Genomic DNA, 144,179 nt, shown 5'->3' on the forward strand with positions numbered 1-144,179 from the left:
GCTTATGTCTCTGCCTCTCTCTGTGTGCCTTTCATGAATAAATAAATAAAATCTTAAAAAAAAAAAAAAAAAAAGGACACCCAGGATGCCTGGGTGCCTCAACTGGTTAAGTGTTTGCCTTCAGGTCAGATCACGATGTCCATGTCCTGGGTTTGAGTCCCATATGGGGCTCCCTGTTCAGCAAGGAATCTGCTTCTCTCTCTCTCCCCCTACTCTGTGTCTCCTCCCTTATTCTCTCTCAGATAAATAAAATCTTAAAAAAAAAATAAAAATGGAAACCCTGTAACATCATGAAAATAGATGTCCCAGAAAAAATTTGATAAAATTCAGCATTTATAATGTAAATTTTTTTCAGCATACTGGAAATAGAATCTTCTTAGCCTAATACAGAATATTAGTCCAAAATCCTTCAGCCAACAAATCTTCATCTACAGAGGATCGTTTCCATTAAAATCAGAAATAAGACAAGAATGGGGGCACCTGGTAGCTCAGGTGGTTGAGCATCTACCTTTGGCTCAGGTCATGATTCTGGGATACTGGGATCTAGTCTCACATCAGGCTCCCTGCTCAGTGGTGAGCCTGCTTCTCCCTCTCCTGCTCCCCATTTGTGCTCTGTCAAATAAATAAATAAAAATATCTTTTAAAAAAAGAAAGAAGACAAGAATGGATATTACCACTTTGTTATTCAATGTTATATTGGAAGTTCTGACAAAGTAAGTAAAGGGAAAAAAAAACATTTAAATATTGTCAAAGAATAGGAAAAAATGACCTAGATACATATTCAGCAAGTGTAACTATCTTTTTAAAAAACAACAGGAGGGGATCCCTGGGTGGTGCAGTGGTTTGGCGCTTGCCTTTGGCCCAGGGCGCGATCCTGGAGACCCGGGATCGAATCCCACATCAGGCTCCCGGTGCACGGAGCCTGTTTCTCCCTCTGCCTATGTCTCTGCCTCTCTCTCGGTCTCTTTGTGACTATCATAAATAAATAAAAAAATAAAAAAATAAAAAAATAAAAAAAAATAAAAAACAACAGGAGAATCCCAACTATTAAAAATAACTAGAGAACACAACAAGGTGACCAGAAACAAGATAACAGAAAAAATTCATACTCTTCCAAAAAAAAAAAAAAAAAAAAAACATAACTTTCCAACATAGTAGCAATATCCACATAAAGGTCATTGCTATGGACTGAATGTTTGTGTTCCCTCAATAATTCACATATTGAAATCCTACCCCCAGTGAGAAAGCTTTGGGATGTGGGGCCTTTGGGAATTGATTAGGTCATGAAAGCAGAGGACTCATGAATGAGATTAGTTGCTCTTATAAAAGAATGCCCTGAGGGGATCCCTGGGTGGCTCAGAGGTTTGGCGCCTGCCTTTGGCCCAGGGCACGATCCTGGAGTCCCAGGATGGAGTCCCAGGATGGAGTCCCAGGATGGAGTCCCAGGATGGAGTCCCAGGATCGAGTCCCGGGATCGAGTCCTGGGATTGAGTCCCACATCGGGCTCCCGGCATGGAGCCTGCGTCTCCCTCTGCCTCTGTCTCTCTGTCTGTCTCTCTCTGTGTCTATCATGAATAAATAAATAAATCTTTAAAAAAAAAAAAAAAAAGAATGCACTGAAAGCTCCCTCACCTCTCCCTCCATATGAGAACACAATCACACACACAATGCAGACTACTGTGGCTAGGTGTGAACCTCTTTGGGTTTATCTTTCTTGGAGTTCATTGAGTTCTTGAATGTGTGTATTTAATGTTTTCCATCCATTTTGAATAGTTTTTAGCCATTATTTCTCCAAATGTTTTCCCCACCTTCTTCTGTTTCTCCTCTCTTTCTCAATATCATATATTTGTTTATATATATATGTTTATGTATAAAATACCATATTTATATTTATATATAAAATTTTATTTTTTTAATTTTAATTTTGTTTTCAGTTGTTTAACGTACAGTGTAATATTAGTTTCAGGTGTACAATATTGTGGTGCAACACTTCCATACATTACCCAGTGCTTATTACAAGTACGCTCCTTAATCCCCACCACATATTTCAGTCATTCCCCACCTCCTCCCACCTGATAACCATGAGTTTGTGCTCTCTAATTAAAGGTTTGTTTCTTGGATTTTCTCTCTCTTTTCCTCTTTTGCTCATTTGTTTCTTAAATTTCACATATGAGTGAAATCATATGGTATTTGTCTTTCTCTGACTGATTTACTTTGCTTAGCATTTACTCTCTTAGCTCCATCCATGTCCTAGGAAATAGCAACAATTTCACCACATCTTCTTTATCCATATGTCAATTAATGGACACTTGGGCTGCTTCCATTATTTTAATGGAAAATAAATGGAAATATAATAATGGAATAATATAATAATGGAAAATAAATAAATAAATATATATATATATATAAAACTTGTATGCTATATTAAAACAAGAGTATGGATATAGCATAAATTATTCAAGCATTCCTTTATTGGTAAAAATTAAATTTCTTCCAGTGCTTTACCATTATAAACAATGTTATAATGAACATATTTATACGTGCCTCATTGAAGGGTGCTTCTCTGAATAGATATTGAAAACTGGGTCATTAACATTGTAATCACTGCTGCCAAATTGCTCTCCAAAATAGCTGTTTCAGTACTCAAAACCAAAAGTTCTTAAAGGTACACATTTCCTTATACTCTGACAAAATTTTATATTTCCGATTCCTTTTAAAATTTGTTATTAATTTCTGTTTCCCTGATTACTTTTGTGGTTCTGCATCTTTTCATGTTTATTGGTCATTTGTTTTCCCTCATTTACAAATAATTTGTCCATATCCCACTTTTCTTTTGGGCCACTTGTTTTTTTCTTCTTGATGTATTGGAGGTTACTTATGTATTTTTTTTTTTTAAGGTCTTATTTATTTATTAGAGAGAGAGAGGGAGAGAGAGCAAATATGTGCATGAGTTGGGGGAGGGGCAGAGAGAGAAGCAGATTCCCCACTGAGCAGGGTGCCAGCCATAGGCTCCATCCCAGGACCCTGAGATTATGACCTGAACTGAAGTTAGATGTTTAATGGACTGAGCCACCCAGGCACTCATGCATTCTCTTTTGAGTTAAGTTTAGAATTAACTTGATCAGGAACACCTGAGTAGCTCAGTCAGTTGAGTATCAGACTCTTGTTCTTGGCTCAGGTCTTAATCTCAAGGTCATGAGTTTAGGCCCCCTGTTGGGCTCCATGCTGGGTGTGGAGCCTACTTTAAAAAAAATTAATTGACCAGTTCCTGGATAATTCTTGAGATTTTTATTGATTACCTTGGATTTTCAAATTAATTAAAAGATTGAAGGACTTCATGACTAATTATAAGGTACACTACAGTAAGTCTTCAGGGTGAAAGGAAATGCTTACAGACAACAAAAAATGATAAGCACCAGAAATTATAAACTTGTGAGTAAAGTAATTTTTTTCTCTTAATTTCTTTAAAGAACATACAGTCCTTTGTTAGATTGTGTAAAATAATAATTATGACACTGAACTGTTGGGTTATAATGTATATAGATGTGATATGTGATAGACAATGAAGGGAGAAGGATTGGAACTGTATTATAAAGTTGCTATGTTTTACCAACATTTAAGTCAGTATTATCCTAGTGTAGATTGTGATCAGTTAATTTTTTTAAAAGCTTTATTTACTTATTTGAGAGAGAGAAAGTGTGTGTTATAAGGAGGGGAGGAGTAGAAGGATATGGAAAGGTAGAGTTTCCAGCAGACTCCCCACTAAGCATGGAGCCAGTTGCAGGCTCCAATCCCAAGACACTGACATGACCTGAGCCAAAACCAAGAGTTAGATGCTTAACCAACTGAACCACCCAGTGCCCCATGATCAGTTAATATTTATATTAAATTCCCACAATAACTACTAAGAAATAAAAATGTTAAAAATCAGCAGAAGAATGGGACAGATATACTGAAAAGATACTTTTCAGTATCTAACTTTTCCTAACTGATTCATGGGACACTCTACCAAACTGCAGAGCACACATTGTTTTGAAGCACACATGGAATATTACCTCAAATAGATGATATTATAGGCAGGGGTCAATTAGCTAGCCCAAGGGCCAGCCACCTAAATTTTTAAAGCCATTTTTGGGGCACCTGGGTGCCTCAGTGGTTGAGCATCTGCCTTTGACTAGGTCATGATCTTGGGGTCCTAGGATCCAGCCCTATGGGGTTCTTCATACAGCCATGAGTCTCCTTGTTTCCCTCTCTCTCTCTCTGCCCCTGCCCCTGCTCGTGCTCTCTCTCTCTCTCTTTTGAATAAATACATGGATCTTTTTTTAAAAAACACTGAGATTATTTAATCTTAATTAATGGTTTTTCAAAACAGAATTAGATTAGAAATCAACAAAGAAATATGAGAAATTTAAAATATTTAAAAATTTGGAATTATTTGGAAATTAAGCAACATATTTCCAAATAACCCAGGGACCCTTGTGAAGAAATCCCATAGGTAATTTAGAAAATATTTCTAAGGCGTAAAAGAAAAAAAAAGAGAGAAGGAAGTAAGCCATAAGTGACCCTTAACAATAGAGAACAAACTGAGGGTTAGTGGAGGGAAGTGGATGGGGGATGAGCTAGATGGAGGGTGATGGAGGGTGGGGATTAAGGAGGGCACTTGTGATGAGCACTGAGTGCTGTATATAAGTGATGAATCACTGAATTCTAGTCCAGAAACCAATATTGTACTGTATGTTAACTAACAAAATTTAAATTAAAAAAAAGAAAACACTTCTAATAATGAAAACAAAAACACTATATCAAAATTTATGGAATATAGCTAAATCAACACTTATGGTTAAAGACTGAGTGCTTCTCTTATATGACTGGCAAGGATGTCCACTGTTGCCACGTTTATTTGATACTGTGCTGAAGGTGCTAACCAAAGTAATAAGGCAAGAAAAATAAAGACTGGAAAGGGAATAGTAAAACTTGTTTAATTACAGATAATATGATAAGGAATCTACAAATAAAACCTACTAGAATTAGTGAATTTTATCACAAAATACAAATTCATTATGCAATTATTAGTCATATTTCTATATACAAGCAATGAACAACCCAAAAATGAAATCAAGAAATCAGCTTCATTCATAATAACAAAATATGCAGCAGTACATGTAGCAAAAGAAGTGCAGTATATCCAACACCGAAAACTATAAAGCATAGCTAGGAGAAGTTAAAAAACAATCTCAATAAATGGAGAGATATTCCAGTATTTTTTTTTTAAGATTTTATTTATTTATTCATGAGAGACACACACAGAGAGAGAGGCAGAGACATAGGCAGAGACAGAAGCAGGCTCCATGCAGTGAGCCTGATGCAGGACTCGATCCCAGGACTCCAGGATCATGCCCTGAACCAAAGGTAGATGCTTAACTGCTGAGCCACCCAGGCGTCCCTATTCCAGTGGTTTAAAACTGGATCATGAGGTGATTGCACAACTCCATAATTTAATTAAAAAACTATCCACCTACAATTGGTGGATTTTATGGAATGTAAATCATACCTCAACAAAGCTAGTTATTTATTTATTTATTTTTAAATATTTTATGTTTATTCATGAGAGATACACAGAGAGAGGCAGAGACATAGGCACAGAGAGAAACAGGCTCTCTCCTGGGAGCCTGATGTGGGACCTGATCCAGGAACTCCAGCATCACACCCAGAGCCAAAGGCAGACACTCAACTGCTGAGCAAGCCAGGCGTGCCATCAACAAAGCTATTTAAAAAGAAAAAGAGGAATTGAATTCTTAAAATGACCTTTCTGGGTACAGGTGCTAGGATACATTCATGTCAGAAAGCCACATTTTATGCTTGTATTTTTGAAATAAAAGCCAAGTAAATATGAGGGTTTATTGGGGCACCTGGCTGGCTCAGTTGGGAAAGCATCCAACTCTTGATCTACAGGTTGTGGGTTGAAGCCCAAAGCTAGGTGTAGGGATTACTTAAGTAAATAAAAACTTTTTAAAAGGTATAAGGGTTTATTAAAACCAAGATCTTTTTAATTCTTTTAAAGATTTTATTTATTTATTCATGAGAGACAAAGAAAAAGGCAGAGACACAGGCAGAAGGAGGAGAAGCAGGCTCCATGCAAGGAGCCTGATGTGGGACTCGATCCCCGGACCCCAGGATCACACCCTGAGCCAAAGGCAGACGCTCAACCGCTGAGTCACCCAGGCGTCCCAAAACCAAGATCTTTTTAGATTTCTTATTCCATCCATTAACTCTTAAACTGCCAAATAGTCATCATCATAGATTTCAACCTTCTAAGCTTTCACAAATATTTGTGTCCACAGTTTTAAAAAACTTGAAATGTGTATTCTGTATTTGTTAAAACTATTATGTTTTATATTGTTTACCATCAGAAGGTTGAAGTAGGGCGTGGTGGATAAAAATGAAGTCAAGATGGTATATCTCTGTGAGTTATACTTATTTTACTAATTGGCATGGCAATGGAGGAGTTGTATCGAAGACTTTTCCATTAGTTGGAAGTTGGCAATTAGAGGGTTTCCTACAGCAAGGAACCCTTTCATATTGCTAGTCTTCTCAGTATGAAAAATTCACACATTAGATTGTCCTTCTGTTAAATATCTTTCTCTTAGATAGGGAAGTTCCCTGTGAAGCAGCATCTGTCATGTTAGTTTCATTATACTTGAAAAATGTGAATTAACCTTTTTCTTGCTTTTAGTTCCTTTGGAGAATGAAGTTTATTTATTTATTTTTAAAAAGATTGTTATTTATTCATGAGAGACACAGAGAGAGCGGCAGAGACATAGGCCAAGGGAGAAGCAGGCTCCCTCTGGGGAGCCTGATATGGGACTCCATCCCAGGACCCCAGGATCACAACCCAAGGCAAAGGCAGATGCTCAACCACTAAGCCACCCAGGTGCCCTGGGGAATGAAGTGTAATTGATATCTGTGTGTATGATATTAGTCTTTATTTGTTCTTAGAAAAGAAATGATAAAGCAACTTTTGTTTAGTACTTACTGACTGTCCCTGTGTCTTTGAAGTCCACGTGTAAAATTTCAGGAGAGATTCCAGTGTAGTCTTCATTTTTTATGCCTGCTGTCTTTGAAACGTCTTTAATATTCCATAGTGTCTCACAGGCTGACAGCAATAGAGTGGTGAATGCCAGCAGGCATATGAGTGACTGCCAGGACGCAACCAAGGTTGTAATTTCTGAACACCGATCTGGACTCTCAGGGCACTTCCACTCCCTGCCACTACAGCAAGTGGATTCTAAGACCCTTGCCCCCACCCCTGTCTTGGACTTGGGATTCCAGGCAACTGAGAGGGATATGTTCCCTGAAGTATCTCCTAGTAGCAAGTGATCAGGTGGACAGATCTTTTATAATATAATTTTTTTTTTATTTGACAGAGAGAGAATGAGAGAGAGCACAAGCAAGGGTAGCAGGAGAGGGAGAAGGAGAAGCAGACTCCCCGCAGAGCAGGGATCCCAATGTGGTGCTTGGTGCCAGGACCCCAGGGTCATGACCTAAGCTGAGCTCAATTGACTGAGCCACCCAGACACTCCTAAAAGGAACTTTTTACAAGGAAAAGAGTGGCGACTAGTGCTGCCAGCAGACAAAGGGATCCTTAGATCAGAGATCTTTGCGTTAAAAGCAGGAAGGGTTAGAGATGGTTAGTTCAAAACCAGTCATTTTGCAGAAGAGAAAATGGAAACTCAGAAAATTGAAAGCACTTACCCGAGGGAGAGCAAAAACTAAGTTTCCTACCCAATATCTGTTTCTTCTTATATAGTAACAAGTCCTTGATTTTGTTTAGAGTGGCAGTGTTCCCAGAGTGAAATAATCACCTTCCAAATTTTCCTTGAAGCTAGGGGTGGACATATGACCCAGTTCTCACAAGGGATATGCAAAAGTCATTGAATGGGGTGTGAGGGAAAGCTTTTTAAGAGGAAGCATTTGGCTTATATGCCCTGTGTCTTTACTTTCCTCCTTCTTGCTTGTAATGCAGATGTGAGATTAGTTCACTGCTAGCACAGGTTTTTATCATGTGCCAGAATCCACTGTGGGCAGGAAGCACTTTCACTTTTAGAGCAGAACCCCTTTCTGGTAGTGTGTCTGGTATTGCTACTATTAGGAAAGAATCCATTCATAAATGCTACTGGCCTTATTTCAGTTCTCCAAGTTTCTTAGAAGCAAAGAGCACACAGGAAGTTCTACAGAACCTGAAAAGGACAAGATGCTTCCAAGCAAGAAGTAACATGATTGTGTCTTACCTCTTACTGATCCCCAACCATGAATACCCAGCACCTAACCTTTTGCTGCTTTGCTCTGAGGCTGACACCATCAGCTCATAGAGGAGAAGTAGCAATGTCGTGGCAGATGAACAGTCAAGGAACAACATTATTGGAGCTTTAAGGACAGGTGCCTGGGTGGGGGGCAGGGGAAGCAAGATGCTGTTAAATAGCCTTCAGGGCCAGATGGAAGAAATGAGAAAATGACCTGAGGAGGAGGCAAAAGAGGAAAAGCCCCTGTGTCTTACTTACAAAGGCTTCCACATTGCTGTGTGCGGGCACAGTGGATGGATCATCTCGAGACACACCACCCTGCCCACTGATGCCGTGCCCAGCCCAGGATCCTGCCAACTCGCTGAAGGCAAGTGACTTCATTCTTGTAGTAAATCTCCTATTCGTGGCTAATCCAATTATCAGTGGCAGATTTTGTTTGTTTTGGGGGAAAAACTCAAGCCCTTATCACTTTCCTCCTTTTCAAGAAAGCTAAGAGACAGCCTACAGCGGAGCAATAGACTAGGGCAGACTTGTTAAGCCAAGTTTTGTTTTCAAGGGAAGCACAGATTGTCAGGTATGAATGAAGCAGGGAAGCAGGCCTCCCACAGGCCATTTCAGCTGCCGCCTCCTAGGGGAGCTGCTATTGTAGAAAGAAGCCTAAAATGTGAGTGACATGCCCTGAATGTTTAAATCAATTAATGAATGAAACGAGTAGTTGGAGAAGTGAATTAGTCGTAACTAAGGGTGACAGGATCTGTGCAGGAACCTTGCTGGCAGAAATGGTGCTATGTTTTGTTTTGTTTTGTTTTGTTTTTAATTAAGGGAAAGTCGAGTATCTGGAGGATGTAGAGATACAATCGCCCTTACACCCTTAGAGTGTTTAAAATACAATCCTTGTATTCTCATCTCAGAAGCGCTGGGCTTGGGCTTTGTTACCTATTGGATTTCAGGAAGGCTGACTTGAGATGCGGCGTTGCCATTTCCTGGGCCCTCGCATCTTTTTTTTTTTTTCCGGCGCTGGCAGCCAGATCCTTTGTTGTTGCCTGCTCTGCATTCAGTCTCCTGGCCTCGCACCTCCAGACAGTGTGGTTGGGTTTTGTTGTCTTTTTTCTTTCTGGTCCTCGCGCCGGGAGCTCCGGGCGGCCGCCCGCCTGCCCTAGGCAGAGGGACCGCCTTAGCCACCGGGGGCAGGGCTGGGCCGGGGTGTCCGGGCCGGGACCGCGCCCCGCCGCCTGCGGACCTGCTTTTGTGTCGCTGTTTGTCTCCGCAGCCGCGCGACCCCGGGGAGGGGACCGCGCGGGCCGCGACCCCCGAGGAGGCGGGGCCGGGGCGCCTGGCTCCGCCTGGGGCGCATTTCCCGGCCGCCGCCGGCTGGGTCCCGACACCCGCCCTGCCCCTCCCGCGGCACCCGGAGCCCAGGGCGCCCAATGGCCTCCGCCCCGTCCCCCCCAGCCGCGCTTTGGGCTCTCCCCCCGCGCTTGCTCACTTTTCCCAGTTAACCGCGGACGGGAGCGGCGCTGGGCAAAACTCGGAATAAAGGAGAGAAGGGGTGGGGAGAAAAATCGGATGCCCCGGCCTGGTCCTCCAGAGTTTGTGAAGGGCCGTAACCATGTCTGAGTCGGAGCAGATAAGCGAGTTTGGCTACATCATGGAATTGCTAGCCAGAGGCAAGGTAAGTGCTGGGGCGCGCGGTGCCGCGGCCTGGGTCCCCACCCGGGGCGACCCGACCTGTGGCTGCGGGCGCCCCCGGCCCTGTCCGGCGCCCGCGGAGGGCGAGGGCGTCCGGCAGCTGCAGAATGCAGAGCAGCCGCCTTTCCTTTACCGCGCGGCATCCCTGAGAGCCAAGGGGACTCGGCCAGCGGGGCGACTGCGGGGGCTCCTGGGAGGGCGAGGGGCGAGGGGCGAGGGGCGAGGGCTCAGCCCCCGGAGGTGGACGGGAGGGCGGGGGCGGGGGCGGGGGGCGGTCCTCGACGCCCCCGGGGCTGCCCCAGCGCGGTGCCTTGGAGCGGGTGACCTCGGCCGTGCAGGCGCGGAGCCCGCAGAGAGGCTCGGAGCAGCGAGTGGAGAGTCGCGTAGGCGGGGTCGGGTTCAGCGCGCGGGGTGACCGAATAGGGGTAAATGGCCTCGGCGTCTTCAGCCCTCCTTCCAGGTCCCTGGCCCCTGCCGACGCCGAGATCGTTGCCAGCAGCCTGCCTGTGGAGGGGAGGGGGATGCCAAGGAGCGGAATTTCAGCTCGGCACCTGTCGGGGGGCCAGGTCCAAACCCGGGCTGGCGCCGTCGGTGGCGCCTCGCGACCACGCCCTCGGCCGGCCCGGGTGGCGCCCACCCTGGCAGAAAGGCTGGCGGGAGGCTGGCCCCGCGCCTTGTCCGAGAAAATGCCCAGGGAGGCCCCTGAGTGGTTTGCCGACGGGAGGCGTCGGGAGATGCAAAGGCTGCACCGGGCGCGCCCAGCCGGGATTCGCAGCGGGCGGAAAAAAAGCGAAAAACGGCGAATGCCTTTGCTCTGTGCACCTGGATTTGCGAGATAGTGCTGGCAAGGGGGGAAAGGACTTCGTGCGCGCGGTCGTCAGAAAGAAGGATGATTCTGCAGCCCTGCTGTGATCACCTGGAACTTCACTAACTCCGACTCCGCTAGGTCGGGGAGCTTGGGCGGGGGGGGGGGGGGGGGGGGGGTCCGGCGGCTCCCGGAGCTGGGGAGCCCGCTAGCGCCCTCCCAGACTGCAGTGTCCCGCGCGCCGGGCGCCTCCTGGAACGCTGTCACAGGATACACGCAGCAGGAATAGAATGCTTAGGACCGCTTGGAAGACGCGGGCTGTGCCCGCACCACAGCGACCGTCTACGCCCCGGGACCAGAAGTACTCGTGGAGGACCCGCTTTCAACACTTTTCTTCCTACCCCGGGCTTCAGCCTGCATCTGGAGGGGCCTGTCGCACAGGCGTGGGGGACACCTGGGCCACCACATCCAAGCTCCTTGTCTTTGGAAGCCGTTTCCCATTGGCCACCCCTTGGGCCTAGGGCGAGGGCCACAGCCGGCTCCACCCTCTGCAGAACCGACCCTCGGGGAAAGAGGAAGGCCAGAGAAAGCGCTGGCTCAGAGGAAGAAAGAGACTTGGAGCCAGAGAGTCAGAACCTGGCCTCCTAAGCGAGCAGCAGGACCCTGGCTGTCCTGGAACTTGGGGGGGAGGTGGGGGAGGGGAGGATGGGGGCGGGGAGAGGATGCCTTTTGTTGATTACAAAATAAATGGACCTTTCTCGATAGGACCAGGAATGGGGTGACTGAGAGGTGTTAGTCTTCAAAATCAGTCATAATTGCATTAGTTGGCTAATAGTTTCCTTCGGTACAGGCAAAATTTGAAATTCTGAGAGAAGGGTTCTGGGGTGGGACCCAGGGATCTGCCTGTTGACAGCGCAGGTGATTATGAAGCAGACAGATGTTCAGTGTTCAGTGTTCCCATAAACACTAAGTGGGCAACTCGGGGGCAGAGCCATTAGTTGAACTCTTAAGACATGATAAAATCAGGTAAACAAAAACACAAACCTTTCAGAATTACCAATGTGTTCACAATATGCTTACTGTAGTGAAAAACCAAAACCAAAATAACCTGGCTTCCTCCACGGAATTTCTCTGCCTCACTCAATAGGCCCTCACTGGCTCAGACACTGGGTAGACCCTCTACCAGGCTTCAGCGATGTACCTGCAGCTGACACCTGAGCCTTCTCAGCTGACTTCCAAAGTTAGGGAGGGAGCCAGGCCTTCCTGTGAAATCCCTGAGGTTGGAGAGCAGGCTCTCACTGTAAGAACTTAGTTCCTCCCTATGCCTTTTTTTAAAAAAATATTTTATTTATTCATGAGACACACAGAAAGAGAGGCAGAGACGTAGGCAGAAGGAGAAGTCCCTGCCGGAAGCCGGATTCGGATTCGATCTCGGGACCCCGGGATCACACCTCGGGTGGAAGGCAGATGCTCAACCAATGAGGCACCCAGGGGTCCCTCCCTATGCCTTTTTTGATGGGTCCCCTCCAGGGATGAGGAGTAGCCTCTGAACTATTTCCGCTGGAGCTTATTCCCCGCCCACCCTCCTCATACCTCGCCCCCCCAGTCCTTTTAAAACCCTCCTTCTGTGTGTGATTGATTGTACAGGATTTGAACACCGAATACCTCTCGGAGTATTAGCCATGGAGTAGCAGAAATTTAAGACTGACTGGCTTTATTCTGCGTTGGGAAGTTAGGTTCCACGGTGTAGTTCAGGTTTTAATGTGAAGGATAATATGAAATAGTTGCATATAGCCACGGCCCCTGAGTTAAATCAGCACGGAATCCCATAATCTTCCTGCCTCCTCCTCTCCTGTCCACTCTTCTATCCTCCTCTGCCCTCTCCTTCCCTCCCATCCCTTCTCTTCCTTTCCTTAGAAGTGGAGACCTGATGGGCTGACCATCATCCTAATTTCTTTCACTTTTCTCTGATAGCTTTAAAACTGGACGAAATTAACACGTGCTTTCGGAGTAAAAGCCAGGTACAGAAAAGTTGTACGGAGGAAAAAATGGAATTTCACTCCCACCTCTAAAACACCGCCTTCCCCAGTGGCAGCAGTGTCTTATGTGTCTATTTCAAATTAAATTACCTTATTGTGTGTTCTCTGAATAAGGGGGATGCTGAGCCTTTCATCTTTAGGGTAACCTAAAACCCACATGACAAACTTGATCAACCTTCTCGATCAGCTTATTTTACTCCATTTTAATGATGACTTTAATATTTAAAGTTCCCGGAGATCTCTACCATTATGGTCTTTCTGCTCATCAAACAGTACTCTGTGAGTGTAGTTAACGCCTATGATAATTCTCAAGAGGTTTAAAAATCAACGTAAATGGACTTCCTCCGTATTTCACTATCAGAGAAATTTGTACCATTTCTCAAAGTTACTTTTTTCTTTTGTAGCTCCTCTTTTTATGCTAAAAGAGACCTTTCCAAATCTGTGGTCAATATCTCGGATCATCCAAAACAATGTTTTTAAACTTTTGGGCTCTAGAAGGACTTGGCTGATAATTTTATTTATTTATTTTTTATCATCTTCATTCACCTTTTCCCTTCACACCACCACACACTCTGGAACCATAGAATGAAGGTTTGATAACAGGGAATATAAAAGAATTTAAATTTAGCAGACCTCTTAATATTTAGACAATTTAACATATTTATATTTATGAATTAAGTGCCAGAAAGTACTTCCTGTGAAAAATTTCCATAGTTCAGTAGTTACTGTTCAGACACCTCCAAGGAGTGCAATAGTTTGAGCAAAATACTAGAAGCTTTGGAAAGCTAACATTTAACTTTGGTAGAGAAACAGGTAGTGATTCCATTATCTGGTGAATTACTTTTAACTTTGAAAGTCTCTGAGGCATAAAAAGTTGAAGAACTTTCACAAACACAAAATTTACTGTAAAACAAGAAGATACTTGTACTCTGAAAGAATTAGGTTTAGAAGATCCTCCAATCTAGACTAATGGAAAGTCTTAAACATCTCCTGGGACAGAAACAAAAATACTACCAAATGATCTGTTTCAGAGGGCTCAATAGGTAGTTGCTCACATAACCGAAATCTAAACTGAGTGATAATACTAAGGTTGGGTCCACTGCAAAGTATTCTTTAACATTTTTTTTATATCTCAGGACTGGGTGAAATGTGTGCGTGGTGGGGGGGTAGGAAGGGCAAACAGAGGATTTAGACTTTAGCAATATCATTTGAAACTAGCTAATTTCATAAATATAATTTTCCTCTGATTTCTTTTACCATATTCAAAAGATAATTTGAAAAAAAAGAGTATCTTAAACTACTTAGCTGAGTAATGCTTAAATCATACTTTTTATGCAACTGTAAATTACCTGTTGTATATTCACCTGTGGGCAGTGCAAATAGGGATGCTGGAGGGAGACCCACGTTTGAATCTCAAGGCTCTTTGATATCTAGTCATGTGACCTTGAGGGTATTACTTAATCTCAGTGTCACATGGTCCCTCTGAAGGGAATCATACCTATTCACAGGGTTATTGCCAGGATTAAATGAATATTTTATGCAAAGTTCCTCACACTGTTATTGGCACATAATAGTAGGCCCTCAATAAATGAAAGCTATTACATCTAGCTTCTATGACATCAGTGTTGGGTTTTGAGACACCTTTATCCAAACTGCGATTATCAACAAGTGGACATAGGGAGTTGCCAGATAAAATAGAGAACATAGAATTACATTTGAATTTCAGATAACAAATTGTTTTTCTTTTAAGATTTTATTTATTTATGTGACAGAGAGTTGCACAAGCAGGGGGAGCGAGCGACAGGCAGAGGGAAAGGGAGAAGCCGAGTCCTCGCTGAGCCGGGAGCCTTATATGGGGCTCCATCCCGGGACCCTGAAATCATGAGCTGAGCCAAAGGCAGATGCCCAATCAACTGAGCCATCGAGGCACCCCTAAATAATCATTTTAATATAAGTAGGTCCCTTGCAATATATGGGGCATACTTACTTTTTTTTTTTTTTTTTTTTAAAGATTTTTTATTTTATTTATTTTTTTTAGTCACAGAGAGAGAGAGAGGCAGAGACACAGGCAGAGGGAGAAGCAGGCTCCATGCACCGGGAGCCCGACGTGGGATTCGATCCCGGATCTCCAGGATCGCGCCCTGGGCGAAAGGCAGGCGCCAAACCGCTGCGCCACCCAGGGATCCCACATACTTACTTTTTTATATCTAATTTTATTTTATTTAAATTCAATTAGTTAACATATGGTGTATTATTAGTTTCAGAGATAGAGTCTAGTGATTCATCAGTCTTATGTAAAACCCAGTGCTCATTCCATCACATACCCTCCTTAATGCCCATTACCCAGTTGCCCCATCCCCTCACCCACCTCCCCTCCAATGACCTTCAGTTTGTTTCCTATAGTTCAGAGTCTCTTATGGTTTGTCTCCCTCTTTGTTTTTATCTTATTTTTCCTTCCTTTCCCTTATGTTCATCTGTTTTGTTTCTTAAATTCCACATAGGAATGAAATCATATAATTGTCTTTCTCTGATCGAGTTATTTCTCTTACCCTAATACCCTCCGTCCATGTTGTTGCAAATGGTAAGATTTCATTTTTTGATGGCTGAGTAATATTCCATTGCGTACTTATGCCACATCTTCTTTATCCATTCATCTGTCAATGGATATCTGGGCTCTTTCCATAGTTTGGCTGTTGCAGACATTGCTGCTATAAACATTGGGGTGCAGGTGTGGGGCATACATATACTAAAAAATTCATTATCTGAAATTCAAACTTATCTGGGTGCCTTGTGCTTTTGCTAAATCTAGCAACCCCAAGTGTAGGAATGACATGTAGTCGAAGGGGACCTGCTGACAGCCTCTAAATATTGCCAATGTGGTTCACCACATGTTGGTCAAGGGACCCCATTTCCCACCAGTGATGCACCCAGTACACTCCTACCATTAATGAAAAAATGTCTGCCAGAGCAGTGCTGTGTTCTTATCATCAAATTTCAAATTATTGGTGGTGCTATTGTTTAGTAAGTAAATGTCTCTTGGATTTTCTCTTAAACAAACAGAAGCTTAAATGGCTGGGAAGATAAGGCTTACAAGACATCAAACATTCATGTATGAAATGAGAGTATGTAATCGTGATAAACTGAGCGGACAGACTCTAGGTGCCAAAGGAGTTCAGAGGCAGGGTTGCTGATCAATGAAAATGAGACCAATGAGGGAGGAGGCTGTAGATCTGCAGCTTGAAAGATAAGTAGGACTTGGCTAGGCACTGGACATCTGAACTTCCGGCCTTGCTGGACTCCTCTTCCCTGAGGTTGTTCTCATTGAGCACTTTATGACAAGTAATCTTGGCCCGCCAGAGACTTGGGTCAGTAATTGATAATTATCATTCACCTCTAATTTCCCAATGCCCAGCAGTGTAGACAGCACATGTGTTAATCTATGGGAACCCCTGTGATTTACTTCCTCGCCTGCTATCTTGTTCCCCCAAAGTCCAGGGGCTCTCTTAATTTTTTACCCAAGTTGTCTGATGACTAGGATTCCCCAACTGGGCGTGGGGAAGCAAAGTATAGGTACATGTGGCCATATTGCCTTGTTGAGACTCCTTGTCGAAGACTTGCTAACAGATTGGTACCCTGGCTGTTGAACCTCAGACCAAACAGTTGAAGGGCCGGTGACGTGGCACAGCACTGACCAAATACCCACGAGGGTTGTTCGCAGTGGACTCTGTCAGGAACTTAATATCTTGTGGGGTATTGGGAATCAGTATGGAAAGAGACCAGGTCAATTTAGTGAGTAGTGGATAGCCCGAAAGGTAACAGGTTTAGATTTTAAATGTCAGATAATGAACCTACGGAGCGTCTCCTTTACCAAACCTGAATGGTGGTGGTGGTGATGGTGGTGTGCACTGTTGGGGGAGTGGTGGTTGTTGGCAGTTGAAGTAGGGGGGAAATTGACAGCATCCTTCCCTGACCTTTTGGGCCTGATGAAATAGATGCGAGACAGCTCATGCATCTGTGACCGCAGAGCAATTAAGCAACACAGCATGAGATAGTGTAGGCAAGTGTGCTGAAGGTCTCTGGACCTGCTGGGGGTGGCGATAGGTATGGAGCAGGCTTCCTGGTGTTGAACTTTGACCATATTTCAAAAGAAAGTCTTGGTATAGGAGGTGCTAAGATACCGTAAATTGGGAAGGGATAGCTACCAAGGGATAGCATGGGCAATGCAAGTTGGGAGAATAAGGATTCAAAAAACAAAACAATACAGATGGCTCATGTCATTCCCACTTAAAAGCCTTCAGAAGCTTCCTGAAGTCTACAGAAAAGAAGCATGGCATTCCAGGCCCTCTGTACTACATAGGCTCATTTTGTATTATTGAAAGTTCACCACTCCTCCTGTCACGTTGGCACCCCAACACACAAACGTTCAAATACATTCATTCGTGTGCACATGTATCCCTCCCTGGTATAGTCCCACACCAAGCTCCTTGTAGTCTAGGACTGCAGCTTACTCTGCCACTGTCACAAACAGAGCTGTAAGGACAGTGATACCCATATGGAAAGTCATCTGTAAATATCTACTTGATAGGCTGTTGTAATCTAGGCACGGGGAGTGGAGGCTCAGGGTGGGCAGGGGAATTACCTGTAAGGATGAGAAAGGATCGGATCTGAGAAGAAACAAGAGGATTTGAAGGCTGACCAGAGGTAGAGAGGAAGGAGAGAGGAGGGTTAAATCAACAACAGCAGGCTCAAACCCACAGGATTTTAACTTGAGGAACTGGGAAGGGTCTTGGTATCTTTGATAACTGGGAAGCTGGTATGTGTGCATGTTGAGAGAAATTGGTGAGATGACCCAAAACCTGGTAACCAAAGGGGGGACGGGGTAGAAAGGATTAGAAATTGGCAGAACAGGGACGCCCGGATGGCTCAGCGGTTAGGCATCTGCCTTCAGCCCGGGTGTGATCCTGGAGCCCTGTATGGAGCCTGCTTCTCCCTCTGCTTGTGTCTCTGCCTCTGTCTCTCATGAATAAATAAAATCTTAAAAAAAAATGGACAGAACGGTTTAGAATTGGTATATGGTATATGTATTTTGTTATCTTCCTATCAATATACCCTTCACCACCTTCTGCTTTTAAAATTTTATGGGTTAATAGTTTAAGTGAATACAGATGAAAACTTTTATGAATTATGTAAATTGCATCAGAAAGTTTCTAGAAGTAAAATGTGCACATAGCATAAAGTGCAAACAGTGCAAAACACGCGTGACTGAAGTGTTTCCCACACCTGATTGCATCCCCTTCTCCACAATTCTTTTGCTATTTCTTATGCTTTATTTCAGACTTATTATTTGCCTATATAAGCTTGTATGCCTCTCTCTCTCTCTCTCTCTCTCTCTCTCTTAGCCAAAGTGGCAACATACAGAATCCATATGGCTTTTTATTTTTTCAACACAATGTTTTGGAAATCCTTACTCATCAGTACATTCATTTGAACTGCTGCACGGTATTCTATGGTATGGTTGTACATCATGGATGATGGTTTCTATAAATAAGGTCCCAACAAGATCTTTGTACAGGTTTTTGGGCACACATATAAGTCTTTCAGTAGGGAAATTCTTAGAAGTGGAATTGCTTAGTCAAAGGTATGCGCATTTAAGATTTTTGGTAGGATTTGCAAAATTTCCCTTCCAATAAGCTGTACCCATCTACAGTGTCACGAAAAAGCTTGAATGTGCTTAGTCCCCTACATTCTTGCCAAGTGTGTTAAGATAATTTTTGAACCTTGAGAATCGGGTGGAAAATGCTATCTCATCAAAGTCTAATTTGCATAATGGAAGGAGGGCCTTCAAATTTATTTTCAGCCAGATATTGTCTGTACAAGTTTAATCTTTAGCTCATGGATAATGAAGCCTTCTAATCTCTTTTACTCGGTTAACTAGTTAGTTTTTCACCAAAGCGCTATTCAGGTGGGCTGATGTGAGATTACAACCTTGGGGGAATAATTTAACCCACAGACCAGTATTAAAAACAAACACTGATCTGTCATGCTTTTTAAGGGCTGCATCTTTTAAAAACTGTGTGGGGAACGTGGTGTGGCCCATGATACAGGTAACCGAATTACGGAGGCACTGGCTATTCTCATTCCCCTCCAGATGAGGATGTTTCAGAATCTGGGGGAAGGAAGCAGCCTCAACTCCAGCGGTGGGGCCCCGGAGAGCGTCCAGTCATTGCCGGGCAGGGGCTCGTCCTCCCCCACCTCAACTGTAAACAGACTGTGCCCTTCAGCACCACTGCGGTGGTCCACACCGCTGCACCATTATTTAAATCGTCGGGCTGGCGAAGAGGCTGTAGGGCTGCTGACGTGCTGGCGCGAAGACCCTAGAGCCTTGCAAGCGACGGACGGCTCCCGAATGGAGACTACCAGCAGGAAGCATTTCGGAGCCTCAACGGGGATTCCTCTGCTGCAGCCGAGGTCCCTCCGCCCGGCTGTTCAGGCGCCCGTTTCCCCGTCCTCCACGTACGGGTGGACTCAGCAGCCGGGAGGGCAGTGGCGTGCCCCAGCAGCACGGCCTTGCAAGCGCTGCAGGTCACCGACTCCGGCTGGCGGGGAAAGGAGACGCAGGAAAGGCGCTTGGGCGCCGCGGCGGGGGGAGGTCGCGCTGCTGGTCCCGGCCGGCGGCGCTCCGCGGGGGCGCCCGGGGCCCGAGCAGCCCGCGCCCTGTCCCCCAGGGGGCACCGCAGGCCGGCGGCCCCCGCCCCGCGCCACCTGGCGGGAGCGCGTCGTGCGTGGCAGCGCCGCGCCCCGGGGTGTCGGAGCAGAAGCGGGAAGCGAGCGGCTGGTGACCAGCGAGAGACGTGAGGTTCGCCCGACGAGCGGGGCCGGAAGAGGAGCAGGAAGACCCGGGCGGGGGTGCACTGGGGGCCGCTCGGGGAAGCCCCGGCCCGGGTCTCCCTGCGGTCCCTCCCCCGCGCGCCCGCCCCCGCCCCCGCCGGCCGTCCAGCGTCCGAAGACGCGGCCTCGCGGTGATGCCTCCCCGAGGCGCCGGGAAACAAGCTGAAGGGCCGAGGGGCCGCGCCGGGCCAGCAGCCGGGGCCGCAGTCGCCGCACCCCGCCGAGCGCCCCGCCCCGCCCCGGCCCCGCCCCGGCGCCGCCCTCCGCCTCCCGAGCCCCTCGCTTTCGCCCCCTCCGAGGCTTCCCGCCGCGGCGGGGAGGCGGCGGCGGCGGCCCGGGAGGGGGCGAGCGGCGGGGGGCGGGGCCCGGGAGGGGGCGAGCGGCGGGGGGGCGGGGCCCCGGCGACCGACCCAGCGCGCGCGCCGCGCCCCCGCCCGCGCCGCGCCCGCGCCCGCACCCCGCCCCGCCCCCTTTGTGCGGTGGGCGCTGTTGCCCGGGCGACGGCGCCGCCCCGCCCCGCCCCGCCCCGCCCCGCCCTCCGCGGCGTCGGCGCCGGGTCTCCGCGCGGCCGCCCGCCCCGCCGCAGTCCGCAGGAGCCGCCGCCGCAGCCGGCCGCGGGGCGGGATTCCGGGGCCGTCGCAGGGCGCGCCGCTCGGCTCTCGGTGCCTGTGCTTCCCCCGCCCCGCTCCCAGCCGCGTCGGTCCGCTGGCCGGTCCGGCCCACCGGCCAGCCCTCGGCTCCGAGCCCAGGCTCCGCGACCCCCGGGGACCCGCCCACCAGACCCTGCCCGGGCCGCCCGCCCGCCGCTTTGGACCGTGCGGTTGATGACACCTGGCAGAGGCCACCATGGAAGGGGATGGTTCCGACTCGCTGGTGAGTGGGCGACCGCGGCCGCCGCCCCCGCCCCCCGCTCCGGGGCGGCTCCCCGGGGCCCCGGCTCTCTGCCCCCCTCCGGCCGAGCCGCGGGAGCCTCTCCCGCCGGGAGCCAGGGCGGGCGCGGCGGTCGCCCACCTGAGCACCTCGGGGAGTCCGCGCGGGGCGCCCGAACCGGGGCCGGGCTGGAGTCGACTGGCCCGGGGCGCGTGCCCCGCCGCCCCTTTGTCCCGGGGCGTCCCCGCCCGGACCCCGCCCGGACCCCGCGGGCGCTCCGCAGCCGCCCCGCCAGCCCCGCGAGCGCAGCCTCCTCCCCGGCGCTGCCGGCCCGGCGCGCGGGAGGCGGGAGGCCCCGGCAGCTGTCGCGGCGCAAGTGCGTTTGTTCCAAAGGCTCGGGTCTGCCCCTCGCTCCAACCTGTTAGTTTCTCGTCGAACCCTGCTGATCCTCAGCTTAATTGCGGGAGCCGCCGCATCCCATTTCTCTTAATCGAGTTGTTGCTGCCCTCAGTGGGTCTAAAATGAGAAGTCCTTTCTCTTTTGGGGAAGGATCACTTGATGTCTGCCGTGATTAAGAAGCTTCTGTACCGCTTTATGTACAAGGAAGATGGAAGTGACCTGAGACCTTCCGCCGGGAGGCAGACCTTTTACCAGATGGGAATGTGTTGTGGACCTTCAGAGCAGTGTTTTCTTTTGGACCTATCTTGGACCTTCAGAACAGTATTTTCCTTCGAATTGAGGTGTCAGATTCTTTGTGAAATGAGCGAGGATGCGAATATTCTATTTTCTTTGCTGTGAATTGTGAAGCGTGGCACTCTTCCAAATTTAATAAAATCGTGACATGATGTGGGCTTCTATGAAATATTTATTGAATGATGCAGCAAGAAACGCTTCAAAGACGTTTGAAGTGATAAAGCCGGTTGGATGTAGTGCTTCTGTCAGGGATTATTAAAGCACTTAAAGGTCGCTTTAGGGGGAATAGAAGAACATACATTTTTATTTAGTGGAAATGAGTAGATTGATTCAATTCTCATTTTCTTTGGATATCCAGTAATTGAAATGATTGTACATGGTTAGGAGCACTTTAAAATTGAACTGTAAAACCGCAGGGGTGCTGAATATAGATTCATAGCACCTGCAGTTTGGGGGGCTGCATATGGAAAGGATGGGAAAATGAGCTTGAGGTCATCAAACCTTTTTGGTTGTGATAAGAGACTGAGGGTTTCTCATGGAAAATAATGCAAGCCTGTAGTATTGAGAGCACTTATAATGGTGCTTTCTAGTCCTCTCCACCCTTTCAATATTCATAAAGTGCTTTTAAGATAACCACTTTGATAGGCAGCAGAACCTCAAGCTTTTCAGCAACATTACAGTTGCAGCATGTGGAAATTGGTCACATTTAATGTAGACAATTGCTGATGATTCAGCTTGTAAAGAGATTTCAAGGAGGCTTCCATGAACATACTGGCTAACCCAGTTTTTGCCAGCTCTCTTTTGCCACAGAGTTAGCGTGCTCAGTAGGAGCAGTCTCATTCTAGTGGGCTGTATTCTTAACTTTTACTGAAGTCATCTACTTTAAGGGTTTTTCAGATGTCCTAAATCAGTGAATTCATGATGATTTGAGTAACTTCATGATTGGTGAAATATGGCCTCCTCATATTTGGTGCTGATATTGCTCAGGCTTCAGTTTTTTCCATTTCTGTGTCCCTTCAGTTCTAGGCTGTGGGTGGTAAGGGGGGCTGATGGTACAGAATTTCATTGCCAGAAAGCAACCTCAGATTATAAACCGTTTCTTGATTCCCTTTGGCAAGGCAAACACATGTAACTGACACAAGAGGCATAAACATGGTAATATGTTCACTCACCGAGGGCTTTTGATTCTGATCTTTCTCCAGGTTACCATTAAGAATATCGAAAGAGAGCTCATTTGCCCAGCATGCAAGGAGCTGTTTACCCACCCACTGATTCTCCCTTGTCAACACAGTATCTGTCATAAGTGTGTAAAAGAACTCTTACTGACACTTGATGATTCATTCATTGACGTGGGATCAGACAACTCCAATCAGAGCAGTCCTCGGCTTCGGCTCCCGTCCCCGAGCATGGACAAAATTGACAGACTTAGCAGACCAGGTATGTGGCCGAAGCCTGGGGCCTGAGAGTCTTCAGCGATATTTGTGGAAGGGACATTATTTTTGCCATTTTGCGGGTTGATCTTTCCAGGTGAATAAATTGAAACTAGTTGTAAAGGAGCCCTTCCCTTCAGAAGTTCAGAAGTGAACTTCTCCTGTCTCCTGGGATACACTTAAAGTTGAATACTGAACCCCAGCTTTGTGTTAGAGCTCTTAATAATGGTCTGTATTTTGGGGTGTGTTCTGACCCAAGGGGTCCTCTATATTAGATGAGGGATGAAACAATGGATCACGGAAGTACTCACTAGGGAATCCTCTGTCTATAGTAATATGGAAATAAATGTGCCAAATTAAGGGATGAGATTCCATAATGACTGTTCCCAAAAGGCTTTTTAGATTAATTATTTGGTGTCATTTTGTTCTACCTGAGGACTTTATCTTCTTCAGCCATTTTAAATCCATTTTTTGAAATCAGGATTTTTGAATATCAGCTAACTAGTGGTGGAATTCTGTAGTAATGATAGAAGTCCATCATAATTGTTACCCGTTGGGATAGTGTTAACTTTCTTTCTTCTGGACCTCCATTGCAGAATTAAAGTAGATCAAAACTAATTTGAAATCCCAGGAACAGGGCCACTGGGCATTTCAGGGCCAAAATCAGCAGTGAGGTCCAAGAGGAGGCCGAGATTTGAGTACCAGTATCTCAGCGTCAGGTTAGGTACTCGCATCATTTGGAGGAGGAGAGTATGTGAGTAGCTCTAAACACCAAACTTCACTGCCTCAGTTCTACCCGGTTTTGGTTTGGAGCTTTTAAGTTTGATCTTTTAGGACCCTCTGTTTACTTCTTCCCCCTATAGTATAGGAATAATTTTTTAATCTTTAATATAAAGAAAAAACTTAGTAGAAGAGAATTTCCTTCTCCTCATTTGCATTTAGTGAATGCTGTCTTTTTTGGTCCGCAATGTGATCTGGTATCTTGTAGGGCAATGTATGTGTCTCTCTGCTTCATCAGACACTGGATAAGAGTGGATTTTTTCTTTTTTAAGATTTTACTTATTCATGAGAGACACAGAGAGACGCAGAGACATAGGCAGAGGGAGAAGCAGTCTTCCTGCAGGGAGCCCAATGTGGGATTTGAGCCCGGGACTCTGGCAGCATACCCGGGGCCGAAGGCAGACAAACGCTCAACTACTGAGCCACCCAGGCGTCTCCATAAGAGTGGATTTGATCTAAAAGTAGTTATTATGCTGCTTTAAAAACGTCTTTTTCTTTAAAAGGTAATCATGAATTACTTGCAAGATATTTTGCATATATAAAAATTATAAGCATATATTGAAAAGAGTGTTGGGATCCCTGGGTGGCGCAGCGGTTTGGCGCCTGCCTTTGGCCCAGGGCGCGATCCTGGAGACCCGGGATCGAATCCCACGTCGGGCTCCCGGTGCATGGAGCCTGCTTCTCCCTCTGCCTGTGTCTCTGCCTCTCTCTCTCTCTCTCTCTCTGTGTGACTATCATAAATAAAAAAAAAAAAATTATAAGCATATATTGAAAAGAGTGTTAAATGACTGTGGCTGCAGGGAGTATGAGATCAGAGAGAGTTATGCTTATTATGAAGTCATCACTTGTATGTTTCCCTCCCTGTTAGGAACCAGCTGGCAGCCCCGGGGGCAGGGACAGATTTCCATAGCTGGAAATTACCTACTAGGGAAAACAGATATTCTGTTGGTAGATCCTCATTGGCTAATTAGGGACAGACCCCTTGATTGATTGACCAAGGGAAATTTACTTTTTTCTATTAATATTTAACACAAATCATTAAAAGGAATTTTAGTTATCTACTAACATTTCTATAATTAGATAGAGCTTACACACATATATAAAATCCTGTATCTCATGTGGGCTTCTAATCTTAACATTTGGTTGGTATTTATATGTGATTCATATGGAGTATGGATGAAATACAGATAAATATATATATCTAACTAGATGAAATATGGTTAACTGCTTTTAGAAGCACACCTAGATATTACTTGGTGGATATCTTTTTTTAAGATTTTATTCATGAGAGACAGAGAGAGAAGAGAGAGAGAGAGAGAGAGGCAGAGACACAGGCAGAGGGAGAAGCAGGCTCCATGCAGGCGGCCCGACCTGGGACTCGATCCCGGGACTCCAGGATCACACCCTGGGTCAAAGGCAGGCACTAAACCGCTAAGCCACCAGGGGATCCCAGATATTTAATACATATTTGTGGAGTGGTTGTTGAATGACCCCTGCTACAAGATTTCCACAAAACATGCCATGATGGCTTTTAATCAATAATAGTGTTATTTTTCCTCCTAAAACAAGAGATCTATTCCACCATATTTTATACCATCTAGATCAGAAATAGAATTACCAAGATGTTCCTCCCCCTCCTTGAGGAAGAACCCTGTCAAGTTGGATCATGTCCTGAGATGGGGGGAGGTAGAAAACCTTTCTGTGAAAAGGAATGCAGATTTCAAGCTCAGTGCCAAAGAAAACAAACACCCATCATGGGTTTCCAAAGATGAGATTGTCAGCTCACTGTCAGTAGAAGTATTCAAATGAGGGGTCAGATTTAGAATGCTTCAGGGGCCATATGCATTAGGGAAGCAGGTCCCAGGCATAATAAACACCTTGATTTTACTTCTTTGATAGAGAGTAAATATTTCATTTTCCCATTAACTCATCTACTTTAAGAAAACTAGCAGCCAGTTGACTCTAGGCCTCCCCTGTAGAACATGGTGGCACATGGTTTGAGACTGTAGACCAGAATGGATGCCTTGTCTAATTGGGCACTTAGGCACTTGGCACTGGTGCATTAGTTTAGGGGTGCTAGATTTTCAGATTTACTGCCCCCCCCCCCCCCGCAAAAGAACCTGATAGTGTTTTTGATGTGTAATCTGTCTTTTAAATGTTGGTAGGTAATTCAAATTATTGAATGACTCCATACCAGCTCAGCATAGGATAGGGCAGCCAATGCACATCTTTAGCTATGACCGTCCCATTCAGCATTTGGGCCATCAGTATTTGAAATATTTGTTTTAAAGAGTGGGTGAGTGACCACCATTTGAATACATTGTAGAGGGGATTCCTGCCTTGGGTGGTAGGATAAGTAGGTTGTATGTCAACCGCCATTTCTTCTCCAACATTGAAATTCTCAAGCTTGCATTCATTTGCATTCATTCATTCAACAAATACTGAATTTACCTGCTGGTTGCCAGGCTTGGCTAAATGGTCAAGAGGAATGAACAAGATAGATCTGTCCCTCCTTTTCAAGAGGCATATAGCCTAGCGTTACGTAGAGCGTCATAGTTAGAACACAATCATTCATCAAGAAGAGCCTACAGAGCAAATTAACAAATACAGATCGAGTACTCAGAGGGTTGGGGGGCTCCAAGTATAATAATCATTCCTGGAGGATTTTATCAAATGAATGTGGATTTAGGATTGCCGTTCTTCTCATGGTATCAGTTTTGAATTAATGGAAGTAATGATATTACAAATATAATGCTACCCTCCATTTATGGGTCATTTGCCTCTACTTTTTCTTTGGAGCGATTCAAAGAGAAATTCATAGGGAAGTAATGCCCCCCCCCCCCCTTCCTTTTTTCCTGGCAGGCTTCTTTTTTTTAAATTTTTCATCACTTAGAGATACTTGGGAAAGAAATCCTATTCTGAGTATTGGTGTGGGAGGAGTAGAATTCTAAAAATTAGTTTTGCCCCTGGTTTAATAAAGGAATTAGTTAGATCAGGATTGTCCAGTGCAGTAGCAACTAGCCCCATGGGGCTGTTGACCACTTGAAATAAGCTAGTCTGAACTGCAATGTGCTGGAGGTATAAAAAATACCCTGTGAATGCCAAACCCTTAGAATGAAAAGAATATCAAATGTTTCTAATAGTTTTTATTACATTTTGAGGTGTTAGTATTTTGGATATATTGGGTTCAGTAAATCACATATTAAAATTGATTTCACTTTCTTTTTAATTAATCTGGCTACTGGAAAATTTAATGGCATATGTGGCTGATGCTTTTGGCTCAGATAGCCCTTTTGGCTATCATTGCATTGGATATTTGGCAGATTTTTTAAAATAAAAGGGTGCTGCCTTGAAAGGAGAGTAGGGTTTGTATATGCAACACTGTAACACATTCAATTATATAAAAATAGCCATATTACTATACATTTTGGGTCACATGTGTACAAGCTTTCCCCACATTTTATATTTCTTTTTGGAAGATGATACAGTCAGTTTTAGCAATACTTACTTACAGGGTTGGTTTGGTATACATCAGTTAAAAAATCAAACAAAAGATGCTTGCTATTGCTGTGTATTTTCAAGTTACCAGAAATACAATTGTGCAAACATACAAATCTATAAGATAGAGTTTAGACCTCTTCAGGGCTGCGCCAACAATGATTGATTCTGAACTCTAAGGTCAGCTTGATGAATGTTTGACAGTGATGGTTTCATAAATACCACGTGTGCCAGGAAAAAAACACATTTTCTTACCGTTAATGCAAGAATTGTGTTGTGTACAGGACACAGTTACTGCTTTATCTTTTGTTAACGAGTTGTGAATCTTCTCTTTGAAATTAAATTCTAAATCCAGCTTTCTGTTCATTGTTCGCAGCGTCACAACGGAGATCTTTGGGGTGGAGAGGTAGAAAACGCTTTATTGCTTGTGTGGCCGCAGGCAGTATAGTGTTAGAATTAAATTTAATAACCTTGTATACATAAAGTGTGTAAATATCAGTGGTCAAGTGTTCAAAATTTTGTAGAAAGTGGACAAATTGGGCTGAATGACTTAAAGGTCAACAGGACTAAATTTCCAAGTGAGGGCTGGTGTTTCTAAAGGGAGCTCCAGTCACCAGTGCCTCCCTTTTGTCCATTGGCATGACAAGATATTTTTGAAGAAAATGACATACTCGTGTCTATGAGTTCTTTTAATATGCCTAATGATTCTTTTCACTTACTTAGTGGAACAAAGATTATATTAATGGCCATATTGCTACCTTGGGCATGGTCAAATGAGCCAGTACTCTCTTCTGCATTTAAAACTTTGCTTAAAGGGCAGTGGCAGTTTTTTGGGTACTTAATAATACAATCTTTGCTTGTTTTGTGCATACGGTGTCTTTCCTCTGGTAATGTTTGAAAGTGTTTGAGTTTTGACCTTGAGGTATTACCCATTTGTGGGTAAATAACGTACACTGCCTCTTTTAGGCTTTCCAAAGTATTTGACTTCTGGGCACACAATGGGGCAACCCTTTTTATTAAAAGGATTTTTTTTTTTAACTCCAGTTGACCTTTAAAGTAAAATTGGCTACTTTTTATTTTTTTGCAGAATGCTGGTGATACCTTCTATTTTACTAGAGAAAATAAACGCCTGAAATGTTATCCCTTTTCTGTCTTCCTTACCTACCTCTCTACGTGCCTCAGTTTACAGATCTGACACTTCCAAAAGCCATGTGGCATCCTTTCTCTTATAAGCTTCAGTGAGTCCCTGAGAATCTTAAGTGTTGAGACTTAGTAAATAGGAGGAAAGGCAGGAGCAGTTGGCTTAAGCATTGCTTGCTCCCTATTTCTTTCAGACAGTAGTTGAGATAAAGGTGTTGCAGTTTGAACATGCCCCTAATACTTGGGAGGTGATTGTAGCTCGTAGGCATCAGATGGTGAGCGCGTACTGAAAGAAGCATGAATGTGGCAGCACAATCCATGAGCCCTTTGCCAAGCACCTAGAAGCCCGACCTGAACTGGCTGGCAGCTGATGGTGGGGAAGTAGTTTGTAGTCAGAATTTGGGAGAGGATACAGCTAGCAGAGTTTTGAACTCCTTACGAACTGACTTGGTTTTGAAATCCTTTATTTTCTCTGATATTTCAATAACAAAACATAATGATTGAAAGGTAATTTTGAGGGGAGATTTGCTAGAAACCAATCTGAGGATTTTTTTTTTTTTGGAGTCTTCATTTTCAAATTGTGTCATGATTTTATGACACATGTGTCATAAATCTGTTACATTCATGTGTCATGAATCTGTCTCTGAAGTCAAGGTGTTATTGGGGAAAAGAATTAATCCTGCAAGGGGACAGATTCAAATAATCTGCACATGTAATTGGCCCCATAAATGCAGTTTGACATATACAGTTACATTGCTTGGCCCGCATTGCTTCCTTACCTTTCAAAGTCATCATTACTTTTCTTTCTCATTATGTCATGCTGTTGGGGAATATTACTTGATGGAACATTCTATGATCATGGGAATGTTTTGTTTGACCATGCACTGGACAGTATGGGAGCCACCAGTCACATATGGCTCTTGAGAATTTGAAATGTGTCTAGTGCAACCAAGGAACTGAATCTTTCATTTAAATTTAGATAGTGATATTTGGCTAATAGTTACTATAGTAGAGAACACAGCTGTAGAGTAAAAAGTTGACTCTATTACATTTTATTCTTAGTTCTACTGTCTCGATTTTTTAAAAGATTTTATTTATTCATGAGAGACACAGAGAGAGAGAGGCAGAGACATAGGCAGAGGGAGAAGCAGGATCCCTGCTGAGAGCCTGATGTGGGTCTTGATCCCAGGACCCTGGGATCACGACCTGAGCTGAAGGCAGATGCTCAATCACTGAGCCACCCAGGTGCCCCTCTGTCTTGATTTTTTTTTCCCCCACTAGATTTACTTCCTAGGATATCCTTAGATCTGTTCTGTTTCCTTATTGCCCTGAACATATATACTATCATTTGTTTTTGAAGACAATGGTGGAAGCCCAAGACATGAAATAAAACTTAAATACTTTGGCATTCACAGAAAAAGATGAGAATTTTTTTTTTAAGATCTGTTTAGGAAAACAGCTGAGATGTATCGACTTAATATTTTGTCTTATTAGGCTGTGTGATGCTTTACACCTTATTTTTGTTATAAAAATAAAAGAGGTTTACAGAAAAGGGACGAAACATCTTATTTGAAATTTCTGAACATGAAGGCCACAATCTGGGTGTCACCAGTATATATGTGAAAGCATGACTTTGTTGTCGTGATTTAATTTTGTTTGATCCTGTTACTTAAACTGATCTCCACCTTCAATTCATAAAAGCAGTAATAACTCATTTTTTTAAACATTGACTGTTTGGGTTTATCCATTTTGATTTCTATCACCTGGTTCACATATGGAAGCATGCAGTTAAAAGGGACTTTCCATTTTTTTCAACTTGACCACTGCACTATATCACTTCCAGAATTATTTGGCTTGTTTTTTTCATGAATGAAATTTTCATTGGCATGTGTCTTAAAAAGTGGCTTTGCTGCTTATTTTGTTATATGCCTGCTGTGTTGTGAAATATCTTGGACTGTGTTGCATGTTTTGAGGATTATCATAAAAATATATTTTATGTAGAATTTTCTAATTTTTATGGGGCAGCTTTTTTTGTTATGCTTTTTTTTATAGGTTTAGAAATGCAAAGGTAAATGAAGATATCAAAAATACTCTGCATGTTTGTTGCATAAGTACTTTTGGGAACACAGTGCCACTTAGCATGCTGTCAAGTCACTTCAAATGAATAATATTGTGAGCTGATGGCTAAAATTTACCTTTAGTGTTATCATGCAAGACCTATTTTAAGACAGTCTTTTCAGTGATGATAGTAATGTGCCAAAGCAATATTAACATAGCTGTTGGAAAGATTTATTACAAATGTGTAGACTAAGTTTGGCCATTCGTTTTTAGTACTGGATATATGGTAGAATGAAAGAGGCTTGAGGTTAAGAAGTTTGTGTTTATAATTAGGTAGTTATTTTGTGAACAACGAAGACTACGTGCTCTCAGGGTAGATTTATAAATGAGAGCAGGGAATAAAGTATGCATGTGCTTAGGTTAAAGGAACAACCCCAGGTTCTCTTGAACCTGTGGGTAAGGACGGTCATGTCTTGGTTTCTTGATTTGTTGAAAATCAAGATAATATTGAACAAAAGTGTGCTCTTCATGGTCATTCACTGAATTATGTATATATTAGAAAATTATTAATTACACTTGTTGGGTTAACTTTTGGCTTACTGAATTAAGTAATTTTAATGGTTCTTTTTTTCAGGTCATAAGAAGATACTAAATGGTTGGTCCCTCTTAAAGTCACTAGTCTCTAGGTCTATGGATAAGGTTTTCACTCTTATAGATTACACTCAGTTAACTAATGATTTTGCCTACCTGGATAAAACAATACTACTGTGGGGAATGCTCTTTTGTAGTGGTTCTTAACTATTTTATGGTCACATATTCTTTTCAGAATCTGATCAAAGCTATGGACTGTTGAAATTGTATACACAATTTCAAATAGCGTACAGAACTATTTGGATCTTTCTGGAGCCTCTCCATGGGGCACTGTTTAGGGTCTTCTGTCATTTATGTATAAGTTTGTCTCCTATCCATCAGCCAAGGCTGTGTTCATTTAAATGAAAACCAAATTACTTTGGATGTGATACATAGAAATAACTGTAAATGTTAATTATATGCTTTCCAAAAAAAAAAAAAAAATCCTGACCCTGTGTAGTATTGTATTCTGTGTTTTGTCTATATATCTGTTTGGTTTGATATGGTTTTGTGTGGGATTTACTCTAGATTTTCCTCTCCTCTTTAAGACCTATCTAATAACTTGGGCTTGTCTTTTGTATACCACGGAAAAATAAGCATTATGCATTTTCAGAATACAGACTGATTCAAGTGGTGGAGCCACCACTCTGAGCGTTATTTCCGGGATAGGGGTGCTGGTGGTGGTGGTGGGAATGTAGGTGTATCTCTGTCTCTTTCCAAAACATCACTCCTTTCTCCTTCATTCTGTTTGTTTTCCTACTGACATAACTAAACAAGGACTTCCAATTACACAGGCTGGAAGCGCGGTTCACTGACCCCCAGGACAACCACTTTTCCTTGCCCCGGCTGTGAGCATGATGTGGATCTTGGAGAACGAGGAATCAATGGTCTGTTTCGAAATTTCACTTTGGAAACTATTGTCGAGAGGTACCGGCAGGCAGCCAGGGCAGCCACAGCTATCATGTGTGACCTTTGTAAGCCACCACCCCAGGAGTCCACAAAAAGTTGCATGGACTGTAGCGCGAGCTACTGCAATGAATGCTTCAAAATTTACCACCCGTGGGGTACTGTGAAAGCTCAGCATGAGTATGTGGGTCCAACGACTAATTTTAGGCCCAAGGTAAGAGAAGTTCTGATTTGGTTAGAATATCGGTATCCTAACAGGAATTATTTATGCATCTAGACCTCGACAGCAAGAATGGGAGTAAGTTGAAAAGCCTGTAAAGAGAGGGGCGCCCGGCTGGCCCAGTTGGTAAAGGTGTGTGAGTGACCTGATCTCGGGGTTGTGAGATCAAGCCCCACTTTGATTGTAGAGCTTACTTAAAATAAATAAACAAAATATATACATACATTAATTAATTTTAAAAAATGGATGGTGCTCACAAACACAGAGACGTGTATGTCCAAAAAAATATAAAATGAGAACATAAAAGGAAAAAAGACCTGTACGAGAAACTAAGGCCTGGCATTTAGAGTTATTTTGTGTGTGGCTGGACACTCCCCGCACAGCCCAAAAGCAATATCCTGGGTCGCTATGTTACAACACAGCGTCATGCAGCACGATACGCAAATGTTCGCAATGCTACCTCTGCAAATGGGAAGGGCTGAATTGTCTCAGAGGTGCTCCCTGAGATCCAAGTGGTTATAAAGTTCAAATGCTTCTGTGCTTTAATGTGATTAAACCCATAGTTGCCTAAAGGATCTGATTGGGAAACATTTTTCTGACGTTTTCAGTTGGCTGCTTATGCTGTGCATATATAAGAGTAAGTAAGTACTGCGTAATGTTTTGAAGACTGTGGTATAATGTTTATATAATATCTGAAGTGGAACTCACATTTCTTAAGTATTCTGGGTAATTTCTCTAATAACACTCACAAGACCCTTATGCATTGTGGTTTGCCCTGCTTCGTGGCAGAAAAGCAGAATGATGTTTGGCTATCTTCACTTATGCTGCTTTCTGATTTAGATAGATTACCAGAAACTTGAGAGATTCTTTTGATTAAAGTTTTTATTTCTTCTTAGTAACGTGCGTGAGTATGGAAATCTGTTTACATTCTTGAGGATAAATCTTTGCTGTTTAATTTGTCATAGAAGAATGGGGGCTGCCGTGACTCAGTAGGTTGAGCGTCTGACCCTTGATCTCAGCTCAGGTCTTGATCTCAGGGTTCTAAGTTTGAGCCCTAAGTTGGGCTCTGCATTGGGTGTAGAGTCTGCTTAAAAGATACAATGGAAATAAATCCCAAAAGTTATCTTGAGACTATGAGCTGAGTATTTTTTGCATCATATATCTATATTTTAAGTAAGCTCTATGCCCATTGTGGGGCTCAAACTCATGAACCCTGAGATCAAGAGTCGCATGCTTTGCTGACTGAGCCAGCCAGGTGCCCCTCTGACATTATAGTAAGTGGCCCCGGACTGGTAGATCAAAAGAGAAACAATCTGGGCTTTCACACTGTGTCTTTTTTTTTTAAAAAACTTATGTCAGTGTGGCAATATATTTATCAAAAAGTTTATAATCCCCTATTATGTTCCTTATTTCATTTTAAATGCACCAGGTCATAGACTTTTAAAAATTTATGACTTCAACTTGGGGCTTCAATGCCTCTCTCAGAAGATTAATTAAACTGATTAATACTAGTTATTTCCATTATGAAAGAACTTGTCATTATAGAATTTATTACACTTGGGCTTTTATGATTTAAAACACATGAAATCTTGAGTAAAAATTTTTTGAATATAATTTGCAGACTTAGTCTACTTACAAATACAATAAAAGATTGGCAAGGGAGAACTGAAGAGGTGGGTTATATTGAGGAAAATATTACTTTCCTTAAATAGTGTAATGCTAAATATAGTAAAATTCTACAAAGTTGTCTCTTATATTTGCCTATAATTTTGAGTTCTTATCCTTCCTTGCAGAATGCCAAATTTTCTATTTTATTTAAAATGCAGTGGCTTTGAAAACTAATGTAACACTGTGTATTAACTATACTGGAATTAAAATAATAAGAACAAATAAATAAATTTAATGGTTTTGAGAATGTAGGAACTTGGACATGCTGGGAAATTTGAATTTTTTTCCAGTTTTTATCCTGGTCCTGCATATTGGTATTAGGCTTTTTCATATTGGACATTTTCTTTGTGTCTTGATATTATCAAAACAGTTGTGGTTGCTGAAAATGTGAACTGTTGGAGTCACAGACAACTTTTTGATTTCATTGACACACTAGTCTAAAGAAATCTCTTTCTTGCAAATGAAACTCGTTATTTCATACATAGTGATAGTTTACAGAGTAAGTTAGAAACTTGAATCAGAAAAACAGTACTAAAAAAAAGAAAACGAAAGAAAAACAGTTCTAAATTTGATCATGTACATGATTAATATGTAAAGGCAAACATCTGGAACCTTATATCATAAAGTGTTCCAAGACTTCTTAGTAGCAGGGTTTTTTTTTTAAGATTTTATTTTTAATAATCTCAAGCCCACAACCTCCCAGATCAGGAGTCACATGCTCTATTGACTGAGCCAGCCAGGCACCACTTTAGAAGCAGATTTCTTATGAAGATGGTGAGGCCTTGGGTTCCTATCAGTTATTTGTCATGGTACCTTACAAAAGCACTGGTCACGTCATTCAAATTTGCCTAGTCAGTCAAATTTGCCTTTTTGTCTTGAATAAGCACACAGACCTGATAGCAATGGAATTGTCACCATCTTACCACCAAGTTGGGGGAAATAATATCTGCATATTTAATTGGCCATTGAATCCTCAAATTGAAAAATAGTGACTCTAATACACCAAAAGCTTTTACACTTTTTAAAATTCATTCATTTAAATGGCTTTATTTAGTGATTTGGTAAAGCACGTCTTTATATGTTGAGATATTGAGTATCCTGCAGGCTCTGAGGACCTTAATTACACCTATATTCTGTGCTCAACAGATTTTAATGTGCCCAGAACATGAAACGGAGAGAATAAACATGTACTGTGAATTATGTCGGAGGCCAGTTTGTCATCTCTGTAAGTTGGGCGGTAATCATTCCAATCACCGGGTAACTACTATGAGCAGTGCCTACAAAACCTTAAAGGTAGGATTGTATGTTTGGAGAACTACATTTTGAATCCCTTATAACTTTTGTTTTACTTTTGCCTTTAACTTTTTCTTTATAAAGTAACAACTTGCTGTGTAGTCTTGTTTTACTGAAACGAGTCAGCAATGTAAAGGGTCCCTCGGTGATCTAATATGAGGTTGTTAGTGTGTGTGACTCAGCAAATTAGCTGGTTCTGAAGAAAGAGGGGTGAAGGCCACTCCGTTATGATTCCCATGTGAGCCCAGTGCCTGCATTTGAGTGTGTGTGGAAATGACATGCCTGTTGAGTGTGGAAAGGACACACCTGTTGAATGTGTGTGAGGAAATAACAGCCTACTGAGTGTGTGTGGAAATGACAGCTATTGAGTGTGTGTGGAAATAACCTGTTGAGTGTCTGTGTGTGGAAATGACAGCCTGTTGAGTGTGTGTGTGTGTGTGTGTGTGTGTGTGTGTGTAAATGACAGCCTGTTGAGTGTGTGTGGAGGAATTACAGCCTCTTGAGTGTACGTGGAAATGACAGCCTCTTGAATGTGTGTGGAGCTGACACGCCTGTTGAGTGTGTGAGGAAATGACATACCAGTTGAGTGTGTGTGTGTGTGTGTGTGTGTGTGTGTGGAAATGACACCCCTGTTGAGTGTAAATATGTGTGTGAATGACACACCTGGAAGGATGGTGGTCATGTTAAGACACTTGATTCTTATTACTTGCCTATAGAAGTAGTGGGAAAATTTATTTATACTAAGGGTCTGGTGGACCTTTACCAGCTAAAACTGAGTTACTTCCTATCTCTGAACCTTATGCATGGACCTTTGAAAACTTTCAGACTTGACCGATAATCTACAAGTAAGGTAGGCAGTGATATAATGCTATTTTTTGTTTGTCTTATTCTTTTTTCTTTTAAATGGTATCTTCATTCATAAATCTCACCAATTTTAATTAATTTCCTGTCTATTTTTCATAATATGTACATGCCTTTTGGGGCCTTTATCTAATTCTTACTTACAGTTTTATCTTTTGCATTTTTATATGTCTATCATGCTCAGTCTTTGTTCTACTTTCAATATATGGATTACGGTATAATTGTTTTATTGTCCTGGTCTTCTAACTGTCACCTATGTCATTACTAGGTCAGTTTTGTAAATTTTACTGTGTTGGGCCATAGATACTTCTATATCCTACAGATATTCTTGAGTTTTCTTCTGATGTGTGGTCAAGTTACCTCAGAACAATTGGTTCCTTGTTGGGTCTTTTAACCTCTGTTAGGCAGGACAGAGCAGCAGTCTAAGGCCAATTTTACCAGATTACTCTTCTCATTTTTACTCTTTTCAGTGACGTTTGGATTTTGAGTTTTGTTGGCATTTTTTGAGGGTTTTTAATTTGTTTTTTGTTTGTTTGGTTGGTTTGGCTGGTGAGTCACAGGCAGTATTCCCAGCCTTGTGTGAGCCCCTGAAATTGTTCCTTGTATTCCTTCTTGATGATTCTTTCCCTGGCTTCTGAGAGTTTCCTCACACGTGGGAATTGATCAGTACTCTGCTAAAGAAGCCAGGAAGCCCCTTTGGACATCTTCAGAGTTCTTTCTGTCACTTACTGTTCTTAGGGATTTTGCTTTATAAGCTCTGGCCTCCCAGGACTCTGAGCCTTGTCTCCTCAACTCATGGGAGACCCAGGATCTATCTCAGTTCTCCTCCATCCTGGCCTTGGAGGAAACCGTGTCTGGGCTGTAAGGTGGGCATGGCCATTGAGCCATCTTGTTGCCCTCTCTTCAGGGCTTTTTTTTTTTTTTTTAAAGATTTTATTTATTTATTCATGAGAGACACAGAGGGAGAGAGGGAGAGAGAGAGAGACAGAGAGAAAGAGAGAGAGAGAGAGAAAGAGACAGATAGGCAGAAGCAAGCTCTATGCAGGAAACCCAGTGTGGGACTTGATCCCGGGACTCTGGGATCACACCCTGAGCCAAAGGCAGACGTTCAGCCGCTGAGCCACCCAGGCGTTCCTTGATGTCCAGCGTCTTGAGAGCCATTTCATGTATTCTGTTAGGTTTTAAAATTTCTCCTGGTAGGAGAGTAAATCCAGGCTTTGTTACTCACTTGTGCACTGCCCCCGCCTCCATGGTGTTACCATTGTTTGCTAGTTAAATTTAACTTTTGACATATTTTTGTTCTATTTTTTAGTCCCCTGATCTTAGCCAAGCTGTCCAAAATTTCTTTTTCTGCTACCTGGGATAAAGCTTTGATAGTACTCTTTACACTCTGCTATTAACTTTTCTTATTCATGTTTCAGACTTTTTTTTTCCCCAATAGGCTCCCTAATGAGGTTTTCAATTTACTCACTTTTTAGTAAGGATAAACTTATTTTGATTGACACATTTGCCAAAAATGATCTCCTTAGATCTTTCTTTTCACTTGGTTTTAGGTTTTAAGCAGGTGGCTACATGATACATGTTTATATTATTTTCATTTTTAAAAAATGATTTATTTACTTATTTTAGAGAGAGAGCATAGTAGGGGGAGGGCCAGAGGGAGAGGGAGAGAAACTCAAGCAGACTCCCTGCTGAGCGTGGAGACTGATACAGGGCTCGATCCCATGGTCTTGAGCTCACAACCTCAGCTAAAACCAAGAGTTGGATGCTCAATCAACTGTGCCACCCAGGCGCCCCATACAGTTTTCATTTTTACACACTTGTGTTTTGCAAGAACAGAAGGAAAATGATCGTCATGGTGGGGTAACTTTGTCCATCTTGTTGCTGCTGTTTGTTGAAACCACTGAAGCCAGGGCCAGGCTTCCCATCTACATCTGTTTGATTTGGCTTTTAATACAGGTAGACTGTGTTGTCGTGTCTGGTGTCTCTTTGGAATTTTTACCAAGTTATTTCATTGAGGGTGCCCTTCCCGTTTTGGAAAGCACTAGCACTTTCAAGTGAACTGGCCTAAATAGTGAATAGCAGAGAGGACTAATTGTGCTCCTGGCAGTCTTCTGTTACAATGAGACCTGTTTTCTTGGCTTTTTGTTTTTGTGTTTGCTTCCATAGAACCTCACCCTTGTTAATCTCAGAATAGAAAGACACCTGCACGCATGTGCACACGCTTCAGATGGAATGGTTCCATCTCTTCTGTAGCTTGTCTTTGTTTATTGGCCTCGCTCTTCCAGAATAGGGACTGATGTGGAGTCCTTCCCACCTTCCAACATAGGAAACCATGTTTACTATCTCCTCTGGCCAGTTTGAACAGCTAAGGTTCATAATTCTGTTTTACCCTGAAAAAGGCATCACAGTTGGATATTTACTGTCTCTCTCTCCTTCTGGTCCCACCTCAACACCTTGCTTCTCCCAACTTTGGGTGTTAGTGGGTTTTCTAGGATTTTTTCAACTTCTCACACTACTATACAGGCTCTCATTAAGGAGGTTGGTTGTTAGCTCATCCTCCTTCAGTTGTCCACTTTCTAGTAGTTAATGGACATTTTACTGAAGACTGTTACTTGAGGAGTTTCTCCTACTTTTATTTTTTCTTTATTTCCATTAATTTCTGGAAGAGAGTTAATAATTGTTCATGTACGGTTATCTCTTCTGGAAGGTGGTCACTTTGTGATTTTAATCATGATGAGATGATTGGAAACTAAGACTTAGAAATGTAGAAAATGTAAACACCCCTAGAACCAGTCCCCATTGAATGAGAAAGTAATAAAGCTTCTGTATTTGGGGGGGGGGGTTTGTGAGATTTGTGGTGAATATAGCATTACAGTATTTGGTGAAGTCATTTGGCACTTGACCAAGATGTATCATTCTATACCTTTTCGTCTTATCATTTTCTTCTTAACATTTTTAGACACGTAGCAAGGCTGATATCACCTTTGAAATGATCTGTCCTGGGGAGCCTGGGGAGCTCAGTGGTTGAGTGTCTGCCTTTGGCTCAGGTCATGATTCCGAGGTCCTGGGATCAAGTCCCACATCAGTTTCCCTGCAGGGAGCCTGCTTCCCCCTCTGCCTATGTCTTTGCCTCTCTCTGTGTCTATCATGAATAAATAAATTTTTTTTGAATAAATAAATTTTAAAAATAAAATGATATGTCCTAAGGGGGCAGGGAACATACTTATTATTCTCCTAGCTTGCTCATATGAGAGATATTCAGTGTGATTGATGAATGAATTTCTCTCCCTTTCTCTCTCCCTTCTCCCTTGTTTTGTTGACTATTTCTTTGGGTACCTTGGGTCAGTGATCTTACTAAAAGCAGGAGGCAGTGGTTCTCAGACTTTGAGGGTGCTGGAATCATGGAACACTTGGTAAAACTAGAGGCCCTGTTCTCCTTGAGAAGGCTCCTTGAGGGGCTTGGGCTTCTGTGGTCTTTATTAGTTCTCGGGAGACTCTGCTGCACGCCAGCTTTTGAGAATCACTGCCCTAGGGGAAGGCTTTGGAGCAAATTTGGAGTCCTTGAGCAGTTAGCTTTTGGTCAGTTCCTAGGGAACTGGGGCCCTAATATAGCTGAAGGATTTAAAACTGATTCCCCTATTAGATGGATTTCCTGAGGGAACCATTTCTGCTAATGTTTCACTTTTCAGCATCTAGTATCAGTGTCTGGTGTTTATACTTTTGGAGGCCTATGAATAAATGGACACACTGATTATTGGTTAAAATATGTCATCTTGGGGTGCCTGGGTGGCTGAGTCTGCGAAGCATCTGCCTTTGACTCAGGTCATGATCTCAGGGTCCCGGGATCGAACCCTGTATCGGGCTCCCTGCTCAGCTGGGAGTCTGCTTCTCCCTCTCTGTCTCTCCCCTGTTCATGCTCATGCTCTGTCTCTCTCAAATAAATAAAACAAATCTTTTTTTTTTTTAAAGATTTATTTATTTATTTATTCATGATAGACATAGAAAGAGAGAGAGAGAGGCAGAGACTCAGGCAGAGGGAGAAGCAGGCTCCATGCAGGGAGCCCGATGTGGGATTCGATCCCGGGTCTCCAGGATCGCGCCCAGGGCCAAAGGCAGGCGCCAAACCGCTGAGCCACCCAGGGATCCCAATAAAACAAATCTTAAAAAAAAAAACCCAAACCAACATGTCATCTTGACACAGACTGTGTCGTTGTGAGGGGACAGAGAAGACTGGTGCTAAAGTCCATGGTTGGCTGGAGACCTTGCCTAAGCTTTACTGCTCACTGACAGTGAACACTCATGCTCTCTGACTTTCCATGTTCCTGAATTCCATCATCCTTCCTGTTCCAGCCCATCCTGCACTCCCAGTGTAAGCTGTCTAACCACCAAGCCCTATGTCACTTGAAATGGCCCAGTTCTCCTCTGTTGCTGTAGTGACAGGGGGTACAGCCCCTAGCCCCTTGCACCTTTGGTCCCAGCAGGAGCCTGATGGGATGGCATTGCAGGGGTTCTCCTGTCCCTTGTAGCTTGGTGCCAAGGAAGCATCTCTCAGCCTGCAGAATCATGGTCGGTAGATTGCATGGCGAGGAACCTTCTAGTTCGGTATCAACTGTGTACTCTCTGCACTTAGCTCTGGTTTCCTCATCTGTAAAATGTGAGCCAAGACATGAGATTTCATGTCTCTTGCTGTCCTTGACCACCCACAGGTTCTTTCTGGTCCTATCCTGCCCTCAGGAATCTTATTCCTCTACCCACGGGTCCTTCTTCTGGCCCTGCAGTGAGCCATCAAGGCAACTCAGTGTATCTGATTACTGGGTGCTCCAGAGAATTGAAGACTGGTCCTGCCATGGGCCTGTCATATCCATTTCAACATATGTTCTCTTACTCTATCACGTGGTCTAAATGAGAAAAGAGGGGGAAACCATATAGGTAGGAGACTTACTTCTTGAATTCCAAAAAGTTAGATCTCTGGCCTTCTTTTCTTACCCACCCTTTAATTGAGAGCAGCAGCAACGATTGAGAAATGCCCAGGTCCTCTTATCAGGGCTCCAGCTTGGGTGGCATTTTCTGGATGATGTTCTGATTAGACTGCATACATGTGTCTCTTAAAACTTTGTACCCCATGGTGCTTCAAGGGTTGGTTGTTTGGATTTTTAATATCCTTCAGTCACACACATTCTTTTTTCTGGGTTAAAGTAGGGATTGCACCAAAGCCCACAATGTTATCTCTATGGTGAGCAGGCTAACTTCAAAATAACTACTTTATAAATAAGTTCTTCAGTGAGCTCTGGAGGCTTAGCTCTATTTTTATAAATCTATATTTTCATTATTTTGTGTGATTATTTAATGAATATCTAGTCTGGGCTGAGATGTGCAATTCATTTTGGAAGGGTCTGTGTTCTTTGTGTGTGTGTGTGTGTGTGTGTGTGTGTGGTCAGAGAAAGCATGAATTATAAAATATGATGGAAGACAATCCTATTTGAATTGCTCTTCTAGCATTTACTTAAACCTAGGACCACTGGGAATGATGAAAAGACAACAAAAATGTATTATTTATGTATTCTGGTTTTTTGACTCATCTGAGCATCACTGCCTTGTTCTTTTACTCAGCCTGCTTCTCATCTCTCATAGATCCGCGGGTCCCCATGCTCAGGGCCAGGAACAGTTAACCCTGGGTTAGTAACGAGACTCGTCAGGGTTGATTTTACTGCCTGTTCATCACAGGCGAAAGAGTGGTGTGTAAGAAAATAAAAGCGCAAAGAAGGAAAGAAGGAAGAAAGGTAGATCTGCAGGGCCTTTGTTAAATTTCTGCTTATTTGTGTTACTGATCTGTTCTAACAGGAAAAACTTTCAAAGGATATTGATTACCTTATTGGCAAGGAGAGCCAGGTGAAGAGTCAAATTTCTGAACTAAACTTGCTAATGAAAGAAACAGAGGTAAGTGACAAACTGGTTTGCGTATTTTTGTTTATCCACCTAGAGAATTTATTCATTCGTAAAATCTGGAGGCTAGTAAATGAGCTGGGAGTACAAAGTTGCATTAGATTTCACCCCTGCTTTTCTGGGACTAGGAAAACAAGTATAAAATACAAGTTATAATGTGTGATCAGTGGCTGATAGAGGTGGTGATTAAATGATACTGAAGCACAGGGGAGAGAAAGACTAACCCTTTACGTGGCGGTTACGATCTCACAAGTAGTGACATAATGTGAATGATAGCTTTGGCAATTTATCTGTATTGTACAAAATTAACAGATTGCATTTAAAGTATACTATATATGTTGACTTAAAATGCTGCTGTTCCCAAGTGTATAACTGACACATTTGTCAAAAGACACACATTAGAATGAACATTTGAATGTTCATAGCTGCAGTCTAATAGCTGAGAAGTGGAAACTATCCAAATATTCATCAGCAGTGGAATATAATCAGCAGTAAGAATGAAGATCTGCAACTCTATGCAACAGTGTAGCTAAATGTTGCAATAATATTGAAAGAAAGATGCCAGAGACAAAGGAATACCAACTATGTGATTCCCCTTTATAAAAAGTACCAAAAAAAGGTAAAACTGGACTTTCTGGTTAGAATTCAGGATAGGCATTGTTGAAAGGTGAGGAGGGGAAGGGTGGGAGTCTGGAAAGGTTCTAAGGGATGGCGTCTGGGATCCAGATAATACTCCTTTACTTTACTGGGATGTGGGCTACATGTGTGTGTTTGCAAAGATTGGTCGATCTCCATACTTAAATATACATTTTTTTCTGTTTGTATATTATATATTTCAATTAAAAATGGAGAACATTGACAGCATTTTAAAAATCAAGTAAAAGAGGATAAGGACTGGGTTGTTTTAAAATTCCAAATACTCTGCATTGATTTTGCTGCCTGTTTCTTTTCTCTTTTTGAAATAACTGAAGAGCCATTACTCCTGGTCACTTTAGAAGTTACAATGAAATATAAAAATATCTTGGCTAGTAAGAGACTGTTAATTGCTTGAAATTTTATTTTCCAAAATGGGTGGAAAAAAAATTGGGAAATTATGCAAATTAGTGCCATATCGCCAGCATTGCTCTTGTTCTTAATACTCTTTTTCTGCTACTGGCTGATTGCATTCCCCAGGCTGAGTAAGTTGTTTTTCCATGTACTTGCAAAGTGAGACTTTGTTGTACTTCTTTTTGTCTGATGGACCAGCTCTCTCACTGTGGTACAACCCCCCAGCCCTTGGCAGATAATCACCTCCATAGGAGGTTGCTTCAAGGATTGAATCTTTGGTCATTTTAGGTTTCTTTTACTACTGGTCCTCAGTCATGCTGTATTCCTGAAACAAGGGATCCTCAGTACCCATTGCTGAGTTTGTGATTCGGTAGGCTGAAAACTGAGGAACTCTTCCATCAGTATTCATGCAGACACCGAGTCCTTGGGATCCTGGAGAAATTTTTAGCTTTCTTATGTACCTTTGACCTAAGCTACCTCTGTGAGCCTGTTAGCATGAATCTTTCACACACTGGAGAATTGGTCTGCATTCTTGACTTTTACTCAGTGAGGACTGTGACACTTTCTTTTTTTCTATATAGTTACACTTAGCTGGAAAAAAAATCACCCTTTTTACCTGTGTGCAATGATCTTTTGAGTTTAATATTGTGATGTATCACTGAAATTCAGCTACCACCCTCTGTCCCCCAACCTTCTTTCCCTCCTGCCTGCCCTTTAAAAAAAATTTTTTTTGCCTGTTGGGTTTAGGAAGCAGAGAAGGGAATCTGGAAAAAATTTCCTTTCATTAGAAATGTTGGCCAGAAGCCATTGGAAAGTGCACAATGCACTTCTTCCATATGTTGTCAGCTTTTAAGAATGTGTTTGAAGACATTTTTTTTTTTTTTCTGTTGGCTGCTGCTTATGGGTCTGTGATGATGGTGGCATATGTGTGCTCTGCTGGTCTTATTTTCAAAATCAAGTTGGTCTCTGATTTTATGGACATTCAAAATGTTTCATAAGCACTACAGACAGGGTCATTTTATGACAAAGTAGAGGAAGAGCTGCGTGCACAGTGAGTATAATAATACTGTGTGTACAGCGTATGTGCCATTGTGGTGGGCATTTTATGTAAATAATATTTTTCAGTCTTAAAAAAAAAAAAAGCCCAAGGATGCCTGGGTAGCTCAGTGGCTGAGTGTCTGCCTTTGGCTTGGGTCGTGATCCTGGGATGCTAGGATTGAGTCCCGCATTGGGCGCCCCACAGGGCACCTGCTTCTCTCTCTGCCTATGTCTCTGTGTCTCTTGTGAATGAATAAATGAAATCTTTAAAAAAAAAAACACAAAACCCCCCACAACCCCGCCCCTTAAAACCCGAATGGCTTTTCTCATCCCGTTTTCAGAAGAGGAACACTTAAGCATACAGAAGTTCCATAGTTTGCATAAAGTCACACAGGATTTAATTCTAATTCAATTCTATCAATTCAAAGAGAAGAGTCACTCTTCTTAGTTAAAGGACATCATTTTCCTGAGTGTCATAGCTGTGATTTAACATTTTTCTTAAAAAATTGAAAAAGCATAGAAAAGGTCAAAAGTAACCTGAATTAGAGATCAAAAACTCTAAAAAAATTGTTTTAAATAAAATAAAAAATATTTAAAAAATCAATTAAAAACTCCAGAATTGTGATATACTGTGTCTTTGTTTAAATCAGTTAATTTCTGCCTCCAGTTCCCTTGTAGACAATGTTGCAGGTTGTTTATTTGTTTATTGCTGAACTTTGGAGAGTAAAACTTGCGGAGAGTACAGTATCACAAAATTAGAAAGGATGTCTAAATAAAAGCTGGTGATCATGCCCCCTGCTCAGTGTAGTTGATGTCAAATTATTGTTCTGAAGATATCAGACTCAGACAAAATTAAATGTTGGTTATTTTAAGAAAAGACATTTGGATTTAGCAGATGAGGTAACTCTTTGCTTGTTTAATAATAGTGTAACGGAGAAAGAGCGAAAGAAGAAGCCATCACACATTTTGAAAAGCTCTTTGAAATTCTAGAAGAGAGGAAATCATCTGTTTTGAAAGCAATTGATGCTTCTAAGAAACTAAGATTAGACAAATTTCAGACTCAAGTGGAAGAGTATCAGGGGCTTCTAGAGAACAATGGGCTTGTGGGCTATGCCCAAGAAGTGCTGAAGGAGACAGATCAGTCCTGTTTCGTGCAGACAGCGAAACAGCTCCACCTCAGGTATGTTGTTTTGGATTTAGAATCTCCATGGCAATGTCATTAAATGCTCTGTTTCATCCCAAACTCTCAGGGGTTCCTAAGGCTGCGCTCTATGCGCACACCTGCTGCACACTTAACCTGCATGTGAAGAGCAAAGTGTTTTGTTTTGTTTTAATCTCATTGCAGATGTTTAGTCTGATTGGCCTTTTAACGAGTTATTTTTATATAAACTGTATCTGTCTGCAGAATACAGAAAGCTACGGAATCTTTGAAGAGCTTTAGACCTGCGGCTCAGACTTCTTTTGAAGACTATGTTGTTAATACATCTAAACAAACAGAACTTCTTGGAGAATTGTCTTTCTTCTCTAGCGGTAAGTTTGAGATGACTGCAGAAGCTTGCTCTTGTAATCTGGGTTCTCGTGATGTGGGATAAACACATGCTTCAGTTTGACAGTACGAAAGACCGTGTTTTTATGCACAGAAAGTATATTGTGTTGGCTTGTGTGGTTTTTAAACACTGTCTAAATGGCATCACGTTGCATGTGCATCCCTTTTGTGAATTGTTAAAAAAATGAAGTTGAAGATATTTGTTACTACACGGAGTTCTGGTCTATATTTTAGCTGTTCGTTGTATTTCGGTATAGAAATCGTTTCCCTACCGAGAGACCATTTATTTCTCTTCTTTCTCCTTTGTAAACAACTGCTGTGTTGAGCATCTTCATCAGTGTTACTTTCTGCACATGTTCGTGAGTTTCTCTAGGGTGGAAACCTAGAAATGATGTCTCCAGGCTAAAACTGACTCTGAGATGTGTGTTTACCTGACTGTGTTAGTTTGTTAGGGCTGCCGAAACAAAATTCCACAGACGGCATGCCTTAAACAACAGAAGTGTTGGCAGGCTGGTGACTTCTGAGGCCTCTCTCCTTGACTTGCCGATGGCCACCTTCCAGAGCCTTCACATGGTCTTCTGAAATTTCTATTCCTGAGGATATCAGTCATATTAGTCATGGTGGGATCAGGGCCCATCTTTGTGACTTAATTTTAACTTAATTACCTCTAAATACTTCTTTCTCCAAATAAAGTCACATTCTGAGGTCCTGGGGATTAGAACCCCAGCATATGAATTTTGGGGCCATAGCACTCACTTATGCTTGTGTTTTGCTGTTCCCCAGCAGGGAGGTCTTCCTTTACTTTTTCCCTTCTCACCCTGTTCATATCTCCCTCCAATTTCTGGTGGATAATTAATAGTCCTTAGAATAGTATAGAGTTTGATGACTGTAGAGGTATCAATGTGTAGATTTGTACAGTCACCTGGAGGAAATTTGTCCCGTTAAAAGTTAAAAATTCTTGGGGCACTTGGGGTTTAGTTAGAGTGTTTTGATCTTAGCTCTTGATCTCAGAATTGTGACTTCAAGCCCCACACTGGGCTCCATGCTGGGAGTGGAGCCTACTTTAAAAAAAGGGGGAAAGAAAGTTTTAAAGCTAAAAACTCTAAAGGATTATTACTATGACTTACTTTCTTTCGAATCTATACCTGAATCTTCTTGGAGATATGTGCTTATCTTTTTTTTTTTTTTTTAAGATTTATTTTAGAGAGATAGCATACAAAGGGGGAGAGGCAGAGGGGGAAGGAGAGAGAGAGTGAGAATCCTCAAGCAGACTCCTCACTGAGTGAGGAGCCTGACATGTGGATGGATCCCAGGACCCTGAGATCATGACCTGAGCTGAAATCAAGAGCCAGTTGCTTAACTGACTGAGCCCACTAGGCACCCCTGGATATGTGCTTGTCTTGTTTATTATGACAATTTTGTTTTCCCATATCTGTACTTGTTACTCTTTCAAATGCTGATTCTACTTCATGTAATGTAAACTTGAATTGTTTTCCATATACAAGCCAGTTTATTTAGGAGTACAAGGTCCTATCTCTCCTGGGTGGGGGTGGGGGATCCCAAAACAGTCCTTGGAAGGATGATGGTGAAGGTTGATCTTGGGTTAGACCAGTGTCTAACCAAAAGAACCAGCAGAGCAGATGGATGAGGATGAAAAGTGGTTACCCAGCTTCTGACTGATGGATGGTCTTGATGTTTTCCTGCATGCACATTTTTTAGTAAGCTATGTTTCAAAAAAAAAAAAAAGAAAGGGGTGTGGGGTGGAGTATACAAGTCATGTTATTTTTTAACTAGCTTTTTTCCCTCCCCCACCAAATATATTTTGAATGACTTTCCAGATCTCATTATAGCTGTAAAACATTCAGTTGCATGAATGTACCATATCCAGACATGCTTCTCTTTTGCTTATATATGTCTGGGGGAGGCCAGAGGGAGACTTTTATTTTCATTTCATAGAATCTCTCATTTGATATAAATATGTGTTATGTGTGTGTGACTTTTATAGCTTGTCCCAAGCAGTTAAGCTTATTGGAATTTCTTCTATGGAAGGGATTATGCATATGCACAAAGCTTCAGCTGCGATACTTTTTGTATTGTATTTTTCATGAAAAAAAAAACTAGAAACATATTTCTGAAAATTGTTAAAATGTTGATATAGCCATGGAGCATAATGCCATTGGGAGAAAAGAACTGGCAGGATCTGTATAAAATTATTGTAGTGATTATCTTCAGGTTACTTAAAGTGTGTCTTATGAAGTTTCTGATTTTCTTACAAAAAATATTATGTATCATGTTTATGCCAAGAAAAATTCATTTAAATTGCTTTACAACTCTTTGAAGAAAATATGTTGTGTATAATGTTTCACTGAACTTTGTTATACTCACCAAACTTAGATTTAAAAATATTTATTATAGGACACAGATGAAAAATGTCAAGTCTGGTGCTGTTAGTAAGTGGAAGTTAAAGGCAAATGGTTAAAAACTTTAATTTATGGTGTTTCAGAATTAATATAACATGTAAATCTGAAACTGAATCTTTTTTGTCTTTTCATCCTTCGCCCTTTCAGTTATCAACCTAAATATATCTTTAAAAATCCTTATTGCTTATTGTTTGTCATTGTAAATTTTGTGGGAGGAGTACTTGCCTTGAGATCTGTTCTTTTAACAAATTCTAAGTGTGGAATATAGTGTTGTTGACTGAGTACTGAAATCTCTAGAGTTTATTCATCTTGCTTGACTGATACTTTATGCCTCCTGATTAATTACTGCCCATTTCTCCCTCACCCCAGCTCCTGGCAGCCAGCATTCCAGTCTTTGATTTTTGTGAATCCAGCTCTTTTAGATTCCTCATGGAGTGGCATCATGCAGTTAGTATTATATCTCTCAATGTCTGGCTTATTTCAGTTTGCAGGTCCACAAGATCCATCCATGCTGTTGTACATTGCCAGAATTATTCTTTCTCTGATACATAGTATTGCAAATTTGGAAAACACTTGGACAGTACAGAAATGACTGAAGTATTGTCAGTACCTCGTTTTTATTGAGGAATGTCCAGATTCCAATATGTATCAATATTTTAACATTTTTTGTTTCTTAACACTTTTAGGCATAGACGTGCCAGAGATCAACGAGGAACAGAGCAAAGTTTATAACAATGCTCTGATAAATTGGTACCATCCAGAAAAGGATAAAGCTGATAGCTATGTCCTCGAATATCGGAAGATTAACAGAGATGAAGAAATGCTGTCTTGGAACGAGATAGAAGTGTGTGGCACCAGTAAAGTCATTTCAGATCTGGAAAGCAATTGTAACTATGCTTTCAGAGTAAGAGCCTACAAGGGTTCAATCTGCAGTCCTTGCAGCAGGGAGCTGATTCTTCATACTCCACCAGCTCCAGGTATTGCGAATACTGGGAATCAAAATGCCAGAGAGTTGGATGGACCTTGATAAAAAGAATAACCTAGCCAGTGCCTCTGGATAGACCTGCGTTGAAACCAGCTCTTGTGTGTTAAAAAAAAAAAAAAAAATCTAGAAAATAGATTGCATCCTCAGCAAGGATTTAGAAATAGACCGAATACATGAATTTCACCAGATAGGCTGGGAACAGGATTTGAGTTTGGCTTGACCTCAGATAATAGAAAAACATGAAGTCATTTGACTGAGCGGGACTATTAATTTGAGATTAAAATAGCATCAGTGCCACCTTACAAGTTTAAATAGTATAATTCCATATTTCTGATAAGTTGATAGAAAGCTCTATAACCGAGACCCTGGTAGATTTGTAGAAAAATTACTGTTCTAATATAAAACACTATTTCACTTAACCTCCTTCTGACCTGTCTGGATTTTCTATCTCTGCGATTCCCGGCCCGTGGGGGTGAAGGGCATCTATGAGAACCACGTGGTAGCTGTGCCTCCCACACTTAGAGGCCCCACACCCACCCACTTCCCCTGCCTTCCGAGTCAGAAACCACTGCTGTTCCTTACAGAGTGCCTGTGGGTTTTTGTAGAATGAGAATCGCCAGGTGGGTGGCTCTCCGCAGGGTCTCCATAGACAAGGGACACGCAAAACCAAGGCTGTGCTTGTTCTGCTTTAGCAGGAAGACACTGTGGCCTGTTGTCACTGCCTGCCAGGTGCCTCGAGTTGGATCTCAGACTCCATTGCCCCTGCCTGGGTTTAGTGGCTTTATGTGCCGTCTTTTGTACACTCTTGTCTTTCCTTCCCCTTTTGTCCATAGCAGACTGACCACTACTTGTTTTTCATGCACGTTGTGGCCAATTAAAAAAAAAAAAAAAAAAAAAAAAGAATACAGATACAAATTAGGGTTGGCTAAAATTGTCTTCCTTCAATTTGAATAAAATCCAGTATAGTCTGAGGATGGATTTGCAAATATTAAATGAATTTGCCTTTTTATCATCTATTCAGTTTCCCCTTTCTTTTCTCATCTCTGACTGAAAGTGGAATTAAAAGAAACCTGGAAGTAGCTGCTGTTTTAAATAGTGATGTGGAAGGGGAAGCAAGAAAGGACATGTTCAAAGTTGTCTTTTTTTTTTAATTTAAGATTTTATTTTTAAGGAATCTCCACACCCACTGTGGGGCTCAAACTCACAACCTTGAGATCAAGAGTTGCATGCTCCACTGACTGAGCCAGTCGGGTGCCCCCAAAGTTGATTAGCTTTTCTCTGAGAGGAGCTGTGTGAATTGGGAGACCATTAAATATATATTTTGCCAGGCGCCTGGGTGGCTCAGTTGGTTAAGCATCTGCCTTCAGCTCAGGTCATGATCCCGGGGCCCTGGGGTCGAGTCCTGCGTCTGACTTTGCTCAGTGAGGACCCTGCTTCTCCCTCTCCCTCTGTCTCTCCCCTCTGTTTGTGCTTGTGCATACATTCTCTATCAAATAAAAAAATAAAATCTTAAAAAAAAATACAATTTGCAAATGGGGAGGCTTGAGATTGGAAGCAGGAATTATTATGGCAGGACAACAGACATTACCAGGAAGAATGGTCAGCCTATGTATAGAGAATGACTTTAGCTTGCTTCGCAGACTTTTTTTTTTTTTTAAATTATGATACAGTTAAAAATTACCATTTTGACCATTTTTAAGAGTACAGGTCTGTGACATTAAGTACATCCACACTGTTGTAGAGCCACCACCACTCACATCTCTAGAATGTCTTCATTTTTTCCAGATGAAACTCTGTGCCCAGTAAACACAAACTTCCCATTCCTCCTCTCCATAGAGCCTGGGAGCCTCTTTTCTACTTTCTGTCTTTATGAGTTGCCTGTACCTCATAGAAGTGGATTGATAATAATTCTTCATTGTCTGTACCTCATAGAAGTGGATTCTAATAATCCTTCTGTGCCTGGCATATTTGGAGCTTCAACCATGTTGAAGCATGAACCAGAATTTCCTTGCCTTTTTAGGCTGAATACTATTCCACTGTTTGGATTTATCCATTCTTGTGTTGATGGACTTTTGAGTTGTTTCCACTTTGGGGCTAACAGCCAATGTCCTTGCTTAATGGATATGAGTTGATAGAGACTCAGGAGAGTGGCATTATGTCCAATCTGTGGTTGAAGAAATTGAAAGTTCTGTTAAACTCCATTTAAGGGGTGTCTGTGTGGCTTAGTGGGTTAAGTGTCTGCCTTTGGCTCAGGTCGTGATTCCCAGGGTCCTGGGGTCGAGCCCTGCATTGGGCTCCCTCCTCACTGGGGCATCTTTTTCTTCCTCTCCCTCTGCTTGCCTCTTCCTCTGCTCATGCTCACTTTTTCTCTGTCAAGTAAATAAATAAAATCTTAAAAAAAAACTCCATTTAAATCCTTGAGCAGGAATTAAAACTGTCATCTCTCTAACCCCAAAACTTTTGCCTTTTTAAAATACCATGCACCATGTCTCATGTCTGCCATGTTGATGGATAAGGAAAAGCCTCTATCACAATTGCTCATGTTTTCCAAATTTATAAAATGTGGAATACATGTTTAGGAAAATGTATTGATAATTATGAAAATGTACAACCCCTCATTTTAAGGAGAAAAGGGACAGATCCGCTTGTAAAATATTTAGAAGAGATCTGTATCTGTTGCAAGGAACCACACTCACTGGTTTTCTCATATGCTTAAAATACTTCCTTCTGCCTTTTGATATTTCTGAGGACGTTCAGGTAGAGAGAATCTATTGGAAGTGATTTCCCAGTCAGGGATTTGGTTTGTCACAGTTTGTCGAGGGTACTGTGAAACATGCCTCTTCACAGCTTTTTCAGACATTTCTGGTTCAGAGCCCGATCGTGTTAACCACCAATTACAGAAATGCAATTACGTAGTGATCAGGCTAATTTTAAGGTCTCTTTACAGTTTTCAGTTTCCTCTTTGATGAGAAATGTGGCTATAATAATGAACACCTCTTGCTGAACCTGAAGAGAGACCGCGTGGAGAGCAGAGCCGGGTTTAATCTCCTGCTCGCTGCGGAGCGAATCCAAGTGGGTTATTACACAAGCTTGGACTATATCATTGGAGACGTTGGGATTACCAAGGGGAAGCACTTCTGGGCCTTCCGTGTGGAGCCGTATTCGTACCTGGTAAAAGCAGGAGTTGCTTCCAGTGATAAGCTACAGGAGTGGCTCCGGTCTCCCCGGGATGCAGTTAGTCCAAGGTAGGTTCTTGTACTGATCTCTAGGACTCGATGATTCTTTTAAAAGTAAATATCTGGGATCGCCTTGGTGGCTCAGCAGTTGAGCGTCTGCTTTTGGCTCAGGGCGTGATCCCAGAGTCCCGAGATCTAGTCCCGTATGGGGCTCCTTGCATGGAGCCTGTTTCTCCTTGTCTCTCACAAATAAATAAATAAAATTTAAAAAATACAATAAAAGTAAATATCTGTGTTTAGCAAGATCGGAAATCCACTTGGGTTTACTTATTGCAGTTGGAGTGCATTCCTTAGAGTCAGGTGCTCTGGGCGTGCCGAGGTGGCTGGCTAAGGAAAGGAGCCAGGTTGGCTTTCATTCCCACGGTGACTAATGAGATTTAGTGGTTAATTTCTGGTGCCATGAGGAACTGAGCCTGTTTTGGATACCTCTTGACTGTGCCTTGCTGTTTTAAATTTTCAAAGTTTCTTGTATCGGTTACCTTAATTCTGTAATAAAAATTACTCACATGGATGGTGAAGTGCTTCTAGTTGCCATAGTTCAGAATTTTTTAAAGATTTTATCTATTTAATCATGAGAGGCACAGAGAGAGAGGCAGAGACACAGGCAGAGGGAAAAGCAGTCTCCCTGTGGGGAACCCAATGTGGGACTCGATCCTGGGACTCTAGGGTCATGTCCTAAGCTGAAGGCAGAAGCTCAACCACTGAGCCATCCAGATGCCCCTGCATAGTTCAGAATTGATAAGAATTTGTTCTTGTGTTATGGGACACAATTTCTTTAAACGCTCCTGTAAGTACTTGATAAAATTGGGTCATGGTAAACAGGTTTCCACATCAAAGAATTCCAGTTTCTTAAGAGATTGGTTATTTGACTGAGTTCATATGGTTTCGTTGTTTTAGATGGTATAAGGTCTACTGGCCCACATAGATAATGTTTGACCCCTGGTGTGAACAGAATCCCCAGTTAATCATCTGAGTTGATAGAAAGCTTTTTTGCACAAGTGTGAGAAATTATAACCAGGACATGGTTAATTAAACATAGTACCACAGGCCTAGAATATTGATAGAATATTACTATTAATAATGTTTTAAAGAGCTTGCAACATCGGAAATATCAGAAGTGAGAAAAAATATTAGAAGTGAGAAAACCCAATTAAAAGCATTGATTTAGTATAATTACAAATATATAAAAAGTAAACTACGCATAAGAAGAAAATGGAAGAACCTTTGTATCAAAAATTTATATAAGCTGCTACTGTTGTATGATATTGGGAAAGTGACCTTCCTGCTTGCTTACCATGGGATTTCCATGTAGAAATCCCAATCCAGAAATAGGGTCCTTAGAACCATGAAATGTGACTTTTTCTCCTGCATTATTTTGTATTTCACTCTAAGTTGGTAATTCCTTGCATTAGGGCACACATTTAATCTGTGACAGTTCCCTTCAGTTTCCTCCCCCCATTTTATTATTATCTATTTTATTTTAAAGAATCTCTACTCCCAATGTGGGGCTTGAACTCATTACCCCAAGACCAACAGTCCAGTGCTCCACGGCCTGAGCCAGCCAGGTGTCCCTCCCCTAGTTTATTTTTGATAGGCCAGAGTCTTGAATTATTTTATAGGTTTTTATTATTTTTCTTATCTGCATGTATCTAGAGATGTTTTATGATATTTCATGACAGGGAATTTGGGGCTGAGTCTCTGGTATAATTTCTAAATGGCAGTGCGTAGTCCAGATGTTTTAATTGATTTGTGTTTTAATAGAGAGTTTTTGACACACAGTCTAATTTCAAAGCGATGTGTATTATCTCATGAAAATGCTTTGTGGATGACGACACAGCTAAGACTGCTTTGTGTATTGTGTTCTAGATATGAGCAAGACAGCGGCCATGACAGCGGAAGTGAAGATGCCTGCTTTGATTCTTCCCAGCCGTTCACTCTGGTCACCATAGGCATGAAGAAGTTTTTCATACCCAAGTCAGCCACTTCTGCCAATGAACCTGAGAATAGGGTTCTTCCCATGCCAACAAGTATAGGGATTTTCCTTGACTATGATAAAGGCAGAGTGGCTTTCTATGACATGGATCACATGAAATGCCTTTATGAGCGTCAGGTGGACTGTTCACACACAATGTACCCAGCATTTGCATTAATGGGCAGTGGAGGAATTCAACTTGAGGAACCCATCACGGCAAAGTATCTAGAATACCAAGAGCACATGTAGATTAAGCATCTGATGTGACTTAGGGTGGAAGAGGGGAGCAGAATAATGCCTTGGTGTAACCTTCGTAACTAATTACATATCATCTAAGTAGTCTGTGACCACACTTGTTTTTGTGTGTGTTTCTTCTTAAATCAGAAACCGTAAACAGTTTTGCCTCTTTCGTTTCATTGTCCTGCCTTTCACAAGCCATGGGAGTCAAGACACTCTCCTGGTTGACTCTATAACTGGATTGTCTTTCTTTTTTTTATGAACAGGAAATCTAATTTATTTATGTCAGCCATGTTGCTGATAGGCACATTTCTTTTTGAGGGCGGGGAAGGGATTCAAAAGTATTTATTATTATGTTTTTGTGTTGTGTTTGGTTTTTCATTTTGTATCATGTTTGTCTTAAAAGATATTTTTTAGATGCCTTATGGATAGAAATTAGTACTTAGCCTTGTGTCTTGCATATGTTTTTCATAGGAAAACAAATTAGAGATAGCTAAAAAGACCAGAGAAACGGTAGTATATTTAAATGGAGAATTATGTATTTTGAGGTGTATAACTGAGATTCAGAGTATATTCCCTGGGAAATGAATATTGTTTTTTTTTTCTTTTAAGACTACAAATTGTAAGGATAGTTTTAAGAGTTTCCTTAGCTGTGATGCCCATTCCTGCATGTGTAGTTGAACATGGTTTTGTTTTTGTTTTTGTTTTTGGCAGGAAACACAAAAGTTCTTGGCTAATACACAAAACTCTCCATTAAAATTTCTCTTCAGTTTTTCTTAGTGAAAATTTCTGAGCTACTTACTCAATGAAAATACCAAATAATTTATTTTTCACAAATAGTAGTGAAGATACACTGATATTTGGCATAGTTGTTCTTTTGCTCTCTTATCGTGTCCTATGATTTTCATTTTTTGGCACCATTATTATATATCAGATTGTCCTGTTTTATGTTTACATGTTTGGAAAGTTCATTATATATTTTTAATGTCATTAAATTATTCTAAAATGTAGAGTAACTGGTCATTGGATGTTATTTTCTGTGGTCCATTGGGAATAAGCTTTTGTAAAAGTAAGTAAAATACAAATCTAGTTGTTGAGGAATAATAACAAAAATCATAGTGACTGTACCCTTTTAAAAGTTCTGATTTGCAGAATTAATATTTTAATTGAAATTTTACATTCATTTTTGAAAGGTGTCTTTAATTTAGATGGTTTTTATTTAGACTGCTCATTTTTTGGACATTAAAACGTTCAGAAACTAGACTTTTATATATCATAGCACTAATGATTTTGAAATGCTTTTGATCTATTTTGATAGACCAACCAAAACCTCAGGCCTTATTTGGTTTCCTTATTTGTTTGTTTTTCATATGTATTTTTAAATGGAAATCTATTACTTAGCCTGGTAGCATCAAATTAGCTTTTCTTCCCCCAACTTAAGTAGGAAATACTGTGGTGAAGTTCAGTATTGAGTAGGCTTTGTTACTTTCCCACCAATGAATAGCACTTTATGACATAGGCTGAACTAAACATATACACTGTGTTATGTGGGTGATTGTGCATTAAGGCTGCTAATGTCATGTGTGTGATAAAGTTTGAATCTCAAGCCTGTGTAAGCACATATCATGTAGACATTTGAAACATAAAGCTTTAATAGGAATAGGGAAGGAACGTAAAACATTGTATAGTTGTATAGAAATAATTCTCCTGGATTTCTTTCATTTTTAATAAAAATTGAAATATATGTAATTATTGAGCTGCATTCTGGGAATTCTCAGTATATTTATGTGGAAAATGGAAATAAAATCATTGATAAGACATGTTCAGCTGAATATATTAAACTTAGAGCTAAGATTTTACATAAAATTATTTGGGGCATGTACTTAACTAGCTCTAATTCTTGTCGAAGTGATCATTAGAAAAGCTTAACATGAAAATTCATTTACTTCAGCTAATTGATCAGATTGTCTCCTATTCCTTTTCTGCTCCATAATCAGATTTTGGATCAGATGAGTTTTCCTTTAGGTCACATTCATACTCTTGGGCCTTTGGGCTCTGGTGGTTGTGTGTTGCAATTAAATGTTATTTGTGCTTGATGGGCCTTAATTTTTAGAAAAAATCAGTTCCAGGCTATTCCTGTGTTACTGTATAATAACTTAATTCTCATATTTGCAGTTGCTTTCTGGAAAGTAGTAGGAATCAGAGCTATCTCCGAGGCATTGAAAACACTCCAGATCGTCATCTGATTAGACCCCAGGAGTGTGTCCCGTGTGGGAATATCCCTGATCGTGGCATTGCTACAAAAAGTGGAGAACTGTTAAAGGCAAGAATATGCTGAAGAAATTGTTCTACAAGGCAGGTGTGCATTCCTTTTAAAGGATCTTCACGTGCTTATTGCAACTAACATCCTGAGAACGGACATCTTTCTGGGGACTCTCTTGCCTTTCACAAATAAACTTGAAGGAATTTAGTTAAGTTTGATTTGGAACCCAGTTCCTTTATTTACAAAAACTCCTGCTGTTTCTGAGACATTGTGCGGTATACTGGATACAAGGTGAACAAGACCACCCACCCAAGTTCCTGCTCTTAGGAGCTTCCTTTGGAGGAAATGGAAAGTGCTAGAGAGTGTTGGAAGAATGGGCTCTGGTAGACTCAGTGGTTAGGGAAGCCCTTCTGAGGAGGCACTAGAAGTTTGACACCACTGGAAGGAGCTGGCTGTACAAAGAGCTGAGTGAAGCGTGTGCTGGGTAGAGAGAACAAGTTGCCTAAAAAGGCTTGGAGATGGCGAACTGGTCAGAGTTGGGGCAGGAAATAGCATTCGGCCTGGAGGGTTCAGTTGAAATATTAATGAGAGGGTTACTTAGAGATGTGAGCCACCTTGAAGAACAAGTAATGATGAGGCCTTGGTAAGACTACCCACAGCCAGATGCCATGACTGCCTTCAGAGCAAGGATGGCCAGGGGAGAGCATGTTCCTAGATGTTGGGGGAGAAAGAGTCACTAAGGAAGGCTCCCTTGCTGGGAGCTGGGCTCGCTGTGGGAGGCAGCTAATCCCTGAGATGCAGCGCCAGGATACGGAGTCAGAAATACCGTTTGTTGGATCTGTTGGTGCTGCCTATTGACCAAATGCTACTGGAAGCCACTCAGCCAGGGCTCTCTAGAGATGCAGATGTGTAGGGGCGGGGGGGGGGGGGGTGGTGACGGGACAGCTCATCCTCCTGGGATGGAGAAGGGGGAAGCAGGCATCTGGTGGGGGTTCTAGGGGTAGCTTCAATAGAGAACAGCTGGTGCAATTGGGAAGTAGCTTGGTGTATCTGAAGGGGGCAAAAGGCTATTGGCCACTGTGCTGACTGCTTAAAGGTACTTAAAATGTTCTACAAACGCACATGGGTGGCTCGTGGTGGAACATCTGCCTTCAGCTCAGGGTGTGATCCTGGGGTTCTGGGATTGAGTCCCACATGGGGCTCCCCGCAGGGAGCCTGCTTCTCCCTCTGCCTATGTCTCTGCCTCTCTCTTTGTGTCTCTCGGGAATAAATGAAAAAATTTTTAAAAAACACAGAAATGAAGACTTAGAAAACCATTACCTGGGAGATCTCTACATCATCCCTGAGTCACTTCTCCAGTTTTCTTCAGAAGCTCCACCTCCTGTCTTCTCTGGTAGGGATTGGTGGTGATGGCAGGCCAGGTGGGCAGGAGAGGTTGGAGGAAGGGTAACTGGTAATGCAGCTGCAAGGAGCTGGGAAGTGGGAGCCGAGGTTTGGGAAAGGGGTTAACTACTCCGTATAGTAACCTTCAAACAGCCCATTGCCTCAACTTTGAGACTATCCAGAGTCCACTTTGTCCCCCCTCTTCTGTACCACCACCATTCTCACCTGATCCCTGTAATAGTACCTTCTCACCTGGTCTCCCTCAGGCCGTGGTATTTTTTTTTTTTTTTTTTAAGATTTATTCATGAGAAACATAGAAAGGCAGAGACATAGAGGGAGAAGCAGGCTCCTTACAGGGAGCCTGATGTGGGACTCAATCCCAGGACCCCGGGATTACAACTTGGGCCAAAGGCAGATACTCAACAGCTGACACCCGGGCGTCCTTCTTAGGTCCTGTGTTAGCTGGATAAATAAATCCTCCTAAGAAACCCTGAGACCTCTAGTCTTAACCAAAATGGTTTTTTTGCTCTCACAAAATTAACTGTGTATCAGCAACCCTTTCCTCCCCTGGCAATGCAGGGGCAGGCTACCTTCACGCTGTGATGCCATCTAACATTGCTGGTTTACAGAGTTCTTAGAAACTGAAGACACTGGAAAGCCCCCAACAGCTACTAATGCCCCAGCACATCATTTGCATTCATGTTCCATTAGCTAGAACTAATTGCATGGTGCTAAAACTGGCAGGCATGGGAGTGAGAAGCTTGTTTCCTTCAGATGCACAGACAGGAGACCACCAGTTATGGGCGAGCACCAATCATGCGTCTCTCAAGCCATTGCACCATTTTACTTTTTCTCAATCACAAAATCAGCATGAACCTTTTGCAAATTCCCACTGTTTCAGATATCCACACAATCCTTCACCTTGATCTGTTTTTGAATGTCACCTTAGTGAGAACCTTAAGTACTCTAAATTTTGTCCTCCCCTGCCCCCCGCAACACAGCATACTCCCCATTCCCTGCACCTAGACGTTTCACTTTTGTTTAGATCCTCAAAAATCTTAGTTCCACCAGAACAGGAGTTGTATCCAGTATTTATCATTGCTGCATCCCAGCACTTTGAACCTCTCCTGGTTTCCAGCTCTAGGACTGTCTTCTGCCTTCTGTATGTGGTGCCTGCAGGTTTTTTTTTTTTTTTTAAGATTTTATTTGAAAGAGAGAGTGAGCACTAGGAAAGCAGACTCCCTGCTGAGCACAGAGCCCTATGCGGGGCTGGATCTCAGAGCCCTGAGATCATGTCCTGAGCCCAAGGCAGATAGATGCTTAACCCACTGAGCCACCCAGGCGCCCTGTCCCTGCCATTCTTGAGCCTTTTTGGGGATCTACGTGGGTAACGGGTTTCTCCCAATGCAAGCTTTCAGATTTGACCTTCCTTCACCAGGTCATTTGCAATCTCTCCATCTGCTCTCTGCCCTGTCATCATAGCTAACTGGTGTACCTACCTCCTGGTGGCCCTGAAGTTAGAGTTGGCTTTTGAGTTTCCTGTGTATTTTTGTTGATTTTCTTTTTTGGGGTAGGGGAGGGATGGTTTTCAAGAGGAAGAAGCAGATAGGGTATTGCCATCTTGAAACTAGGAAAAGTATCTTTGGAATGATGGATCCATAAAATTAGTATTTTTTCCAGGTTTTCATTTTATAACACCTTGACTCTAAGGGAAAATAAGTTTTGTTTTTTTTTTTTAAACAATGGAGTTATAATGTGTATATGTACCTTGTGCTTGGCAGAAGATACTTTCTTCGAAAATCACTTATAACTTGGACTTTTATTGTATATGGTGAGTGGATTCAATTTGTGATAACATTTGAGAGTTTTAAGGTTCTTTATCACACCTGCATTTGTTTCCCCCATTTTGATCTTTTTTTAAAGATTTTATTTATTTAAGATTTTATTTATTCATGAGAGACAGAGAGAGAGAGGCAGAGACACAGACACAGAAGCAGGCTCCATGCAGGGAGCCTGACGTGGGACTCGATCCCAGGACCCCGGGATCATGCCCTGAGCTGAAGGCAGATGCTCAACCGCTGAGCCAGCCAGGTGCCCCTAACACGTGACATTTGAATTCCTTCATAAGCATACCTAAAATGCCTTAAAATTATTGGGTGGTAAGGAAGCCTAAAGACATTTATAAAATACCGTAGAGGTCAGTACATTCTAGTATGTGTCTAAACAATGATCTCGTAGTACTTTATAGATTTGGAGGCAGGGAGAAGAAATAAGTGGGCGTGCTACCCTGTTAGGCAAAGTTAGAGATTTGTTTTATATTTGACAGCAGGAATTCTCACAGCATTTACTGCCTGTTTGAAGCTGTGAACACGGGCATGGTTGGTAGTGGTTGGTGTGGAGTTTTGCTTTGGATTCCTCTGTGAGGTTTATCATTTAATACCTGTGTGATTTTACTTGATTGATTTATTTTTTAAAAAGACTATTTGAGAGAGAGAGAGAGAGAGTGAACAAGAAAGAGAGAGCCTGCACAAGTCAGGGGAGGGCAGAGGGAGAAGCAGACTCCCCGCTGAGGAGGAGCCCAGCTCGGGGCTCTATCCCAGTGATGAAGCTTTGGAGTGCAGGTGAGGCTTGGTGGGGTGAGGTCCGGAGCCGATGACCAAGAAAGAATTCTTGAGATGTCTTGGTGCAAAATGGTGGTTTTATTAAAGCCCGGGGACAGGACCTGGGGGCAGGAAGAGCTGCTGCACCGGGGTTGTGCGGGGTGGCTGATTATTTACTTGGCAGCAGGGGTAAGAAAAAAGAGAGGTTTTTATTTTATTTTATTTTTAATTTTTTTAATTGAAATTCAATTTGCCAACATATAGCATAACACCCAGTGCTCATCCTGCAAAGTGCCCCCCTCAGTGCCCATCACCCAGTCACCCCAACCCCCCCAACCACCTCCCCTTCCACTACCCCTTGTTCATTGCCCAGAGTTAGGTGTCTCTCATGTTTTGTCACCCTCACTGATATTTTTTCCCTTTCACTATTTTTTATATTCCCCAAATGAATGAGACCATATAATGATTGTCCTTCTCCAATTGACTTACTTCACTCAGCATAATACCCTCCAGTTCCATCCACGTTGAAGCAAATGGTGGGTATTTGTCGTTTCTAATGGCTGAGGAATATTCCATTGTATACATAGACCACATCTTCTTTATCCATTCATCTTTCGATGGACACTGAGGCTCCTTCCACAGTTTGGCTATTGTGGACATTGTTGCTATAAACATCAAGGTGAGAGGTTTTTAAAAGAACTTTTATGTGCCAAAGAGGACCTACAAGATACTTGGGGGCCTTGCCATTGTCAAGTTACGGTTGTTTTTCCCTCTAGCAAGGCATTAACATTAAGACACTTGGAAACTTCCTGAGGAGTATCACACATATCCCACGGCAGGGGGGAGAGGGGTGTCATTTGTGGGGTGTCACCTTGTGTTTTGTCCTCAGGTAGCTCTCCGTTCCCTATCACCAGGACCCGGGGATCAGGAGCTGAGCCAAAGGCAGATGCTCAACCACTGAGCCACCCAGGGTCCCCACATTTTGCTTTTCTGTAGCATTTCTGAAAATGGTATTTAACTCCATAGATATGTTTTAGGAATGATCAGAATATCTTCAAATACACAATTGATTTGGGGGAATCCTAAGTACCGTGTTCAACTGCTGTCATTTGCTCCTAATGCCCGAAGCCAAACTAAAGAGCTACATGAATCACTTGAGGTATAATTCAGACAGATACAAGTTAAATCTAGATTCCGAGAGACTGAGATCCTGTGGTCCAAGCTTGTTTCTTTGCTATTACATAACAAGGAGTTAGTGCTCAAAAAACGTAGAGGAAGAGGTCTTAGGTAGCTTATGTCAAGCATCAGCTTCTCAGGGAAACTTGGTTTGGGATAGATTTCTCCAGAGCTCCAGGAGCTGTGGATGGACTTTGTAATTAAAAAGCAGCAGCAAGGGTTCAAATGCATGTGGCTCACCTGGAGATCTGGTTAAAATGCAGATTTTAACTGAGTAGGGCTAAGTTGGGACTGAAGCATCTACATCGCTAACCAGCTCCAGGTGACTCAGTGCTGCTGTCCCGGGCTCAGAGGACACCTTAGCTGGGCTTCAGAAAGCCTGTTGGATCTGGGAAGGGAGGCCCCGGAGCAGAATTAGTTTGCAGTGAAAATGAAGCCAGCTCAACTGGAATGGGAACCATCGTCTGAGGTAGGCCTCCTGAGGTTTACAAGTAAGGCCCGAATTATCTTTTAATGAAGTTTTGAAAGCTTGGGCATTTAGGCAAACATTTAAACAAAACTCCCCAGAGACTGTCATAGGCTATAAGAGTTTAGGCAGAGGTCATAGGGCCCTTTGGCCTGAAACTAGCCAATCTCAGCATATGTCTTGCAGAATATGAGTAGAATTCACTTGATCCTGACCGGTGGTCCTTGATGAGATGAGAATGTGTTAGTTGCAAAATACACCCACAAGTGGCTAAAAGACTTGCCTAGACAGGGATCGATTATTTCAGAAGTTTGCGGTGTTTTGACTGTTGTGTTCCAGAAACTATGCTAATTGTGTAGTGGAGACTTTAATTCTCTTAACATTGCTAAGGAGAGTGTATTATTTGTTAGAAAACAAAATCCAACTGAGTAAGTTTGGGGATTCTTGGCTTTATCAAACAATTCATAGGTTGGGCAATGTCCCCTGCGGTAAGCAGAGGGAGGAGTACAAAATAGAAGGATTTTTTAGAAGGTTTTAGCAGAAGAAAAGGATTCCTCCTGGCCAGACTGCTTTCCCAGGGGGAGAAAAGCAAGGGTTCTAATCACGCAAATGATCTCATCTTTTGGGGGGTGGAGGGGACCCTGAGTGGCAGATTCCCAGGCACTTGATTGAAGCATTCCCAACTGACAGGGTAAGATGTTTCTGGGGGTGGCTGTATTAAGCCCCTTAAAATGGCATTAATTGAAAACATTGTTTCCATCATTACATCTTATAAAACAAGTTTTTATTTTTTTATTTTTTTAAATATTTTATTTATTCATGAGAGAGAGGTAGAGACACAGGCAGAGGGAGAAGCGGGATCCCTGCAGGGAGGCCGATATGGGACTCGATCCGGGGACCCTGGGATCACGCCTTGAGCCAAAGACAGACGCTCAACTGCCAAGCCATCCAGATGTTCCCCAAAAAACAAGTTTTTAATGACCACATAGAATTTCACTCTTGGATAGATTTTCTGGTCTTTGCTCTTGTAATTTTTAAAAATTTATTTATTCATGTGAGAGAAAGAGCTGGAGCAGAGTGGGGCAGGGGATGGGGGGCAGAGCGAGTGAGAAGCAGACCCTTCACTGAGTAGGGGGCCTGATGTGGGGCTTGATTCCAGGACCCCAGGATCATGACCTGAGCCGAAGGCAGATGCTGAAGTGACTGAGCCATTCAGGCATCCCTGTTCTTAAAATGTTTCAGAGTGGCCACTCTACAAGGAATGTGTCTATACATTTTGCTACCTCATCAAAGAAGCTATGTTCCAATTCAAGGGGGAATCAAGAAAGTTAATGGTGGTCTGAGTTTTGTCCAAGGCCCCAAGCACCTGGTCATATCTCACTAGAGCCAGATCCCAAACATGTTCCAGGACATTAGCTTCAAACAAACCTTGGCTGATGCTACCATCAGGACTCCTTACCTCAGGTAATTCATGGAGTAACACCTACTATTCACTATTCATCTGTAAATGGGAAAAATATCAATCTTGTAAAACAACAACAACAAGAACTTGAATGCTTTTCTGCTCTTGGGCAGGGCATGCCTCTTCTGTCTCAGGTTACTTGCCCTTCCTCTGAAAGTCTTTGAGTTTTGCAAGGCTCATAGGTTCTTTCTTTTCTTAATTTCTGTACCCCATGTAGGGCTCGAACTCATGACCCTGAGATCAGGGGTCCCATTCCCCACCATTTGAGCCATCAGGTGTCCCAAGGCTCAGGTTTTTAAAAGGGATGTATAGTGAATTGGGATCATGAGAAATTCTCAATCTTTTCAATATCTTTCATAGACTCAGCTTATAAATATTGTCAAAGGAAACTATGACCATGAAGTTGGTAATGCAAATGATTTGTTGAGGATTTGGATGGTAAGAAATATTCAGAGGCTATTTTCAGATACAGATGATGGATTCTAAAATGGGTGGAATTAGTAGACTTAACCTGGGGGGAAATTCCATAGTTATCTGCAGAATAGAATTACCATAAGTAGCAGCTTGTCTAGGCATTAGCAGAGATGTGTATACTTTGGTGACAGTGCCTCCAAATCTGTCTTGATCCATATTCTGTAGTACCTGCACATTTTTCCTTTACTCTGAAATATAAATTGCTTCAGAAAGTGCAGCCAGAGGGCGCCTGGCTGGCTCAGTAGGTAGAGCACATGACTCTTGATCTTGGGTTGTGATTTTGAGTCGCACATTGGGCGTAGAACTTAAAAAAGAAAAAAAGCGCCACTCACTGCAGACAGAATCCAAATGCAGAGGGGAGTGTTGGGGAAACAAGAAAAGAACTGATTGCAGTGAGGCCAATGCCAGGAAGACAGCGGAGTGGCTTCTCAAAGACCATGTCCAAAGCACTGAAAATACTTCCAGGTTTATATAAGGAAAATGTGGAACAAAGATTAGGTGCATGTGGGTGGGCAGTAAAGCTCAGGACGATCCTTGTCTTAGATTCTTGACTTAGGGTCAGTCATGCCGGGTCTTGCTGGCTCAGGGCAGTCCTGAGTGCTTGAGAGGCTAGTTTCATTCCCATCAGAGGATGCCTCACCTGCAGGGTCTTTGGCCGCAGATAAGAGGTTAAGCCGGGAAGAACTTGATTGATTATTTTGTGTGTGTGTGTGTGTGTGTTTTTTAAGATTTATTTATTTATTTATGAGAGAGAGAGAGAGAGAGAGAGAGAGAGAGAGGCAGAGACACAGGCAGAGGGAGAAGCAGGCTCCATGCAGGGAGCCCAATGCAGGACTCAATCCCGGGACTCCAGGATCGTGCCCTGGGCCAAAGGCAGGCTCCAAACCACTAAGCCACCCAGGGATCCCCCGAACTTGATTGATTAGAAAGTTTGAGGTCTAAATGGAGGTGGTTGAAGCTTGCTCGCTTGCTTTCTTTTCTTTCTTTCTCTTAAGATTTTATTTATTCATGAGAGACACAGAGAGGCAGAGACGTAGGCAGAGGGAGAAGCTGGCTCCTCGCAGAGCCCGATGCGGGACTTCATCCCAGGACCCCGGGATCACGCCCTGAGCTGAAGGCATTCGCTCAACCACTGAGCCCCCCAGGTGCTCCTGAAGCTTTCAAGATTTTTCTGTGTGAATCTGATGCAGGCAGGCTGGGGACCAAGGGGAGGGTCCCACAGGACCAGCCAAGAGTGTCCTTGACTTCACCCAGGATAGAACACAAACGGGACTCAGAGAAAGTGAAAACAGTTTATTGAGTAGCGTGATGAGAAAGAATAGGGAGAGTGTCTGGGAGACTTTTAATCTTGAACTAAACCAAGAGAAGAATAAGTTATCATTGCTTGGGGCGAGGGGCTTCCTTAGAAAAGGGCCTAGAGAATGTATTCCTTTAGGAATTGAGGGTAAGGCCTGATCACAGGTGAGCTCAGGTGAATAGTAGGTGTTACTCCATGAATTACCTGAGGTAAGGAGTCCTGATGGTAGCATCAGCCAAGGTTTGTTTGAAGCTAATGTCCTGGAACATGTTTGGGATCTGGCTCTAGTGAGATATGACCAGGTGCTTGGGGCCTTGGACAAAACTCAGACCACCATTAACTTTCTTGATTCCCCCTTGAATTGGAACATAGCTTCTTTGGCTGATTCAGAGGCAAAATATGGATCATGAGTAAATTGGTCTTGCAGAAAAACAGCGGAGATGGAGCCTTTCTTTTTTTTTTTTTTAAATAAAAACAATCCCACAGCATTTATTATCCTCTGGTAAGAACATAAAGGTAATCAAAACAATACGAACAAGGGTTTTAGAACTATATTCCCAACAAAGGACATCTAAAAAAACAAACTACGTGGCCTTCTCAAGAATTTCTCACTTCACTGATCATTCATTCTAGTTGGAGACACTTTGGAGCAGGGTAATATTATCTCCTTTTAGCATGATCCGACCCAGTTGTTTTCTTGACTTTGTTTTAGAATGAATCTCTTCGGCATCATCTAATACAAGGTTCATGTACTCATCAAAACCAATGATACAGCCCTCTATCCGCATGTTTACTTGCTCATAAAGCCACACCTGAATCCGAGATCTATTTTGCAAGTATCTGAAGATGAGGTTGATGGGCTGAACCATCACCTTCTGCACTTTTTGGCCCTGGCCACGGTACGCCATGGTGGAAGCCAGATGGAGCCTTTCTTAAGTGGAGCCCCTTCAGCTTGCCTGTCTCAAATAGTCTCATCGAAGCTCTATTTGAGAAAACTCCTCCCCCTGCAAAATTCTTTGCTTCATCCATTTTAATTCAACCCAAAGATGCAATAACCCCTCTTCAGGTTTCCAACTGATCCACAGTTCATTTGTATGTAGTTTGACAATTAAACATTACTTGATACTCAAAAGGTTATTTATGGAAACACGTTGAACATGGTCCAAAAAAAATTAAGATTTTGTTTTTAAGTTATCTCTACAGCCAACATGGGGCTCAAACACAGAACCCCAAGATCAAGAGTCATATGCTCTTTGAGCTGAGCCAGGGAGGAGCCCTAGTCCAAAATGTTTTGAGGATGAAGATAAATGAAGTTCAATTATTTGTGTCAATTATGTCAGTTCCCAATTAATCTAGGAATATAACTCACTGACCTAGGCTTAATTTGTGGGCTTTAATATTCTTAGGTTATGGTGATCCATGATATTGACCTTTTCTACCCAATTGGCCTTTTTAAAAATTATTTAAATTGTAGTTGGTTAATATATCATGTAATACTGGTTTCAGAAACAAAATTTAGTGATTCATCACTTACATGGAACACCCAGTGCTCATCACAAGTACCCTCCTTAATACCCATCACCTGTTTCATCCATCCCCCTACTCACCTTCCCAGTTTGTTCTCCAACTGGCTATTTTTCTAAGTCTTTCCAATCTAGGTTCCCTGTGATATAAGGACGTTGGGCTACCTTTGGCATTCAGGTGGCTACTATTCATTTGGACCTGGACATCTGGGGAATCTGCTTGTGCATTAATAGAAGAAGTGGGTGCAAGATGAAAAAGAAGCCCAGACTAAAACACTAGGTATCTACATGTGCTGTAAAAATAGCAACTGAAATTAGGCTGGCCATCCTGGTCTTTACTAGGGAGCTTGGATTGCCAGTGTGAGGACATATGTTACAGATTGGATCTCTTATACACAGATGAGCTAAATCTTTAGAGAAAGGTTAGAGAATTTAGATCATTGCATTCCCCCCCCCTCATACTGACATTCTGGGAGAGAATTTTGAATAATTTTAGACCATCTGTATTTGCTGTTAGGGTTTCAGGATTTTGCAATTCCAGTCTGTTAATTGACATTACCGACATAATGGAACTTTAATGCACATTATTCTATTCCTTAGATCTTCTCGTCTTTGCACACAACCTCAGTAACCACCTATTTGCCAATGGTTCCATGGTTTGTCTCCTCCAGCCTAGACCCCTGATACCCAACCCCATTTATACAACTGCCAACATGCCATAGTGTGTCATTGTGTTTCCTAATAAATACACATTTGGTCTTTGTCCTTGTTCTTGGCATGGAGCTCCTAACAACCCTTGGAACTTCCTAAGGGAAGAGCTCGACAAAGATGCCCTCTGTTAGGTTAATGGGGTGACTTTGGACTAGCACCTGAGGATGGAGGGTGGTTGCTGGTGGACCCAGCCCTGTAATTAGAGGGTTGGAACTTTCAGCCCCTCCCCACCTCACCTCTAGAGAAGGCAGAGGGGCTGGACATTGAATTAAGTCACCAGTGGCCAGTGATTTAATCAAACATGCCTACATAATGAAGATTTCATAAGAACCCAAAAGGAAGGGTTTGGAGAGCTTCTGAGTTGGTGAACACGTGGAAATTTGGGGAGAGTGGCATGCTCATAGGGCATATAAGCTCTGTGTCCCTTCCCCTATATCTTGCTCTATGCATCACCTCCACCTAGCTGTTCCTGAGTTATATCTTTTTGTATCTTTTGGTGATCCAGTAGGTAAAATGCTTCTCTAAGTTCCATGAGCTGCTCTAGGAAACTCATCTATCCCAAGGGGTGGAGGAGGGGGTCATGGGACCCTCTGATGTATAGCCAGTGGATCAGAAACATGGATAACTACCTGGACTGGTGATTAGCTTCTTAAATGCAACCAAGTAAATTTGGAGATCTAGTTGGCTTTATGGAATGATTCATGAGTCAGGCCACATCCCATTCAGCACATAGAGGAGAGCTCTAAGGAGTTGTATAAAATGGAAGGTTTTAATTGAAGGAGCACGAGGCAAGGGAATTATTGGCTAAAGAAAAGGCATGTTCTAGGTGAGGCTGCTTTCTAGGGGGAACAGCAGGGGTTCTGGCCCTGCAGATGAGCCTTTGTGGGGGATGGAGAGAGCCAAGTGGCAGACTTGTTGGTGCTAATGAAAAGATTCCTGACTGATCTGTTAAGGCTACGTTTCTGGGAGAGAGTCAGAAATGCAATTAGATTATATATTAAGCACTAGTTTGAGAACTTGGGTCTAAGTGATACCATTTTGGGCTTGTGGTCTTCTCTTTTTTTTTTTTTTTTTTTTAATACATTGAACTGTAGAATCTGATGCTGTCTCCAGGTAGGTAGTGTCAGAATTGAGTTGAATTGAAGGACAACCAGCTGTTATCCAGAGAATTGCTTGGATGTGTGAGGAACCTCTCTCCTCACGTTGGAATTGGGTATAGATACTTATATGGACATTTGGATGGCTCCGTGGTACCTCAAAAATAAAGTGCAATTTCCCAGGACTCTTAACCCTTGCTCTGCCAACTAGGCAATTCTTATCAAAAGACAAGCTATTAAAAGTCTTTTATTTATTTACTTTTTTTTAAAAGTAGGCTCCATGCCCAATGTGAAGCCCAACTCAGGGCTGAATGTGAGGCTTGACTTCACAACCCTGAGATCAAGACCTGAGCTGAGATCAAGAGTTGGATGCTTAACTGACTAGATCCACCCAGATGCCCTTATTTACAGATATTTTAAAAGATACAATAGTGCATCAGAGGGATAATCTAGAAGATCCATTTGGTCAATCACTCGTCAAAGTGCACCAGAAAATTTTGTCAGCAAGTTGCTATACCACTTCTGAAATTGTAATAGCGCAGATAAAGGGCTGATGGCTTCTGGGAAATTCTTCCCACCTTCCTAACTCCTGATCAGTGTCACTTAAATTCTGGCTCAGTAGCTCTCCTGGATTTTTGCCAGCAACGCTTTCATTTGGCATGCTTTTTGGAGCTACCATCTGGGGATCCTGGTACCCTGTAAGGTGCTCTGTCTGGAGCCAGGAGGTTTGAGTTCAAACAGCAGCTCTTGCTGCCTCCTAGCGGGGTGACCTTGGCAGTTCATGACCTCCTCCCCCCTCCCCAGGCAAATTCCTCATCTTAAAATGGGTAGGATTTTGAAGTAATGTATGCCTACATAAGTAGTCAGTATAATCCCTCTCGGTGTCCATCAACAGATGACTGGATAAAGAAGCTGTGGTCTATGTATACAATGGAATATTACTCAGCCATTAGAAAGGACAAATACCCACCATTTGCTTCGATGTGGATGGAACTGGAGGGTATTATGCTGAGTGAAGTAAGTCAATCGGAGAAGGACAAACATTATATGGTCTCATTCATTTGGGGAATATAAAAAATAGTGAAAGAAAATAAAGGGAAAAGAGAGAAAATGAGTGGGAAATATCAGAGAGGGTGACAAAACATGAGAGACACCTAACTCTGGGCAATGAACAAGGGGTAGTGGAAGGGGAGGTGGGCGGGGGGATGGGGTGACTGGGTGATGGGCACTGAGGGGGGCACTTGATGGGATGAGCACTGGGTATTATATGTTGGCAAATTGAACTCCAATAAAAAAATACACACACAAAAAAAGAATCCCTCTCTCCTTCACAAAGCCCCAGTTTCTTTAGAAGATTCTCTGCAGTCCTGCCACCCAGTGGAATTTGTCTCAGTTCTAAGGCTCTATTCAGTGACATGAGCATTCCTTTGATCTTGGTAGATTGAGGAAATAAGATTATTTCCTCCTGTTTTGTTTGTTCTCTAATGGTAAGTGTTGTGGTTTTTTGTTTGGTTTGTTGGTTGTTTAGTATCATGTTAATACAGAATATGCTTGAAGGAAAGAAAAATTTTTTCCAGGTAATTGAACCTGGAAAAAATCTCAAGTGAGACTAGTATATGGGATTGGGTGGTGAAAATTTGCTCTTAGATTGCTGTGTGGCTCCAATGAACAATTCACCTTGGAAGAGCCTCTTGAGATGAGTTTCCCTCATAGCTTGCTCAGCATGATGTCTGGCATAGAGTGGATGTTCTGCAAATTCCAAGACCCAGTCAGGCTGTGCTATAGCTATCACCACATCCACATTAACATCTGCATTACAGGGGCACCTGGCTGACTCAAGTTGGTCAAGAGTCTGCCTTTGGCTCAGGTCATGCCTGGGATGGAGCCCTGTGTTGGGCTCCTCGCTCAGCGGGGGGTCTGCTTGAGATTCTCCCTCTGCCCCTCTCCACGAGCACACATGCTCACTCTGTCTCCAAAATAATGTTTTTTTTTTTAAAGCTCATTGCCGTGGAAACAACCCAGATGTTCACCAGTAATACAGTCAATAAATAATGAAACACTTGTACAGTAGAGTATTACAGAGACCAATGAAAATTAACTACAACTACAGACAACAAAGTAAATGAACCTCACAACGTTGTGCAAAAGAAATACAATGCTATATGTCCCTATGACATTTGTATCAAGTTCAAAACAGGTGCAACCTAAATTTACTAGAACATAACCCCATGAGGGGAAGGATCTCTATTACTATTATTCCAAGTGCTTAGAACTGAGCCCAGTGAATATTAGATGCTCATTGAATATTGACTAGCCTTAACCATGTTGTTTGGGGATATATATGTGGGTGTCGACATATAAAGAGATTACCATAAAAGTCAGGATAGGATTACCTGTAGGGTTGAGGGAAGATATTAGGAGTGGGAAGGAATGGATGGGGAGTCTTTTGAAGTGCTGGTCATTTCTTGACCTGGGTGGTAATTTTAGGAGCATTCACTTTACTTCTGAAGCTATACATTTGTTTCATGCGCATTCTTATATGTAATATTTCACAGTGGAATAACTAATACAACAGTCTTCTGGTTTATTTGGTTTCATTTTTATATCCTTATTTTGAAGCATAGGTGAGAGAAAGGTACAAGTGGGGACTTTGGGAAGATCATAAGGCAACTATTCTTACTGGGACTCCATGTGAATGTAGTGGGGTCAGACACTGGGGACCACAGAGCTCCTCATTTGTTTGCACCAGGACATCTTGGAGTGGCTTAGGTACCACAGACATAGATGGGTTCCATTCCTTCTTCGTCACTTATTGGCTGTGTAATAACAGGTAATCTAGAAGTAGACAGTTGCCTCAGCTGTGAAATGGGCATGACAGGAGCCACCCTGTAGGCTTGGAGAAATTAAGTGAGGATTAAATGAGCTAAGCCATGTTATAACGTTATGTTCACCACCAGGACCTCAGCTAACCCATGTGATGCTTTTGTGTGAATTAGAAAAGACATCCTCTTGTCTCAGACAAGCCTCAGAGTGCTACAGAGCTTGGTGAGCAAACAACAATATTGTGTTGATTAGGAAGAGACACCCAAGGGGAGTGGAGGTGAATGAAATAGGCAAAGGGAATTAAAGGTACAAACTTTGAGTTTTTTTTTTTTTTAAGATTTTATTTATTCATGAGAGACATACAGAGAGAGAGAGAAGCAGAGACACAGCAGAGGGAGAAGCAGGCTCCATGTGGGGAGCCCGATGTGGGACTTGATCCCAGGACCCCGAGATCACACCCTGAGCCAAAGGCAGATGCTCAGTCACTGAGCCACCCAGGTGCCCCCAAACTTTGTTATAAATAAGACATGGGGAGGCACTGGGCAGCATAGGGAATATAGTTAGCAATACTGTAACAACCTTATGTGGTGACAGTTGGTAACAAATTACTTTGGTGATCACTCCATAATGTATATAATGTTGAATCCCTATGCTGTACACCTGGAACTAGTATAATATTGTGTGTCAAGTACACTTTGGTGGCTGAGTTCCAGCCCCACCTCATCCCCTTGATTGTAGAACTCTGCAGCAGCCTTGGTGCTTGGGATAGAGCTAATGTTTAATGTAACTGCCATAATACAGACCCAAATTCTTATCCACTGAAAAGACAAGATAGGCATCCACTAAGAATCCTTGGTAGAAATAGAGCTCATATCTTTGTGTTTGAGTTTGAGAAGTTTTTCATACCACCCAGAGGAATCATCTCTAGTGGACACCCCCCCCCCCACTTTTTTAAGATTTTATTTATTTATCCCATGAGAGAGACAGAGAGAGGCAGAGACACAGGCAGAGGGAGAAGCAGGCTCCTTGCAGGGACCCTGATGTGGGAGTTGATCCTGGGACCTGGGGATCATGCCCTGAGCTGAAGACAGATGCTCAACCACTGAGTCACTCAGGTCTCCCTCTCTAGTGGATCCTATTGTGTTTTTTTTTTAATTATTTATGTTTTTTTAAGTTAAAAACTTTAAAAAAAATAATCTCTACACCCAATGTGGGGCTCAAACTTATAGCCCCAAGATCCAGAGTCGCATGCTGTACTGACTGAGTCAGCCAGGCACCCTCCTATTGTGTTTTAAAAAGCAATTTTAGAGCAGCCCAGGTGGTGGAGCAGTTTAGCGCCGCCTTTGGCCCAGGACCTGATCCTGGAGACCGGGGATTGAGTCCCACTTCGGGCTCCCCGCATGGAGCCTGCTTCTCCCTCTGCCTGTGTCTCTGCCTCTCCCTCTCTCTCTCTCTTTCATGAATAAATAAATAAAATCTTAAAAAATGCAATTTTACTGGCAAGAGTGATGATTTGGGAGCCTTCAGATCCATGGCTATGGTCTCTGGCTGAACTTGGAAGATGTGAATAGGAATTCTCTATTTTTCAGTTTCCTCTTCTTCTTCTTCTTTTTTTTTTAAGATTTATTTATTCATTTGAGGTGGGGAAAGAAAGAGAAAGCAAGCTAGCAGGAGCAGGTGTGGGGAAGGTAGGGGCAAAAGGCAAGGGAGAAAGAATCTCAAGAAGACTGAGTATAGAACCCCATGGGGCTCTATCTCATGACTCTGAGATCCTGACCTGAGCCCCACCCAAGAGTCTGAGACTACATCGATGAAACCACCCAGTTGTCCCCGTTTCCTCAACTTTAGAAAGGGAGTTGAACTGGACCTATGTCCAGGGAGCTTGCTGGGTGGAATAAGGGGTGCTTTAGTTAGGATGTGATGTGATGAGAGTGGGGCACTGCTGAATGGGTAAAGCCAGGAGTCCCCTCCCTCACTTCACCCAACTAAAACATTACTTTCTAGCTTTTTTCTAAAATACAAAATTCTGTATGAGAATTCCTTCGAAGACAGGGTTTTTCACTGGACTGGGTGATGCTCTAAAGTCCTTTTTCAAACTTGTCTGACTTAAAACCCTTGAAGGGGCCCTAACATAGAGATGAACATATGAGTTTGGGTATCAGACTTGGCTCTACTCTCTTCACTCGAGTTGACCTTGAGCAACTTATTACCTCCAGGAATTGAGGGTTGCTTTGAAGGTAAGATGAGTGATGGGTTTTGCAGAAGCATAAATGCTGAGAAAAACGTTAATTTTTTAAAAAAGATTTGTATTTATTTATTCATGAGAGAGGCCTAGACACACATAGGCAGAGGGAGAGGCAGGCTCCCTGCAGGGAGCCTGATGTGGGACTGGATCCCGGGACTCCAGGATCACACCCTGAGCTGAAGGCAGGCACTCAACCTTTGAGCCACCCAGGTGTCCCGATAATCTTAACTGGGAATTGGATAGGTCCTGGTATCCTAAATTTTGCCTTTTCCATGGACCTCATAATCACTCTTCTAAGCTAGAGGTTTCCTCAAGAGCAACGATGTCTTGGTCAGTGTGCTGAGTGACCTGTATTATTTTATGCAGTTTTAGACTTGGAGGAGGGCCTGCTGCCCTGGAGAAAGGGAACTGTGTTCCCCAAGCATTGAGGGAGGTGGGTAGACTGTTTTCCTGCAGTTCTTGTAATGAAGCTTAATTAACTAATTCCCTGACTTCCCTCCTTTTCTACTGCAAAGTGATTCTGTTTAAGCAAGTCTGGGAGAAATTTCACTTCACGCTACCTTCCCGCTTTTGAATTCACAGTGCCTGGGTGCAGTTTGCTCTTGGGGAACAAAACAGTTTTGTTTTGATGGCTGGGTGATTGGCCAGTGACAGCAGAGGCCGGTAGGGACTTTGGGTTTTTGCTTACAGAGTCATTCACACGGGAAATGGCAAGTTTTAACAGCACAAGTCAAAATCCCAATTAACCGGCTATTCTTGGGTTATTCAATATAGTTGGAGAGCGGGTCTTTCACAGTGTAACTCTTTGGATTCTTTTCTTTAATCAGGCAAGTGTAATTGGGAGGATTAAAGCCGCCACAATTGGTCAGGAGTAAGTGGGGAGTAGATTCTCAATGAGGACATTGCCCCCTAGTGCTGGAATGTAGCTGGGCCAGGAGTGCTCCCCAGCTCAGACCTCGGTTGAACACTTTTAACCAAAAGAGCCAGATCATTGCCCTGATTTGTGATTTATTTGTGGGTTCTCAAAAGAATTCATGGTACTTGCACAGTATAATAGAAACCTACAATTAACTCTAACTGTCGCCCTTTCAGATGTTGGTTGGAAAATGAACACGGACATTTCCAGGGACTGTAATTTTCTGTAAGAATAAGGTGAAGATGGGAGCACCTTTATGAGTAGCAGCTCATTTCAGTGACAAGTTTTGGCTCACAGGATTTTTTTCCTTCTGCATTGAGGGTAAATGGTTGGTTACCATGTGAATCTTGCCTATAGAACATGGAGCCTTTTGTCCTTCATGGAAGGATAATCTTATACTCTTTATATATCTTGTATTAAATATCGTTGGTGTTGTATTCTGTATACAATATCAGGATATTGAATTCTGCTTTTTTTTTTTTTAACTCGGCAAACAAGGCAGAGAAAAGTTTGGCCTGGGTTTTGTTACCAGGGAGAGTGAGTATGTTAAAGTGGCTCCTCTGTTTGACCACCTGTCTTACCAGTCAGGGTCCAACCAGGAGACAAAACCCATATAGTAATTTGAAAACGGGAAGTTAAGCATAAATATTAACTCTTACCAGGGACTGAGGTAACAAGGAATTTGGCTAGTAAGGACTAAAGAAAATATTAAAGAATACAGGAATAGGAGCTAGCTGAGAGAGAGGACTCAAGAGGAGAGCAAATCTGAAACCCATGCCCACCCCCAACCCCAACCCCCACCCTCCTTGTCACATTTCTGGGCTGAGTTCCAGACCTCATCAGAGAGTGTGCAGCTGTGACCCACTCCATGGTGGAGAAATCACTGAGGTGCCACACTGGTGGAATGTGCTAGAAACCGGTCTTCTGGGGAGCTAAGGAAAGCTGTTCAAAGGGAGGTACCATGCTTGAGGACTGAAGCAGGTGTCAGAGGAAGCTGACAGGGAGCTGCTGCTGGCTGCCAGCTGCCTGCCACCTAGGCTGCCTGAGCAGAGAGTCCTGGCAGCTGTGTGTAATTCAGGAGATTGCTGAGGAGCACCAAGGAGCCAGGAAGAAAACTCTTCCCCAGCCAGTGCTCCTCCCACGCCTTCTACTGACAAAGCTTAACAGGCTTAACACGGTGCCAGCTGGCAAAGGCAAAACACAGCTTCCTTCATGGTGCAGGCAATGGAGGGTGGATTGGGACCTGTGAGTCAATAAATTGGCTACAGACACACTACATTTTCTACATCTTTCAATATTACAGAGCATTCCAGAGGGATCTGCTATCCTCACACTGTCCTCATTGTCCCTGCTAAGCTGTGGGTGCTGGGCGCGGAGGATACACTGTGAATAAAGTACTCTGTGATGTCTACCTCATAGTTCATGGGGAGAAGAGCCACCTCAGTGAACAAGTAGCCTTGGCCAAAGGAGTCCGCTGGCAGAGATGGGGTGTGGGGAAACTCTTTGGGAAGTGGGAAGACTTATGAGGTTTAGGAAATTTAAAATTATTAGGGGAATGATGACTTCACTGAGGCCAGAGGGCATGATGAAGGAAAGGGATTGCTGTAGACTGAATGTCTGGGGCTCTTTCTCCTCACCCCTGCCCAAAATCATGGTTGAAATCTCTACCCCCACAGTGATGGTATTAGCAGGTGTGCAGGTAGGGACTCTGAGAAGTGAATAGGTCATGAGGGCAGAAGCTTCATGAATGACTGTTGCACCTTTATTGAAGAGACCCCACAGAGCTCCTTCTCTCCTTCATGTGAAGACACAGCTGGGCTGTTGAGGAAGCAGGAAGCCCTGTGTAGACAGCAAATCTGGCAGCTCCTGATTGCTTTGCTTTCATCCGTGATATGTTTTGGGTATGCTGGTTGGGTTTTGATTGACTAGGCTCTTCTACTTGAAAGACAACTAGCATTTAACAGTGGCTGAAAAGTCGTTAAAAAATATGTAGGTAAATAGGTAATTAAAACACAAACCTCCCGGGACACCTGGGTGGCTCAGTAATTGAGGGTCTGCCTTTGGCTCAGGGCATGATCCCAGGTCGGGGGATCGAGTCCCACATCAGGCTCCATATGGGGAGCCTGCTTCTCCCTCTGCCCGTGTCTCTGCCTCTCTCTGTGTCTCTCATGAATAAAGAAATAAAATATTATTTTACATATTATAATATGTAATTAGATTGATGTGGGACTCCATCCCCAAACCTGGGATCATGTCCTGAGCCAAAGGCAGATGCTCAACCGCTGAACCACCCAGGCATCCCAATTTTATAATCTTCTAAAGAAGGAACAGAGGGGCACCTGGGTGGCTCAGTCAATTAAGTGACAGACTCGACTTCGGCTCAGATCATGATCTCAGGGTCGTGAGATTGAGCCTCGAGTCGGACTCCTTGCAGGGTGTGGAGCCTGCTTGAGATTCTCTCTGTCTCTCCCTCTCTCTCTGCCCTTCTCTGCCTCCCTTTCTAAAATATATATTAAAAAAAGGTAATAGAAGGATAATTCCTCTAGCATAGTTGATCATTATCTTTTATTGTTGATAGTGGGGATACATAAAACCTACAACTTGACCCAAAGATACCCTCTATTGTATCACTGCTACAGGTTTGTACCTGACAAACATAGGACCTCTCAGAAACTCTGTTTTGCGTGATCCACATCCAAAAAAAGGAAATAAAAAGCATATATTAATAATTGTACTCACAGCATTATTGAGTCTCTTCTTTTTTTTTTTTTTTTAAGATTTTATTTATTCATGAGAGACAAAGAGAGAGGCAGAGACATAGATGGAGGGGAAAGCAGGCTCCCTGCAGGAAGCCTGATGTGGGATTCGATCCCTGGATGTCGGGATCATGCCCCGAACCAAAGGTAGATGCTCAATCACTGAGCCACCCAGGGGTCCCTATTAAGTCTATTCTTGACAGAATTTTATTTTTGACAATGTGTTGATAAGAATGAATGGCCTCCTGATGATTATGAATCTTGCATAGACGAGCCTCTCGCTCCATATATTCCCAACCTCTTCTCTCTTCAGCTGCCTTTTGTTGTGTGCCAGATCTAGGAGCCATTTATCAGTCTTATTTTTGCTCCTCAGCATTGGGTCACTTCCTTTCTCAGGGAAACAAATTTTCTCTTGGTTTCCACAGCTTCATATTTTCCTGGGCTTTTCTGTTGTCACAGATTCTTCCCTTTTTGGTCTTTGGGTCAGAGGGCTCCATACTTGGGCCACTTACTTATTTACTTACTTACTTACTTACTTACTTTATTTATTTATATTTTCTTATTTAAAATTTATTTTTTTTTGTATTTTAAATTTTTTATGGTGATAAAACTTACAGATTTATAGCCAGATGGGATCAGTTTAGATGATCCCAATTTTGTTGGCAACATCCAAAGCATCATAGTCAGGAGCCAGTCAAACATATGCTTTCTTCTCTCTGTGAGGCCTGATCAAGATGTTGACCTTGGCCTCATCAAGGTCATAGAGCTTCTTCACAGCCTGTTTGATCCAGTGTTTATTGACCTTGACATCCACGATGAACACGAGTGAATTGTTGTCTTATATTTTTTTCATGGCTGACTCCGTAGTCAGAGGGAACTTGATGATGAGATAGTGATCAAGCTATCAAGCTTGTTTCTCTTGGGGGTGCTCCTTTGAGGATATTTGGGCTGCCTTTAGAGACACAGGGTCTTAGGTCATTGGAATGCAGGTGATGTGTGGATCTTCTTTTTTTGTGTGTGTGTGATTGTGGACACCTTTCAGCACTGCTTTTTTGGCTTTCAAAGCCTTTGCTTTGGCCTAGGCTTTGGGAGGGGCAGAGGCTTCCTTTCTATCTTTGGTGCCGTCTTCGTGAAAGGGTGACTTTTTTTTAAAATAAAGATTTTATTTATTTATTCATTGAGAGAGAGAGATAGACAGACAGACAGACATAGGCAGAGGGAAGGGCAGGCCTCCTGTGGGAGCCTGATGCAGGACTGGATCCCAGGACCCAGGGTCTCAACCTGAGCCAAAGGCGGACTCTCAACCACTGAGCCACCCAGGTGCCTGGGTTACTTTCTTATTTAAACTCACTCTAGTGATCACGTCCTGCCTTACCCTTGTATGTACTGGTTATAAAATGATGCCTCCCAAATCTACACCTTTGGCTTGGACCTCTCCCTGAGCCTTAAACAGATAAGTTACTGACCTACTCACTTCCCTGCTTGCAAATTTAATAAACATCTAAAAAAATGAATTTGTTCGGAGATAGAGCATTTTATAACTCATTCCAGTTGGAATGAGTAAGTTACAGGAATATAGTCAATATAGGTGTTGGAATAGTGTTGTATGGTAACAGAGGGCGGCTACACTCATGGTGAGCACAGTGTGATGTATAGACTTGTCAAGTTATGATGCTATACGCCTGAAACTAATGTCACCTCGTGCGTCAACTATACTCAAATGTAGATGAAAAGAAAAAAAAACGAGCATGTGTAAAATGAAACCCAGTCCCACCATTTACTCAGTAGGTCTGCCTCAGAGCAGTCATTGTTGGATTTTGCTCTTTGCCCGCCCCCCTCCCCGCCAAGATCGCGAATCCGAGAAACCACCAAGGAGCTGACACCGATGCAAACACACGAGGGTTTATTTACAAGCTCGAGCTTGGGTCCAAGTGTACCTGACACAGCGGAGCAGGGACTTGGACCCCGAGGTGGGTTCCAGCTTAGTTTTATGGGCTGGTCTCGGGGACCTCCAGAAGGGCTGGAGCAATTCCTCAAGTTCTGTTTACATTCTGATATGGGGCTTTCAAGGGCACTGAGCTCTGTTCCCATTCTAATATGGGGCTTTCTAGGACGTAGCTGCAAGCTGTTTTCTTCCTGTAACTGAAGGAAGGTAAAGTTCAGCTCTTCTTCGCAGGGGCCTGGGAAGGCTGGACGTGTGCTAGCGCTGAACTTAAGGTGGAGTGGCCTTAATTTTCTCGGCCTCCACAGTAAGTCCAGAATCTGAGCATTTTCAGCTGCCCTAGGTCCAGACCATGGCTACTGTGGCCTGAGAATCTGTCACTGCGTACCCCTTGGCTCCTCACATTCCTGTCTCACTGTCCTGGCTTCTCCTGGAACAGGATGGATGAGACCTCGGAGCTCTGGCCCTGGTGGGTCCTAGTTAATACCCTCTTCCCCCAGCCATGTGGTTGGCTCCCTTCTGGCTTCAGGCAGGGCTCTGTGCAGAGGGCTTTCCCCGCCACCCTTTCCAGACTTACCCTCAGCCCTGCTCTGCTCAGCCCCTGACTTCATGCAGGGATTTGAGCGCTGGAAGCACCTGCTCCCTCTTTGGTTACACAGGGCCAATTATACCCACATTCCAAGTAGAGGTAAATTGAAGATTAAATGCACATCTGTCACCTTTCACAGTGCCTGGCATGGTGGGTGCTGAAGAGGGTTCATTTTCTTCTGAACTGAGTGTTCTCAGTTTCCGAACAACAGGGATATTCCCAGAAGGCCACAGGGGGGCAGATGGCTTGACTATCCCTGGGGTTGGTGGGAGGTGGGTTTAGATGGAGGACGATTCTCCTCTGCTAAGACAGCTCAATCCAAAGCAGTTCCTAGTCAGAGGTGGTCTGCATCTGGAGGTCTTGCAAGCTTTCTCTTTTCCTTGCCCCAGACCTGCTTTCTTGCCTTTCTAACTCCTAAGTGACCAACTGCTCTCAGGGTAAACACACCAGGGTATGCAAATACAGAGAAGAGCATGTGGTGGCCCAGGGGCTCTTGAAAACCCATCCCTGAGGCTCTCTCTCCATCTTGAGAGAAGCCTTTTTAAAAGGGTAGGTTCTTGGGACAACTGAGTGGCTCAGTGGTTGAGCATCTGCCTTTGGCTCAGGTCGTGATTCCGGGGTCCTGGCTTGAGCCTCACATCCGGCTCCCAACAGGGAGCCTGCTTCTCCCTCTCCCCATGTCTCTGCCTCTCTCTCTGTGTCTCTCATGAATAAATAAAATCTTAAAAAAAAAACATCCTCCCTGAAAGACGACAGTTGGCAATGCCTATACTGATGGGCTTGTTGCTATTTGCATAAGAAACCGAGGGCCTTTGAGATCTCAATGAATTAAATTTCGAAGGTTGAGATTCAGTGGAGGAAAGGAGGGAAATTACCCCTGCTGGAACCTTCCTAGGGTCCCTCAACTGACAGCCTGTACTGGGAACCTGCTTCTGTGTGGTTATCAATCCCTGAAGAATAGAAGTCATTGCTTTCCTTTGCTCTATGCGAAATCTTGGGTTTTGTTGTTGTTTGTATTTGTACTTTCGGATTTTGATCTCATTAATTTTTTTTTTTTATTGAAGAAAAATTGGCATGCAGTGCTGTGTTAGGTTTAGGTGTCTAATGGAGGGGCTTGATATTCACACACATTACAAAGTGGTCGCCCCCATGGGTCTGGTTATCATCTGTGACCAATGTGTTTATCAAACAAATGATTTCCTATTTTATTTTGTGTTTCCTTCCAAGCTTGCCAAAACCAACCACTAAACAAACCTATAGAGTCACCAAAACATTAGCTTATTAAAAATAGAGTTCTTTTTGAATGATTTCCCCATTACTTACTTTCCCTATAGCTTGCTAGAATTTCAATAGTTTTGGGAAGTCCCAGTTTTACATCATTCTCTAGTTGAAATATGCTACTTTTCAGCCTCAACATGACACTGCCTTTTCCTTATTTTGCTGAGTGTAAAACCATGGAAATGAGCCCACGCTTTTTTTCTGGATTTTTCCACAATGTCTAGCTGTTCCAGCACCATTGATAAGTGCTGACTTCTTTTTAGTCAGTAAAACATCTAATTTTTTCTCTTCAAGCAACATAGGGCTCAAAGTATCTGCAGAGAGCTGACAATCTCTTTCAGGGAAGATATGTTGGTGGAGCTTTTGAATAAAGATTAATAACCACCTGTCCCCTATTTTTAAAAATTTATCAAGGGTATTAACCCTTTTGTCAAACATATTACCAGCTGTTTTTTCCAGTTTATTGTTTGTCTTTTGACTTTTTAGGGTATGTTTTGTCCTGCAAACATTTTATATTTTTGTATGATAAGTCTTTTCCTCTTTTTCATTGATGGCCTGGCCTGTGACACATGCTCCTGTTTGCTCTCAGGAAAAAAAGAGAACATTTCCAATGACAGAGGTCAGGTGAGGTCATTCATGTGGCTTGAGCACCTGTAGGAGCTTTGGGGGAAAAAGACCGGCAGGTAGTTCCCAGGGTGGTAGTGATCTGTCACTGACTTGTGATTTGTGACTGCTGAGGACTCTGAGAGCAGCGTTGTGCACAGAAGTTGTATCATACTATGGGTGAACGTCAGCCCTCGGCACTTGGACAGTATTCATTTCCTTCATTTTATTTTATTTTACTTTATTTTATCTTAATTCATTTAATTAACATATAGTGTATTATTATTTTCAGAGGTAGAGTTCAGCAATCCATCAGTTGCCTACAACCACTAGTGCTCATCCCATCACGTGACCTCCTTAGTGCCCCATCACCCTGTTAACCATCACCCAGTTACCTCAACCTTCCCCCCACCCTTCCCACAGCCCTCAGTTTGTTTCCCAGAGTCAGGAGTCTCTCATGGTTTGTCTTCCTCTCTAATTTTTCATCACTTAGTTTCCTCCACCCTTTCCTTTATGGTCCCTTTCACTATTTCTTTTTCACTATTTCACATATTTTTCACTATTTCACATATTTCACTATTTCACATATTTTTCACTATTTCACATATTTCACTATTTCACATATGAGTGAAACCGTATGATAATTGTCTTTCACAATTGACTTATTTCTCTCAATATAATTCCCTTCAGTTCCTTCCATGTCAATGTAAATGTCTCTACCATCTTTATTCTTACTCCTTCCTACAGTGATTCTACAATTCTTGGTTCTGTCAGTAATAATTACGACATAATTTTGGTTCAGTCAATATAACTAGTGTTTATACTATTTGAGCTCATAGTCACATAAAAACCTGGTCGCTGGCATTCATGGTACAGATGAAGGAGGTATCCTGAAGTTTCTTATTTAACGTTTTTGTTTGTTTGTTTTTTGTTCTAAAGCCCCATGGGGCCCTCTGCTGTGATATGCATGGTGTCCTAGGATTTTGAGCCTCCAAGGCTTGATTTCTCCAGGGACTAAACCTTAGTTTCCAGGGTGGGTGGGGTCGGGAATTTTGGGTGGGTGAAGACCTTTGTCCCCTCCTGGTTCTGTGGGCTTGGTATTAAGGCTGGGACCTGGCTCCCAACTGTTCTGTCTCTAGATTTTCAACCCATTCCTTTGTCTCTAGCTCCTTGCTCTACCCCTGCCTTTGATTCTGGATGCCTCTCAGTACACAGGCTCTGCAGAGGTAATATCTGTACTCCCCCCCTGCATTGCTCTCTATGGGCAGTTAGGTGGAAATGGCAGTGCTTTGTAAAATCTATGGTCCTCATTCTTCCACACATGTACTAATATCCCTCGTCTGTCATTGTCTCCCTCCTCTCTCTTTGTCCCACTGATGATAGCTTTTTAATTTTGTCATTGTCCTTCTGGTTGAGTGGGGAGGGGGGAAGGAAGCAAGTACGTGTGGTCCGTCTGTCATGACTTGCCTTGAAATTCACACGTATCTTACCTTGAGCAAAGACCCCAACATGTACAATTTACTTATGACCCATCAGGCATTTTTGCCAGTTTATGACAAGTGGGAGCAGAGGGGAATGGGAAGGATGGGTCACTCTTTCCTCCTTATTCTTCTCTTTTCTCAGGATGTGGAGAAAATTAGGGTACAGAATTAAAGCTTGAAAAAGAAATTCATTTTTGGAAGGACTCACTGTTAGTAAAATGTTCATGATGTCTCGAGGGTGTAGGAGTGCCAGTGAGAACACACTGAAGCCCAATTTGCATGCTATGTTTTTGATGATTTTGATAGATTTAGAAACTTATCATTTTTTATGACTTGGGTGAGGATATTGTCATTTTTTAGAACACTTTTCCATTGGAAGGTCAGTAAAAGTGTTACCATGAGGGTATGGTTGTGGCCTCCAGCATTCTGGCGCACTTTCAAGCTGGGGCTGCCAAGTTCACGTTCGTGGGGTGAGCTGTGAGGATTGTGGAGATGGTCCTCTGGCCTTACCACTGTGGGCTTAGACATTCTTGATGCTGTCTGCTGCAGACTGTGAACCCTCAAACTCTTCTTGGCCTGACTTTAGAAGCCTTGGCTTAGGGACGTCTGGGTGGCTCAGTGGTTGAGTGTCTGCCTTTGGCTCAGGTCATGATCCCCGGGTCCTGGGACTGAGTCTTGCATTGGACTCCCTGTGGGGAGCCTGCTTCTCCCTCTGCCTATGTCTCTGCTTCTCTGATGAATAGTACTACTACTACTACTACTACTACTACTACTAATAATAATAATAAATCTTTAGAAGCCTTGGCTTGAAGTCCAAACCTGCCCCTTCTCTTTGCTGCTTGTCCTTCATGTGCAATGTCTCAATCGAAGGGAGTGCTCTGCTAATGCACATGACCATGCCTTTGCTCGTACTATTTCTTTAGAGAGACCTAGACCTGACACCAGCTTGGGGGTGAGCCCTGCTTCTGATGGCTCCAGACTCGCCCTGGGTGTCCGGCAGATCTGGGCTTTGGCAGATCTGAGGGGGTGCTGACATTCAGCAGGGGCAGGGGTCTTGTTCAGCTCCTGGTGGCCTTTTCTCTGTGTCTTCGCTCCTGGATCTTGCTCCTGCTTCTTGCCAGTAGGTGGCAAGCTAGGCCTGGCAAAAATCACCAAGAGCCGTGGACTGTGCGGAGTTGACTTGATCTCACAGGTCTGGGGAACCCAGACGGGCAGGGCTGTGAAGAATTCTCTGTAGAGGTGCGAGGATCCTTAGCAGGTGTCTCCTAGGCTAGACGGAGGGTCATCGTACTAGTCACCATGCTTCACAATGTGTTTGTGTCTCTCATTCCCGCTCCTCCTCCCCTTCCCTCCCAGAGGCACTCCTGAATCTTTCCTGTGGAAACCCGATTAGCTCCCACGTTGTGATCCTTGTGATCGTGGCTGGCATCCGGTTCCAGGGCTGCGGCCTGACTGATAGAAGTCCTCTGAAGAGCTGATTAAGCTCAGGTGAGAGGCAAGGATTTGGGATAAAGCAGGTCGGGAACTGCAGCCAGAAGCAAAGAGATTGGGGTCGCCTCACCCAAGTCAAAGCTGGGCCTTGGTCAAGGGGGGGCCTGGCGGTGCAGGCTCACGCACTGGCTCTGATGGCTCAGGAAGGGCTGTGTCTGGGGCGGCCCTGGCACTAGGGCCCTGATCCGGTTCGTCCTGGCCCGGCCCCTCTGCCTCTTGACAGGCGTGTGTAATGAGATAGTAGGAAGCCAGGTATTGGGGTCAGGGAGACACAAATTCGAATTTCAGCTCTGGCAGCATCTTGGACCCTGGGTTGGGACATGGTATGCACCTTCTCTGAGCCTCTGACTTCTCTTCCAGACGTGGTGACAATATTCAAGGGTGTTGTCCGGGGCAGATGTGATGGGCTTATTCCTGTCCCTGAAGGCAGCTAGGTGCTTTATAAATGGTGTCTTGTAGTATCATCAGTCATTCACTAAAGCATCACAAAAAAGGAAAAATAAAAGAGAGTCCTGGCCGTAAATAGAGTCTTTGGTCATAATGTGAAATAAATCTGGGAAAATAGCACTGAGCACACCTGTCCTGCCCTGGGAGGGTGAGCTCCACCTTCCCATCGTCCCAAAGGCAGTGCAGTATAGCTTTGTGATGGGTGGGAACGTCCTGAGCACGGCTCAGCTGTGTGCCTTGACGGGGGCGGTAAAAATACTGTTGAGTCATGAGGAGGTGCATCCTTTGGTATTCACTATTCACTTGTCTTATTTCTATTCAGATAGTAACAATACAGTATTTTCTAGTCCTCAGATAGGTAGCCTCATTTAGGAAGAAAAGAGAGGAGGATGTCCAGAGCACCCACAAATATACTTTTAAATATAATGATGAGGGACACCCGGGTGGCTCAAGTGGTTGAGTGTCTGCCTTTGGCTCAGGGTGTGATTCCAGGGTCCTGGGATCGAGTCTCACATCCGGCTCCCTGCGTGGAGCCTGCTTCTCCCTCTCCCTCTGCCTCTGTCTCTGCCCCTCTCATGAATAAATAAATATCTTAAATAATAATAATATCTTAAATAATAATAATAATAATAATATCTTAAATTAAAAATAAATAAATATAATGATGAAGCCACACAGTGGAAAGCAGAAACCAGGAACAGGGATATTTCTCCCTTCCTGTCTCTTGGCTTCCCTTCCAGTTCTTCTCTTTCGGGGGAAACAGCATCACACCTCAGACCCACAGGCAGCCTAAGCTGTGGAAAGATGCAAATATCTCTGTGGATGGAATTTCTTTTGTGTGCACGTGTGTTGAGTGTCACAGCCAGCTCTTAACTCATGGACATGCGATACAGACATTCTGGTTTTGAAACCTCACATGCTTTTTTTACTGTGTTCCGATTTGTGTTCTTCACTTAAGAGCTGGTAATAATGGTCAGCCTGTAAGTTTCTTTCTTTCTTTTTTTTCTGAATTTATTTATTCATGATAGACAGAGAGAGAGAGAGAGAGAGAGAGAGAGAGAGAGGCAGAGACACAGGCAGAGGGAGAAGCAGGCTCCATACCGGGAGCCTGATGTGGGACTCGATCCCGGGATGCCAGGATCGCACCCTGGGCCAAAGGCAGGCGTTAAATCGCTGAGCCACCCAGGGATCCCCAGTCTGTAAGTGTCTGTAGTTGGGGGAAACCTGTGGTCTTCTGCTTCCAAGTCTTGTGCTAGATATGACAGGTAGGCATGAAAAAGCTAGAGATGGAGACCCCTACCAGCCCCTGCTCCCCCCATGCCCACCAGTTATGCCCCACCGAGGTAGACTCTACCCCACAGCTGTAGGATCCGCATGAATCCGGATGACAGGGGTATGTGGTTTGATCACAAGGAGCCATAAGGGTGAAAGCACAGGAGGTGAACCCAGGTCTCACTGAAAAGTAACTGTTCGAACTGCTGTCCCATTCCAGACGTGTCAGTCATGTTATGTACACAAAGGTTAGCACCCTCAGTTAAAATACATTTTTACATTTCCTGTTTACTTTTAAAATGAGATTTTTTTATTGAGCCAGTTCTGTGAAAGTGTCACTTTCTATTTCTGGTTTGAAAAGAATGCAGTTGCTGATTTGTTGTAAGAGCTGCTTGGAGAGGATTTATGAGAATAGCATTTCTTTTGTTCTTTGCATTGAAAATGCAGATGGCAAGTTTCAGGTAGGCCAGAACATCCCTAGGTAGCACCTGTCTCACTTTGCTGTCTAGTCTTCTGAAGCCATAGAAGAATTTGATCTGAAAGGAGGATGGTTGCTAAGTTTTCTATCACTAAACTTATTTAGAAAAAACTTTTTTTTTTTTTTTTTTTTTTTTTTGAGTAAGGTCTACACCCAATGTGGGGCTTGAATTCATGACCCAGAGATAAAAAATCACCACATGCTCTATGGACTGAGACAGCCAGATACTCCACAAAATTTCTTTCTTTCTTTTTGAGAGGGTGAGAGAGCATGTGCGAGTACATTGGGGAGGGGCAGAGGGAGAGGGAGAATTTTAAACAGGTTCCACACCAGTGTGGAGCCTGACTCGAGGCTTAATCTCATGACCCTGAGATCATGACCTGAGCTGAAATCAAAAGTCAGATGCTCAGCTGACTGAGGGAACTAGAGGCTCCACTTTTTGTGGCTGTCTTTGCTACCCGGACATCTGTTAGGACCTTTGGTATACAAAAAGATTGTTCCCCAATCTCTAAGGGGTTCGGGAATGCCAGTTGGTGGACCACCTTGTTCCGTACATTCCGCATTCTTACAGTCTCTCTCCTCTCACCCTCCCAGCCTCCCTCCCTCCCTTCATTTCTTCCTTCCAAAAAACCTGTGATATCTATCCATGAGTACTATAGTTACTAAAGCCAACCCTTGGGATGTATGACCATGGGATAAGATAGCAAAAATTGAGATCATCCTGGAAATTCTTAGACACATGATCTTGTTAACCAGCCTTGTAATTTTCATGACAACATCAGGATTTACAGCATCTTTAACCATAAGTCTTATCAACTTACTGATAAAATAACAAGAATTATTGCTAGTGTTATTGAGAATGTGCTGTGTCCCAAACATCGGGCTAGGTACTTCACACGCATTAAAACTTGCACGTGATGACAATGCTGTGAAGGAGATAACAGCTTAATTTGCTTAAAGATGAAACTGAGGCTTTAGTTCCCACTGTTAGGCAGAAGAAGTAGCAGAAGCCAGTTCTCTCTGCTGTGGAGATCATGCTGTTAATCACTCCATGGTCTGGGTCCTCCGGAAATGGAATCTGAGAAATTGCAGGTCGTGATGGGGAAGTTGGTTTACTTTTGAGCTTATTTCTTTCTAGGCAGATGAAGGAGGAAAGGTACGTTTGTAGTAGGTATTCTTTTCAATTTCTGGGCCTGCTTTCTCCCCAAAACCACATTATGATCCACAAAAACAGTGTAGTGAGGATAACAAAAGCCTGTTGATGGGAAATTGGGTTGCTGTAACTACTGTGATCTTCCTTGTGTGTCTCTTGGATTTTCCATCTGAAAATATTTGAGGAGAAAAAATATTTCTCTGTGAAAACCTCTGGGAAGCATCTCAGCGTTATTTGGTTTGACTTCAAGTGTTCTCCACCTGATACCATTTGAGAAGAAAAATATTTTCCCTGAAAACTTTGACCAGGAAGCTTCTGAGTGTTGTCTTAGATCTGGCTTCAGCTCTTTTTTCTTATTTGTGTACAAAACTAGCAGTAACTCTCTTCTACTGATCAGTTCTCTACTGATACCCTAGGAATGATGATCTAAACCTATCAGTCTATCATTCTTTCATTTTCTCTGTCTACCTACCTGCCAACCTTTGACATAAGTACTCCCTCACTGGAGGGATGTAACTATCCCTCTTCTCCTAGAGAGGACTGATGTAATCTTGCTCCCTTGATAGAATTGATTTGCTTCTCAGAAAGGGGGGGTCAGAAAAGCAATACAGAACCCTGGATGACTGAACAGTTACAAAATTACTCTTATTTGGATTAAAATGGCTTCCTACTTTGGGTTCTATTCATCTTTTGCCACCCATCTGTGTTTGTAAAGTAAAGAATGAAGTGAGGTCATCTCGCTGCCTGAAGAATTGAGTTGTGGCTGCCTTCTTTTAATGGCCCAATTTATTCTGCTTCTTTGTGAACTTTCACTCTATTCTAAGGGACTCTGGGTCCTTTCTGCATGAGTATAGGAAACAGAAGTGTCTAGGAGGGAATGGTGGGAGGAGAGTAAAAGATGTGATTGAAGAACAGTAGAGAAATGAATTCATTTCATTCATAATGAGAATATATGTAAATATACACACATATATAAATGCAGACTGACTGAACCACCCAGGTGCCCTGAGAAATGAATTCTTATTTCTTAAAACAGATCACTTCTTCACTCTCTGAGCCTACTAGGCTTATTGATTTTAAAAAAGGAAGTGGAAGGAGCACCTGAGTGGCTCAGTTGGTTAAGCATCTAATTTTTTATTTCGGCTCAGGGCATAATCTCAGGGTCCTGGAATTGAGCCCTGTGTTGGGCTCCGTGCTCAGTGTGGAGTTTGCTTGGGATTCTCTCTCTCCCTCTGCCCCTCTCCCTGCTTGCTCTCTCTTTCTCTAAATAAGCAAATAAAATTTAAAAATATAAAAAAGAAAATGGAAGAGTTTTAGATGCCTTTGACTTTAGGAGAGCTGCAGGTGTTCTTTTTCTTTTTTTTTTAAGATTTTGTTTATTGATTCATGAGAGACACAGAGAGAGAGAGACAGAGACACAGGCAGAGGGAGAAGCAGGCTCCATGCCGGAGCCGAGGTCTCCAGGATCACACCCTGGGCTGAAGGTGGCGCTAAACCGCTGAGCCTCCCGGGCTGCCCTGCATGTGTTCTTTAACCAAATGGATGAACTAATTTTTGGTACAGGGGACCAGAAGAATCAATTTGCCTCATGGTACCTAAAAAGTCAGCCTGACCAGACAGAGCTGATGAAAAGACCAGACTCTAACTGTAAGGCAGTTTGTTGTTGTTGTTGTTTTATTGATTTTCATTATTGTTTCCCTTACTGTTTTTGTTTGTGGAGCCCAGTTATTAAATTTAGGGATGGACGATAGATGGCTTTAAAATCACATGACAGATTTTGCTACCAGGCAAGACAAGAGCCCGTTAATTGGGATAGAGTGGTAAGAATTTGATACTCTACTTCCAGCATCAATTGCTCATTGAGGTAATGGAAAAATGACCAAGAGTCCTTTTTAGAGCCTCTGCATGGTTATATCTATCATGGGTGCAGCAGGTCTTCTGATCTGCTCCAGCCCTGCAGTAAGACTTTAAACCAAGCAAAGCAGAAAGAGGCTCGGAAGCAACCAAGTGGCTCCTAGTTGGTTTCTTTTGGGAGTCAGATGTGTCGTTGGTTGTGGGAACATCTCAACAGTATCTTAGGAAGGTGAGGGATGCTGTCCTTGGAGTTCAACCACCTTGAGTACAACCTGTGGTTTGCTTCTCTAGGCAGGTCAGTGGCTTTGTGGAGATCCAGCCACACCCTTGTCTGCTCTCCCTTGGGACAGGTAGGTCTCAAGGATAGTTCTGTGAGCATGGGAGTAGAGCCAGCATGCCTTCCCAGACCAGCCTGAACACAGCACCCTTGTCTGCAGGTATGCTTTGTGCTTTGCAATTCATGCAACTTTTATAACACATTCACCAAATTAAAACATCATTGGAAATTATCTGCGAGTAAAGAAGGAAATAACATGAAACTCTGAATTTTAAGGGTCTAGGAAAATTGATGGAAGTATTCAACTATCAGAATTTGTGAATTACACAGAATTTGTGATATGCCAAATCTAGGTTCACAAACAACATCTTAATGAAATTCCCATCACTCAGGGCTTATGAATTACTTCATAAAATTTTTTATTTTTTATCAATTGATTTTGAAGGAATAAAATATAAACAAGGCAAGAGGTGGCACTGCTATGGTGTCACATCATCTGGATGGAAGTGAATACAATTCAGACAGAATTTTCAGGTTGTTTCAGGACAGACACCGGACTTTCTACCTTTGTGATTTTCTTTGGCCAACTCCTCAGTTCACTGTTCTTCAGGGAATGTGGAAAGTGATCTTGACTGAAGTCAACTCAATCTTAATATGTTTTTATTTGTCTTTTGCTGGGGAGAAGGTACAAGTTAGTATAGAGAAGGAATAATAATAACAACAACAACAACAATAAATAATCACAAGTGCCAGAGAGAAGCTATAGACAGACAAAATACTGGTGCCTAGCAGACAATAGGTATTTGGTAAGTTCTTGTTGAATGAATTTGGGTGACCAGTGAGGTGCCACCGCATCGTGGGTTAGGTCTGCTGGGAAGAAAGGCCTCATATAGGAGGCTTTAACAGAAGAGCTGGCTACATGGAGAATGAAGGAAACCCATCCGAGGAATATCAATACATCTGTAAAATCTGACCTTTCAGCAGAGTTAAAATACAGGAAAATCCAGGCCAGTTCCCTGATGGGGCACTTGTCACAAGGTATCTTAGAACCACTTATTGCCCAGAAATAGAGTTTTAGCTGTGATGCCAAAGTGGATGCTGCTGCTTGCTCTGGGTGGAAATTCTGATGTCAGGTTTACAGCGAGGCAATTGGGAAACTGGGAATAGGGAACAGTTTGAGCAATGAGTGCCCATGCAAGGCCAGTGCTGATTAAAATGCTGAGTAAAGACGCCATAGTAAAAATAGTCACGAAACTGGCTAATCCTTACAGAGCATCTACAGTGTGCAGATGCTGTGCTACCTTTTTTTCTTCTATTTTGTACTCAAAACTAGCCTAAGAATGAGCTTTCATTCTTACTCTGGGGATAAGAAGTTGAGATCTGGAGAGTTTAAATTACTTACCCAAGGACATGTAGTCATGGTGATGGGACTTGAACCCATCCCAGGCTGGCCTGTTTCCAAAGCCTGTGTGCCTAGCCAGCCTCCTATCCAGCCTCCTATCCAGCCTCCTGCAGGTCAGCAGAAACAAAGGGTAGACCCTAATATGTACTGCCTTGTCAGGGCCTGGAGAACATCCCCTTCCCCCAGGTGGGCTGGGAGCAAGACCTTTTTCAATGATTGACTCATTCCTTTTCCTAATTTCAGGACTGAAGTTCCTAGGAGAGCAGAGCCTCTAAAGATGTAAGGCAACTGAGGGGGCCCCTAGGTGACACAGTCGGTTAAGTGTCTGCCTTCAGCTCAGGTCATGATCTCAGGATCCTGGGATTGAGCCCCACATTGGCCTCCCTGCTCAGTGGGGAGCCTGCTTCTCTCTCTGCCTCTGCCCTTCCCTCCTCTTGCGTGTGCTCTCTCTCTCAAATAAATAAATAAAATCTTTATATATATAAAAAAAAGTATCCAGGTCTCAAGCGAGCTTATTCTTCTCCCTTGATTTGAATTCCAAAGAAGCCTTCTCTATGAGCACATTTAGTAGCACGTTTGAGGCAAGGGAGCAGGACCCGAGCTTCTGCCAGGCCGGTGGTTTTATTCAAAATCATCTGGCTTTTGAAAATCATTGCTAAGTGGTCCATTTTTAATGGGATCACTCGTCTCTCAAATTTCCCATTGTATTTTCTTCTTCTTTTTTTTTTTTAAGACCTGAACCCGCCAAACATGCCTTTGAGCTCACAAATTGCTTGCAAAATTGTTTGGCCAGTGTGCCTCCTGTATCAGAGGCCATGGTGAGAAAGGCCTGGGCTACTGCTAAGTGTCCCAGACCTGTCTGGTTTTTTTTTTTTTTTTAATTTATTTATTTATTCATGAGAGAGAGAGAGAGAGAGAGAGAGAGAGAGAGAGAGAGAGAGAGGCAGAGACACAGGCAGAGGGAGAAGCAGGCTCCATGCAGGGAATCCAATGCGGGACTCAATTCCAGGACCCGGGATCATGCCCTGAGCCAAAGGCAGATGCTCAACCACAGAGCCACCCAGGTGCCCCTACCTGTGTGTTCTTAAAAAGGACCCACAAGCCTTATGAAAAGTGCCCAGGCCCTTGGAGATTCTGATTCGGTCAGTTGAGTGAGGCCCAGAAATCTGTATTTTTTTAAAAGGACATGGCCCAGGCTTAGGCAAGTGTGGACACCCTGAAGGGTGGGAAGGCCATGGAGGAGACACATGGCAGGTGGCCTTCTTACCATGTTTCTCTCACTGCCCTGTATGAACGGCCTTCGTAGGCTTAGTTGACACCCACCCTGTCATGAGAGTATTAAGTCTCCTTGTAGAGGAATTCTTATTTCTTCCTTCAGAGTGTCACAGCTTCTGTCCTGGCCTCCAGGGCTGCCACCCTCTGCAGCTGTGACCTCTGGAAGCTGGCCCCACGAAAGAGTCTGGAGGTTACTTGGCATAGGCCTACTCACTCTTGAGCAGAGGGGGTCCTGTGTCCTTCCCCGCCCTGTTTATTGTCTGTCACGAGCCGCAGCAGGTGGGAATTGTATCAAGGCACCTGGGTCTCTGGCGATGAGAACCAGAGCCCGTGTGGGTTGAACCGTTCGAGCTCAGTGTGGTTTCCTGATGTTTTGCTCTGGTGCCTGGGTTTCCCTGAGGAACGCGACCCAGCCTATGTTTGGGGACAGGCGGTTGTGGGTTTCAGTGTCTGCTCTTTCTAGACCTCCACGAGGTCAGGCTGGAGCTCAGAAGCCTGGCTTCAGGTGAAGCAGGGCCACTTTTCCTTTTCTCCAGATTTTACTTTGAACCGTCGATCCCCTGAGTCTGCTCTGACCTCTTTCAGCTGCTCTTTTTGCCTTTCTCCTACTAGTTTCCCTATTATCAGGTGAAGAAATCATAAGATTCCCCCTCACTTTATTTTGCCCAGGAGCCGAGAGCCCCAGTCCCGATCAAAGTGTATGAGGACCCGCCGCCCCTGACCTCTCCTAAGCCCCCGACCTGCGGGTACCGTGTGTTTTCCCTGGCTCCCCCAGGACCCCACCGTCCGTTCTGAATCTGGGTTGCGGGCCGAGCGAGTGAGTGAGCCAGCAGAGCCCTTGCCCGTGTAGCTGCGTGCACGTCCCAGACTACCTCTGCTCTGTGGTGGTTCGCTTGTTGCCTGAGCGCACACCACGGGCCGCCAAGAGGCCTGGAAGGTTCTCTCTGTCAAAGATCCCAGGGTGAGCTGCAGAGTCCCTGCCTCATTGTGGGCATACCTCATGAAACTCACGTGAGTTAGGAATATGTGTTATCTCCCTTTATGATTTTTTATTATTTTTTTCAATGATAGAAAATAGAAAACAGCGACTTCGGTTCAAAATAAAAGCGAAGCCCTTCAAACCTGGATGGAATCTCTCCTGCCTTTCATTTGAGCAGTGAACAAGCCTCTGCCTTTCTCCTATTTTAGCTCATGTTTTCACTTCTGATGGATTTGATGAAGGGGTAGCTACATACAGTTTTTGCTTTGTCCCCGTTTCTTCCTACCTCTTGAGCAGGCATAGTATTGTACAAAGTAGGACCCATTGGTGACCTTGACGTTCACCTCCGATGGTCTGGGTGCAGGTGGGTGGGCTGGTGGGTTTCTAGCAGGAGAACACCTGCCCGCCTGAGGTCAGCCAGTTGTAGCCCAGCCGGGGGACAGGGACCCTGGGACTGGATGAAGGGGCTGCCCGGCTTCCATTCTGTGTTTTTTTAACTTGCCTCACTGGATTCATCAGTGTCCCTGTCCCTGAAACACAGCGTGAGGATTTTAAACTTACTAAAGTGAACAGATAATGCTGCCATTCAAGCACTGACTCCCTTTCCAGATCCCTCTTCATCTCTGAAGAATGCCATCTGAGGCTCTTTGCCCTTGAACTTTTTTCATCCTTGCAGATGTCATTCACTGTAAAGAGAGAATCCTTCACACTTATTTTGTTTATTGTTGGCAGAGTTGCTGGTTTTTTTTTTTTTTGTTTTTTTTTTTTTTGTTTTTTTTTTTTTTACCATTAAATCTGGATGTTACTCATGAGCTGTAAAAAAAAAAAAAAAAAATCAGGGCTCAGACTCTTGATAAGTCCTTTTCGGATCTGGGTTTACCAGGAAAACAGAAGAGTCTTTGGGGAGCATGTTGCATTATTTACTCTAGGAAAGGGAGGGATGTGATTCCCGTCTCTGCACATAGACCCCCTAATGGCTGTCCCTGGAAAAGGGTTCTTTGTGGTCTATTACTTGCTGTGCTAGAATCCTCATCCTCCCTGGTTACAACTTGCCCTTGTACTGCTGACACTCCATACACTTTGCTCTGTTATCAATCCATAAGAAAATAGAGTCTTAGGTAATACTGGAAAGTGGATGTGGTTGTTACCAAGAGGGGCCCAGGTGGGTGGATGAGGTTTTGGGGACCAGGCAGGCCTGCTATGGAGGCAGGATGCATGGAGGCAGGTGGTTCCGTTCCTGATATGCAGGAGGTAGTGACGGGGAAGGTGCTTGGTGATCTTTGGCTCTGTGAGACCTGGCTTCATTTGACCTCTGCAGCACCAAGTCCCACCGCCTTCCCTTGACACTGCTCTTTCTTTTAGTTCCACTAAAGGGCACTTGTGTCTCTGCCTCAGGACCTTTGCATGTACTCTTTTACTCCTTCTTTCCTGCTTTTCCTGTCATCCCTTTCTCTGGACTGCTTTCCTTAAGTGTACTTCTGTAGGTCAGGTCTTCCATGATATGCCTTCCTGGCCCTTTGTGCTTTTTCCTCTCTTGAGGTTTACAGTGGCCAGCAGTTATGTGCTTATTTGTTTGGTTTTAAATGTTTGTCTTTCATTCCATCAGGGCAAAGACTGTCAGTTTTACTGACTGCTGCAAACAGCGGAGCGCTTAATGCACAGAGACTGTTTGCTAAGCATTTGCTGAATTGAATGGATCAATAGGAGGAAAGAATGGTCCCCTTCCTGGTCATGGTATCTGTGACAGTATTGACCTTGGTGGTCATGGTCCTTGTAATGGCAGAGACTCAGCATGTAGAGACACCTGGGCCATTTCCATGGCGTGAGTGCTTCCCTGCTTGAGCCAGCCATGAACAGGCCAGGGTTTGTTGTAGTATTTGGGAGGACAGTGGCCTGAATGTAGGAAGGTGATATTGTAGTAGAGGGGAAATATGCTGACTTAAACATGTTTTAAGCTGTGATAACGGGTATCTCCATAGAGTTCTTTTGAAATTTGTGAGTTGGGGCAGCCTGGGTAGCTCAGCGGTTTAGCGCTGCCTTTGGTCCAGGGCCTGATCCTGGAGACCTGAGATCGAGTCCCACTTCAGGCTCCCTGCTTGGAGCCTGCTTCTCCCTCTGCCTGTGTCTCTGCCTCTCTCTCTCTCTCTCTCTCTCTCTCTCTCTCTGTGTCTCTTATGAATAAATAAAATAAAATCTTTTTTAAAAAAAGGGTGAGAGCACCTATTTCTCAAATTTCAAATGAGAAGATTTCCAAAGAATGCTCTGACCCCATGTCTTTTTTACTCACTAACTGTGATGGTAAAGGACCAGCAGCCTGAAGAAGGAGGGGCTGAACCCTAGCACCCCATCTCATCCAGCCCCACATATCCCACCTCTTCTGCAGAGCTTAGCACTGGACCTTTGAAAATCTTCCTCCTAAGTGCCCTGGAGGACAGATCTTTCCTGGGCTGCATTCCCCAGCAGCAGACTATGACACAGGGGTCCACGTGCAAGAGATTTATTGGGAAGATGATCCCAGGAGAAACCAGTGAGGAAGTGGAGGAGGAGGAGGACGACAGGGAAGGGCAAAGAGTCAAGCAAGGAGGACATTTGAGGCAAAGTGTCATCCTTGACTTGATCCCACCAGGCATAACTCAGTTTTCCCCACCCAGTGCCAGTGAGCTGGGCTTTCAGACTCCTGCACCTGTCACTCATCAGCTAAGGAATGTCCTTGACACTTCTAGCTCTAAAGGCACAGGTGCAGACTGCTTCTCTAAAGAACAGAGGAGCAAGATGAAGGGTGCTCAAAAAAGTAAAAGAAACCCGAGGGGATGTGGGAGAAGGGTTATCAGTGTCCATTACAAGCTTGAAACTAAAATAGATAAAAAACTGTTAAAATAGTGCAGATAGACCCACCTGAAAACATGTTTTCTCATCAAAATCTTTATCATAATAGCTACCATTTATTGAACCCTATTTGATGCCAGGTATTAGGTAAGTGCTTTACATATTCTCTCATTTAACTCTCATGATAGCCCTATAATAATGTTATAATTACTCTCCTTACTTTTTGGATGAGGAAACTGTAGTTTGAAGGAATTTAAATGGCTCACCCAAATTCTCAGGATAGAGGTAGCAGGAGCAGTATTCAGATGCAAGCTCCTATGATGCTAAACTTTGCGCTTGAAAGCAACACCTTACAGCAGTTGTTACTTTCCCAGGGAAATTGAGAGGGACATGAATAATCCTAAGTGAGCCACAGAGGCTCAGCTTTAACACAGTATCTTACTCCTTTGATGGCTTGACATGATCTTCCAGCTGTCTGTTTACTGAGGGCTTGGTTTTGGATAAACAGGGTGGAGAAGGGCCTGGGACAAGATGCCTAGATCACAGAGCACCCCAAGGCAAGACCCCTTCACATCCTTTCTCCTTCCATCCTCTCTCCCTAACCATCATAGTGGATCCCTGTGGTGGATTCTTCCAACTGGGGCTGAGAGCCACTCTTCACCTTCCATGTGGAAAGGAGATTTGGCATTTTGTTGCGCTCATGCTTTGGTAGAAATAGGTTACCATCCAAGAGAATTCCAGAAATAACATGGATTTTCCTTGGGAGGCCATGGAAGGTACCAAAGAGCAGAGGCTCTAGACCATGAACTTCTCAGGTCCATCTTTGGTGATGATGGTTCTTGGCAGAGTTGAGTGAGATAACAAAGGTAAGTGTGTGCCAGACCCTGGCACAGGGCAGGGGCCCAGAAACTCCTAGCTGTTATTTTTGGATACGTTTTAGGAATTTTGTGTAGGGAGGTTGTTTGCGAGGCTATCATAAGAGAGTATTATAGACTGGGTGGCTTGAACAACAGAAATTTTTTTCTTTATTTTATTTATTCATGAGAGATACACAGAGTGTCAGACATGGACAGAGGGAGACGCAGGCTCCCTGTGGAGATCCTGATGTGGGACTCAGTCCCAGGACCCCAGGATCATGACCTGAGCCGAAGGCAGATGCTCAACCACTGAGCCACCCAGGTGGCCCCCTGCCATGGTATCCTAATCAGTCCTAGCTACTCATTGAGGTTTTCTTGCCCCTGAAGAGGTTCTACACAAACCTTTTTTCCTCCAGACTGTGTCATACTAATTCAGAATCATTTAAATGGGACAATTTCATGTTTACAGAATATAGTAATAGCTACTTACCTTCTGTCAAACTCTTCTTTTTTCTTCTTTTCCTTCCTGCTAATTCTGTGCATAAGCAAAGTCAAGCTTCTTTTTCTTTCTTTCTTTCTTTCTTTCTTTCTTTCTTTCTTTCTTCTTTCTTTCTTTCTTTCTTTTTCTTTCTTTCTTTCTTTTTCTTTTCTTTTCTTTTCTTTTCTTTTCTTTTCTTTTCTTTTTTCTTTCTCTTCTCTTCTCTTTTCTTTTTTCTTTCTTTCTTTCTTTCTTTCTTTCTTTCTTTCTTTCCTTTTGTGTATTCATGAGAGGCACAGAAGCAGAAACATAGGCAGAGGGAGAAGCAGACTCCTCCTAGGGAGCCCAACATCTCTCAGTCTATCTTATCTCTTATAATAAAGACACTCCTTATATTGAAAGGGCCCAACCATATGACCTCATTTTACCTTAATTACCTCTCTAAAGATGCTATCTCCAAAAACAATCTTATTCTTAGATTCTAGCATTTAAGACTTGAACATAGGAATTTGGGCAAGGTGATACAATTCAACCCCTGACAGGAGCATTTCTGGAAGTCAGGACTGGCCTAAGATATGTATACCAGGGGCTCTGTACCCCCATTACATGCCAAGATTGATAGTTTTTTTTTTCAAAATTTTTTTATTGGAGTTCAACATATAGCATAACACCCAGTGCTCATCCTGCCAAGTGCCCCCCTCAGTGCCCATCACCCAGTCACCCCAACCCCCCGCCCACCTCCCTTTCCACTACCCCTTGTTCATTTCCCAGAGTTAGGTGTCTCTCATGTTTTGTCACCCTCAGTGATATTTTCACTCATTTTCTCTCCTTTCCCTTTATTCCCTTTCACTAACTTTTATATTCCCCAAATGAATGAGACCATATAATGTTTGTCCTTTTCCAACTGACTTATTTCATTCAGCATAATACCCTCCAGGTCCCTCCACGTCGAAGCAAATGGTGGGTATTTGTCATTTCTAGTGGCTGAGGAATATTCCATTTTATACACAGACCACATCTCGTTTATCCATTCATCTTTTTATTTATTTATTTTTTTAATTTTAATTTTTTTTTTTTTATCCATTCATCTTTGATGGACACCGAGGCTCCTTCCACAGTTTGGCTATTGTGGACATTGCTGCCAGAAACATCGGGGTGCAGGTGTCCCGGTGTTTCACTGCATCTGTATCTTTGGGGTAAATCCCCAGCAGTGCAATTGCTGGGTCGTAGGGCAGGTCTATTTTTAACTCTTTGAGGAACCTCCACAGAGTTTTCCAGAGTGGCTGCACCAGTTCACATTCCCACCGTAAGTGCAAGAGGGTTCCCCTTTCTCCACATCCTCTCCAACATTTGTTTCCTGTCTTGTTAATTTCCCCCATTCTCACTGGTGTGTGGTGGGATCTCATTGTGGTTTTGATTTGTATTTCCCTGATGGCAAGTGATGTGGAGCATTTTCTCACGTGCTTGCTGGCCATGTCCATGTCTTCCTCTGTGAAATTTCTGTTCATATCTTTTGCCCATTTCATGGTTGGATTGTTTGTTTCTTTGCTGTTGAGTTTAGTAAGTTCTTTATAGATCTTGGATACTAGCCCTTTATCTGATACGTCATTTGCAAATATCTTCTCCCATTCTGTAGGTTGTCTTTGAGTTTTGTTGACTGTTTCTTTTGCTGTACAGAAGCTTTTTATCTTGGTTAAGTCCAAATAATTCATTTTTGCTTTTGTTTCTCTCGCCTTCATGGATGCATCTTGCAAGAGGTTGCTGTGGCTGAGTTCAAAAAGGGTGTTGCCTGTGTTCTCCTCTAGGATTTTGATGGAATCTTGTCTCACATTTAGATCTCTCATCCATTTTGAGTTTATCTTTGTGTCTGGTGTAAGAGAATGGTCTAGTTTCATTCTTCTGCATGTGGCTGTCCAATTTTCCCAGCACCATTTATTGAAGAGACTGTCTTTTTTTCCAGTGGATAGTCTTTCCTGCTTTGTCAAATATTAGTTGACCATAAAGTTCAGGGTCCACTTCTGGATTCTCTATTCTGTTCCATTGATCTATGTGTCTGTTTTTGTGCCAGTACCACACTGTCTTGATGACCACAGCTTTGTAGTACAACCTGAAATCCAGCATTGTGATGCCCCCAGCTATGGTTTTCTTTTTTAATATTCCCCTGGCTATTTGGGGTCTTTTCTGATTCCACACAAATCTTGAGATGATTTGTTCCAACTCTCTGAAGAAAGTCCATGGTATCTTGATAGGGATTGCATTGAATGTGTAAATTGCCTTGGGTAGCATCGACATTTTCACAATATTAATTCTTCCAATCCATGAGGGTGGAGTATTTTAACATCTCTTTGTGTCTTCCTCAATTTCTTTCAGAAATGTTCTGTGTTTTTTAGGGTATAGATCCTTTACCTCTTTGGTTAGGTTTATTCCTAGGTATCTTACGCTTTTGGGTGCAATTGTAAATGGGATTGACTCCTTAATTTCTCTTTCTTCAGTCTCATTGTTAGTGTAGAGAAATGCCACTGGTTTCTGGGCATTGATTGTGTATCCTGCCACACTGCTGAATTGCTGGATGAGTTCTAGCAATCTTGGGGTGGAGTCTTTTGGGTTTTCTACGTATAGTATCATATCATGTGAAGAGAGAGATTTTGACTTCTTCTTTGCCAATTTGAATGCCTTTAATTTCTTTTTGTTGTTTGATTGTTGAGGCTAAGACTTCTAGTACTATGTTGAATAGCAGTGGTGAGAGTGGACATCCCTGTCTTGTTCCTGATCTTAGAGGAAAAGCTCCCAGTGCTTCCCCATTGAGAATTATATTTGCTGTGGGCTTTTCGTAGATGGCTTTTAAGATGCCGAGGAATGTTCCCTCTATGCCTACACTCTGAAGAGTTTTGATCAGGAATGGATGCTGTATTTTGTCAAATGCTTTCTCTGCATCCACATCTATTAAGATCATGGTTCTTGTTTTTACTCTTGTTGATATGATCAATCACATTGATTGATTTATGAGTGTTCAACCAGCCTTGCATCCCAGGGATAAATCCCACTTGGTCATGTTGAATAATCTTCTTAATGTATTGTTGGATCCTCTTGGCTAGTATCTTGTTGAGAATTTTTGCATCTGTGTTCATCAGGGATATTGGTCTGTAATTCTCCTTTTTGGTGGGATCTTTGTCTGGTTTTGGAATTAAGGTGATGCTGGTCTCAGGGAAATGAGTTTGGAAGTATTCCATCCCTTTCTAACCTTCTGAACACATTCAGTATAATAGGTATTATTTCTTCTTTAAACATTTGATAGAATTCCCCTGGGAAGCCATCAGGCCCTGGACTTTTGTGTCTTGGGAGGTTTTTGATGACTGCTTAAATTTCCTCCCTGGTTATCGGCCTGTTCAGGTTTTCTATTTCTTCCTGTTCCAGTTTGGTAGTTTGTGGTTTTCTGAGATTGTTTCTTGTTTTGTTGGGAGAGGTGTATCAGAGGTGCATGAATCTGCTGGTTTGGGGGGGTACCTCTTTTTTCCAAGCTTCCTTGATTTAATCCCTGTTCTTGGCAGACACTATTCTGAATGAGACAGGTTCTCTACCTCTGAGGAACTGTGGAATGGCCTTAGCCTCTTACAGAGCTTGGGATGGAAACCACTCTAAAATGGGTGAGGGTGGGGGAAAAAAGACTGTCTCTTTTTTCACTATGTTTATATATCTTTAAATAGTTGGTATGATACTTCTTGTAAGGGAGAGATGTTTCTTCTGATCACTGCTTAGAAGCAGTGCCAGATATACCCTTACCAATCCATGCAGAGGCAAGGAACCCGGCCTTGGGAGCATCTAGAAGTGCATACATGGGGGATGTTCTTCACCCCACTTTTCATCTAAAGCCAGCTTCTTTTCCTTTGGAAGCAATGGTGGGAGTGGCAGGCACTTGGCCACATGACTTACTACTTTGTGTTTCAATTGCTTTCATAGTCTGAAAAAAAATTTAAGCCTGCCTTTTCAGAATGTTGTGGCCCCAATAAGTAGTCACTTGCAGGAGGTGTGGGGGCTTCACAAGTAAGGACAAGAGGAATAAGGAAGGTTACTTAACAAGAGAAACAGTTCTGCTTACCATGAACTTAGTGTTCCCCCAGAACATAATACTTCCCTGCACACTGTAAAGAAAGAACCGGAGTCATCCTCCTTATTTATCAAGAGGGAAACTGAGGCTGAGGAGGGGATGGTCCCTGTATCTTCAGGGATTGAGAAGGACATCTGAAGGGACAGCAGGGTCTCACCCATGAGGTGGGGACTCCCTTGGTAAGAATTCATGAAGAGAAAGTGGAATTCACATGCTTTTGGCATTAGTAGAGGTGAAGGTGAGAATGGGCCACCCATTGAGGGCTAGAGACAAAAGTGTGCTAGAAACCACCTAGGTCAGTCCTTTCCTCCTTAGATCAGTCCTTTCTTCCTATGTCAGTCTGTCCCTCCCTCCCTATGCCAGCACTGTACCTGCAGTGAAGACATAATGGTAAGCAAGGCCAGATGCCATTGTGTCCTCATGGAACCTGTCGTCTCATTTAAGGGAGGAATGTTAATCAAATAATCACCCAAATAAATGTAAATTTGTATCTCTGAAAAGCACTGGAAATAGGATATGTGACACTCTGCAGGTTTATAACAAGATAGTCAGGGAAGGCTTCTGAGGAAGTGACAGATGAGTAGATATTTACTAGGTGAAGAGAAAGGGAAAGGAGCTCCAAATGGAGAGGGAAGATATATGCAAAGGTTCTGTGGTAGGAGGGTGAATAGAGTAAAGGGAAATGAAAATGTGAAAGGAGACTGGTTTGCTTAGAGAGAATGAGCAGGAGCCTGATTTTATTTGAGGCTAGAGAGAGAGGCAGGGGCCAGGCCATGTCCTGCCTTGTCAGCTGTCTTCAACAAGGAGGCAATGGTAGAAGGATGATATTGCTTTTCAAAAAGTTACTGTGGTTGTACTGGGGATTGTGTGTGTGTGTGTGTGTGTGTGTGTGTGTGTGTGTCTGTATGTGTCAGTGGATATTGGACTAACTGCCCAGAATCCTGGGAGAAAGGTGTGGGGGTAGAATGAATACAGGTAGAGCCATTGTGAGCATCCTCCAATGGTCCAGAAGACAAGTGGCTGGGACTAGGGTAACAGTTGGGGTGGTAGAGGAGGAGATGGACAGCAGAACAGATCTGAGAGCCGTTTAGGAAGTGAAATCAGAAGGCCTTGGTGTGAATTTATTATAGGTGTTGAAGAGGAAATAAAGGTCAAGGAGAATTCTTAGATTTTTGGCCTGAGCAACTGGGTGAGTGGTAGTGCCATTTGTAAGGAATGGGAACACTGGGAAAAGACTGGGTTATGGGGAGAAATCACAAAGTAGGTTTTGGATATGTTGAGTTTGTGGTGCTTTGAGACCTTGTTGAGCAGATTCTTTCAGGTAGGTTATAGGTAAGAAAATGGAGGAACTTATGTTACTAAATAACTTAACTAAATTATATCCTTATTAATCAAAAGTCTAATACAAGATTTCTTTTTTTAAAAAAAATATTTGAGAGAGAGAGAAAGGAGAATGAGTGAGCATGAGCAGGGGGGAGGAGCAGAGGGAGAGGGAGAATCAGACTCCCCACTGAGCAGGGAGCCTGACCTGGCTCCATCCCAGGATCTGGGGGTTATGACTTGAGCTGAAGGCATATCCTTAACCAACTGAGCCACCCAGGTACCCCACCAATGATACAAGATTTCAGATCTCATAATTCCTACTCCAGTGCTCATTCCCTGACCAATGCTTCTTTCTCTTAAATAATTTCTAAGGAAAAAAGGACAGTGTGCATATTCCCCTGATTCTGGGTATTCAGTCCAAGCCAGTTTGGTATAAATGCCACATTTATTTAAAGTTGTTTGTTTACTTTGAAAATTCATCTGATTTCTTGTTCTACTGCATAACATATTTGTTATTTCTGTAGTATAGTAATGCTATTAAAAATCCTTACTGTGGAGTAGAATTGCTACTCCAGGAGGGTGCTTTGGATATATTAAGGAGTGATGGAACCACGTGCCAGATGCATCTGCCTGGGCACATCCTGTTTGAGCAGCATGGCAATCTGCTTGGTACAAGACAGGAGAAATAGGATGTGGAATGGCTTGGGATTGGGGACAGAGATGATGGGTTCAATTTTGAACATACTGCTGTGATGTGTCACTTGGTCCTACTTTGCAGCAAAAGAAATAATAGCAATGGGCCCCTGGCCATGGGATCCATTGTTCTCAGCATATAGCACAACTCTGGTCCTAACAAACTCCACACCTAGAAGCTGCAGCCAAAGAGAACAACAGAATGACCTTTCAAGGGCATAGCTGTGGTACTAACTTCCAGATAAAATACCCTGTGCAGATGGGCATTCTGCATTCTGCATCAACAACCAATATATGGTGCTAAATCTCTAGAAGGTAGAATACATGAGTCTGGAAATCAAAGAGGTAGAAGTGGAAGGTTGTCCCTCTTGCCATTATTCCCAGTGACCTACTTGGGTCATTTGTGTTTCTCGTTTCTACCACTCAGGGTTCCACGGGTTTAGAAATCCTGTTTCCCAGAAGGACATGTTTCTACCAGGAAACAGAAGAAGAGCCTGTCGTAAAGTCCAGGCTATGACTGACTGCCACTTTGTTACATCAGGCTCCTCTTGCCATGATGGCATGAGGCAAGGAAAGAAGCTACTATTCTGACAGGAGCAGTTGGCCCAGATCATCAGGAGGTGGTAGGGCTGCTAGGTACTCATTTCTTCAGCTGCCTGGGAAATCTACTCCCATGGCTCACAGCTGAATTCCTCCCTGGAAATTGTCCTGAGGCTAAAGAGAGTTGCCTCCCTCAAGATTACATCCCTTATGCCCCTGGAGGCAGCATACAGCCAATGGCTGGTGGATCTGGGGATATAGTATCTCAGATTCTTTGCCCCGATTTGGAATAGATTTGGAGGATCATCTCAGTTGCTGTGGGATTGATTCAGTCTTTGTTGTGCTGCATCACAGTTCAACCTGTCCTTGTCCAGCCCTGTTGCCATCACTCTGTCACTGGTAGTGTTCCTAAGAGAGCCCCCATTACATTAGCCATGTGGAAATCTCCATCTCAGATCTCCTTCCCAGGGAAGGTGAGCTCAGCAAGATGCCCAGGGATGTGTCTGATGAATAGCTGAAAATAGAGGCTGGCATATAGAAGATCTGTGCTGCAAATATAGACTTGGGCACAATCCATATAAAGACAATAGTGAAACCATACATGGTTAGGATGACTCTGGGAGAGTGAGAGATTCTGATAAAGAGAAGGAGGACATCTGTTGTATTAGAAAAGAACCAATACTAGTATGTAATCTATAAATGTTATTGTTTGGTATTTGATAAGAAGTGTCATAAAAAAGAGAGAGGTAACCTTATAGACCTTAGTCTTTGGGGTTTTAAAAATTTGAAATGCTTAGTTCCCCAAGATTATGAAGAGGATAAGGAATATTTGAATTCTTGTGATTCTAAGGGTGAGGTCAATAGAGCACAGTTGAAAAAAGAAAAGAGCACAGTTGAAGTGGGATCAGCTAGGCCAGAGGTTTTAGTATAGAGGAAGTGGTACCTGCTGCACTCCTGGTTATCATGGTTAGAGGGCTCTACCTTAAAATTTATTTTTTTAAAGATTTTATTTTTTTACTCATGAGAGACAGGCAGAGACATAGGCAGAGAGAGCAGGTTCCCTATGGGGAGCCCGATGTGGGACTTGATTCCAGGACCCTGGGATCACGCTCTGAGCCAAAGGCAGATGCTCAACCACTGAGTCATCCAGATGTCCTTAAAATTTATATTTCAGGGGCTCCTGGATAGCTCAGTCAGTTAAGTGTCTCAGGCCATGATCTCAGCATCATGAGATCAAACCCCACACTGGGCTCTGGGCTGAGTGTGGAACCTGCTTAAGGTCCTCTCTCCCTGCCTCTATGCTTCTTTTCTTCTGCCCCCACTAGTGCCCACTCTCTTTCTCCAAACAAAAGTCTATTTTAATGAGACATATCAAATGTAAATAAATCACACAACAATTAGGAAGGGGCAGAATTTGGTCCTGCTGGTTCCCCCTTGGAGGAAGGTCTGGAAAAGAATCTGGGAGGGTTGTGAGGTGTGGTTGAAGTGAGATCACTTGCTGTGATGAGCACTGGGTGATGTAGGGAAGTGTTGAATCACTATATTGTAACATGTAAAACTAATACAACTGTGTTATAATATATAACTGCATGTTATATAAATATATAGCTAATATAACTGTATGTTAACTAACTGGGATTAGAACAAAAATTTAAACCCATCTTGTATTTTCTACTTTGCAGTAAAAATTTGCTAAACCTTCCATTTCTCTTTATTAATCCTCCCCTGTTTGACCATGCTCAGCTTCTTTTTCTGAATTTGAAGTTCTTTAACTTTGCTAAGAAACCTCCTGGGTAAAAGGGAATTCACACTCACATGCTGCCTCATCTTGGGATTCAGGCAAAAACTACCACTGCTGCAAAACCCTGCCAGGATCCAGTACAGCATCTGGCTGGCGTTATTAGTTTTATTCTGGCTCCTGTGAAATTTCATCTGTTTAATGATGCTGGGATGCCAACTTTCTAGTTCCAGAGGAAAACTTTTCAGGGAAGTGTAAGATTTCTGCCCTAGACAGGGCTGGGTATGAGGCTGGGGACCTTTTACTCACAAATATGTGTTTCTACCAGGTATTCTGAGATGGTGATTTTCATAGGACATCAGATTCCAGTCACATTCCCACCCAGCGACTTCAGGAGGCTAATCTCAGTTGTTTATTTTTTCTCCTATTTTCTTCTGTGGCAAACTGAGGGATGTCGACAATGCATGTCTCTGGTAATCCACCTTTCCCTATGTTCTTTGTCCAATTTCTGCCTTTTTCTCTATTCTTGGGGTTTTCTCTCTGCTTGGCTCTTTCCTCTTTTTTTTTTTTTTTTTTTGTTACACAGGTGGTTTGCTTTTGTCTGTCTTTGCCTATGTCAATGAAGTCTGTCTACTTAAAAGTTGGCAGTGGTTGAATACTGGAATCAAAGTGGTGAATTCTGGGGACATGGGAGGGTGGTCAAGATTCCAAGGGCATTACCCAGAGGCCTCGTTGGACCACACAGGAGCGAGGAGGAATCTCCGAGGCCATATAGTACGATTGCCTGATGCTTCAATTTAAAACTTGCTACCGCTGTGCTTTATGTATTTATCTTTTTAAAGTATGTATGTATGTATTTATTTGAGACAGAGAGAGCACAAGCAGGGGGAACAGCAGAGAAAGAAGTAGCTTCCTCACTGAGCAGAGAGCTCGATGCGGGCTGGATCCCAGGACCCCGGGATCATGACCCAAGCCAAAGGCAGACGCTTAACCGACTAAGCCGCCCAGGTACACTGTGTCTGTGCTTTAAATAACTAGTCTTCTTGGCAACCTCATGAGTTGCAATTAAGCTAGTGAAAGTGACTATAAGGAAAGGAGGGAAACTGAGTGGGGAACACTTAGAGAGGAAGACAAACCATGAGAGACTCCTGACTCTGAGAAATAACTAGACTTCTTTGGCTTTAGTATTTACCTGAAGGTCTGTAACTGGTCTTCCTTTGAGAACAGATCAGTGCTATGATTCAAGTTGTGTTCATTTCTTAGGTTAATGAGACTTCCCATTGCCTGTAATCACGTTGGATATTTTACAAATGTGAAGAGTACATCCTTTGAAGCAGATATGAGGAAGAACTGATTGAGAAGCTGTAGGAATAAAGCAATCTTATCTATGACTTTAAAGAAAAACTGTTAAGGAGGAAAAAAAAAAGGAACATATCCTTTAAACCAAAAATTAACACTACCTAACATGTGGACGAGTCTCTATTTCATTTTGCCAGTTGAACTGCTTCAAAAATGTCTTTCTTCTAACAGCTTGAGCTTTTTTTTTCTTCTTCAGTTCAACAAAGTAAAAATCTGCTCAGATATTTAAAGGAAAGGGTCCTCCTCTCCTCCTCCACCACCTTTTCCAGGTTTGATGAAGTAAGGAAAAGCTTAACATTCTAGCTTGGTGGAATTTAATTTTGGCCAAGGACAGGTGTTTGGTGGTTAAGGTAAAAGATGTAGACGATAATGAACGTGTACTAATTTTGAAGAGTAGGAAGACCCTGAGAGAAATTTGTCTGAAAGTTGGATAAATTTGAATTATTTCTACTACACTCTTTATTCTGAGTCTTTTTTGACCAAAAGCATGTTTCATCAGATGTCCATGTGGGGTTAGGGTGTGAAGTAGTCTATTCTGGCTAGGCGGACCCTGAAATGTCAATTGTCAAATGTCAAATGGATTTTTTGTCAAGCATGGTATGTACCCAACAAGGGCAAATGAGGGGGTAAGCTCTGCTCTGTGTAGTTCCTCAGGGCGATGGTGGCTCTACCTTGCTGGATGGAGATTGGCCTGTTGGAGCAGTCTTAGAGGTTGCTGTATATAGAAGAGGGGAATGGAGGGTCATGCAAGATGTTTTTAGGTGCCAGATTTGGAAGTGTCCTACTTTACATTTGCAAACATGCTGTTTGCTAGAACCCAGTCAGATTGCCCCACCCAACTATGAGGGATTTTGGGAAATGTGGTCTTTCTGTGTACTCAGCAAAAATGACATATAGAATGAGATTTTTGTCAATACATGCAGTGGTCTCTGCTTAGTCTCCTTTTCCAGTGGCCTTTTTGCAATAGAGCACACTCACCATTTCCCCAAAAGAGATGAATAAAACCTAAATGCAGCCACTTCACCCAGCTCAAAATCCAGGATCTCCAGGTGACTTACAATAGTTTGTCTTAGTTTGAGTGTGCTCCTTCTTGGTCCTATGAACTAAAGAAAGAAGATATTTGCTCCCTTCCTCCAATTATAATTTTGGGGAGCAATTTTTTTGGGGAAGAACTGAGTATCTATAGCAATCACTGGCAGTTCTGAAATCCCACTGGGCAGATGTGCTGAAAGTCCCCCTCAATCTGGGTTGGGATAGATCTTCATAGGCCCTGCTATTTTTGGATAATGAGTGCCTTTGGAGACTTGGTTGTTCTTACCTGATGGAGCTTTGTGAGCAGGTGAGTGATGCCACTGGGGCTGCACTTTGGGAAGTGCATTTGGATCCAAGAAACAAGTTAGGAAGTTATTGCAGAAATTCAAGAGTTAGAGAATTATCCTCTGAACCAGTAGTGGTCAGTCAGAATGGGAGGAAGTGATGAATGTGATAGACACATTGGAAGCCACATCCCAAGAGCTTGATAACTGGTTTGATGCACATGACACAAAGGAAAGGAGATCTGACTCTAAGGCCCTGCACCTGGCTGACAATGACAATGGTGGTGATGGAAGTCAGGAGTAGGTCCTGACTTGGAGGAAGGTAACTTTGATTTTTACCGTTATTTTCTACCTTGCCCTCTGATACAGAGGAAATGAACTCATGTCCTAACTTCATTATTATTATTATTGAAAGATTTTTTTATCCATAAGAGAGAGAGAGAGAGAGAGAGAGAGAGAGAGAGAGGCAGAGACATAGGCAGAGGGAGAAGCAGGCTCCCTGCAGGAAGCCCAATGTGGGACTCGATCCTGGGACTCTGGGATCATGCCCTGAGCCAAAGGCAGATGCTCAACCACTGAGCCACCCAGGGATCCCATGTTCTAACTTCATTAATGGACAGGAGCTTCGCAGTTATGAAAAATATTTTAAGGTTTAAGAAACTCACAATAAATGCATGTGATACATGACAATCAATGAAGTATTCATTGAGGATTATGAGTTACTAACATTAGGCTGGTTGTCAACAATGGATCCTTTTGTTATTAAAATGCCTTTTTAAAAATTTTTATGTATTTATTAGAGAAAGAAAGAATGAGCACAAACAGAGGGAGCAGCAGAGGGAAAGGGAGTAGCGGGCTCCCTGTTGAGGAGCTCAATGTGGGGCTCGGTCCCAAAACCCTGGGATCATGATCTGAGCTGAAGGTAGACACTTAACCCACTGAGCAACCCAGGTGCCCCTATTAAAACACCTTGAGGGGCAGCCCAGGTGGCTCAGCAGTTTAGCGCCGCCTTCAGCCCAGGGCGTGATCTTGGGGGACCCAGGATCGAGTCCCACATTGGGCTCCCTGCATGTAGCCTGCTTCTCCCTCTGCCTGTGTCTCTGCCTCTCTCTCTATGTCTCTCATGCATAAATAAACGAAATCTTTTTTAAAAAACCACCTTGAGTGTGTTACTCCTAGAAAAGGTTTCTTGGTCACCAGACTGACTTGAGTCCCTTTGGTGAAAAAGATCACTTTGCTTTAGATGGAAGCTCACGCTATTGTTGGGTAGTTCTAGTTGTTTATGGCTTCCATTTTATATTGAGCTGAAACTTATTTTCTTGAAACTTCTACTTAGATGAACCAATTTTTGTTTTGTTTTGTTTTTAGATTTTATTTTTAAGTAATTTCGATATCCAATGTGGGGCTAGAACTTACAACCTTGAGATCAAAGTTACATGCTTTACTGACTGAGCCAGCCAGGCTCCCTAGAGTCACCAGTTTGTAACCCCAGAAACACACAGGGCAAGTAAGTCTTCTCAGGTCTGGAAGGCTGTAGCTGTCCCCTTTTATCTTCTTTGTTTGAGCTGAGCAACTCTTGTCTCCAACTATTGCTTTTGTATGACTTTGCCTGTGGGACCCTTGCATGCTACTGCTTGTGGTGTCTGGGAGGGTTCATGCTTGTTATTGGGGTGGGAGAGCAAGGAGATGGTGGCCCCATGGATTTTGATGGTGGCAGAAGCTTTGACATGACCTGAAGGTCTCTCTGTTCTGTAATAATCTGGTCAGGAGTATCTGATGAGGACATCCTTAGCTTCCAGAGACCATTAGTGGTAAGCTTCCCTTGAGAAGTGGGCTCTGAGTGAGATAAGGGGTTCACCCCTCCGAGCCTGGTTCTATCACCCTCCTCTGCATATTCTACAAATGAAGACTGTTTATAGTGGGTGGTGGCTACCAGGTAGCTGGTCCCTTCTCTCTTCTGGCTAACAGACCTGTGTCTGTTCAGACCACCATCCCTCTTTCATATGACCCTGGGCTTCACGAGAAACTGTCTCTACTCTAGGAGTGAGTCCTAGTCGGTCTCTGGAAATACTGGGAATCCCAGTCCTGCTGCCATGGACTGCTTTAGATGGAGGGTTGTAACCCAGGTCTGGATAATGAGACATGAGAGTAGATCTGTGGGGGAGAGGAGCTTCCAGGAGATGTTTCCTTACTCCTAAGTAGGAGACACCAGGAGAAGTGATGTCTCTCTGCCTGTGGACTTTACCGTGTCTGGATGTGAAGCCTCCAACTCTCAAGCCATCTGGAGGGTGAAGCCCACACATTGCGAAAACCAAAGCCAAGCAAATCCTAAGAACTGGGTGGCCAGATTTCTGAACTTCTTGTTTTTAAAGTGAACACATTTCACTGTCGTCTTTGGTGGTTTCAGTTAGAGATTTCAGTTACTAGCAGCTGAAGGCATCCTAACCGATACGGGGACTCTTCAAATGAGGTGCTTGGAAGAGAACATAGTGCCAGAACAGTGGAAATATCACTCCTGATATTTTATATGCTGTGCTTCTGGAAATAGCAATTCACTCTGAGATACCTTCTTTCGTTCGTTCGTAACTCCATCCCACATTTGGCACATATTGTTTTCATGAACAGCTAAGACCATTAGGGGTTTTTCTCCATACATTTCTTTTTTATTGGTTAATAAGTTTCCTGAAGACCATTTTTTATGATGCTGTAAAGCCAGGGAAATGGGTGGAAGTAGCCAAACTTCTGGCTGATAAGAAAACTCTTTTGGAAAAGAACCTAAGTTTTGGCATTCTGCTTACAAGTCCATCAATGAAGATAAAGATCATTGATTACTTACGGAAGTTTCTCCAGCTAAATGTGCACTTGTGGAGACAGCCCCGTGACTGCCTCAGATGTCTCTGGACATAGAGGCTCTGTGTTTTGCCAGCTGTGCACTTGTCATAGAACCACAAGTCTTCATCCTCACCCTACTCCTTGTCCTGAGCAATGTATCCTGGACAGATTCCAGCCACCCTCCTTTTCCCAGGCTCCACCTCTGCTTACACTCCTAAACACACTAGCACGTGAGCTTTGTCCTGTTTCACACAAACACTGTCCTCTTCCAATTTGCTGGCTTCTCCTCTGAAATGAGCTCAGGTTTATCCGGGCTTGGGGGGAAATCCATTTCCTGAATTGGTTTCTCCTTACAGGCAGGTGTCGCGGTGCTCTGACACAAGGCTGCCAAATATATTTGCTTGTGCGTGAAGACAGCGAAAGGGGTAACAAAAAATGTCAAATCGTCAACACTTCACCTTCCTTAATAATAAGCTGTCAGCTGTCGAAGGCAGAAATGTCAAATCCTTTCATCCCCTCCCTTCTCCCAAACCAGGACTTGGCTTTGATGGTTTTGCAAGAAATTCAGATAATCATTTATTTGGATGCTTGTTCTTATGTAACCCTGGGCGGCAATGAGTGCCATGAAAGAACCTTCCTACAGAATCCTTCAGTTAAAGCACTAGAGAAATCCAATAGCTCCTGGGCTCATGGCCAATTCTTTTAAACCCGATCAGTCATCTCTTCTGCTTCAGAGCTGATGTCCCCTCTGTGAGAGACAAAAAAGGTCCCAGGATGTAAGAAGTGCCTGCAAGCACACTGGGACGTACTCCTGTGGTCCACTTGTCCTTGTGCAGCATCACTGTGCACGTGGCAGGGGTTTGGTGAGCAGAGACTTCTTTTAGGGAAGCTGCTCAGTGGAGTAGAACAGATGAATGTTCCCAGCAGCTTGCAAGAGTCGTTTTTGACTCTGCACCTAGTGAACATCATGGCAGCTTCTGGCTGCGCCAAGCGGTGCAGGGATGTATGTGTCCTTCCAGGTGCTATGCTAAATAACACAATGATAAAGCGCTTCTGTAGAGAGGAAGAGCACATCGCTGCTTATTCTTCCTGTGAAGAGTGGAGCAGAAGTCACTGGTTTCCACTGGTGGCTTTGTGAAAACTACTTTTCAGTATGTGTTATCAGGAGGATCCCTTGGGTCTGTGTCTATGGCTTTCTTCTAAAGGAGTGCAAGCTAACTCTTTCACATCAGTTGTGCCCCATATTATTTTATATTGACATCCTGAGCATCATTTGCTACCTGCTGGTCCGAAGTAATAGAAGAATTAAAACAATGTGATGCGATCCAAGAACGTCCATAATCAATTGCTTCCCCCTATTTAGTTTTAGAGCAAAATAAATAGAACCTACAAGCAGGCAGGGATCTGTAACTAGGGAGCAAAGTACTCCCTTGCTACCTATTGTTTGCTCCAGCTCTGGTACCAAACCCTGGCTTCTGGGAAGCTGCACAAGACCACCTGGAGTTCATGTTTCCAAAGTTAGTGAGCATTTTTGGTCTTATCTCCTGAAGCTCACACCTTAGTCTTCACTGCTGCCTAACAGGAGAAGACCACACACATTACCCGTTCACTGAACTTAGAGTGGAATTGGTGAAGTAGCCTGATGATGATTCCAGCTCCTCCTCTCTGGAGGACTGGGTTGAGATATTCTACAGGAAGGTTGAGTGTGTGCTTAGGACACCTGCAAAGCCGATGCATAGAGAGGAATGCTCTGTTTTGAGGACTATTTCGCAAAAAATCTAGAAAGAAATTTGTAAGCATATAGTTGTTTCATTTTGAAACTTTTTTTTTTAAAATTTATTTTTATCAAAGAGAATGTCTTAAGATTTTTAGTGTTCAGGCCTTTAGAGATCTTGCTTCAGCCAAGATCTTCTGCCTTTCTTGGAGGGAAAGAGGGTGGTGTTGGCAGGGCTCCTTTGGTCAGGATAATTGCTACTCTGGATGCATGTGTGTAAGAGACAGAAGGAGAAAATCATGCCTAGGAGCTGAGCTGTTAGAGCAAAGGGATTCCATGCACTGACATACATGTTTTCTCATGTCTGACTAATCCCCACCAATTCCTGACTTCTGGGGGTAGAGAGACCAGGTAGGGAGCTATAAGGGACATTTGGGAGGGGAATAGAGATAAGACCTGGGACTCCTTTTTCTACAGCAAACCTTAATATGCATCCAGATTGCCTGGAGAACTTGTTAAAATACAGGTTACTAAATCTGTAAACTTGTGTTTAGAAACTGAGAATTTGTATCTTTAACACGTTCCTGGGTGATGGTGCTTCTGGTCTAGGGACTGCACTTTGAGAACTTCTACTCAGAGATTCTGGGCATTGGGGTTTTTTAAAGTTTCTCAGGTGACTAATATAGCCAAGATTGAGAACCATTGCTTAGAGGTAACATTTGCTAGAGGACATCTAACAGGAATGGAAATATTTTCATATCATGATCCATGGATTTATTTATTAAGAATTTTTAATGTTAATTAATTAATTAATTAATGAGAGAGGGAGAGGACAAGTGGAGGGAGGGGCAGAGGGAGACAGACAAGCAGTCTGTTGAGTGCAGTGACTCCAAGGGTAGGGGGGAGGTGGAGACTGGGAGGGCTTGATCTCACAACCCTGAGATCATGACCTAATCCAAAACCAAGAATCAGATGCTTAATTGACTGAACCACCCAGGCACCCCATAGTTCATGGGTTTAAAAGAAAAATATATAAACCCATCTATCTATCCTGTTTATTGGTCTATCTCTCTACCTAATGTTCTATTCATGTACTTTAAAAATTAATAACAGGGCACACAAAATGCTCTGCAGTGGATAAAACAAAAATAGGTTAGTTCTTATATTTGTTTATATATAAAGAAACCTGTATTAGTTTTATGGTTTATATGGTGCTTGTATTACCTGCAACAAATCTTCATAAACTTAGTAGCTATACACAACATAGTTTTTTTCATCCTCCAGTTCTGATGGTCACAAGTCCAGAATCAGTCTCACCTGGATAAAGTCAACTGCTCAGCATAACCGTGTTCCTTCTGGAGGCTCCAGAGCAGAAGCTGTTTCCTTGCCTTTTCCAGCTTCCGGAGGCTTGCTGCATTCCTTAGTTTATAGTTCTTTCCTCTGGCTTCAAAACCAGCAGTAGAGCATCTTCTGACCTCTATCTGCGACTCTGATCCTCCTGTCTCTCTCTCTCTTAGAAGATCCTTACAATTAGATGGACTGACCCAGATAATCCCCATTGAATTGCTTGTGCAAAGTCCCCTTTGCCATCATACAAGGTACATAGATTCATAGGTTCTGGAGGTTTGGATGTGAACATCTCAGGGTGAGGGACATTATCTGGACCACCAAATTTGGTGAATTACAATAAAGACAGGGAAAAGTGAGGAAAGTCAGAGGAAAGGATGTGAGGGGATGGGAGGCAGAAGAGAACTCTCTTGTGCTTTTTTGTGGCTTTAACCATTCCGCTAGTGGTTCCTCTACTCATCCTTAAACAGACCTTGCCAATCAGTTCTCAAGTGAAATTTCCAGTTGCCTGCTGGATGCCTCTATTCTGTTCCACATAGTTTAAGTTGAGCATGTCCCCAAATGAACTGATTCTTCTTCCCTCACCCACAAAGTTCTTCCTGCTGTTCTCCTGTCTCCATTAATTATGTCTTCCCCCCCTCTTATATTCCAAGAGCCCCAGGCAGTCCCTGACACTGTGGATAGTGCTGGACATACCTATGATAAAGTTTAATTTGTAAATTAGGCACTATGAGTTTTTTTTAAAAAGATTTTATTTATTTATTCATGAGAGACCCAGAGAGAGGTAGAGACAAAGGCAGAGGTAGAAGCAGGCTCCATGCAGGGAGTCTGATATGGGACTCGATCCTGGGACTCCAGGATCATGCCCTGGGCCAAAGACAGATGCTTAACTACTGAGCCACCCAGGATCCAGCACTATAAGTTTTTTTAAGGTAGAAGGCTTTTTGTTCTCTTATTTTTTCAAGTTTTTATTTAAATTCCAGTTAGTTAACATGTAATGTAATATTAGTTTCTTGTGTACAGTATAGTGATTTGACACTTGCACACAATACCTGTTGCTCATCCCAACAAGTGGGCACCATAAATTATTAACAGTAACAAATAATATAACAGTTATAGCAGTGTACTGCTATATTCACATACAAGTTATGTGAATGTGCCCTCTCTCTCAAAATGTCTTATGTACTGTCCTCACACTTCTTGTGATAATGCGAGATGATGAAGTGCCTACCTCATGGGTGAAGTGAGGTAGATGAGGTAGGCATTGTGATGAAGCATGAGTCTACTACTGACCTTCCCATGATAGGGCCATCTGCTTCTGGAGTGTAGTTGACCTCGGGTAACTAAACATTGCTGAAAGTGAGACTGGGGATAATGGGCCTACTGTTCCTAGGAGCCATCCAGGTGCCCAAATCACTCCTTTGAAATCATTGTCTATCTTTCTCACTTCATACAACCAATTACTATGTTTATAGTGGTAACCAATTACCAACCAATTACCAGTGACAGCCTCTGAGTAACCAACCCTACAGATGTCTTTCTTTATACCTGGCCACACTGACATAGAGATTTTTCTCAAAAAAGAAATCTTTCTCCCATAACTGTGGTTATTCAGTAGCTCCTACCTGATTAAGTAATGCAGTTTCATGCTCCACTGGCTGAGCTAGCCAGATCCACCTGATGAAGGCGTAAATGAAACCCTAGGTTTGACATCCAGGGCCCTCCCTGACCTGCCCCTACCTCCTCTCCTGCCACTCCCTCACCATCCGGTGACAATTCAAGTGTTGGAGCCAAAGAGGCGTGAGTTCCAGTTCTAACCCAGCCCCTTGAGAGCTGAATAATCTTGGTCTAGTGTCTTAACTTGAATCTCTGTTACCCCATATGTATAATAAGTTCGGTGATGGTACTTATGTCAGAAAGAGATGAGATCACTTACCATCAGGAAAATACAAATCAAAACCACAATGGGATACCACCTCACACCAGTGAGAATGGGGAAAATTAACAAGACAGGAAACAAATGTTGGAGAGGATGTGGAGAAAGGGGAACCCTCTTGCACTGTTGGTGGGAATGTGCACTGGTGCAGCCACTCTGGAAAACTGTGTGAAGGTTCCTCAAAGAGTTAAAAATAGAGCTACCCTATGACCCAGCAATTGCACTGCTGGGGATTTACCCCAAAGATACAGATGCAGTGAAACGGCAGGACACCTGCACCCCAATGTGTACAGCAGCAATGTCCACAATAGCCAAACTGTGGAAGGAGCCTCGGTGTCCATCGAAAGATGAATGGATAAAGAAGATGTGGTCTAGGTATACAATGGAATATTACTCAGCCATTAGAAAGGACAAATACCCACCATTTGCTTCAACGTGGATGGAACTGGAGGGTATTATGCTGAGTGAGATAAGTCAATCGGAGAAGGACAAATATTATATGTTCTCATTCATTTGGGGAATATAAAAAATAGTGAAAGGGAATAAAGGGGAAAGGAGAGAAAATGAGTGGGAAATATCAGTGAGGGTAACAGAACATGAGATTCCTAACTCTGGGAAATGAACAAGGGGTGGTGGAAGGGGAGGTGGGCGGGGGTTGGGGTGATTGGGTGACGGGCATTGAGGGGGGCACTTGATAGGATGAGCACTGGGTGTTATGCTATATGTTGGCAAATCGAACTCCAATAAAAAATATACAAAAAATAAAAAATAGAAGGAGATGAGAGAGTGAATTGAGATAATGTATATGAAGATATTCCCATAATGTTCATCAATGCTAAGTGCCCATTGAATATAAACCCCCTAAAGATATTTTTATGTCGATTGTTTTAGTGCATGATAATTACCCATGTACTCCTCTCTCTTCTACGTTTGACTCTAAGCTTCTTGACATCATTCAGTTCAGAATACCCACCTCTTAGCCTGACACAAGGTAGTGGATGTCGTAAGAATCTGAGTGTTGGTCAAAGCCATGAATAGTAAGACTCTAGCTCATTTTCTAAAACTTGTTTTTAAAATAAAACAACTACAAAAAAAGAGGAAAACAAACAAACAAAAAAAAACAACTACAAAAATAATTGAAGGTAATTGACCATACATATATCGGTAGGTTTTGTCAAGGGTGCTTTAACTTTTACATAAGTAACCCTCCTAACTTGCCTTCCTATAAACATTGTGAGAACAAACATTGTGGCGTCTCATTTGATTTTCTAAACATGGGAGAATCATATCAGAGAGCAGAAAACACCATCTTTGTCTTTGAGGATAGTCCCATGTAAAGAATTGTTAAAGTCTGACATCATTTTTGCAAATTGAGCACATATGTGTTCACCTCTCAGGATTTACCTTTCTGTCCAGAGCAATTAGGCTGAGAACCAGAGGTGACTGGAAACTGCGGGCTGCCTGGTGCTCTAGTAAATCAGACAGAAATCAAGATTTTATTTTGTTTTTAAGAAAAAATTGGTTTTATCTCATCTCTGCTTTTAAGGATGACCATGCCAGATGAATTTATTTAATAGAATTATTTTGTTTGATGACAACAGTAGGTATCAAAATCCTCTGTTTCTTACTCTAGTCATTTGTCCTCTTATTTATTTTCATAGAAGTTGTCCTTAAAATACAAGTATGAATGTCCTTGTACCTTTTTCATGCACTTCAATACTTACTCACATACTTTAGAATTATTACATAGAAATAGGTTCCTAGAATAGCTACACAGTATGTTATTTGACTAACAATTATTAAAATTTGTGGGCTTTTTTTTTGCATTAGAATTGTCCATCTTTTCTAAGTGTCTGGCATGATGCATTTGGCATCCTCACACATTATTCTTTGGTCATTTGGTAATGACCTGGGGGGTATAAATCTGTATCACATAATCAGAGTAGGACGAAATTCAGGTTGTTGTTTGTTGTTCACTTGCACTCATTTGCAAGGGATATTTTATCAGAATGTTTGCCTTTATGCAATATCAGTGGTTTGGGACTTGCAGTGTAGAACAGAGTTCTAGGTTCCAGCAGGTAGAGGAAGGTGGGCTAATGTGTCCGCCTTCCCCACCATCCTTATTGTCAATTCTTGTATATATTGTGTTAGAGATATAAGCACAGGGCAGAGTTGTCTGTGTGGAGAGGAAAGAGGGTTGGCATTAGTGGAGAGTGCCAGTCTGCCTGATTTTTCTGTGCAGGTGTCATAGTGCAGGGGCAGATTGAATCCCGCACATACTCTGTCTGGCAAGCTTTCTGTTCTTCTCGTTGCTTTGAGCCTTTCTTCCCATCTCTGAGCTGGCACAGCCTGTAATTGTACCAGCACTGGGCAGTGGATCCTCACCCCATGTGATATGAGTTTATTTCCTCAGTGAGTTCTGGGCCCAGAATAGGTGCTGGTGCCGCCAGTGACAGTGTGGCTGTTACTTCATTGCCAAGCTACCCACACACTCAGACTCATCCTTCATGCTCATGGATCAGTCCTGCCTTTGACATTTAGATGGCAGCAATCACCTTGCGGCTAGAACCCTGCATGGGCTTCATATACAAGGTGATTCATCTGCAATTCTCTCACGTTGTCCTCCACATAGTTAGTGTGATATTTGTTTCTCTGACAGAGAATTCATGACAGAGAAACCTTGAAATAGATATTTATTAATTTCTGAGTGCAAAGGCACTCTGTGCTCATTATGGAAACCCAAACATCCCAGGCATCTGTACTGGAATAAATGAAAGTTCCATCTAATATAATATGATATAATATAATCCCCCAAGAGATCTCAATTATACCAGTTTGGTGGAAGAACCCCAACAGTTGGTCTTTGCCAGTCCCTATGTTAGTTCCTGGAGTGTGGTATGCAAAATACTAGTGGATGTACAAGAGATAGTTTTAGGTGGTATGAGAGGCCAAACATATTTTATTTTAATATTCTGCATGTCTCAGGTATATCAGAAAAACATCCATTCTGAAATCAGGATTTTATAGATATTCTCACTTTTTGCTTATGGTACATTCATTTTTCTAAAAAATAGATAAGCTTGATGCTAGAACAAGTGATACAGAATACAGCAATGATTCTGAAGGCAGTAGTCTGATACTACCCTGAAGTTGACAGATTTTTACAAACAAGATCAAAGTGAAATATGTCATGGTATTATTCTGTAATAATCATTTAATGGTATTATCCTGTAATTGCTCTTGACATAAGTGTATAAGACTTGTTTCTGTGTCAGAAAATACTCATTTTGGTTGTTTTAATGGGTTTATACAATTCTGTTTATTGATGCATCAAAAGGTACTTAACTAGCAACATGTGATGGTCATATGATTATTGCCAATGTTTGGACATCATAGTGCTGCCCTGAATGTGTGCTATGTGAATGTATTTTGTGCATTAATACAAGTGTTTCTATGGGATAAATTCCTAGTAGTAAGAGGATATAAGCACTTAATATTTTTTTGGGGGGGTAAGTTAGTTTCCCTCCAAAGGTGCTGTATGATTGACCCTCCTACTGATAATGCTTGAGAGTGCCCATTTCTCTACACTTGACCAACACCAGACATGATCAATCTTTTAAATTCTTGTCAGACTACAATCCTTGGACTGCTTCCATGGGCAATTCTATTTCTTTTGTAAACTGCTTGTGTATATCCAATGCCCATTTTGCTTTTAGGTAGTTCACATTTTCTTTAATGTCCCTCAGTAGACTTTTGTTTTCTTCATAAAAGCTACAATATATTGTTAGATTTAGCCCCAAAGAACTTTAAATGTCCCTAAGCATACTGTAGATTATTATAGTTCAGGTGTTCTATAGAAACCAGATGGTTCTCACTGGATGAGTTTGTCTTGATGGGATTATCATATTTCAAGACATGGGTTCTAAGAATTTCTGCATTTTTTGAAGTCAAGAATCATGTTTTTTTTTTTTTCAGTGTATAAAAGGTATCTGTTCTTTAGAACTCCTTTATCCAAACTCTGCTCACAGAAGACTACTGAGTAAAGTAGAGCATCAAATAAAAAAACTTACCATAAGACAGAACAAGCACTAATACTTAATAATAAGACATAAAGGCAAGCAAGCATTGATTGAGCACCTACTATATAACAGGCACTGTGCCAAATGTGGAACATACAAACATGGCTAAGAAGTGGCTCTGCTTTCAGGGCACCTGAGTGGCTCGGTTGCTTAAGCATCTTATTCTTGATCTCAGCTCAGGTCTTGATCTCAGGGCTGTGAGTTCAAGTCCCATGTTGGGTTCCATGCTGGGCATGGAGCCTACTTTAAACAAATGAAGAAATGGCTCTACTTTCAAAGAGATGAGCTAATACTCCTGAAGGAAGAGATACATACATATATGTAGTTACAGTGAGATACTGTAGGTGTTATGGTATGTGCAGGGCAGATTGGGAGTACTGCACAAGCAGTTCTTTCTACCTGTGATGATGTGAAAGGACAGTTGCCAGGAAGGCTCTGGAGGAGTGTCTGAGGTAGAGTCCTGGAAGGTGAAGCAGGAAGGAAGCCCCTTACCAAAGGCTGGGCTGTGTGAAATAGCATGGAGGTTCCAGGGAGCCTCAAAAACTTTAGCAGGACTGGAGAATGGGTGGGTTCAATGGAGACAAGCTGGGGTCAATTGTAGAGGGTCTTTTATGCTATTAAAGAGGTGGAAATTTTTCCTGCAGTGATGTGGAGCCATTAGAGACATTAAGCAGGGAGCTGGTGTTAGGGATGTTTGGTTTTTAGGGGGATTGCTTTGACTTCAGATGGGGAATGGAGCATGGGTGTTGCATGGATAGGATATGGTAATTTTGGGGTGAGGGAAGGAGCAGAGGCCGGAGTCTTCATCTGGTTGATGATAATGGCATTAACTTGTTTAGGGAAGTGAGAAAGAGGGCAGGTTTGGAAGAAAAGATAGTTCTGCTTTATTGATTGAATGTGGGGCGTCCATGGGAAGCCACGATGGGGAGACTCAGCAGTTGGCTGTGTGTGTCTGACTCACAGTCACTCATTAATTTGACGAATATTTATTGTGTGTGCTATGTGTCCTTATCTTAGATTATTGAGGTGCTTCCAAAACCCCTTAGCCACTATAGATGACTCTCTTGCTTCTTCTGCCATTCCTCAGGTGGCTAATACCTTTATAGTTTTTATTTTCCCAAATTTTATTCTCAACTTTGTATGCTCATCTTCCTCTTTCCATGAACTGACCACATACAGTTACAGAAGACAAAGAATAAATTACTTGTTAAACTACATATTTTTACATCATAATTTTCATATTTTCGCTTGTTTCAAATGTATCATCCAAAATAGATACATGCATTTTTCACTCCACTGGTTTTATTCCAGACTATTACAAATTATATTACGTATTTCCAGAGTTCCAACTGTGTTGTTACAAGGTAGTATCAAAAATAGACATTTACCTAAACACTAAGGAAAACTCATGTGTTATTTTTATTATAAATAGGAACAATAATGATGATGAAAGCTACTGCTTATTGTGTACCTGTTATGTACCTGGTCTATCAGGGACATTATATTTGGCTTACATGCATATATTATATATGTATATGCCTTCTGGGGTTTATGTTGTTATTTGCATTTTTAAAAAAGATTTTGCTTATTTAATAGAGACAGAGAAAGAAAGCACGAGTGAGGTGGGGAAGCAGCAGAGGAAGAGGGAGAAGCAGACTCCCCACTGATCAGGGAGCCCCACTTCCCAGGACCCCAAGATCATCACCTGAGGCAATGGCAGGCACTTAACCGACTGAGCCACCCAGGCACTTCTGGTATTTGCATTTTAATGAAGGAAATTCTTACTTTTCATACCTTTCCAGAAACTCTTTCATGAGATCTTTTGTGGGCTCATCTTCCTCTGAGCCTCCTTTATGACTGATGACGCCTTTCTTCCTTTCTTTCCATATACACCTACTCTGAGTGCTTTCACCAGCTACATGCCTTCCGTCTCTGTGTGCAGATGATTCTGAGCACAGTTTCTGCCCGGATCTTTGTTCTGAGTTCCAGATGAGTTAGTCCAATGCCCACTGGTCCCCTGCAGTTGGCCATGTCATTGGTACCTCTCGCTGAATGCATCTCAAATTACACTTGCCTTTCCAAGGCATGCCCAAGCTCCCAGAGTCCATCTTTTAAGGACATTACTGTGTATGCCAGTAAACCTGGAAGTTACTCTTTCCTCCTCCTTTTATGCCCCTCATTTGCAACCTCTCTCTAGGCTCTGTTGATTCTGGTCCCAAACTCCCTCTGGCACACTCTCTCCTCTGTCCTCTGCCAGGGCCTTAGTTGGGGCTCCTCATATTTATCACCGCACTTATGGTGACTTGTTTTGTTTCATTGTTTCTTTTCCCTTCAGTTCTTTCTCTAGAAACCTGTGAGATTGAGCCTTCCAAATACAAAACTCGGATACTGTCTTGTCTTCTTTCACCCAATAGTTATCCATGATTATCACAACACACTCCGGACACTTGGGAATAACAAGTAAGGTCTTATTTCCACTCCATTTTCTGCCAGGCTCTTTCCTATCTACCGCTTTTCAAACACATTAAACTTCTTACATTTCCTTGTCCTGCTGTGTACTCTCTCATCTTTACGCTGTAAATGAAGGAAAGGATTCCTTGCCTGGAACATTCTTCTCTGCCTGATTGCTGCCTATCTCTCCTTTTGCACTCAAGCGGGGCAGTACATCTGCTAGGAAGCCTCTCCCTCTTTAGGTTACCCGAATGGTCCTTCTGTGCCCTCAGAGCTTTCTCCGCTCCTCACCTTCAGAGCGCCACTGTGACTCTTGAAATGATCGTCTTTCCTGCCACTCTCTGAACTCCACAAAGGCAGTGGGGGCGATGGTGGTGGTGGTAGTGGTGTCGATCCTGGCATATAGTACACGCCCAATAAAGGTATCTTTGAATGAGTGCATCTACCAGCTCAGGTTAAAACCAAGTCAACCTGCTTTTGGAATCCGTAGTCTCTCTACCCCCTGCTTGGCTCACTTAGAATCTTCTACTTTACAGTCTTGCTCTGGATACAATAACAGCAGGGGATGAATGGGGATGGGGTGGGAATCGCATGTAGCGCTATGTTTGAGAATGAAGCAAGGCACTCTTGACTCAAGGGTAGATGGTGTTGTGTTCTACTTCAAAGCTGGTGAAGAAGAGCTAAGCAGATATAGCCCAAACCCCAGATGCAAATCTGTCACAGGTACCACATCTGGACCTCCCCTCTGGACTCGGCAGTGGAATGGGCATAGAGCCATTTAAATACTTTGAAGGCAATTATGAGAGGACTTGGAATACCACAATTAATACCGGAAGTCCATTTCATAAAGTGAAGGGGAATAATGCTTATTAGAAATTGAAAGTCCGTGAGTAGCCCTGGAGATGGACAGGGAGTTAGTATTGCAGCTGCATTATGAACCAATTACAAGCTAGAAATAGAAGGCAGAGGAGGAGCTGCTAAGAGACTATTAGACTAATCCAAGCACGCATTCCCTCAAGCACAGGACCAGTTTTTCAGAGGGGAGAGTAGCTGTTTCTGACTTCCGTACCCTGGATGATGATTAGCTTCTGATTATATGCCACGTTCTGGGAAGAATTAGCCCCAACCCAAAATTATGGCCCTTCCCTACCTCCTTCAGGAACCACTCACTTTATTTGCTCTTTTCTTGCTCTCTTCCCTCTCCTCCCAGTCTAATGCACTCTGTACAGAGAGCTTCTAGGCACTGGTGTTTATTTATTCTCCCTGGCCATGCAAAGTGTTTCTGCATTTTTGCAGCAGAGCTGGCTTTAGACAAATTCATTCAGTGAATGGTAAGCTGCTTATATGCAGGCACTGTTTTATTTGTCTTTATGTCTGCAGTGCCTCATCCAATGTTAGATGGAACTAAAGCAAAAGGTTAATCCACCGAGCTTGATTTAAAACAAAAGATTAAACAGACAGGTTGGAATGAAATGAGTAATTATTTCAGTCACCTATTTTTGAACTTGTGCACATAGGCAAAGCCTAGCTTTAAGTCCAAGCATGGGGAGACACATGTTATATACTAAACAGTTTGGAGTTCTTGAAGGTTATGTCTAAACATCCCAGAATAGAGAGAAATCAATGAGAGAAGACAAGTACATGAGTAAGCGTCAAGTGAATTAGGCAGACAGCGGTTATTCCAAGTTCAGAGGTGAGATCATTCTGGAGTGCATTTAAGAAAGAGGATTTAAGCTGGGTCAGGAAGCAAACAGTAGCCCAGGACTATGGATATGAACAGGTCAATCAGTCTTGGAAAGGCTAAGGAAAAAATAGGGAAAATGTAGTAAAATGATAGATCTTGTATGTTTGGATTTGAGCCTTTGACAAATGAAAATGGGCCAGAATGTTCAACATAGCTTATCATTAATATGTTCCCAGGTCATTTCCTTTCTCTCTGTCAAGTTGCTGGCTCTTCATAAGAGCCTTAAGTGTATCAGTAAAGGTGATGAGTTTGTTGCTGGACTTGTACAGAGTGATTTCATGTTTTTTCCTGTATGTGCTTATTATTTATCATCCTCATTATACCTTTTTGTTTTTATTCTAAACTTTCTGGAAATAGCTTACTTAGCAGAGAGAAAAATCAATGGGTTTTTATTTGTATTTATATTTATTATGTATCTAATATTTTTGGATGAAGCTACATAGATACTCCCTTTTTCTTTTAATTTGAGAGTAGCTGACACCAGATACATTAGTTGCAGGAGTACAATACAGTGATTCAACTTCTCTATACATTATGCTGTGTTCACCATGAGTGTAGCTGCCATCTGTCACCATACAATGCTATTGCAATACCATTGACTATATTCCCCATGCTGTACCTTTCATCCCTCTGTTAATCATTTGATTTTTAAAGTAAGGAATGGATCAGACATAGTCGGTCAGGGCCTGGTCCCATGCCAGTCAGAGTTGGAACTGCAGGGGGTGCTCTCTGTGAGCTGTGAGTCATCCCTGGGGTTCATCTTGCAACCTGCAGGTATGATGCAGAAGACCCTGGGAGTGGTTCCTTTCTTCCCTTTATGGCCCTATCTTCCCCTTCAACATAGCTCCTGTCAAATGAAGAGTGTAAAAACTACAAGTGTTTCTTGCTGTCCTTTTAGAAGGGAACAAACACAGACAAAATCTGCAGTCTGTACTTTCTTTTGAGCTGCTTCTTTTTACCCTTCACATATTTCATGCCAGCAGCATGAACCACTGCTGTTTTTCAAAGCCTCCCCTTTTAGAAAGAAGAGCCATTACTCATCATTCCCCAGGAGTGAGAAGTTTGCGGAATGCCTACCATTATGGTGACTGTTCACCGCCTTGCCAGACTTGCTATGTAGTCTTTCACTAAGGCTAAAACGCCATTGAGAAGTCACCTAGCTCTCTCCCCCTCAAGTTAACAATGGGGCATTCTGCCCTTGGTTAGATAGAATTGTTTCCTGAGGTATGGCCCTTAAACATCCCAAGCCAAATTCACAGCTTTTGCTTTTGCCATAGGATGATCCACTGATGTGCTATCTAAATGGAATTTGGTGTCTGTCCAACCGTATGGAGCAACAGAATTCCCTGGGGTTGGGGGGAGGTAGTGGGGGTGATGGAGTGTTTTAAAACACAGATGTCTGGCCTCAACCCTTCTGAGAGTCTCTAGTAGGTTTGGGGTGGGACCAGAGAGTTTGCGTTTCTTTTCTTTTCTTTTTTTTTTTTTTTTAAGATTTTATTTATTCATAAGAGGCAGAGACACAGGCAAAGGGAGAAGCAGACTTCATGCAGGGACCCAGATGTGGGACTTGATTCCAGGACCTGGGGATCATGACCTGAGCCAAAGGCAGATGCTTAACCACTGAGCCACCCAGGTGCCAAGTTTGCATTTCTACCAAGTTTCCAGGTGCTGCTGCTGCTGCTGTCCTGGTCACTGGATTTTGAGAATCAGTGATCTGATATCAGGTCTCTGCCTGTCATAGGTTCAGGATCAGAGCAGTTTGTGATGTTTCTTTACATTCAACACTTGACTGAGTCCAGGAACGCATTTTGACCCTGTCTTCGAATTTGAAAGATCTAAAAACTTTATGTACCTTTGTGTGAGCTCCTGTGGATAAAGACCATGCTAGTGACCCAGCAGAAAGGTCTTTAACATCTAGGGAGATTCCTGGCAATATCTGTTGATGTCTCCCAGAAAGAGGCATCAACCCCAAATCATGTTCTCTGCTAGTCTTAAATCAGAAACTGGAATCTGTATGTAAATGGAGATAAAGGGTTTGTAAGTAATATCTGGAAGCAAAGCCCTTCCAAAGAATGCATAAAGCCCCAAAACAAGTTCTCAGAAAATTGAGAAAAACCACTGTCCAGGCTACTACTGGCAATAGCCCCATCAACTCCAACCCACTGATTGAGTATTGTGTAAGAATTTGAGATTCGATCAAGTTGAATTAATAATGTCAGGCAACAGGAAGGGACTGCTCTAAGTGCACATAGGACACTTCATAGTGGTTAAATGGCCAACACTATTAACCAGAAATAACTACTGGGATCACTTTGTATAATGGCCATGGACCAATTGCAGCTGGGAAATTGTCTCAGTTAAAGTGGGATTTGAAGACAAGATAAAGCAAAACAACAGAACCTCTAAAGTTGTAAGTCTAATCAATCATTAGTTATTTATATTGGAATATTATCTGAACCAAATAAATGATGTTTTAGATACAATTGAAGATGGTTCTTTAAAAAGATTTTATCTATTTGGGGGAGAGAGAGAGAGAGGAGAGAGAGAGAGAGAATGCACAGCAGGGGGAGGGGCAGAAGCAAAGGGAAAGGCAGACTCCCCGCTGGGCAGGGAGCCCAATTCAGGGCTCAATATAAGGACCCTGAGATCGTGGCCTGAGCTGAAGGCAGATGTCCAACCGACTGAACCACCCAGGTGCCCCACAATTGAAGATCTTTTTGAAGGTCTTGAATGATTCTTCAAATCATAAAAGTGCAGTGTATATTCTTTTTTTATTTTATTTTTAAGACTTTAATATAATTGACATACAATACTCTATTAGTTTTAGGTGTATGTAGTGATTCAATATTTCTTATATATTATGAAGTGATCCTCATGATGTTGTTACCATCAGTTATTGTACAAAGTTATTTACAGTATTATTGACTCTATTTCCTATGCTGTACAGTACCTCCCCATGACTTACTTATTTTGCAATATACATTTTAATATGGGCAAAATATAAAATGAAAGTCCTAGCCCTACCTCATCCCAAATACCATATCTATGGAAGGGGGGATATTGTTTGGTATTTTTAAAAAGAAGATTCAGTTCTCTGAATCAGCGTAAGGATTCAGACAGTCCTCTGATGTCAGAATGAAGATTTATGCTGTCTTGTCCCAGGAGTAGCTTCCCAGGAGAGCTGTCCCCTCCTTTGGGGAGAGGCAGGACACCATGCCCCTGGAGACTTTGTGAAGAACTCCAGTACAGGCCAAATGTCCACCCATTAGGGACCATGGACACAGATTTACCTCACCTCCTATTATTGAGAAAATAATGTTAAAAAGATTTAAAATGTTACCTGCCTTTGGCCCTGTGTTCTTGGCCTTCCTCCAGTCTCAGTAGACCAGATTTTCTGCCTCTGTCACCTATCAGCCAGTTGACTCAGGCTTTGGGTCTCATAGCCACTCACCTCCATGGCCTCTGCGCTTTCTCTTGTCTTCCCAGTCTTCTGCCAGCTTCTTGCCCAATTTCTCTGCTTCCCTACCACACCAAACTTTTCAGAGGAAATGTCTACTTCCTCCACATTCTCATTCTTTCCCACACTGATGGATTTCTAACCTGGCTCCAATCCTGCCACACTGTGTTTGAGCTTTCCCAATATTTGACACAGTTTGCCCCTCCTGACTTCCTGTAGTATCCTTGTGTTTGTTGCCTTCTTAAACAGTTACCCCAGTTTAGTGGTTTGAATGAGCAGACATTTATTATCTCACAGTTGATGAGGGTCAGGAATCTAGGACTTGGGTAATTCTTCCTCAGGGGCTCATGAGGTTGGGGCTGTGCTCATCTGGGGTCTTGACTGGGGCAGGAGGATCCATTTCTGAGATGCCTGTTCACTGGAAGCTTCAGATTTTTTTCACATGGGTTTCTCTACAGAGCTACTTGGCTGTACTCAAGACATGGCAGCTAGCTTCCCTTGGAGGGAGTGAGGGAGAGAGAGTAGGAGAGTGCAAGAGAGAATGAGAGAGAGCAAGAGTGAGAGAATGAATGAATGACTAAGACAGGAGCTGAAGTGTCTCCCCCCCCCCCCTTTTTGACTTAGTCTCCAAAGTAACATGTTGTTCTGCTTTATTTTATTCATTAGAAGTAAGCCACTAAGGGGATGCCTGGGTGGTTCAGTCAGTTAAGCATCTGACTTTTGATTTGGGCTCAGGTCACGATCTCAGGGTTGTGAGATTGAGCCCCCACATTGGGCTCCATGTTCAGCAGGAAGGCTGTTTGAGATTCTCTCTCCTTCTCCCTCTGCTTGCACTCATGATCTGTCTCTTTTTTCTAAAATAAATAAAGAGATCTTGAAAAAAAAAAAGAAGTGAGTCACTAAGTCCAGTCTATGCTTAAGTACAAGGAAATTAAGTTCCACCTGAAGAGTTTCAAAGAATTTGTAAAACATTTCAACTCTTGTTTCTTAATTTTGCCAGTGTCACTCTTTTTTTTTGGTTTGCCCCCAACTTTATTGGCTACTCTTCTGCTATGCTAGCCCACCCTCCATCTCCTTCCTGTCTTCATAATGTTAAAAGTTGATCAAGACTCCATCCTGGGCTCTTCTCCCCTTCTCTATCTTCCCCATCTCCCTTAAGCTCTTTCCTTTTAGAAACTTCAAATACTGTCTCTTGATAGTATTACCAAGTGTCTGTCGGAAGGGATGACTTCTTTTTAGGTATTTAGATTTATATATTCTTTTCATCTTCATAGTTGGACAGATTTTATATTTCTTTTTTTCTTAGAGTGCATGCATATGTGAGCAGGATAGGGAAAGGGCAGAGGGAGAGGGAAAGAGAATCTTAAGGAGGCTCCACACTTAGTGCAAAGCCTGACATGAGACTTGATCTTGTGACTCTAAGCTGAGGTCAAGACTTGGACACTTAACTGACTAAAACACTCACATGCTCTAAGATTTTGTATTTCTACACCTTAACTCTTGGTCTTCAAAACCTGCTTCTCCTTTATTCTTCCCCCATGTCAATAAATACAGCAGCTCAAGCCACTGTTGCTAAAGCCAGAAATATGAATACCATTCTTTTGCCCTCTTGACTTACCACTGCTTACACATCTATATATTTACATTCTGGACTTTTTTTTTATTGGATTATTTCTCCTACTTATCTTGACTCTGACTTTCCCATATTTTTCCTTTTCTTCTTTAAGTAGTAAGGAACATTTAAAAAATATCTCATGAAACGAACAAAATCATTTTTACATTTCTTTTTAGTTTTTATTTTGTATGCTTCACTTTACAAATGACTTTTTAAAGACATGAACATAAATTTTGTCAAAGAAGACATAGACATGGCCAACAAGCACATGAGAAAATGCTCCACATCACTGGCCATCAGGGAAATACAAATCAAAGCCACAATGAGATACCACCTCACACTAGTGAGAATGGGGAAAATTAACAAGAGAGGAAACAATGAAACAACTGATGTTGGAGAGGATGTGCAGAAAGGGGAGCCATCTTGCACTGTTGGTGGGAATGTGAACTGGTGCAGCCACTCTGGAAAACTGTGTGGAGGTTCCTCAAAGAGTTAAAAATAGACCCGCCCTATAACCCAGCAATTGCACCGCTGGGGATTTACCCCAAAGATACAGATGCAGTGAAATGGCAGGACACCTGCACCCCCATGTTTATAGCAGCAATGTCCACAATAGCCAAACTGTGGAAGGAGCCTCAGTGTCCATCGAAAGATGAATGGATAAAGAAGATGTGGTCTATGTATACAATGGAATATTACTCAGCCATTAGAAGCAATGAATACTGGGATCCCTGGGTGGCTCAGCGGTTATTAGCTCCTGCCTTTGGCCCAGGGTGGGATCCTGGGGTCCCGGGATCGAGTCCCACATTGGGCTCCCTGCATGTAGCCTGCTTCTCCCTCTGCCTGTGTCTCTGCCTCTCTCTCTCTCTCTCTCTCTGTGTGTCTCTCATGACTAAATAAATAAAATCTTTTTTAAAAAAAGAAATAATAAATACCCACCATTTGCTTCGACATGGATGGAATTGGAGGGTATTATGCTGAGTGAAGTAAGTCAGTTGGAGAAGGACAAACATTATATGGTTTCATTCATTTGGGGAAGATAAAAAAATAGTGAAAGGGGTTAGAGGGGAAAGGAGAGAAAATGAGTGGGCAATATGAGTGAGGGTGACAGAACATAAGAGACTCCTAACTCTGGGAAACGAACAAGGGGTAATGGAAGGGGAGGTGGGTAGGGTGATAGGGTGACTGGGTGATGGGCACTGAGGGGGGCACTTAACAGGATGAGCACTGGGTGTTATACTATATGTTGGCAAATCGAACTCCAATAAAAAAATATACAAAAACCCCCACCAAGTACAGAAAAAAATGACTTTTTAAAAAAATGTAAGCTCTTGGGTCACCTGGGTGGCTCAGTGGTTGAGCATCTGCCTTTGGCTCAGGGCGTGATCCCAGGGCCTGGGGATCCTGTCCTACCTCGGGCTCCCTGCAGGGAGCCTGCTTCTCCCTCTGCCTATGTCTCTGCATCCCTCTCATGAATAAACAAATAAAATCTTAGAAAAAATTATAAAAAAATAAAAATGTAAGCTCTATACCCACTGTGGGGCTGAGATCACCCACTTGTGACCCTGAGATCAAGAGTCACATGCTCTACCAACTGAGGCAGCTAGGTGCTCCTGATTTTATAGATTACTTTTGTCATAGTTTTCATATAATTGTATGTTCTACATTCTTTCTTTCTGTTTTTTTTTTTTTTTTAAGATTCTGTTCATTTATTAGAGGAAGTGAGAGAGCAGAGGCGGAGGAGCAAAGGGAGGGGAAGAAGCAGATTTCCCACTGAATAGGGAGCCCCATGTGGGGCTTGATCCCAAGACCCTGGGATCATGACTGAGCCAAGGGCAGATGCCCCACCAACTTAGCCACTCAACCGCCCTCCTTTTAATTCAAACAAAGATATAATTTATTGTCTCACATGGTTAAAAACTCCAAGGAAAATGGCTGGCTGCAGGGCTCTACAATGAGTTTCTTTTTCTCCATCTCTTATCTCTGCTTTTTCCTGTTAATTTCAATCTGGCTCTTTCCCAATGTGGGTGCCATCCAGAAACTCCAGGCCTAATCCTCCCAAATATGTGAAAAGCACCTTGCTTTTGTTACATTGTGGTCCTTCTAGATTCAATGACATTTTAAAAAAGTATTGGTGGTAAGTTTTAGTGAGATAATACTGGTGATAGACTTGCTCAATTTTAGTTTATCTAAAAAAAAATCTTCATAGTTAGTTAAGTCCATTATAGGTCGACACCTTTGTGATATTAATCCACTGGCCTCTATCTCCTTTTGTTGCTATCCAGAAGTCAGCCATCAGTCTGTCATTTTTTTAAGATAATCAGTTTTTTCTTTCCGACTGTTTTTAGGATCTTTGTCTTTATTATCGTACATTTCTGCTGTGATGTGGGGTGAAGATAGAATGAAAGGGGTGAGCTAATCAGTAGGCATAGGCTCAGGCTTGAGAGGGTAGTGAGGTCAAGGAGAAATTTATTTCTGGATGAGTCATGCAGAACTCTTTGACCTTAAGTTTTCTGAGCTGATGAAATGAATTATTGGAGGTGATCAAATAGAGTTAGCTTGACTGAGGACTAGTAATGCATTTTTAAAATCATGTTTGTCATATTTAGGGCATTAGTAAGAAACCACCATACATATCTTCTTTTCATTGCTTTGCTTAAACTTGTGTTGTTTATTCACTTGACTCTAACTTGTTTTATTTATGCAAGGACGGTAACTTTTAAAAATTGAAATATAGGGCAGCCCGGGTAGCTCAGTGGTTTAGTGCCGCCTTCACTCCAGGGAGTGATCCTGGAGACCCGGAATCGAGTCCCACACGGGGCTCCCCCCGTGGAACCTGCTTCTCCCTCTGCCTGCTGCCTCTCTCTCTCTGTGTGTCTCTCATGGATAAATAAATAAAATCTTAAAAAAATTGAAATATAATTAACATATAGTGTTTTATTAGCTTCAGGTATATAATGATCCAAAAATTATAGACATTACTCAGTGTTCATCACAATAAGTATACTCTTAATCCCCTTTACCTATTTCACCCATTCCCACCACCTACCTTCTGGTGGTGAACAGTTTGTTCTCTGTACTTAAGACTTTTTTTTGGTCTCCTTTTTTCTTTGTTTGGTTTTGTTTCTTCAATTCCACATATGAGTGAAATCATTTGATGTTTGTCTTTCTCTGTCTGACTTATTTCACTTAGTCTTATGCCCCCTGGGTCTATCAATGTTGTTGCAAATGGAAAACAATCTCTGTTTTTTAATGGTTACGTTCCAATGTGTGTGTGTATATATATCACCTTCTTTTTTCATTCACCCATCAATGGACACTTAGGTTGTTTCCACATCTTGGCTATTGCAAATAATGTTGCAATAAACATGCATGTATCTTTTTGAGTTAGTGGTTTTTTTCCTTTGGATAAATAGTAGTAGAATTACTGGACCATATAGTAATTGTATTTTTAATTTTTTGAGAGTCTCCATACTCTTTTCCTCAGGAGCTACACCAATTTGCATTCCTACCAACAGCACATGAGGATTCCTTTTTTCCACATCCTCTCCAACACTTGTTATTTCTTGTCTTTTTGATTTTCACCATTTTGACAGATGTGACAGGCTAGTGTGGTTTTGATTTGCATTTCCCTGATGACGAGTCATGCTGAGCATCTATTCATGTGTCTGTGGGGCATCTGTGTGTCTTCTTTAGAAATATGTCTATTCATATCCTCTGCTCCTTTTAAAAATTGGATTCTTTGTTTTTCTGGCATTGATTGTGTAAGTTATTTATGTATTTTGGTGATTAACCTTCTATTGGATATGTCCTTTGCAGATGTCTTATTCCTTTCAGTGTGCTGCCCTTTAGTTTTGTTGATGGTTTCCTTTGCTGTGCAAAAGCTTTTTATTTTGATGTAGTCCCAAGTTTTTATTTTTGCTTTTCTTTTGCTTGCCTGAAGAGACATATCTAGAAAAATATTTCTATAGCAGATGGTTAAAAAATTACTGCCTATGTTATTTTCTAGAAGTTTAATGGTTTTGGCCTCACATTTGAGTCTTAAATCTATTTTGAATTTACTTTTGTATATGGTGTAGAAAAGTGGTCCACTTTCATTCTTATGCATGAAACTGTGCAGTTTTCCTAGCACCATTTGTTGGTGCAACTCTTTTCTCAGATGTATATTCTTGCCTCCTTTGTCATAGATTAATTGACCATATATGCATGGGCTTATTTCTGGGCTCTCTGTTCTCTTTGATCTATGTGACTTTTTTTTTTTATTTTCTAGATTCATGTTCTTTGTGTCTATTTTTGTGACAGTATCGTACTGTTTTAATTAATATAGCTTTGTAGTATATCTTGAAATCTGGGATTGTGTTATCTCCAGCTTTGTTCTTTCTCAAGATTACTTTGGACATTTGTGGGTTTTTTTTTTTGTGGTTCCATGCAAATTTTAGTATTATTTGTTCTAGTTCTGTGAAAAATGTTGTTGGTATCTTTTTTATTGAAGTTAGATTTGCCAACATATAGTATAATACCCAGGGCTCATCCCATCAAGTGCCCTTCTCAGTGCCTGTCACCCCATTTCCTCCCCTTCCACAACCCTTTGTTTGTTTCCCAGTGTTAAGAGTCTCTCATGGTTTGTCTCCCTCTCTAATTTTTATCCACTCATTTTCCCTCCTTTCTCTTATAATCCCTTTCACTATTTCTTATATTCCACATTTGAGTGAAACCATTCGATGATTGTCCTTCTCCAATTGACTTATTTCACTCAGCATTATACACTCCAGTTCCATCCATGTTGAAGCAAATGGTGGGTATTTGTCCTTTCTAATGGCTGAGTAATATTCCATTGTGTGTGTGTGTGTGTGTGTGTGTGTGTGTCTCACATCTTCTTTATCCATTCATCTGTCAAAGGGCATCATGGCTCCTTCCACAATTTGGCTATTGTGGACATTGCTGTTAGGAACATTGGGGTGCAGGTATCCTGGTGTTTCACTACATCTGTATCTTTGGGGTAAATACCCAGTACTGAAATTGTTGGGTCATAGGATAGCTCTATTTTTAACTCTTTGAGGAACCTCCACACTGTTTTCTAAAGTGGCTATACCAGGTCACATTCCCACCATAAGTGCAAGAGGATTCCCCCTTCTCCACATACTCTCCAAAATTTGTTATTTCCTGTCTTGTTAATTTTCACCATTCTCACTGGTGTGAGGTGGTATCTCATTGTGGTTTTGATTTGTATTTCCCTGATGGCGACTGATGCAGAGCATTTTCTCATGAGCTTGTTGGCCATGTGTATGTCTTCTTTGGAGAAGTGTCTGTTTATGTTTTCTGCTCATTTCGTGACTGGATTATTGTTTCTTGGGTATTGAGTTTGAGAAGTTCTTTATAGGTCTTGGGTACCAGCCCTTTATCTGATAGGTCATTTGCAAATATCTTCTCCCATTCTGTAGGTTGTCTTTGAGTTTTGTTGACTGTTTCCTTTGCTGTGCAGAAGTTTTTATCCTGATTAAGTCCCAATAGTTCATTTTTGCTTTTGTTTCCCTTGCCTCCATAGATGTATCTTGCAAGAAATTGCTGTGGCCAAGTTTGAAAACGGTGTTGCCTGTGTTCTCCTCTAGGATTTTGATGGGATTTTTGTCTCACATTTAGATCTTTCATCCATTTTCAGTTTATCTTTGTGTCTGGTGTAAGAGAATGATCTAGTTTCATTCTTCTGCATGTGGATGTCCAATTTTCCCAGCACCATTTATTGAAGAGACTGTCTTTTTTTCCAGTGGATAGTCTTTCCTGCTTTGTCGAATATTAGTTGACCATAGAGTTAAGGGCCCATTTCTGGGTTCTCTATTCTGTTCCATTGATCTATGTGTCTGTTTTTGTGCTAGTACCACACTGTCTTGATGATCACAGCTTTGTAGTACAACTTGAAATCCGGCATTGTGATGCCCCCGGCTCTGGTTTTCTTTTTCAATATTCCCCTGGCTATTTGGGGTCTTTTCTGATTCCACACAAATCTTAAGATGATTTGTTCCAACTCTCTGAAGAAAGTCCATGGTATTTTGATAGGGATTGCATTGAATGTGTAAATTGCCCTGGGTGGCATAGACTTTTTCACAATATTAATTCTTCCAATCCATGAGCATGGAATAGTTTTCCCTCTCTTTGTGTCTTCCTCAATTTCTTTCAGAAGTGTTCAGTAGTTTTTAGGGTATAGATCCTTTACCTCTTTGGTTAGGTTTATCCCTAGGTATCTTATGCTTTTGGGTGCAATTGTAAATGGTACTGATTGTACTGATTCCTTAATTTCTCTTTCTTCAGTCTAATTTTTACTGCGTAGAAATGTCACTGATTTCTGGGCATTGATTTTATATCCTGCCACTTTGCTGAATTGCTGTATGAGTTCTAGCAATCTTGGGGTGGAGTCTTTTGGGTTTTCTATGTACAGTATCATATCATTCATATCATGTGAAGAGGGAGAGTTTGACTTCTTTGCCAATTTGAGTGCCATTTGTTTCTTTTTGTTGTTTGATTGCTGAGGCTAGGACTTCTAGTACTATGTTGAATAGCAGTGGTGAGAGTGGACATCCCTGTCATGTTGCTTCCCCATTGAGAATGATATTTGCTGTGGGCTTTTCGTAGATGGTTTTTAAGATGCTGAGGAATGTTCCCTCTATGCCTACACTCTGAAGAGTTTTGATCAGGAATGGATGCTGTATTTTGTCAAATGCTTTCTCTGCATCTATTGAGAGGATCATATGTGGTTCTTTTTTTTTTTCTCTTGTTGATGTGATCTATCACACTGATTGTTTTATGAGTGTTGAACCAGCCTTGCATCCCAGGGATAAATCCCACTTGGTCATGTTGAATAATCTTCTTAATGTACTGTTGGATCCTATTGCTTAGTATCTTGTTGAGAATTTTTGCATCTGTGTTCATCAGGGATATTGGTCTATAATTCTCCTTTTAGGTGGGGTCTTTGTCTGGTTTTGGAATCAAAGTAATGCTAGCCTAATGAAATGAGTTTGGAAGTATTCCATCCCTTTCTATCCTTCTGAACACGTTCAGTATAATAGGTATTATTTCTTCTTTAAACATTTGATAGAATTCTCCTGGGAAGCCATCTGGCCCTGGACTTTTGTGTCTTGGGAGGTTTTTGGTGACTGCTTCAATTTCCTCCCTGGTTATTGGCCTGTTATGGTTTTCTATTTCTTCCTGTTCCATTTTTAGTTATTTGTGGTGTTCCAGAAATGTATCCATTTCTTCTAGATTGTCTAATTTATTGGTGTATAGCTGCTCATAATATGTTTTTAAAATCATTTGTATTCCTTGGTATTGGTTGTGATCTCTCCTCTTTCATATGTGATTTTATTAATTTGAGTCTTTTTTCTTTTTAAAGGCTGGCTAGGGGTTTATCTATCTTATTAATTATTTCAAAGAACCAACTCCTGGTTTTGTTGATCTGTTCTATAGTTCTTCTGGTCTCTCTTTCATTGAGTTATGCTTGAACCTTTATTCTCTCTCTTCTTCTGCTGGGTGTAGGTTTTACTTGCTGTTCTTTCTCCAATTCCTTTAGGTGCAAGGTTAGCTTGTGTATTTGAGACTTTTTCCAATTTTTTGAGGGATGTTTGTATTGCGATGTAATTCCGTCTTAGGACCACTTTTGCTGTATCCCAAAGATTGTGAGCAGTTGTATCTTCAGTTTCATTAGTCGTCTTGAATCTTTTTAATTCTTCTCTCATTTCCTGGTTAACCCATTAATCTTTTAATAGGATCCTCTTTAACCTCCATGTGTTTGAGTTTCTTCCAAATTTCTTCTTGTGATTGAGTTCTAGTTTCAAATCACTGTGGTCTGAAAATACGCAGGGGACAATCCCAATCTTTTGGTATCAGTGAGACCTGATTTGTGACACAGTATGTGGTCTATTCTAGAGAAAGTTCCATGTGCACCTGAGAAGAATGTGTATCCAGTTTCATTTGGATGGAAAGTTCTGTAAATATCTGTGAAATCCATCTGGTCCAGTGTATCATTTAAGGTCCTTGTTTCTTTAGTGGTGTTGTACTTAGAAGCTCTGTCATTTGTTGAAAGTGGTATTATTATCTAAGTGTGTCTTTACTTTGGTTATTAATTGATATACTTGGCAGCTCCCACATTAGGGGCCTAAATATTCATGATTGTTAGGTCTTCTTGTTGGATAGATCCTTTAAGTATGATATAGTGTCCCTCTTCATCTCTTATTACAGTCTTTAGTATAAACTTTAAATTATCTGATAAGAGGATTGCTACCCCAGCTTTCTTTTGAGGACCATTTGAATGGTAAATGGTTTTCCAGCCCTTCATTTTTGGGCTGGAGGTGTTCTTGGGTCTAAAATAAATCTCTTGTACACAGCATATAGATGGATCTTGCTTTTTTTTCCAGTCTAATACCCTGCGTCTTTTGATGGGATCATTTAGCCCATTCATGTTCTGAGCAACTACTGAAAGATATGAATTTAGTGTCATCATAATACCCATTCAGTACCTGTTTTTGTGGATTGTTTCCTTGGACTTCCTCTTTCTTTTACAGAGTCCCCCTTAATATTTCTTGCAGAGCTGGTTTGGTGGTCACATATTCTTTCACTTTCTGCCTATCTTGGAAGCTCTTTATCTCTCCTTCTATTCTGAATGAGAGCCTTGCTGGATATAGTATTTGGCTGCATGTTCTTCTCATTTAATACCCTGAATATATCCTGCCAGCCCTTTCTGGCCTGCCAGGTCTCTGTAGAGAGGTCTGCTATTAATCTGATATTTCTCCCCAAATAAGTTAGGGATCTCTTGTCTCATACTGCTTTAAGGATTTTCTGTTTATCTTTGGAATTTGCAAGTTTCACTATTAAATGTTGAGGTGTTGAATTGTTTTTATTTATATTTGGGGAGTGGGGTTCTCTCTATCTCTTGGATCTGAATGCCTGTTTCCTTCCCCAAATTAGGAAATTCCTCAGCTAGGATTTGTTCAAATATACTTTCTGGCCCTCTGTCCCTCTCAGCATTTTCTGGAATCCCAATTATACATAAATTCTTCCTTCTCAGGCTATCATTTATTTCCCTTAGCCTTTCCTCATGGTCTCTGAATTGTTTTTCTCTTTTTTCCTCAGCTTCCTTCCTTACCATCCACTTGTCTTCCATGTCAGTCACTCTCTTTTCCACCTCATTAACCCTAGCAGTTAGGACATCCAATTTGGATTGCATCTCATGTAATATATTTTAAACTTCAGCCTGATTCGATCTCAATTCTGCCATAACAAAGTCTCTAGAGTCCTTTATGATTTTTTTCCAGAGCCACCAGTAGCTTTATAATTGTGCTTCTGTATTGACTTTCTGACATCATATTGAAATCCATATTCTGTAATCCTGGGGCAGAGAGTACTGTGTCTGGTTCTTTCTTTTGTAGTGAATTCTTCTTTCCAGTCATTTTTTCCAGTGCAGAGTGGCTGTATGAGCGGCTGAGTCAAAAATATCAACCATGACCTAAGTAAAATACACCCTAGATGATTCTGAAGGTCAGGGACCAGAAAATGAAAAAGAAGAACAGAACGAAATAAAACAAAAGGATCACTAAAGTGAAAAACGTGCCAGGCTCAGTTTACTGGGTGAGGTTCCTGTTCCCTGGCGGCCCCGCCCCTCCCAGGCACAGGGTGACACCAGGAGGAACAACCACACTGGTGGTGGCCAGGTCTCCAGCTCTGGAGTCAGCTCCTGCAGTAACACCTCACAACCTCCCAGTCCGCACTGGCCTAGGTACTCCTGGGGCTGTGGGGTGTGCTGATCTGCATAGCTGGGGAGCGCCCGGAGGCAGGAGCGTCCTTGCTGTCCTGTGTCCTCCCTGCTTCTGCCTGTCCTGGGGGAGTGCAGGATCTCCAGCTTTGTCCACTTGGTGCCCTGGGATCCGGGGCCCTGTGCCACTGGACCCGTACTCCCGGGGGGCTGCAACTCCTGAAGGGAATGGGGCACAGTCACCTCCATCCGGAGCTGCCTGCCTGACCGACTGGCTTCTCCCAAATGCCCCCAAGAGCTGCTGCGCTCCAGCCCTTTACCGAGATCGGCTCATGGTTTTCTGTGTGCTTTCCCCAGGGGGCGCACTTCCTCTAATAGTGACTCCGGGAATCTGGAGGCTTCACTGCTCCTTCTGTGATTCTGCCCGCTTTCTCTGCTGAGCACTTTTCCCTCCAGGAAAACTTTGGCGTGGATTTTTAAAGTTCCCACTTGCCCAGGGCTGAGCTTTCCTGTCCCAGAGGTTTTCTCGGCTCCACTTTAGCTCAGCTACTTGCAGTTCCCCTCCCCCAACTTTATTCTTTTTTTATTTATTTTCTTCTGCCTTCCTACCTTGTTAGAAGTGAAAATCATTTTCTCTGTAGCATTCCAGCTGCTCTCTCTTTAAATCTCAGGTAGAATTCGTAGGTGTTCAGGATGTTTTGAAAGTTATCTTGGGACGAGTGAGTTGAGGACCCCTACTCTTCCACCATCTTGCCCCCTCTGTTGTTGGTATTTTATTTTTTTTAATTTTTTTAAATTAATTTTTATTGGTGTTCAATTTACCAACATACAGAAAAACACCCAGTGCTCATCCCATCAAGTGTCCACCTCAGTGCCCGTCACCCATTCCCCTCCAACACCCGCCCTCCTCCCCCCCTTCCACCACCCGTAGTTCGTTTCCCCGAGTTAGGAGTCTTTATGTTCTGTTTCAAGAAATCTGTTGTTTGCTTTTGGTAGTATGGATATTTTAACAATATTGGTTCTTCCAATCCATGAACATGGATAACTTTCCATTTGTTTGTGTCACCTTCAATTTCTTTCATCAGTGTTTTATAGGTTTTGAAGTACAGGTCTTTCTCCTGCTTGGTTGAGTTCATTCCTAGATATTTTGTTATTTTGGGTTCAGTTTAAGTGGAATAGTTTTCTTAATTTCTCTTTCTGTTATATCATTATTAGTGTGTAGAAATGTGACAGATTTCTGTATATTAATTTTCTGTCCTGTGACTTCACAGAACTCACTTATCAGTCCTGATAGTTTTTTGGTGGAGTTATTAGGGTTTTCTATATATAGTATCATGCCATCTGCAAATAGTGGCAGTCTTATTTCTTCTTTCCAAATTTGGATGCTTTTTCTTTTTCCTGTGTGATTGCTGTGACAAGGGTTTCAAGTACTGTGTGGGATAGAGTGGTAAGTGGACATCTTTGTGTTGTTCCTGAACTTGGAGGAAAAGCTCTCCGTTTTTCATACACAGCCTTTATTATGTCGAGATATGTTCTCTTTAAACCTACTATATAGAGTTTTTATCATGAATGGACGTTGTACTTTGTCATATGCTTTTTCTGTATCGATGGAAATGATCATATGGTTTTCATCATTTCTCTTGTTAGTGTGATGTATCATGTTGGTTAACTGTGAATATTGAATCACTCTTGCATCTCTGGAATAATTCTCACTTGGTCCTGGTGAGTGATGTTTTAATTTTTTTTGGATTCAGTTTGCTAATATCTTATTGAGGATTTTTGCTTTGATGTTTATCAGGGATAATGGCCTGTAGTTTTCTTTTTGTAGTGTCTGTATCTGGTTTTGATACCAGGGTAATGCTGGCCTTGTAGAATTTATTTTGAAGCTTTCCTTCCTCTGCTATTTTCTGGAGTAGTTTGAGAAGAATAGGTGTTAACTCTTCTTTAAATACTTGATAGAATTCACCTGTGAGGCCATCTTGTCCTGGAGTTTTGATTGAGTTTTTTTTTTTTTTAATTAATGATTCAATTTCATTGCTAGAAATTAGACTGTTCAATTTTGAAAAATTTCTTCCTGACTCAGTTTTGGAGGATTATATGTTTTGTAGGAATTTATCCATTTTCTCTAGGTTGCCCAATTAGTTGGCATACAACTACTTATAATAATCTTTGTATTTCTGTGGTGTTGGTTGTTATTTCATCTCTTTCATTTCTGGTTTTATTTATTTGAGTTGTTGTCGTCGTCGTCGTCGTCGTCGTCCTCCTCCTCCTCCTCCTCCTCCTCTGTCTGGCTAAAGGTTTTTAAGTTTTATTGATCTTTTCAAAGAATCAGTTTCTGGTTTCATTGATCTGTTTTATTGTCATTTTAGTCTCTGTTTCATTTATTACTGCTCTTATCTTTATTATTTCCTTACTCTTACTGGCTTTCGTCTTTGTTTTTTCTTTTCCTCTCTCCTTTTGGCATAAGGTTAGCTTGTTTATTTGAAATTTTTATTGTTTCTTGAGGTAGGCTTGTATTGCTATAATCTTCCCTCTTAGGCAAGCTTTTGCTGCATCCCAAAGATTTGGGACTGTTGTATGTTCATTTTCATTTTCTCCATGTATTTTTGATTTCCTCTTTTAAAAAAATATTTTATTTTTTTTCATTCATGAGAGACACACAGAGAGAGGCAGAGACATAGGCAGAGGGAGAATCAAGAACCCTGCAGGGGAGCCTAATGCAGGACTTGATCCCAGGACCCCAGGATCATGCCCTGAGCCAAAGGTAGATGCTCAAGCGCAGAGCCACCAGGCATCCCTTGATTTCTTCTTTGATTTCTTGGTTGTCCCATTAATTCTTTAGTTCCATGTTATTTAGCCTCTATATATTCCTTGTGATTGATTTTTAGTTTTTTACTGTTGTGGTAAGAAAAGATGCATGATAAGATACCATTTTTTAAAAAAATTATTAAGACTTATTTAGTGGCCAAACATGATTTTTAGGGGGAATATTCCATGTTCACTTGAAAAGAATTTGTATTCCACTGTCTTTGGATAGAATGTTCTTTTTTTAAAAAAAATATTTATTTTTTTGCCACAGAATGAAAGAGAACAAGCAGGGGGAGCTGCAGAGGGAGAGGGAGAAGCAGGCAACTTGCTGAGCAGGGAGCCTGATGCAGGGATCAATCCCAGGATTGATCATGACCAGAGCTGAAGGCAGACACCTAACTGACTGAGCCATGCAGGCACCCTTGTATGGAATGTTCTGAATATACATGTTAGGTCCATCTGATCTGATGTGTCATTCAAAGCCAGTGTTTCTTTTTGGATTTTCTGGCCGGCCTGCCTTCCTTCGTTCCTTCATTCCTTCATTCCTTCCTTCCTTTTTTCCTTTCAAAGATTATTTATTTATTTATTTCAGAGAGAGAAAGTGAGTGAGAACAAACATGAGTGGAGGTGAAGGAAGGGGAGGGGGAGAAGCAGACTCCATCCTGAGCAGAGAGTTGGATGCAGGGCTGTCTCTACCCTAGGACCCTGGGATCAGGACCTGAGCTGAGGACAGAGACTTAACTGACTGAGCTACCCAAGTGCCTCTCTAGTCTACCTTTATTAATCCCTGGAAACCTTATGAATAGACTTTGATATAGAGGATATCCATGAGGTTGTACTGAATTATATGCCCTAAAAATACTTCATATTTCAGGGAATGGACTTTTAGAAACCTGCTTTATCCATTTTATCCTTCTAAAGTGTAAGGCATCACTAGAGGATTACTTCCTTAAAATGCTTGTAAAAAATTATTCCCTTAATTTTCAGTGTATCACAGATCTTACCAGCTCCTGTAATATCTAACTTAATTTTGTTCTGCTGCAATATCATCTCTTAAACTCTTATCAGTAAAAATAATCATGTTATGTCATTCTTATATTAGCCTTTTATCTATTCAAAGGAAATTACTAAGTTTCCCTTGAGCCTTTTTTTTTCTAGGTTAAATAAGCCCTGTTTCTTTATATTTTCCTCATGAGGGAATGTTTCCTAATCATTTTCATTGTTCTTTCTTGGACCTCGTCCATATACTCAGTATCACACTTCAGTTTCTGAGCCAAAAACTGGGCAATTAATGAAAGTTTGACCAGTGCTGAG

The 144,179-nt window shown here is 42.5% G+C and overlaps 2 protein-coding genes across 3 annotated transcripts; one reads left to right on the top strand and one right to left on the bottom strand.

The window, feature by feature from the left end:
- Positions 1-20,278: 20,278 nt before the first annotated feature.
- LOC112932431 (E3 ubiquitin-protein ligase TRIM36) lies at positions 20,279-56,670 on the top strand. 2 transcript variants are annotated; one of them, XM_026015368.2, is made up of 11 exons: positions 20,279-20,594; positions 22,487-22,721; positions 27,369-27,398; positions 31,615-31,940; positions 34,761-34,907; positions 41,613-41,708; positions 44,726-44,979; positions 45,205-45,329; positions 48,452-48,742; positions 51,698-51,995; positions 53,853-56,670. In XM_026015368.2, exons 1-11 carry the CDS (start codon positions 20,568-20,570, stop codon positions 54,205-54,207), a joined length of 2,184 nt encoding a protein of 727 aa, XP_025871153.1. In that variant the 5' UTR covers positions 20,279-20,567; the 3' UTR covers positions 54,208-56,670. The 2 variants fall into 2 exon arrangements, with proteins under 2 accessions (XP_025871153.1, XP_025871155.1); XM_026015370.2 differs by lacking the exon at positions 27,369-27,398.
- Positions 56,671-65,785: 9,115 nt separating this feature from the next.
- On the bottom strand, positions 65,786-66,227 carry LOC112932436 (small nuclear ribonucleoprotein E). Its single transcript, XM_072732020.1, has one exon. The coding sequence runs from the start codon at positions 66,222-66,224 to the stop codon at positions 65,946-65,948; it is 279 nt and encodes a 92-aa protein (XP_072588121.1). The 5' UTR covers positions 66,225-66,227; the 3' UTR covers positions 65,786-65,945.
- Positions 66,228-144,179: the final 77,952 nt, after the last annotated feature.

Source organism: Vulpes vulpes, chromosome 12 (assembly GCF_048418805.1).
Source record: "Vulpes vulpes isolate BD-2025 chromosome 12, VulVul3, whole genome shotgun sequence".
NCBI lineage: Eukaryota > Metazoa > Chordata > Mammalia > Carnivora > Canidae > Vulpes > Vulpes vulpes.

Coding starts and splice junctions, on each gene's coding strand:
- LOC112932431 (XM_026015368.2), top strand. CDS start 20,568: ATGGAAGGGGATGGTTCCGACTCGCTG. Junction 41,709..44,725: donor TGCTAATGAAAGAAACAGAG/GTAAGTGACAAA, acceptor GTTTAATAATAG/TGTAACGGAGAAAGAGCGAA. Junction 51,996..53,852: donor CGGGATGCAGTTAGTCCAAG/GTAGGTTCTTGT, acceptor ATTGTGTTCTAG/ATATGAGCAAGACAGCGGCC.
- LOC112932436 (XM_072732020.1), bottom strand. CDS start 66,224: ATGGCGTACCGTGGCCAGGGCCAAAAAGTGCAGAAGGTGATGGTTCAG.